A 115588-nucleotide genomic window follows, 5' to 3' on the forward strand; every position below is an offset into this window, starting at 1 on the left:
TTTGACCGTTAATACTCAGACAGGGATAGCTGTATATTTATATCAGTCACATGCCCATCATTTGATTTCACCTATTTAAGTGAGTAATGAATTCCACAACCAACAAACCACATAAACTTGACACAACCTCTGAAGCAGTACGAACATATTTCCTCTTTTATTTACATTCCTTTTCAAATGTTAACATTTTTCGCTATAACTTTTGATCAGGTTGGCATTTGTTCTCATTAAAATAAATTGGCACAAGTAAAACATATGTAGACAAAAGTTTATTTACACCATACAACATTTTGTTTTTAAATATTTTATACAGAGCTGCAGATGAGAGAGCTTGCTGGGATCCTTCAAGCAGATTCTGCAGTATTAAAGTTGTGAAATATATTATTTATATAAAAGTGAGTATTATCTTTATTGCATTTAAAGCAATGAAGAATGTAGCTTGACAAACATTCATTTTAATATGACAGAAAAAATCCTCTTTGCCTCCCATGTTTTATATTATAAAGTAAAAAGTGTAGTAATGGCCAAACAGACTGTTATAAACTTTTTAAAAACCTGCATAAATATATACATTGTGCTCCCGGGTCCAGTCTTATGAAATCAAAACTAGACCCAATGAAGCTGGGACGACATGGCATGTCATTTGCTTTGTGAGGTTTCATCTTGAGAGATTACCTTTTTTAGCCAATTCCTCAACAGATAATTTGAAACACATGATGGTAAATATTGTACACCAGGCTGCCCCACACTAAGTACACTAGTGAGAATACAAAAAGTAACACTGATGTTTTTTTCCTTATTTTCTTTTTTTCCCCTCTCCTCAGTCCTTATATTGTATTGGCACATATTGTCCCTGCCACACTCGTATTATCCAGATATGTATGCCAAGGCTGTTAGAAAAGTCTGTTGCTTTATTCAGTGCAAAATACATCTCTTTCTCCTCCTTTTCTAGCTTGCATTTCCTCCTTCAGACCTCTGTTTGGAAGTCTCCCTCCTGGACGTCTAAGGGTAAGTTGACACACTTTTCCCACTCTGCAGGCGTCATCTCCAGTGAGTCCTTGGTGTCAGATTCTAGTACATTCATAGTGGCGTAATTCTGGTACTCACAGGCTGGATTGTAGCTCTCCCATGGGTTCTTGTTTGGCATTGCCTTGTCCTGTGAACATGGCCAGTGGGGTGTGACATTAGTGGCATGACATCCTCTGCACTGTTATTTTTCCAACAAAAAAAAAAAAAGGACGTTTCCAGTCAAGTCAGTTCATTCAAAAGAACATTGTATGAATTCCTACCCATTGCTAATTGAAAGTAATGAATTAATGCCGTGGGAAGCATCAAATAACAAAGGATAATGGTGTTAAATGTGACCATGCTTATCGTGGAGTCATAGCAGAATTGTGTTTCCCCCAAGCTCAGAAACTGGTGCACTATATGGGCTTCATGTGTGAGCCATTCATCTGAATGTGCTCTCATTGACAGTCCCAAATATACTACTGCAACTAAGGGAGAGAAGCTGCTCCCAGTCTGGGAATATAAAATGGATACTAATGTCTGCAGCCAGCTCTGCAGCAGATTCATTTGGGGAAAAAGGGGAGAACGTACTGGAGTTATCGTGTTCTATACAAAAGAACTTGCACTGGTAACTAAGCAACGGGCTTCAAATTACATTGTGCTGTAGGAGTGATTGAAATGTGAGTGAAAAAAGGATTACATGCAGCCAAAAGGCTGCTGCGTGGCTGACATTCTACCCAGCCTAATTTCTATTTGTTGCATTCAATACAAGAAAACATCGGTGCTTGTCTGAGAGCGACGGAAAGGTTGACACCCCCTGTTGTCTACAGCTGCAGCCAGGTGTGGAGACAGACGGTGGGACTTTTGACTTATAGCAAGGTCGAGAAGAATTCTCATAATTCGCCAGACTTCTACATCCAAAAGTGACAAAGAAGGAAAGTTCCCCCCCCCACACAGTTGCAGTAAGAGAACAGCAAACTTAAGGTCATATTTGTATAGATGTTGATAGGTTAAATAATCTGCCATGCATTAATGGAAAAATGATGGGGTTGCTAAGTAGATAAATGTGCATGTAAATAAAAGTGCATTCATGGCCTTGCATTGGAATGGATGCACTCTATTGCAACAAGATTACCAAAGGTCTTTCTTCCCTGAGACTGGCCGTGTGGAGAAAATGCTTCAGTGCTGCCGGCAGGTCCACTACGCATAGGAAGTTTTTACTTCCACGTAAATACTTTGGCTAAATACTGTAACCGCTCATTTGCACAATCACACATTACAGTATGTGCCTTGCACCGGATAGCTAAGTAGGGTATTTTGATGCTGCTATCATTAATTGGCTAACCGCCACCCCTCCTGGTTTCCTGTTACTCACCATGGTGCCCATATTTGGTATGTCTCGAAATCGGTCCAGGGTTTGAAATTTCTGATTCAGTTCCTGGAACAGCTCCATGTGTCTTTTCCTGGTGTGCATGACTTTCTGCAATGGCAAGGGTTTTGTCTTTGGTATTGACAGCCAATAATGGAAATGCATCTTCCTTTTCACCCCCTCCAACTCTGATCAATTTGTTAGTGTCATGGTAGTTTACTTATAGGCCAGGTTTGAAGCAAATCTACCGGTCTCTGCATATATACAAGTGACTGCCAAAATGAAGGAAACACCAAGATAATTAAAGTAAGGGTGATAGGACACTGAAAGCTTGAACTTTTTTGATTTGCAACGTCTGGGGTATCTGAACTAAACATAATTCTTCTGTGACAAACTGACTAATTTACCGCTTTGTTTGCGTAAGGAAAATCCTTACAATCAAACCTTGGCACAAAACTTTCAATTTAAGGGTTGGTGTGCATCGAAGCTACAACGAAATGCACCCCCAGGCCAAAATCGCTGCCAGAAGCCTAATGTTTCCTTTACTTTGAAAGTTTGTACAATATATATATGCAGCAAAGCCTGATTTAATGATGCAAAGGAAAAGCTAAAACCTGCTAAACGGGGTTTAATATTGTTTTTGCAAGCCAATATAATCATTGTTGAAACCAGTGGTAAAATCTGATGTGAAATGTGCAAATGACTTTGAAAGCGTACATTTTAGAAAATCAACATATAGCTAATGGATGGAGGAGATGGAGGAGGACAAAATGTAGATGAGAACTGTTGCCCTGTTTGTCAGTTGACAGCCTTGCTTTTACCAGCATGTCAATAAATCTTGTTGAGTCAAGGCTGTGTACTGTGACTTCAATAAGCTTAAGAGGCTTAACAAGTACTAGTAAATCAAATGACAAACACAACTGCAAAAAAATGGCTTTTCTCTGCATTTAAGCTAGATGCATGTGCTAGATCGAAAGAAACGTGTTTTTACATACCTCAAAGTCCATGTCAGAATATCGCGACTTTCTTCTCTGTGAATATAGAACATGATATGAAGTTAATACGTCATCGGTTTAAGATATGTACATTAATACTAGATGCATGGTATATTTGAGGTGTTTGTTGCAGCTCTGTCTCCTCTGAGCGTCGTCCACATCAGCATATGTACCTCTAAGGAGCTCATAGATATTGTCGACCCTGTCTCACTCCTAGAAAGCCCCGCAGATTCCTCCATCTCAGCGAGGAAGTTCTTAACAGCCGTGCGAGGTTCAAAGGGCAGGTTTTGCATCTGCTCGGGAGCGCTGGGGTACTGCTGCTCCAGGTTCACATTCATGTGGTCCATGCCTGACGGGCTGATGTTGAAGTCGGGGCTCATCTTGTAATGCATCAGCCTCTCGTGTGGCAGCGTATCCATAGTGATGTTCATCTTGGTGTCCTCTTTCAGGAGGGTGGACATGTTGCCCGACCCGGACACCACTGCTGCAGAGGCCCGGGGCATGACTATGTAGTCCGTCTCCATCATCTGGCCCTGCAAGGAGTGGCCTTCCATGTCATGGCCAACCATGTCATGGTCGCTCTGGCGCATGGCGTCGTCGGTGCACAGGTAAACGGTGCGGCGCATGTCAGCGCTGCTGTCAGCCATGCACTGCTCTTTCAGATCCCCTACTCCCATCGGCATGTGCAGAGCTGAGGGCTGCTGGATAATCACTTTGGAGATGATGTTGCCAGGCAACGTGGAGTAGTTCAGGCCCTCAGGGATCTTCTCATCCTCCTCGTCGTTGAGGGAAATGCGGGAGAGGGTGCCTGTTATGGTGGCGGCGCGACAAGAGCCCATGTCTTTGTGGAGTGCTGCAGGACAGAGTGATTCAAGGATTAGTTGTAATGTGTCCGTAATGAAACTAGTGTCACAGTTTAATCTGCGATTATCCAACATACGACCAAAAGAACAGACAAATTCTTCTCAAAGGATTTGGTGCTGCAGAGGGACAACTGTAATGGGCACGACAAATAACTGTGAATATGCGTCGAGTGTGACATTACACCCAAATGCAAAGGGACACGTCAGCAGGTATCTCTGGAGGGTGTAACCGTAAATAAAGTAGAAAGGTTACATTCTGTCCCTGAAAGTCTCCCTGTTTAACAGCATGTGGCATCCTAATCCAAATTTAGTGATGGGTGACAACCTTGTGATGCACCAAATATTGTAGAATAAACAGCAGCTATCTATTCAGAAATACCTTCTTATAAGAACACCCTGTCGTCTCCGCTGAGCATTTTAATCTTCGCCTCATGAATCAGTAGAAATTAATTTGTCTGTTCACAAAAGGCCTGCATGGAGACAACATAAAAGATCTAACCCTTGCCTTTTTGTTTGAGTCTTATTAAATGCTTCAGTGTGAACATGGGGGGGGGGGGGGGGGGGGGACAGTCGGAGTCTGGTTTTCAGTTTACTTGTATATTCTTGAGGGTGACACTGCAGAATATTACTTCTGCTGCTGACAACAATCCCTGTTTGTAAACAACCAGTTTAAACTCCTGGAGCCCAGAGAGTAATCTGTAAAAAAGCGTCTCTCTCCGACCGCAGTGCTACTTTGGTCTGAATCTGGTCATGATTTATAAATGACACCTGTCTGCACTGCCTTTTTGTATCGGGTATGTCCACTTTAGCTTTAAAAGACTGTACAGCATGAAGTAATGTGGGTCAGAAGAGCCAGACAGCTCTTTTTGTCTCTTAACAAGCGGTACTTCTGAGAGCTCTTGGTTATTCCCTGCAGATCCATTTAAGACGTGTTCTTCATTGGTTTGGAAAGGATTGGAGAAAGATGAGGCTCCAGGCCCGTGTTAGTTGCCACCACTAGTTACATGCATTATCCTATTATTATCCTCCCACTAACCGGGGAAGAAAATCCTTGAAAAAATGAGACACATAGCACCTACGCACCTATTCTATGACAGTGTCTACATGTTAATGAAACACATTATTACGTAGTGCGGCTGCCTGAAGATGGGAAAAGCTGCTGTTATTCACATTTATTGCAGTAAAGACGAAAGTGAATATTCAACAGCTCTCTTAATACTGTTTTGTTCTCAGATTAAAGTCAGTGTTTTGGTAACTGTGACAAAAAAACTCCTGTGGGGATTGTTGGTTGTTATATAACCTCAGCTATTTATTACCATCTAACCTCTTTTGGGCCTTTGTTTTACATGCAAGTCAAGGAGAATCGTGTTAATAAGGGACCATCTGTTCGTTACCTGATCGGCAGGCGATGTCCACGTCTTTCTCGAAGTCCGTCTGGGGGCAGAGGACAGTCAGACGGTCAGTATGACTAAAAACAAAGCCTCTTATACTGTAAACTGTGCGTGTATACAAAGCAAGAGGCATCCTTGTGTAAAAGCCAGCTGCAAGATTGGGATCAATGATATATACGTATATACATATATATATATATATATTTTTTTTTCAAAATACAAAGCAGTCATTGTTTTTTCTGCACCATCCTTACAATATATCAATAATACATCTCTGGAAAAGCAGCTGGGAAGTATTATGTGCTCGCTGCTAATGACTGTATTGAACCAGTGGGTCCTTGACACCATTCTGCTATCATGAAAACGATTTCACTCCGAGTTGCATTGGAATACTAATAGCAGATCACTGCTATGATGTGCCAGTGGCGTCGTGGTGCTAGATGAGGAGGACTGGTGTCCCATTTAAAAGGTCAGGCGGGGAACAGTCCTCTATTACCCTGAGAGAGGAAATGAGAGGGATGCATGGCAAACATGGACAGTAAGTTCAATCAAATGGAAATGAAGAATCGGGCTTAGGGCCTTGAAGAAAACAAAGGCAAGTAATGCCATTTATCAGAGGGCCAAGTGTCTACCCTGCATGTAATTGCAGCTTTGCAAAAGCGTTATGTAGAACCTTATAAACCTATGGGAAACAATGCCTCGTGTTTGAGAGGCCATATTAAACTGAATAATAATTTGAAAAACAGCATTTAGAGCATGAGTTAAATTAAGGTCAATGGAGAACAAGGAGGTTTGTATGTGTATTATAAATAACCAGGGGACATTGGGTCTCCGTAAATTATACAGGATCTAATGGTTAGAGATAACTGTGGGTAACTGTGCCTACCATTATCTGAGCATGCCCATTAGGGAAGGTTCCTGTTGCGTCACCACTGATTGGGTCTTGGCAGTTTCTGAGCCGACATCTGAGAGCATCTTGGACCTAAAGACAGGGGTAATCAGGTATTCATCATGTCCAGACAACTGCACATTGCATGCGCTAAAAAAACAAGCCTTTGAAAGTTATTTAATGCTTTTGTGATTAGGTCTTATCCTCTGTCGAGTCTGCCTAAGATTCACTTTGTGAAAGTTTCTGTTTATGGTTGTGATAACTTTGATTCGTTAATGCGGTTAAGCTCTGGAGCAACTTAAATCATCTCTAGTAAACAAAGATCATTGGTGAGAGAAAAGATGACTTCAAATCAACCTTTACCTCTCTCCGTAGGACACAGTGGACCATCACAATGACGAAACCCTGCAGTGAGTCAAAGACGGCAAAGAGGATCTGAAAGAGGATGGAGCGCTTGTCTGTCATGGCGAGCACCGCAGACATCCAGGTCAAAGCCAGCAGAGGCAGGACGACACAGGAACTCCACAGGGACGCCCTGAGAGAAGGAAGGGAGGATTGTGTGGAGGAAATAAAAGCAAGACGATTGGTGTAGACAACACAATAGGGTCTGGAGTGAAAAGCGGGCTCCAGGGCTTTAACGTGCATGCTAGTAGTAAAGTCAGCGTACTGTAAAATAAGGTACATGTAACATCGCATGTTTGCAGTAAAAGACATTCCTATACCGTAGCTCTGATGTACTGTGGATGTAATTGAAACATCAGTTTACGCTGCAGTGGACTTCAAGGTCTAAATGGTAGAGGTGGACACGCTGTACATGCAGAGACTCCCTGTAGCATCGTCTTATTGATTCAGAGGCACTGACGGGCACTTACATTGCATTGCTAGCTGTAGTTGCTGATAAAGCAGTTGTTGATACAACACCACATTTGGCACACTTGAGAGTTAATCCTGTATGCGGCTCACTCATCTGTCTGTGGGACATAGAGACAACAGCATGACAAACAATGCTAACAGCCACTACCCCGACTTGAAATTCTCCCCACGCCATATTAGCAACAGCAGACGCAGCCAATGTGTGGGCGTTTTAATGATTTTCATCTTGGACTGATTCTGCCAAAGAAATAGGAAGCTGTGTCGCTCCCGAGAGAGATCTGACCCCTTTATGTTGGTGCCTTTTATGCAGCAAGAAAAAGGAGGTCTACATCTCCGTGTGTGTGTAAAATCAAATCTAAACATGTTTGTATTTTTGCAGGAAGTTAAGAAGAAAGAATGTTGAGAAGAAAATAGAGGTACTAACAAGGACGTGCTGTCATACCCTGCTCGATGCTTCAGCTTCTTGTCCAGTATGCCATCTCTGGACACTAGTTTATTAAACACCAAGATACCGATCACCATGTTGACCTGTCAATGAGAAGGGAACAGGCATATTAGCTTTTCCAAAAAAAATCAACTGCAAAAAGATGATTTCAAAACCAACGTTAAACACATTTCCCAGCTTGACATTCTACATAGCGATAATGTAATGTCATTATCTCCGCCTGCATGGAGCTTTGACCTCTCGCTTCTATTGTTTGCTCATCTCTGTGACATTTTCAGCCAATAGATGAGGCATGCCCCCGGATAGTCAGCCCACCACAACAGCCATAAGAAAAGATCTGCCCGACAAGAAATACATGTCTTCTCAAAGGCACCTTCTCCTATTATTAGCAGCAGCACCTAGGCAAACACAAAACTTCAGATTTATAGCAGCTGGGTAGACAATTCTTTTAAATATTCAGCGATTTCAGACCCCTCTCGCTGAGATAAAGAGCTCATTAAGTATTTATACAAATACATTTGGGGACGTTTTCATTCAACCATCTTTGTGTCTGTGAGACATCTCATTATGATGTTACAGTATCAATACAGTGGTAAAGTATGGTGATCATTCTCACTGCAGAGGGTAGTTCCTGCCATTTTTGCGTGTGTTCCTCTGAGGTTCATCCCAAACGGAAACAACAGCACGGCAAGACTTCCACGTCTCTGTGCATCTGAAGCTCAAACTAAGACATGTGGTCGCTTAAAAAAAGAAAATCTCAAATCACTTTATTTCTAATCCCACCGCAGAAGTTTGACAATGAAAAATGTGACTCAGTTCTCACTGTTCTCTGTGCCTTTGACACAGACTAAGGGATTTGCATAATCACATTCTTTGTGTAATTTTCTCTGTACAACAATGTAAATATGAGATGATTAAAATATCCTAGTATATTAGATGTTGAACAAATCTAATGCATAAATACTTTATAACCTCATAGCTACATGGAGCACCATTATGGTAAATGAAAGGGAATTGCTTGAGCACATCGCCTGATGGGACGCTCATTACTTTGATTTTGAAAGCAGAGTGTGTTCCTCCTGTTCGGCATTTTCATAGCAACGATTTGTCGAGTTTCAACAATTTGTACCACACTGATACTGTACCGTCACTGGGACTACATCGTGGGTGGTGTGTGGGTGTTATTATTGTATCTTATTATAGTGCGTGTGTCTTGATATTATTATTACAAACTGTACAGGTTTTTTAGGAGTAGTAGTTTTAGTTTATTATTTGTATTGTCTTTGTCGTAAAATCTACATGTCCCTTGTATTCCCAGCATATAAAAGTTCGGAGCGGAGTGGACATGTGATGCCTGGAACATACCAGAACAACAGCAGCTGCTGGTCCAACAAAGGCATACAGGAGCCCACCCTCCAAAGACAACCAGCAGCTGCAGGGAAAGCAGGAAAACACAGTTAAGTCCGACCAAGACATTAACATCCAAGTTAATGGCGCACACCAGCATACAATTGTATTCCCCTAAATTGCCAGGGGAGAAGTGCCATATGCTGTAACTCTACTTCCAAAGTTTCACAGGGTAATGTAATGCTAAAGAGATTGTAAGCAGTGTTTATGCGTTTGGTATCCAGCAGGGATACAACTCTTACAAAATTGGGGTCCTGCTGCGCTATTTTGAAATTTGATTAGTTTCAGGGGACTTTGTTTATGGCACTATTTAGGATAAGTAAGCCACAGCAGGAGCACTTCATCGTTAGTCTTAAGCGTTAACGTGAACCAACTGTGTGTGCACTGAATAATGAATATAGACAGAAAAAGAAAAAACTTACTATAAAGGTGTCCCATAGCCTTTAGTTTTGGTGAATCCCATTGAAACAGCAACCACTAAAGCTGGTAATCCTTAAAAACAGAAAACAGTCAGTAGTTATTCAAGAAGTCCTTGCACTTGTCAGAACTGAGAGCACAATTCCACTTCAATGCAGAAGAAGTCAGCCTCTCTGCCTTGCAGTCATTTAACAAAGTGCGGCTAGACTCACTCTACTAGAAGCTACGGTATGAGACTGTACAATCATCTGAGAGTATATGATCAATTATATGCATTTCAATATTTCAATCAACACGCTGCACTGAATGCCATCAAGCAGCAGAAGAGAACAGACTGTGCTGCGCTTTGTCAAAATGGCAGCACAGCATCGAGTCCAGAAAACCACCCAGTGAAATGTCATCACTCTACTGTAAGACATTTCACTGCCCTCCACACCATTTATATGACGTTTTTTTTTATTTTTTATTTGCTGTATGGCTCCTCATTATAGATTGGTGTAATGGATTCGGTCCTGACTACTGTGTGCTTAGAATATTAACGCTTTTTCCTCTCAGAGCAGCGCACGCAGGTGCTATTGATGTAATCAGTTTCCTGGAGGCGCGAGGCGAAGACCCTGTGGCCATGCAGTGCCTCTCTGCAGTGCTGAAGAGGTAAAGAGTGCCGAGTGTACACAAGCATGTCATGAATCACTGTGGAGGCAACAGCCTGGTGGAGACGCTGCGCTTCAAACAGGCTGCGTAGGGAGACAACAGGTACCGTGTGCTACGTGTCACTTTGGAAGTCTTCTGTTTGAGTGCACGTGGTAACCTATAGATGGAGGATTAGAGCAATTCTATTTCAAGTCGTGTATGTAGAAATAAATAGTCGGGCATATTATGTAATGCATTTTTATTGTCACACAACAAGACATAGATTGTGTTATTTCTCATCAAATTGTCTGTTATGGCGTTTTTGACAAATCCATGTGTTTGTAGAACAGCCTTTGTCCATATTTCCTTTTTTTTTTGCAGCAAACGGTGGCACTGCAATGACTAAGAGAGCCTTGTTTGTTGCTAGGTAACAGGAAGAATGAGTGTGGGCTCTTTCATAATCAAATAGATTTTTCTAAAGGAGAGATTTTCTAGCAGTCTGTAAGAAAGACGCCTTTGTACGAGGAATCAGCCTGACATTTATCAAATGAAGAAAAAATAGATTTTTACGATTTCGATCAAGATATTTTTTACTTCCTGTGTTCAATGACATATATGTACAAACATCATTTATAAAAAAAATTCTGATGAGATATTCAAGTGCAGGGAACACAGCGTGGGAGGCAGGATAAACTTAATTATCTGAAACCCGGACTGATTAAAATCTGTTGCATTATGGATAATAAATACGGTATGTTGGTCCCAACCTGCATTTCATTTGTGATACATATTATAATTACAAACGATTGAACATTACACTTTGGAAAGGATTTCAGGACAGGATTATATACATTCTCGACATTTTACATTTTACCTTTGCAACATTCTCCTGAACCCTGATTCTGAGGGTATGTACACTGCTGCAGTGTAAAGGCTCAGCTCACGCCCTCTTTATCAGACATAAGGTCATTGCAACCTGCTATGGGAAAGCCGCACCAGTCTGTCTCCCCCCACTGCTCAAGGCCGGTCCATTTCCCCCATCCCTCAGAGAGCTTGACTGGAGCACAAAAGCATCAGAACAACGAGCCTGATAGGATGAGGATTTGGCTGCCCCGCAGAGAGAATGGAAACAGTGGACGGAAAAAGACACACGGATACTTGGATAGACACCTTGGCCAGAGACCTTGGGAGAAAATGGCAGCTGCGAGGGATGATGGGAGATAATGAAGAAGTTTAGGGAAACATGCTGCTTGCTTACCCCAGCCCAGACACAGAAAGCGCTTGCGGATGAGCCTGGTCCGAACCTTTCCCGTCACTGCCATGTAGGACTGCCAGGCCTCTGTGAGAACCCAGCAGAAGGATGCCAGGAAGAAGAAGTGCAGAAAGGCTGTCGTCATGATGCAGACACCCTATTGATACAAGGGGGGGGGGGGGGGGGGAGGGAACTGTCAGAAAGAGATATATACAAGAACTGTGGGTTCGGGAATTGCTTCACATTTACAGACATGTTGCCTTAACGCGATGGCGCTGCACAACAAAAACAAAAGCAGACTCCATCAGAAGCACAGATTTCTGCAAATCGATTATATTGATATTTCTCTATGCATTTGCCTGTCTAGACCGTCCACTGAAGTACCATCCCGTGCAGTGAATGAAACAAAGAGTCAGTTTAAACTGTAGCAACAGAGGTGCCAATTGTAGTAAAGATCTGAGCCGGGCTAGCTGACACGTGGCTTCGCATTCCTCTGCACTGACCCTCATTAGTATGCTGGGGATCCCACCTGGAGGCATGTGAGACAAGGTCAACTGTTTTACACAGAGAGGAGGGGAAGAAAACACAACAATGACACAGAATGCACGCGTCAGAGGCGGCAGATTGCTTTCAGGATCGACGACGTAAAGCAGCACTTTTCAGCTTCATTAGCTCGTCCGTCTTTGTTTCCGCGGAGAGGCAGCTCAAAATGCGATTGTTTAGAAGAGGATTAGAAGTATCCTGGAGAATCTTGTCATTTCACGCTGACATTTGTGAGTGAGAAGAGATTAAGCTTCTTTTCTTTTTTTTTTTCTCCAGTTCAGATTGTTTGCAGTGTGAAGCGGTGATAATCTGAGCAACGCCGCACAAAGAGGGAAAGATTGAAGTGCATCGTATCGTCCCAGGGCGTCCACACCATACTGCGAGATCTGCCATACACTTTGCATCCCCACAGAGACAACCACACTAAATCCATCCATCCCCCGCAGTGTTCATGGGGTTCACACGAGACAGTAATCCTGCATTACCTCGTGTGTGTGAGAAGAGGGGAATTGTGTTTACCTACAGCTGCTAGGGATATCAATTAGCGAGACCTAAATATTTATCAAAGTTCATGTCATGTAATTCAAGTGCAGTCTGAACTGTACGTCATAATGCCATATTCCCATGTGTCTTTGATACTGAAATGTAATTTGCAGGTTTCTGTTTTTTAATGGTCAACTTCAAAGAACATCCATGTATAATGAGTAGCCTATAGAATAGATTGACCTTAATGCATTGATAGGATACCTTAAATATATACTTTAGACAATGATAAGACAAAACAGGAACAACAATGTCCCGCTAAACTTGCATTTAAACCCAAAAATCTCCACTTTCTGTGACGCATGACTATAACATATCGTGGCTTCAGCATGTTCAACATGAACTAATTTCACCACTGGCCAGACCTAGTTAATCTTATAATATGGGTCAGTTTGGGCAGAAATGTACATGTTTCATAAGAATAGTGTTCACGGTTTTCCCATAGGTAACAGAAACCAACTTCTTCAAGCAGCCCTTTAGAACTGCTAATGTTGCAGAGAGGAAAGTGTGAAAGCAACCCTTCAAAACAAAGCATATGACGCTGCCATGACTCATTGCCACCTGCCCGTGAGCTAATTCCAGGTGCGTACAGCTGCTTTTGTAGAAATCACACACACATTCTGTGCTATAAATCTTTTGTTGAATAAGCTTTGAAATAAGAAATATAGTTCACTGTGTAATTTCATCGCTATATTCTGCCTACTTTTGGGGTTTTTTTCTACCGTTCCATGTGGATTAATGAATTCACTGACCTGTATGTTCGTCTACTGCTGTGCTGTATGTGGTTATTACAGGATAAATAAGACAAATCAGTGTAAAGAAATGGTATATGGAAGTAAAAACACATGTTTAAATGAAGGGGAAAACGTGTGGGTCTGTCATACAGCAGCTACACTGCCTGTCGGTGCGAAGCTAATTCTAGTGTTGCTGTTGCTCGTGTGCTGTCCAAGGTGCTGAAAATAGAGCCTGCCTTGTTTCCTGGAAACAGGTCATATGCAGCCGTTATGTTTCACGGTTCACTCGGGTGGCTGTACCACCCAGCCTCGTTAGTCCTCAAATGTAAAAAAACTGTGCATTTGAAAAAGAGAGAAAGGTACATTATGAGGACATTACGATAGCACCGGATGGACATCGGTAGTCATAGAAAAACAAGGTTGAAACCTAGAGTTCACGCTGCCCTTTGGAAAGGCAAATGCCTGGAGATGTTCAGCACACTGAGTCAGTATCCATGGAAACAGAGGAACTGAGGAAGGGACCACATTAAAACATCGCAGAGCTGATAGACACGAAGGTAAGGCTGGGAGCTGACGAGTATTACTGCAAGCCAGTTAGATAATAGCAGTTTAAGGTCAGGGCAGGGAATGTGAAGCATTTCTCACCGTGGCCGGACTAAACTCGGAGTAAAAGCTCCGGGTCGAGCCTTGGCGCTCCATGTATTACAAACTGAAAGCCTTAATTGCCTCGAACTGTTGCACACTTTGCTTCATATTGCAATGACAAGCCATTGAAAAGGGGGAAAAAAAGGAACAGTGACATATTATTGAAGCGAAATATTAAAAGGGATTTCAGAAGACCCTCTTTCATAATTGGATTAAACTAATGTTGACATGGTGATTAAAATATTTTCCTCAGAGCTCCAGGCATTCGTATTTGCCAATCGCAATGTATTATTTAATAATTTACAGATTCATTAATTGGTTAATAAGAATGCAGTGAACTCTCAGTCCACTTGACTTTGAATACATATCACTATTACTGCGACACACCCTGAGAAGATATTTAGGAGTCAGCTCGCTGGGGAGAAGCACATTATTAATCGTATCTCAAGTCATTTAAGATCTACAACGTTATTCTAAATGTTGTTGAAGAATCTGAACCATACCTTACAGCAGTACCTTTATCTTCCCAACTGCTCCGGATCAGTGTGGGAGGAGGAGGAGGCCGTTTTTATTTTATTTTATTTTGATTGAAGCACCCTCCTTTTAAATCAAGCAAAAAGTGCCCCCGGTGCTTCATACAGTGGGTGCTTGGGTGGAGCACATTAAAAACTCCAAACAACTATAGCGGTGGTGGCAAAGTGTTGTTCAACCACAGAGAAACACTGAACAAAATGCATCGCCTTTGACACGAGTCACAAAATGTCTACTTCTGCCCACTTTATTTAAATGTGTAACACTCTTAAGGCTCAAAACAATGCATAGAATTGTTCTCCTGAACCTCACCAGAGGATTCCTGCTGTTATAAAGCGGCAGACAAATGTGTAGGAATGAGCTGTATGTTGATTGTGCCTGTTTTAATGCACCAAGCATGTAATTAAAAAGTTTAACCTTCGAATAGAAGCCAGGGAAAAAAATGAAATCCCTCTTTGCTGCACTTCACTATAAGGGAGGTCAAGCCTGGTGTACTAAGAATATACTATTGCTTAAATGTGCACACTGTTGTACACAGTACATATATGCCCTTGGGCATGTGTTCTATTTGACATCTTGTATGTTAGGGAATGATTATTTTTTTCTTTAAACCTCATTAAAATGGTCAGTATAATGTTGTAACTGAGAATATACAAAGGGGCTGAATTTGCTAATATCTTTGAAATGACAGAATATTCAAAATTAGAAGTTTCTATTTCTTGAATAGCAAGTATATAAGGAACATGTACAGACTGAGTGGACTCAGTGGAATCTCACTTCTACTGTACTTGGGGAATATACAAGGATGTACTAGAAGTTATCTTTGGAAAAATAAATGAGATATACCCTGAGTGTCTCCATCTACCCGATCCTCAGCAACTGCCATATTTATGTGATGAGAAAAATCAATGTGCAATGTTAGCTGCAAAATATGTTGACTGTTGCCATACACTAAGAGTTCCTACATGTGTTATCTCTATCTATTTTGTTGTCTTGTGTTAAATATAATTATTCAAGAAACATGTAATTTAGCTTTTGGCAATAACGTAACCTGAACATTCACGTCAATAAAGCTTATTTGAATTTGATATTCATTCTTGACTAGATGCCAGCTTTGATAAGTCATCTGTGACGGTACATGACTTGCAGCATTTAAACAAAAGGTGATCATTTTGTACACAATCTTGTGTCGTTGTCATAAATCAGATAATAGCAGATAAGTTGTACAAAGCTGTTTGTTTAAAGAACTGTGTTAGCTCACAATACTCCTGACCAGATGACTTTATGACTTTAAAATAAATCATTTTATAAAAGATAAAGATTTTCTGGTGATGTTGTGTTGACACTCAATAGACCCCGGATACCTTGACTTTCACCCACTTAATGTTCAGTATAATACATTCCTGCTCATTATCAGATGAATATTTTAAAGGAACTCTAACTCCAAGAAACCCTAATTCTACCTTCCCTTCCGTGCTTCGCTCTGTCTTCTTTCTATAATCCAAGACGAACAACAACAGAGGACAAAGGAAAAACACAGGCAAAGGTGACTCACTGACTTCCTGCTCCCAGAAGACACCTCCACACCAAAGAGATGATTTCTATTAGACGATGAGCAAGTCTGAATCCACAAACAGTGGAGCCAATTATATGCACTTCTTACAAGAGATGGAGGAAAAACAAGTGAGGCAGTGTCAGGCAGCATGGCAATTAAACCCACACAGGGGCTATGTTTTCTCCTCTCGCTGGCCTACTGCTGAAACATTGGGCTCTACAGTATGTCTGATCAAACACATATGAGATATTTCTCAAATATTATTACAACAGGAGCGACACATTCAAGACGGAACAAAAGGATAATAGTGATAGATTCATGGCCCTGGAAGTTTTATCCACAGCGTCGTGGATGTTAGAGAAGACAAACACAGCTTTCTTCACTTGACTGAACCAACAACGATGTACCTTAACAGTGTTGACGACGAGCCCCGAAAGAGCTCGTATGGTTTCGTAACATTTTGTTTTTGAGGCTGTGAGAAAAGAACAGGTAAAATGATGGTTTAGCTATTTTAGTACTTAGAATGTAAATGAAGTACATTTTTTATCCGAAATGTTTGAAATAATATGATCTTGTGATCTTTAAGCTTTTGCTGCATCCACATAATAAAATTTGACTTTTGATTGTCATAGTTTCTCCATATATCAAACATTATCGGTAATATGTACATATATGTCTGTATACATACAGAGGCAACCTTAGGTTTATAAAAACAAATGCAGAATCTAATAATAAAACCTGCATTCATCGATTTGTTTTGGCCCCTTGACTTTAAACAAGCTTTAACCACAATACTGACATTTTAAAAAGTTGATACGGCGAATGTGTTCGCCACACAGTTGCCAAATGACACATCCAAAAGACGTGGCCACCTGCTGAATATAAGTCCAATATTCACTCTCCTTTTAGCTTCCTGTTAATGGCCTCCAATGAAAATATCTGAAATATCTGGCTCTTTGGCTGCTAAATGCGCCACTATGTTCACCAGCTGGTCGCTAACTAGCAGCAGGCAGCAGTAAAGCTCTGCTATACCTGCTACCTGCTGCTGGAAACAAGGTTGATGAGAGCCATGAAAGTGAACCAAATCAGTAACGCTGCAGGCAGTAAAACCAAACAATGAGCAGAAAGATGCTAAAAATGCTCAATAGAGCTGAGGGGAACCGTCGAGTCTGGTGATAATTCTCTCTGGGTTCATCACTAAGAGCTACCCTTTCACATAACAGAATGATTTGATCCATGGTTAGAATACAAATGTAAATTTGTGCAGTTCTAATGTTCAGTATAAAAACCCCATATTGGCCAGTTACAAATAAATGAATCAGTTTGTTGAGTCACTCTGAAATGACATCTTCCGAATGTCAGTGGATTTTCTGAAAACCACCTAATCTCTCTGCAGATTTCAGAGACAGATATCCTATTAGCAGCATGCCAAGTGAGTAGTCCATGTTAAGTGGCGGTCCTCATAATCAAGACAGGAGACGACTAGAGCCCTGATTAAATCCGACAAGGCTTCAAATCAGCTCAGCTTTAGAAATGCCCTAAAGCTTTGTGCATTGTGTGGATATGTCAGGGCCAGCAAAGAAACAGATGAACGTCTCACATGCGGATGCTGTTTGTTTGTTTTTCTATGAGATTAAAATGGTCAGTTGATTTTGGACTGAATGGCTACAGGTAGTGCATTTTGTCCACATTTAATCCATAGTGTCACCAGTAACCAGACATTGTAGGTTTACCAAACACACTTCAGACACTTGTTTCTTTTAATTCATTATTCATTCATTATCCTATGTTCAATTTTCATTGAACATGGGGAAAATGAATAGGGGGAGGCATTTTTGATATTGGCATTTTGAGGGGACAAAAAAACAGTGTGTTCCTTCCAAAAGGTAAAGGTACACTGAGAATGTGGTTACACAATGTGATAATGTGTAATTGTGTAGCGCTGCCAAATGGCTGAGAAGGTCATCTGTGTGGGCAGCTTGTAAATTCCAACTACTGTTTGCCAAACAATCTTTTACATTAGCCACTTGTGTACTGGCCAGCTATGAAGACAGAGAGAGGAAGTGACACATACAGTATTTATTGGAAGACGTTAACGTGAGTCGTTGTCCTATTGAATCCTGCTGACTCGATCTGAAGTTCAGCTCTCATTGACATCTGACCAAAAACAGTTTTCTAACTTTTCTAAGTGCGAGCGCTGCTTTTATCCTCCAGCCCAACTTTAACGCTGCGCCTTAGCGTCACCGATATATGGGTGGCATCGCAATAATTCGTCAGCCTTTTGATTGACTGGTGCGCCATGTCTCCTGGTGTGCACCATGTCTGCCTTGCTGCTCCTACACTGTTGCATCTCTTTACCTGTCAGACGTGTAACTGATTGCAGTGCAGGTTTTGAACCACATTAAAACTGGCATTAGTGTTTCATCTCAAAGTGATCTGACTGTCCTCTGCAGTTTATTTTTTTTTTGTTTTCTTTATGACATCGCACCTTTCATTGCAATTCGAGACTTTCTCAACGCCAACAGATTGGGGAGTCTAAGATCTACCCGAGGACGATGTAACACCAGTTGTCCTTAGCCAACGCAAAGTGGATCGTCATCTTACAGAGGCATTAGGAACACTTAATATTCCATTTGTATGAAATATGAGAAGCTCGTCTGCCGAGACTCAAAAGAAGATGAGTCATTTGCATGAAAGAGGCTATAACGTATGTGTTATATTCTTGTTTTTGTACTCTCAATGACGAAGCCAACATCTGGCTATTATTTTGTAGATTAGACCAGTGAGACTTTTCAAAATAAAGATAATAAGGGTTGATTGAAATGTCTCAAATTAACTGGGAACAAGTGAAGATGATGGAGTTTCTATAGTTGTTTACCTTCCTCATGAACAGGACACTCATGATATTCTGTATTATGAACTGTATGACACAGCGTAAAGATCTCAACCAAATGCTCACCGTGGCCAATACAAAAACAAGGAGCTCTTTTCAACCTCGACATGGCCACAGTGAAGTGCCACGTGGATCTTTCCACTGCACCATTATCCGACTTCAATTCGTGGATACCACTGGACCTCCATGCTTTATAAACTGTGCTGAACAAATCCTGAAATGACACTTACCACATTGTGCGTCTGCGTTTGTCCAATAAGGATCAATATGTTGGAGCAGATTATAGATAAGCAGAAGTTGAGCAGGATGATGGATCGTTCAGAGCGAATATATCTGAAGAAAAACAAGAACGATACAAGCAGCCGTTGTTATCACATGATTTAGCAAATATGATGTTATACAAAAATGCACAAAGTGAAATTAAGTGTTGCGGTTACCTCCATAGCACACCATAGATCACAGACAATGTGATCAAGGAGAGGCAAGACAGACCACAGCCAACTATCAATGTCACAGATGGGACCCCTGAGTAACCCATGGTCTGTGGAGGAGACAGAGCAAGACGAAACCAGTCAGTGGGAGGTTGGATGTGTTTCATGCAGGACAGTAAATCTTTATTGTTGCCCAGAGAGGGAACCAATCAAAACAACCATACCACCGATCTGAATAACAGTCCACAGTGGGTTCCCTAATACACTCTGAGGTTTGAAGTGCATGCGTGGGCTTGAAGGCCGTTTACATGCGAGTCTTTCCATTTATCTGTGCTGGATTTTCTATTACAAAACAATGGAGGCTGAGGCAGAGAAACCTATAAAGGCTCAAGTGCATCGAAATGTTTTGTGTGATTTGTTTTTCCAGGCACATTTGACACCACGTGAGCCGGCCAATCACAGGCCTGCTATTTGGAGCTAGCTGTGGGCGCTCTATGTGGTTTGCCATTCTGCTTTTGAATACCTCAGGCCTGACAGAGAGGAAGGTAATAGGTTTCTTAGTGATATCTCAATTCCTCCTGTGTGCTAATGCAGAGGCCACGATGTAAATATGTGTTCCAACGTTTATAGTCTCATGTCAGCATATGAGCTCAACACATGGTTTCAAAGCCTCATCCACAGAATCTGACAGCAGAGACTAACAACAGAAAGAATGTCAAAGCTGACAACTGTTATCTTTCCCCTTGACAAAAATGTATATTTGACTGACACCCAGGCACCAGCATGCACACACCCTCCAGCGTGCACGCGCGCACGCTGAGTTACCCGAATGTATGTGCAAACTACAAATAACCGCCCACAATCTCCCTTTACCGCTGAATTACTATTTAATGGGATTAGCACACCAAAGATTCAATTTCCATTTGCACTAGCACACACACATACACACACACACACACTCACACACACACACAGGCAGTGTTTCTCCTTTACATTGGCCTATAAAACCCACACTGAATAACAAATCAATAGCCTACTTACTATTTCTCTTGGTTGCTGAGCCAAAATGGCGAAGGTAGATACACGATCACATAAGCATTTTGTATGAGATGCATCTGTTAGCACCGTTTTACATCCTTTGGCGGACCAGGCTCCCCAAGAATCGTTCCTGCAAGAAGAAGGCAGAGGCAATTAGAGGTTTTAAATCCAGCGGTGGCACGACTTCACAGGACTTATCGACATCGCTTCGGGTTTCGTATTTAATTATTTATTTGAATCGAGAGCTATAGAGCCGTATGGACCGCTACATGAACAAAAAAAAATAAAAAAAACCGCGAACAGACACATCGACACGGCTCTTGTGTGGCTACGAGCAGCATTTCAGCTGGAGCAGATAGAGAGGCAGAGACACGGAGGAGGGGGAGGACGCACGGAGCTGTCCAAGCAGACCGGTGCTGATTGATTCGCTATACGCAGATATAGATACCAAGAAGTGTTGTGAAAACATCGCTGTTCCCTCACAATGCTTAGAGATAAGAGCGTTCATATTTACCTGTGTGCCTGTCTGCGTGACTCTCTATTCCTCTAGATGTGTTCCAAAACGTATTCCTTCTTTCCCCTCTCAATGCCCCTGTTATCCTGTCTTTCTCCCTTTCGGTTGATTTTTTTTTTTCACCCCCCTCAGCTGTTTTAATTAGCAGCTTTTTGAATGCTTCCTTGGGGGGATTTTCACCCTGGAAACGGTGGACAGCATCAGATTGATACTCTGTTCCTCTCTGCTGGCGCGAGAGGGGGGAGGTTGATACAATGAAAAAAGAAACGCACGCTGTCGCAGGATCTGTTTATTCGGCTGCAGGTCTAATGGCATGACGGGCATAAATGATGGTTTTGGATTATTCCTGAAAATCATTTTCACACGAAAGTTGTCGCTCTTCGGTGAGAAGCGCTTTGCAAAAAAAAAAAAAAAACAACAACCCCCAAAACACTGCAGAACTAATACCACCCCGCGGAAGCAGCGCGAATGGTTGCAGCCAGTCTACACTTCACACCGCCAGTAGGTGAAATGAAAGGAGCGCTTCTCTTCCATTTGTCATTCGCCTCCACTCACTTTCCATATGCAGAAAAAAAGCCCCCACATTGATTAAATGTGAAAACTTCATTTACTCGAACACGAAGCCTGACTGTGCTCGGATCAGTTTTTTTGTTTTTTGTTTTGCCGCAGCACATAACCCGATATTGCGATTTGTATCACAAACAAGGAAACACCTGTTGTCCACCTTGCTGTCTTCTCACTCTACAGCATCGTGCTCACATCACGACACAGCTAGACGATTCCCCTGAGATATGAAGATGCATACCGCTGATTTAAAACAACGCAGCGCATACTAGCTGTTGGTTTGTGCACCAAGTGGCGTTCTGCTGCGTAAGGCTATCCTGCTTTGACATTTGATCAATATGGCTGCAATATTTATTATTCCTGGAAGGGACTGTGGAGCGCTTTGCACATTTCCAACCAGTATTCTGAGCAGTCTTTACACAGTAATGCAACAATAAAAAAAATAATTAAAACTCTTCGTTTCACATCCCTTCTTTTCTTAACTGGGTTGTGACTGATTAGTTGAACTGATGCATATTGACTGCACACAGAAAGCCAGTCAGCTTATATCCAGTAGTTCAGCACCCTCATGAAGCCATTTCAACAACATAAAAAACAACAACGTACATTTCTGATTCCATCACATGATTTGTCTAATCGCCTTGTGAAGTTGATGTATAAAGCTCATATTCTCTGCAGGCTGTGGAGGAGGTATCTCACTGCAGCTAGGGTACTGAGTCCCGCCTAATTAAAGGCCCATAGTGGACGCACCATATTGCTGATTTAAATGTTCAAGGATTTCTTTGAGGGCTTTCTAAAGGATTGTTCAAACACTTGCCGCTCATAATAACTACAAGACTGTGGTCAGACACTTGAACGAGTCCTTGTGAGTAACTCTACAGAGCTGCACCGTGTAATATCAATACAACCGTGAATCTAAACCTTTTCTAATGACTTGGATGGCACAGTAACTGAAGAATTCTTGATGCCAAATGTGTGCATGATGTATAGAGAGAAATCAAAAAAAGCCAGTGTGGCTTAAAAAGTGTAGGCACCTGTGGGTGCAATAAAGGCCCCAGTTTATTAGCATAGGAGCCATGCCTTGAGAACTGGTGAAAGACCGTTAACATAAAGCTCACCTCCAATCATTAACTAAACACATGTTGCTGACTTTAGCTGAAAGCCCTTTTAAGGCCTAGAGGAATTGTTGGAGCAAGCATTGCTGAGAAAGCATTGCTTGTTGCAGCTTTTCATCAGTAGAGGTGTCTGACTATCTGTGAGTGGAATGAGAAGTTCCAGTGCGCTAAGTTCTCCAAAACTGTCGTTATTGGGGAGGTTTCTCTGTGCATAGTCATACACAGTTAACATTTTCATACAGCTTGGGGCTTAAAAAAAAAAAAAAAAAAAACAGTAAACACGTTATTTAATAGCAGTGCAGGCTCGTCATTGTTTGAGGTAATTCCCGTAGGACAGAGAGAGAGACGAGCTTTGATGAAGTTGCTGGGTGACCAACAAGCATCGCGGCCTTCACATCACACAGCTGCCCACTCGAGATGGCCCTTTGGCTATGCTGCTGCTGCACTCTCGAAACACGACTGTCACATTCAGCAGCGAACCCACTCTCTCCGAGGCACCACGTTGTTGTGATTTGAGATTGACAGCGCGTGCCGATGCCTCGACTTCTCGATAACTTTGGGACGAATCAGCCGCTCCGCCCCGGTGATAACTCAATCCTCGACGTGATCTGTTCCTAACTTTTGACTTGCTAGATGTTTGCTTCTCTTCTGCGCTAATGTGAGAAGCTGCCAGGAGAACGTCCCTGACTGGGGATTTATGTGCGCCGCGTTTGATGTGTTGCCTGACCTTATCGGGGGCTTGGTGGCCTCAGAATATTAACTGTCCCCCTAGAGAAAGTGTCAGTGCTGATGTTAACCACAGTGAGACTCATGACATGACATTCATCACACACTCTTGGTTGACCACGTTCTGTCCATGCAGTGATGAATTGACAAGTTGGTATTACAACGTCCATGAGTGAAATATTGTGACAGATTTAAATCGTGCTGCAATTCTAAAAATATTGAAGTGTCAAGATGCAAGAAAAGTGACAATACAGTGACTTCGAGAGCCGACAAAGTTTTAGACACATTCATTATTTAAACCCTCATGTCTGACTGAGACAGAGAGATAGACGGCTGCTCGAAACTCCAATTAAGTTTGTCTTCCTTGCTGAACTTTGACAGATCCTGTTCCTCCAGCAATAGAGATCGTATTATCAAACCCATAACTTATCCACACTTCCAAGCAGTGCACTTAAGAGTCAAACAGTGAAGCTCTGTAACCTTGTGATTGTCCAGCAAAGCAAGCTGGAGCAGCCTTATACACCAAATGATCAGACTGCTGCAGTATTTTAGCCTGTGTTGTTTATATACATGTCATTCAGTTTTGAATATGACACCTCTTTGTTCACCATGTAGTATTTCTTCAGGAATGCATAACAACCTTCCAAAAAGCTCTTTAAATGAATCGCAGGCCCACATCAGCTTAGCCAGGCGCTTGGCTGAGGGCTTGAAGATTGCCTCAGGCAATTGCACTTCAGGCAATTCTTTTTAAAGTCTTGAAAGACTGACACACAATGACAGGCAGAAGAGAGTGGGGGCAACGCTGGGAAATTATTCCATCCATCTTGGATCTCTGGATGACACGGCAATTCATGTGAGCCTGTGCGCCCCGCTGAGGGTGTTAACTGAGTGAAGACAAAAGAAAAATGACTGTGTATTTATTTTTTTTATGTCACAGGAACAATCTGAAAATCTGAAAAGGAGGTAGACAAGCAAAAGAACCTGCAGTTTGGATTTGTTAACGAGCACATGAATGGCTCCGCAGGTGCACATTGAGTGAGGGAGTTTTGCACCAGTTAATAGGTCCGTTATGCCTATTATCACTCTTCAGTTCACCCACTTCCCACAAATCCGTTCCAACTTGCATTTGTGTCAGAATAATGCTAAAGTATTCAACCCATAATTATTAAACTGTATGTTTCCTCAATTAAAGCTAAAGGTGGCTAACATGACTTTTCCACAGAACCATCTAAGAAGTCGTTATTGGAAACTGTTTGGAAGAGGGCCGGCACTTTAAAAAAAAAACAACACAAGTGATTAGATGAACCATCTGTCAATCAAACTTTGGAAGTGAGTCCAAAGAAGAGTGAAAACTTCTTTTTCGCCGAGAAAAAAGCCTTCAGTGGAGCTGTTTGCTCTTCTGTCAATGCAGAAAAACTCACCAGTTATATTATATATATATATAACTGATGCTTTTTCAGCATCTGCTCTAACAGTCGCATCTCGATGTCATCAAGCGCACAACTAAGCCACACGTGTAGCTGCCATGTCACGGGCTGTGATTGGCCGCTGCTCTGGCTTACCAGACACGAAAGCAGTACTTGAAGCCTGACGACATGAATCTCCGTGTGATATGTGATCCTGCAATTGTCTCGTGATACAGCGACAATCTAGATGTCTTGTGTCAACTGACAACATGTGAATGCTGCTCTCTCATGTATGAAGCAACCCCACTAGGTTTCTAAGTAAGGCAACATACAAATACAATAATTAGGGCGAAAGAAGTCAGCCTGAACTGACACTGACACGTCTGCAATTGTGCTTGTCCTACCGCAGGGTGCACATGTGATTTACCCAACTCACATTCTGTGTTCTCACCCACACAAACACAGCAAGACCTCCTGCTGTCAACTAATGCATGGTCTGTGTCCTCATCAGTCCAATGAGTCCTTTTCGGATCGAAGCGTCAAATTACTGTAACCATCGCCCACGTTGTTACTGCTTCAGCCTCCCAATGTTCTTCAGCAGTCTACAGAGATCATTGCAAAGTGGACAACCAGATGTCCTGAGCAAAACCAGAGGTGGTTTAATTTAATTATAAACGAATCCGCCAGGAAACAAAGAATGCAAAGCTCTCACACTTATCGTCTCCCCATCTGCAGCGGCAACAGTTTCCTTTCAAAACCGACCTAAAAACAAGTCTTTCTAATCTGATCAAGTCTGAGTCTGTGGTGCAAATGTGTCTTTCTGAGAATTTATGATGTGAAAAACTTTGACAACTGCTGATCTCAGATAAGGAAATGCAAAAGAAGCTTGACGTCGACGAAAGACACCATTAGAGAGCGCTTTCAACAGAATTAGAAAGCTTGAATACAACTTTAAGATAAAGCCAGAGACGGGAATTTTGAGCTCTACATATACATCGCCAGCTGCAGTTATCTTTACTGTTTACACAACGTGTTGAATTTCTTAAAACTGAGGTAGAGCAACAGTCTGTGAGGAGAAGCTATAGAAGCCTGATTTTGTTTGTCTGTTACTAAGCAAAGCAAAGCTGGAAGATGTGTCACACTGGGCCAATGGCACTCATGTATCCTCTGGTATCTATATCACAATAATGTATAAGAACCCAGCTGATGGAGAACCAAGACTTACACTAAAGGTATCTCTTGGTTCTTAAAATTCCCCTCAGTTGGCGGTGTTTGGTGTGGCCTGTTTGGCTCAATTCCAGGGTATCCAGATGTTACTAGAACCTGAAGCTGCAACAGCTGCTATTCACACCCTAACACATAAATGATTAATAGGTTTTGGCTCCACAGGAAGCAGAGTTTTCTTGGTATATTCATGGTATGAACTGTATAAGTATAATTTGAGATATAAGTATTGAGGAAATTCATGAACAAAAGCTGAACAACAGCATTTTACCATTCATCAGTTTAGGTAACTATACTTTGCTGTCACAGGTTTGAAAGTGATCTTTAGTAGTTTAGTAGTACAATATTGCAATTAAGTCCACCAACAAACCGCTTGATGCAGCTTGGTCTCCTGTTATTACAAAGTGTCTACAGTGTTTTTTTTCATTTTATCCTTCAGGCTGCTATTATTTAGTATATGACCTTGTGTGTTCTGCAGACTACATCATCGAAATTGACTCGAGTAGACTTTAAAAAAAGAAAACACATTTTTCCCACTTTAGCTATATGTCAAATGTGCCATACATGCCTGTCCATAAAGACAATCTGTTTGGTTACACTGCACCGTATGAGGACGCAACATTAAATACTGACAATAGCATCATAAGAATATGATTTATCACACTCAGAGTGTTTTAGAATGGAAGCAATCAAGATAAAACAAGGAGAATTAAATCATAACAGGTTTGATAAATACGTCAGTTGATAAAAGAGGCTGTGTGTATTAAAGATGTTTTAAAGAGGGGTCATGGTGCTGTTAATTCTGATGTGGCAAGTTATTTCAGGATCTAAAAGCCTTGAATGATGAAGGTTGTCCGCTTCAGTTTAAGGTTTGGCTTGGATAAGACTTTGGTGGATAATCTGGGAGGAGGATGCAAAAACATCTGTGATTAAAAAGTCAGAAAGACACTCGTATTGCTGTCCATGCACTCCTCCCGCTTAACAAGGATTCAGAGTACTTTGAAAGCATCTAATTGCAGGGGAATGCCAAAAGGTTCGAACTAGCTTGTAGTGTCATTCTGTCATTTTCCTTTTGATGCAAATTTGGTGGCAGTTTGGAGCAACTAAGAAGCTAAAATGTATGCAAGCGATTACAATGCTCACAATGAGATTAATTCATCTTCTGAAACCATTTAAAGAAAGATGAGTTCTAAGCTTGGGCAGGCTGAAAAGTAATCTGATTTAAACTCATGCTGGAGTCACAATGATACTGCATCTCCGAGATAGTGCACATTAGTGTGAGATAATACATCCCTTCCCTAAAACACTATAGGGAAGTTGACTGATCTAAAACCACTGCGTTGCATGTCACATGTTTCCCTTGGCACAGTGGTGGGATATTGGCAATTGCAGGCTTGTTTGATAGCTAAAAATATTGACATTTCAAAGAGTAATAAAAGTATCTGCATCTGACCTGTTTACACTCAGTGCTGTGGAGCTGCAGAATTGAAGTATAAATAAAACAAACAAACCGATATTGGCTCTCTGGGTGACCTAATGTTTTACTTTTTTGCATGGAGAGCTGCATATTAGCATGCTTATTCATATATTTTCTTTATTCTGTACTGCATTTTGTTTGTATATACTTCTGGCTAATCACTGCCAGGTGCAGTAGATTATCCTCTAATTGTCTGGGTTACAAAACTAGTCAAAATATGACAATCTCAGGGAGCACATGTAATTAAATGTGTTCCAGACCTTTGCCACATGTGACAGGTGCAATTTAGCTTATTTTACATGCAAAGAAGTAAATCATGATTGCTTGGGAACTAATTATCTTGTCAACACGTATTTAAAATGATGCAGACAAATCTCTGCCTAATGATTTTATTCATAGTCGCATTCATTTTCATCCTCTTAATATTGCTAATTAGCAGTGACTTAAATGGGTCATTTACTTATGTAAAAGTAGTACCATAAAATACTCCATTACTAGTAAACGTCCCACTTTCAAATGACTGATGCAGAACGTACAAATAGCGTTTTAATTTTGGAGCTGGAATTAAATTTAGTACCTCAAAATTGCACTTAAGTACAGTACTTAGTAAATGTGTTGAGCCACTTTCCACCACTGGAAATGATCAATCCAAGTCAAAAGATACTTTATATAATTATGTAAATTGTGTTGTCTCAACTAGTGTTAAAGCACGTTTTTAATCATACAAGTTACTCAGTACTGGTGAGAAAGAATTGCACAATGTTATGCCCATTAATTGTTTTTCTGAATTGTTTAGCTGGCTTGCTTTCCCTGAAATGATTTTAATATATGAAATTATTCTCATTAAGCTAGTGCCTCAATTCAGTAGAAAATATCCAAAATAAAAAGTACAAAAACTCTCTCTTAGTGCTCCCTGTTACTAAAAAAAAAGAAAGACGCATTTATCTAGTTTTGCATGTTATTGAGATTTAAGAGTACTTTATTAAAAAGGCTCCCATTCGGTTCTCTCTGCAAGGCAAAGTATGGGCGAAGCACAGAGAACGAAGAATGTATGGATTATATCACAATATCAAGCTACAGCTTTGTGGCGCTGAACAGCATGTTCTCTTCTCAAAACGCTCCCCAGCTGCTTACATAAACAGACAAAATCACAAGAGTTTTTTCTTGTGTTGTCACACAGGAATACTGACGCCTCAGGCTTCCACCCCTGTGATGAAAGTGAAGCAGCAGAGACTCAGTTGTGGAAGCTTTTCTGTAGCTGTGTTCAGCAAAGTGTTCACATGTTGTGTCTCTGGACCTCAGCGAGTCACGAGGACACAGTTCTCCACTTGTGAACAACGTTTTGGTTTCTGCTCATGGTTACAGTGAGCACTCTCTTCTGGTTTCGACCAACATGGCTGACAGATGGTGTATTACCCCCTTCAATGAGTCCGGAGAGTGGCTGCTATTGTGTTATAGGACGAGCCAACTGTTTGAAATGAACATGATAATCATACCACGGAGTCATTCAGTGGTGCTCTGATTAAAATGACTTCAGGACAAAATGCTGGAATTAAAAACACTTGGTTTGTGAAAGTCAGAGAAAGTGAATAAAGCAGAGTTGTCCCAGTTGTATTTTTGCTATTCAAAAATAGACCAGTTGCCCTCAAATACCATGATAGTGGACGGACTGTGCACAGTGCACATGCTATTTCAGAGCAAAAATAACAACCTCATAGAAGCTGTTGCCTGAGCTGGTCCAACACATTTCAGTTACCCATGAGCTCTTCTAAATATCAGATTGGTCTTGAAATAATGACGGTCAAGATTTCATTCCTGGTTGATTAGGCAACACCTGCTGTTACTGGTGGCAGGTGCCTTTTAAAATAATAACAGCCCAATAACAGCCCAACAGCCAATTAAAACAGCCCCTGAGTTGCATTCAAAGACACATGTTAATAATTCAAAAGTTATTAGCTTCTGTTCCTTATTTTGTGTAATTAGTAAATAGTAGTCTCTCCGCTACAGCACGCCTCACTGCAAGGAACACAACAAGTTCACTTCCTGCAAGTGGAAATGCTCCAACAACTTTGGTTTTATCAAGTGACAGTGTGACAAGAACATTGCTGTCAAATGTTAACAGTGCAGGTACAAAAATCATTCCACGCCAAACAACGCAACATCCTCTGAAACAGCATCACAACACCAATCTCCAACAACTTGAACTCAAAGAGGCAAACCTCAAAACAGGTATATACAGTATACTGTAAGAGTCGGCAAAGGTTTCAGAAAATCATTAATAAGAAGTGTAAATGTATAGAGTGTTGACGGAATAATGTCAACACATATAAAATATACTGTAGTATAATACAACCCAAAACTAATAACATGAGTTGTGTTGCGATTGTGTCAGGTCTTCATTTGTCTCCATGATTATTCTTCTGGTTTTGGTTTGTGCTGTCGTCGCGTGTTTCTTTCTGCCAATGCAGATGTGTTTTGCATATGTCCTCATGTTTTCTGAGAGATTCCCCACTCGCTATGTTATATAATTCTGCAGTATTTGTGGCTGATGCTCCAGCTCTTCAGCCAGTGACTAGCTGGCCTGTTTGTATCTCTGTAAGTTGCCCATTAAAATTTATATTTTTCAGATGTCTGTTGAAGCCCACACATGCTGCTAATTGGCATAAATCTATAGGCTTAAATCAACATGTGTTAAGAGTCAAAACATCATAAAGTATACTTCACAACAGTTTCATTTATAGCTGGGATTTTGTAGATTTTGCTGTATTATCTCATACGATATTCCTATTATTTTGTCCAGCCCCTGATCGGGCTTTAATGTATAAATTTCCCCAGCTCCCTTTCTTGTCTGCTGTGCAATTGGCTCACCCAACTTCTCTGCAAAGAGAAATGTGTTCCTGACTTTTGAAGATGAAGGGAGGATGCACACTAACCCAACTCCAGAGGCATAGCAGTACAGCAATGCAACAACAACATACAAAAAAACATGGAACAAGTTAGAAAAGTGAAAGAGCATGCCCACTTACATTATGGTGCTGTCCCACAGTGCACAGTAAGGGTGCATTGTTCCCTGGAAGGCAAGAAAGGACAACATGTTTATCAGCTAAATTATGGTGGTAATTGATCGTCACTAACATCATCACCATCATCATCATCAGAAGCAGACTGCATATTCGTCCTTCAGCGTAGATATTTGTGTTCACATGAATTAGAGTGCAGAGTGCAACATCAGAGACACACACACTTGCTGACACGTTCAGACTTGCGTGCACTTTATCTCCGAGATGAATAAAAGGGCCCGGATCATAAAAGGGATTGTCCATGTAATTATCTGACTGCAGTGCGCTCTCATGACACCGGGCGCTTGCAAATTAATTATCAGGCCAATTAACCACCATTGTGTGTCGGCTGATGGGAGGTCATATGTGCTGTGGTCATTGTAGAACATTCAGTCAACGGACAAAAACTCTTTCTAGAGTGTTTAAAAAAAAAAGGAACCTTTGGTGTTTTATAGACAAATATCACAAAAAGCTATATTCATAGGCTCAAACATGAGTTGGTTGATCTGAAAATGACGGAATGACTGTGGAGCTTACATTTGCCAGGTGAGCCAGTTCAATCTCCAGGTGGGACTCGGTTGCCTTGGGCTCAGGTCTCACAGTCACAGCGATGACCTTGGAGTTCACAACTGTGTGGTTCCTAAATCAAACAAAGAAGCATGTAACTTCCTATTGTACACACGGTTTAATTGTCATTGAGGGTCAAATGCTGACCCTTATTTTTCTAACACAATATGGCAAAGTGCAGGCTTATCATGACTGACGTATAAGCTTAACTGTGATAGCATCCTTTAAATGTCTTATATAAAAGGTATAAAAGGATGAACAACATTGTAAATGTTCAAAGTCTTAACCCTGATTTTACTTCAAACACCTCAGGTCTATTTTTATGCTCTGTGAAGAAGCATTAACACTTACGGATTAGGTTCAAGTGCACAGTCAGTGAGATTAATGTGGGATCTATAGAAAACCACTTGTGCCAAACCTGATTTGGGGTCTCTGAGAGGATTTTGTGCACAGAGTTTGAATTTAAAGTTCCCCTCTAATCTAATCTAATAATCAAAAAATGTAGAGTGCTTTGAGTTAATGTTTAAACTACTTGAGTATTGGTGCAAGGTATTTTCTCTAACGCAGCTTCTATTGAATACTATCCCCAATATCAAGGTTGGGAGGATTTTAAAAAGCTGCCCATTAGACGTCAAAGCAGCTATACAGGATGTTCAAAACATCTAACAGAGAGCGCAAATCAAAGGCTCACCTCAGATGAACGGGATATTTCTTTGTAACCTACGCTTTTGGAAAAATCTGCCATTATAGTCCTGTTTCAAAAACCCTCTCCAGCCTTTGTACAGACGACAGAATATTCTTCATATTAGAAGCTGAAATCCATGAGTGCTTCCCACTAGGAGGAAAACTGTCAACTTCACAAAGGAAAGTAGAGGTGAGACTGCAGCAGCCTGCTGTCCTACCAGCACCACTTGAGCAGAGAATATCTTTATCCGACTTTGTCATACAATACAAGTCCATTTGTTGTCATGATGTAAATCAATGGCATAAATGGATAAGTGCTTCAGTTCTTGACTCAAAAGTGTACTTCTGATACTTGGTGGTGAAAAGGTTACTCTCATCTTTGAAACCTTACAAGCTTAACGTTTGGCAAACAGAAAATCCTTAAGTCTATCAGTTGCTACTTGATGTGCTTATCCTCCTGTTAGTCTGGAGAGGGCGAGCTTCAGAGTCCCATTATCAGCTCCTCTCCACATGTGCACATGGGGGCTGCTGCTCCACCTGTGACAGCTGGCCTGGTCGGCCCTGGAATGACCGTTCTGTCCTTGGGGCGTTTGGTGCCAGGGACTTGTTGATCGGGGTGTGACACCAGGTGTTTGTTCAGGACATCCTGCTGCTCTTCCCGCCAGTAATGTCATTCTTAATTAACTACATTTTCTATGCTGCAGTGAATTTGTTTCATTAGGAGTAAACACAAACACACAAATGTCTCTATGTTTTGTATATGCCACAACCTGATGTCCGTTAGCACCAAGGACTCATTTATAACAATTATAAGTGAGAAGTGTCCTTCAAGGTCATTAACTTTAACTCAAAGTAACATACACAACAAAAGCAGCAACGGAAAAGTATTTGGATATCTCGTTCTCCTGTTGAAACTTTCATGTCTTTGAAGTGGAACATTTCAGGCACAGTCTGTTTATAAGACTTGTTTTACTCTGAATAAAAATGGACACCTCTGAAGTATCCAAAGGATTAAATCTGTCTCACAATACAAACAAGGAGATATCCGGCCCTTACTTTGGTGACGGTAGCATGAGTCCGAGAGTCTTGTAGAGTACTGTTCCCAAAATGAAGACAGGGGATCCCTCCATTTCTAAAAGTGGAAATGAACAATGAATTAACATTATCGCCTATACTCCGGTAGGAGAAGTGCTAAAGTCTCCTATAGAATTAGCTTCTTACACTGTCCAAATGAGAGTGGCTGGGATTAGGCACGTGGCACGGATTCCTAATCAATCCCTTGTTTTGTTATCTTTGATATATTCCGGATAAGACTGATTACACCAATTAAACAAATTGTCAGGCTCTGGATTGCGATATACAGTGGCGCCTGGCAGTGTTTGAAAGGAAGATAAAAAACGCTGAGTCGATGGAAAACTCGGTGTTTAAACAAGCACAGGCAAGCAAAGTGGCTGTGTTCAAAGACTAGCATAATTATTTTGATTTCTTAAAACAAGGGGTGGTGTAGCATGACAAGAAAATACCTTCTGCACAAGACTGATGTGTCTGTGTGCAAGTCTTGTTGTAAGTTTACAGACAGAGCAATTAAACGAAAGTCATTCAGCTTTTGCTAACATGTCAAGATATTTATTTCACGCTCCTCAGCAGTGGCCACTGAATCCATCACTGTCTATTCCCTGTGCATTTATCCTACATGCATATTGCAGATTGTAGAAATGCTAGTGCAAGTTAAATATAGAAGTGAACTTTTCATATATATTCTAAGACAAAACACGTTTGTACAGTAGGTGAGGACTGTGCGAGTCCTAAAGAAAGATGTGTTGGACCAGAAGTACAATGGCTTTCTGATATATATATACAGTGGCATACCTGCTGACTGGGATACAAAGAGGCCCTTTGGGATCACCACTTTATCTTCAGAGTTCCTGGCCCAGTCAACCATGCCTTTACGACCCTTCATGGGGAAGTTGATGTCAGTCATCACAGACACTGCTGGGAGTCTCTGGATGCTGGCCACTGCAGGATTCAAACAAACAGACCAACGAAGAATTACTGAGGTTCAATATACTTTAGAATGTTATTGACTTTATAGGTTGTGTCTTGGAGAATCCTCCGAGTTCCTTTTACCAAAACAGCAGCCTGTAATGAAAATTCACATGTCTTGTAGACTCAGGTCACACATCAATAGATGCATGTTTATGCGAATATCTATGTTTGCTGCGTAAACACTGTGTAATGCCAGCATTACCTTTGGGAAATACGCTTATTCACTTTGCTGAGAATTACATGCAAAGATGGAGATCGCTGTCTTGTCAGTATGAAAGCTCAAGCCAGCCACCAGTTAGCTTAGCTTAGTTTAATGCAAAGTCTTGGCTGGCAGCCGTGACTTTCAACAGAATCAAGCCAGCTTTCCCCCCCTTTTTTCAAGTCTTTAAGCTAAGCTAAGCTAAGCTAAGCTAACCAGCTGCAGCTTCATATTTACCATGCCGATATGAGAGTGGAATCGTTGTCATCTCACTCTCAGCAAGAAAGCAACTGGAAATGTTTTCTATCTTTATCAATATAAATCAAACTCATTGTATGTGGTGAGGGTTGAAATTTTCGAAAGTTTCACTTAGTTGAATGTGCTGTTTACACCCTAAAAGTGAAAAATATTGCACTATTAGGCGTAAACATGTACACAACAGAGCGGAAACTTCCCTCAGAGGTTGTGCAACAACACCTCTGCTTTACTTTTTAAAGTGAAGACGCTATGTGTGTTAAACACACACACACACACACATTTACTCCGACAGGACCCAAAGTCAAAACACAGGATTGAAGTGTGTCGCACCTAAATTGAGAGGCAGATCTCTATACTCTGGTTTGCACCACTGAACACATCTAGCTACCAGTGTATAATTGTGCATGTGAATATTCAGGTCATTTGTAAGTCAAAGATACCCCCAACTGTGCTTTAATGCATTCATGTACACATTTAAAATAAAGTGCAAAATCAAAGCTTCACTTGGCACCTGGAAACTGGTAGACTGTTAATCCCCTTAATCACTCTTTCCTTTTCTCGCCTCCCTGCTGAGGCGCCATAAAAGGCCAGTCCATGTTCTAAGGCATTGACAAGGAAAATACCCAGGATCAACTGAAAGGGCCTCAGCATTACAAGGGGAGGATAAAGCTGCACTGTTCTCTACCTGGTATCACATCCAGTCCCAGTCAGGTGGTGCTTTAGTGAGGGGAATCTGAGGCTAATCCTGATGCAAAAGCTCTATTGTTCCTTGTGCTTTGCCAATAATACAATTTGAATCCTGGCAAGACTCCACGTTGGAGTGAAATCTGTGACAGAAGTTGTGTCTGTGTGATTCGGATGATCCAGCAGCGGGTATGAAATCACAGAGCACCACAAGACCCGCCATTTGCAAAGAGGCCTGTTCACAGCACCAGATGTTGGGAGCAGCAGCGGTAAGTGTGTGTGTGTGTGTGTTTGTAGTTTTAGTCACGGGGGCGCACTGTGAAACACAACAGGGTGCTGGTATGACTGTCTGTCAGAGTCCTGGATAATTCTGCAGGTAAATGGGGCCTTGATATTGCCTGATGGGGCCAGACAGCACAAATGAAGTGATCATTTAGGATTGTGAGGATTCTAAATATACCGATTCAGTGCACAGAGTATTCTGTGTGGCTCATGATCATGAGGGGGAATTATAGCATTGCTCATTGCGTCTGACTACGTTCATGAGAAGGTTAAGCGTTAAGAAGACTGTCAAAGTCAGACAACACAATCATTCTACACAGAAAACAAATGAATGAGCATTTGAAGCCGTCGCAATCACGATTATTCATGATCAATGTCAAAATATTTGCTCGACCATGAAGTGCAGCCTCACAATAGACAGACAGAAAAAAAAATCAAAAAGTGCATGATGCATTTCGCCTGCAAAGTGGTGTCTAATTTTCTAATATGTCCCGCGCTTCACCTTGTCCTCCAAGTGTTTGATTGTAAGGAGAGAGAATAAGTTGCTGGAGTGGAGAGACTTTCGCAATCAAGGTTATTTGACTAAAAGTAGGAGGACAGAGGACGACGCACCGGTGACTGCCAGTATTTATCTAGGTGTCAAGAGGCTGCCATAAATTAGTGACGAAATGATGCTGCAATATCTTACTCAGCCAGATGCTCTCCACTTGGCTTCCACCGATGGATCTGCAAAACTTTCCATTCTTTTAATCAAAAAGGCCACGTGGCCATCAAGGCACTGTGGTGTGAGCTGCCATTACTGTGTGGCTGGTCATAAAAATCATGATCCTGAAAACTCACTGTTCCACGCCTTGATTGTGTATGGAGTTTGGTTAATTCACTCATTTTCCAAATACACGGTGATATGACTGAATTGATGCACCTCTTATATAAGGGCCTTTTTTTTTTCATTAGGACCTTGATATTTTTCCACCAGCAGGGAGGCAATGCACTGGTTGAGTCTAGCCAGAGGCAGCTCATTACTGTTACATCTTCAAATAATTGCTCAAAAGCCAAATGGCCCTTCTGCCTCTATGCTCAGATTTTCCAAACGCTGCTTCAGAAATCGGGCTGCCTCACTCCTGCATCACCAAAAACGACAGTCATGCTGCACTTTAGCATTTTTCTACAGACATAAATATTGCGTTTTCTTAACAAGCCATCATTAAAGTCCCCCCCCCCCTCCAATTAGTTTATGAATGCAAACAATCAAAAATTGTACACAAGCATCAAACCTTTCATGGCCTAAAATTACGACATGTTGAAAATGTTCAGCCATCATATTTATCGGTCTTAAAAGAACAAAATCATGTTTCTTTCAGTAAACTTGAAGCATTTTAATGCCGGGAAAATGTACAGGAAGCAATGCATCATAAAGGATGGGAACTAAAACGACTTCAAACTTTTTAAAGTCCAAGGACTGACAACGTTGTTCATTTTGTGTATTTCAGCTAAATGAATGTCAAATAAAGGGGGGTGGGAGCTGTCTGTTTAGTTAGTAAAACTGAGGATCCAACACAGCTGCAACTCATTAAAAAGGTGCAGAAGGTAATCAGGAAGATTTGAGTCACACCTGGAGAACTGTACGATGCAACAAAAAAAGAAAACTGGAAGCTACTTTCTTTCAAAAGAGTTCTCAATACATTCAATGCACATTCTGTGTTAGCATACATGTTGCTACATGATAGTAAAAGTCAAATGACGTAGACAATATTGCAACGTTTTTCCCTTCTGCTTAGGAAGCAAATTGTATCAGTCGTGAGCTCAGTGTTGAGTTCCAGTCATCATTTTTCTATCAGGTTTCATCACACTCATTTATAGGCACCTACACCTAAGTCTGAAATGTTCAACTTCAATTATCCTATCAAAATGAGATATGTCAGTGTTTTTAATACGTTCCACTGCTGGCAGGTCTTATGTTTTAAAAATGCCCATTGATTTTAGAGAAGTTTCTTTCTTAAGGATGTCACAGTAATTTGTGGCAAGAACAAGGTTTGTGAAACTAATTCCGTGTCAATTAGACTTAGTGGTGGTTCTCTGTGTTAATGCCAAATATAATATTACATTCTTTTGTATGAGATTTTTAGCATCTTACAGGCAGCAAGTTTTCTATAATCAAATCAGTCAAGTACATTTTTAAACCACGCCCCTTTAAATGCAGTGGCGACCAACCATGTATCATGACTTTGATGACAGTAAGCCTAAAGACGTTATGATCACTGTAGTAGACTGATTGAGTCAAGTTTCTGTAAGTTAATTGGCATATTGTACGAACTTAATAGAAACTAATCGAACTAAAAACATTATGAAATGTAAAAAGTAATGGTATGCTTGGAAAGAGGTCAGCAGTAAAATATAAGTGGTTTGCACAAAATTACCAAAATAAATAAAATTAACTCCAGTATAGTCTTTCAAGAATGGGACCCGATTATGTCACTCAGTGCTTTCTTTAAATCTGAAACACAAAGCCGAGTTGCGTCATCGCTCCGCGGTTACCAAACTATTTTCTGTCGTATCATGTCTTACACGGTTTAATCCACGGTTCCACAGATTTGAGGGGAAGCTCGACAGTCATACGGCTGACTAATATAATAAGAGTTGAGTATTTTGTATTGAGGTTTAGCCATGCAATACACACTGCTGTTCAAGGAATTTGTATGAAGCTGGATAAAACACTTCCCAGAATGGATTGCATACTTTGTATAAAGCATGGGGTCAATGGTTAATGCTTTTTCAAGCAGAAAAAGCATTAACCATCAAGCCAAATTGGAAGGAGTATAAAGGGGAAGGGCACAGACATATTCTCATGTCTGTGAAAGACGTCATTAATGCTCGGCATTCTGAAATGCATTCGAGCCTTAGTTACTTAATTTGCGTCTCATGGTGCTTCATAATGGCATTTTGATGGGTGCATTCATTGTGCTATGTTTGTTATGCTATTCCTATTTGTCATTATGGAAATCATATACCATAAAGAGTGTGAGTGTTTGCTAGAAGTGGGTCAAATGTTGGCTATTGTAAAGAACACGAGGAATAAACCTCTCTCCCCCAGAGGAACTGCCTGCCAGCACAGCTGTACATGCTCACATTCACTTGCAGCATGAATAAATCAAGACTGCAGTTCTATTATTCCATTCCAGTAAGACACCATTTATGGCTGAGTACGAAACGAAATGCCACAGAGAGCTCAGATCATCCAGGAGGCAGAAGCAAAAAGAACCCACGAGAACATAAGGGAAGAGAAATACTGCTCAAAAGACAAATATCAAAAGAGGGGGACTTAATAATCCGAACCCCAATCAGTGGTGCAGAGTTTTTTATTTATTTATTACAGCTGCAAAGAATACGTTGTAATTTCACTTCCAATTTGATAGCCTTTCATCAGACACTCCCAACATGTTTATGCATGACTGCATATCTCGAAAGGAACTGACAAACAATCTTTTGTTATGCTGCTGCACTTCTGCACAACGTGCTTCAGGGTACGCTCTGCTAATCATGTATTTCTCAAAGGACCGCAGTACAGTGCAACATCACACAGAGTTACTACACCTTCAAATATGACACGTATTTCATTTGATCGTTAAAAAAAAAAGGAAGCCTCTGAATCTATGGATAGATATTACACGCCTATGTTAAATAAAAAGCATGTGGGTTTGAAATACAATGGAGTGAATGATAAAACATTGTAACAATAATCGTTACGCACTTGTTATTGCATTTCTATTCAAAACCCATTTGCTTTACACGATTAAAAATGACTTCACAACTGTATTTAGCTTATATAAAATAGTATAAAATATATCATATTTAATGAGCGCTATGTGTATTTTCTTTATCTTTACAGCTCTATTAAATCAGAGCTCTTGCACGCTCTTGATATTGGATCGAGTGTTAAGTGTTTTCATAGGAATTTAGCACATTAAGACCCCAAGCTCGGTTTTAATTAACATTATTGATTAGCAGTAATTTTACTCCCCCCACCCTTACCATGCACCATTTATCCTAAATTAATGATGGTGGGGAAATTGACACAAGGAGTCAGCAGAGCACGGAGATTCTGCGTCCATGTCAAGCAGAAATAAATGCTGAAACGAGCTCAGCAGCAGAGGGCAGGGAGGAAAAGTGGGCCGATTCTTACCCAAGTTGCCAGTCATCAAATAGGCATTGTGGAAATCCTTCATGCCCAGTCCAACGATGTGGATGAATTCCTCTATGACCTGCATGAGCTCCACCGCTCCGGGATAGATCTGGACAGGGTGAAAAGACAAGAGGACATTTTCAATTTCAAAATGGCCATTGACACCGAAAAGATGTGGAGAGTGTGGAGCGTAACATAAAAATAGTAAAAGACAGCATATTAGAGATAAGCTGCGGGTATATAGTTAAATGCAGAAGCTGAAAAGAACATAAAAAAACATTCACATTTTACAGCTTCTCAAATGTGAAGCTGTTCAATGTATCTGCTGCTTTATAGCTGAAATCATCAAGTGACGAATGGGCAGACAGTTGCAGTCCTAATTGAGCCATCCGTGTGAGACCAGCATCGGAGCCATAGCCACCGGGTTTGCACACACAGTTGCTGCTTGGCTCCTCTTCTGAAAGGCTCTGCCAAGTCAAGGGGTGATTGCCTGGGTTCATGTGACGCTTCACGGACAGCAGCGCCCAGTGAGGGAATGCAGAGGCAGGAATTCAGCGCCCTGGACAGATCCAGTAACACTGCTGGTCCCGGTAGCTCTTATCCTCCGAACCGATGGCTCAAAGGAACACTCATCCGGTAATTGACCTTCGGAAGTTTGGACCACTGTCATGGCTGCCACACATGACAGACATTTCTGCAACACAGTTTGCCACTTTCACGAAGTAGCAGCTACACGCAACAATGAGGTGACAACATTTCAAAAGCAATGTGTCATGTTGTACAAATATTATTGCAGGACTTTAACTACAGACTTGTGAGCACACAACGGTGATGTCAGGCAATTAAAGAGGCCTTTGAGTGGCATTTAGCAATTAACACCTCCCTCTTGGTTCTCAGCAAACACCTGAGGCAGGTATTTCCCTCCTCGGTAACACCTTGTGCACCTCCACATGTGATGCCGCTAAGCCAGGCAAGCGGATCAGTGATGCTGAAGTCGAGAGCCTCTGACACAGCAGAGTGAAAGCCGGAGTGGGGGAGAAAAGCACATCACGTCGCCCCTTCCGGCATGTCTGACGCACAGTGCAGTCATGCTCATTCTGCTGGTCTCCATGGCAACCGTGCGATGTGAAGGCAGCGCGGGGAGATGGCTGCAGTGGAGGTTTGTGTAGACAGAGCTCTTCCTTTCCTTGCCATGGTAACAGTGACAGGAGGTGAATATATAGTGATCTCTCCGCACAGAGCCAACTCTGCAGCCAGTAAAACCTCATAGTGAGGTGTTTCATGTGAATGTCCACGGCGCGCAGTGTGTGGGTGCTGTGGGAAACTCAGCTCAGAACACTCATCAATGCAAGAAAAGCCAGCGAGTGAGAAATATCGACAACTGTGAAGTCCGAGCGTCGTCTGTTGAAATCAGATGACGTCGCTTAGCCAATGCCGGAGTGGAGTGCCGAAACTGAAGCGGTGCTCCATGGACAGGCACATTAATAACTACAGAAATAATTAACACTTTTCTCTTCTGGGTGTTCGATCACATAGACATCTTTTCCTATTTTTCCTCTGATCTGTCTGTCTCTATCTCTGACGCATTCACACTGACAAAACTGCTCATTTGCCAGCTCTTCTCACCGACAACCCACCGTTTGGGGCCTGCCGAACTAAAGCTGCAGTGAGTAAACACCTAATTACTGCCTGTAGAGACATCAAGGACCGGCACTCCTGGCTGAGTTTGAACCGCCTGCATTCTCCTGCCATCTCAGCTGAAGTCAGGCATGGAGAAACACAGGCAAAAAAGAGATCTGACTGACTTTAAGACACCCCCTCAGTCATGTGTCAGTGCAGGTGATACCCAATTTATGTCAATTTAGCAGTGAAGGTGACAACAGAGCAGATGCCCTCTGCAGACTCGCCGTCATCGCAGATGGTATCTCTGTTAGAGTCTTGATGTGCGTGATTTCAGGAGTTCAGGTTGTCTCGGAGACCAGTGGCAGTTTTGAAAACGACAGTTGCCACCTCTCAAGCTGAGAGATGTGTCCGACAGAGGACGTAGCCAGACGCCAACCTCCACGGATAAACACAGTGTTTGGAAAGTGCACTGTTCTGTACTCAGATTTTGATCTACAGTACTGCTGTAGTGCTGCAGTCTGTGGCCCCTACATTTGTATCTGATATTGAGACTATGTTTTGTACTATACAGCTTCTCCATATGATGGAGCTCCCTTACAATGTCAGAGAAAGGCAGACAGGGAATTAGAGGCTTCCGTACAAACAATAAAACATCAACACTGTTTCATCTCAGGTCAAATTCAACTGAAGCAATGGTCCAATTACACTGGTCGCCGTGATGCTTATCAGCTGGGTAAAACAATGTGTGAAGTGAGTTCTGCAGTGCTAATGGTTGGACAGTCTCTGTGGCAGTGCTGCTGCCACCAAGTGGAGCTCTGAGGAACTAGCTTTTTCTAAATGAGGCCAGATGTCACACCAGCTAAATGACCTCTCACAGAGAGATAGATGTAAATGTAACATCCTCTCAACACTAACCTGACTTTTTTCTTGATCTCTGCTATTCAGAACGAGTGAAGCTTTGGGTTTTTTTTTTTTTTTTTTAGACACACAGCATTCACGCAGCAACCTGAATTATTTAAGTGTACAACGACGTGCTTACCTTTTGCGCGTCTTCCCATTTCTCCTTATTTTCCTCCTCCAAGAGGTTGCTGATGATTTGAAAGAAGTTCTGTGGAGATGATGAAAGGGAAAATATGTAACACACCCACGCAGAAGTATTACAAGCGCAGCAGCGAGATGCTTTTTAAAATCATGACACATGAACACTATGCACTCAAAGAGGACTGTTATGGATAATAAACTGACATTTCTCAAGGGATTTCTATAAGGGAATAATGACGGCCCCTGCGGGGCTCAATTGCACCAGGAAATGTGACACTGAAACCATGATGGTTTTACCAGAGAAAAGTTGGAATTTGTGCATTAGCTCTGGCAGAAATATACCTCGAACCCCCTGCAGCTTGCAGCAAACACTTAATGCTAAAGGGGAGAAGCACCAAGCTGCAATCAGGAAGGAAGATGAAAGGGAATGCTTGAGCAGCTGTGTGAATTGTCTTCTTCTGCAGCAGGGGCTGCTTGGGGTGCATGCCTGCAGTAGTAATGGGAACCCTGTCTGATCTTTAGCCTTGTTATTTCGTCTGGTCTACAATGTGCCTGAGGGAGTGGCTCTCTCTCTTGACACAGGCTATCTTGTTTTCTACTTGAATGCTTATGCTCCCTCTGGTGGTAATGTGCCCACTTTAACACTGCATTAGCTCAGAGACATGCGGAGAGGGTGGGCTGGCTGCCTGCTCTCCTGTCTGCCCACACACACTATAGAGCTCTCATAATAACATAAGACAGGATGCTTTCCTCATCTCATAGCTTTTCTATGGTGGGAAAATGGGTGAATGGGCCTTGTGTTTGCCCATCCATAACCAGAACATTTGGGTTTCATTCCTGCAGAATATGAGCATCGGACCGAACATCTCACATCCAGTGGAAGCTGTTGATAAATGTTCATTAAAAAGACATTATGTAGTCTAAATACCAGTGTGCTTTGGAACGTGGATAATTTAGTGAGTTCAACATTTTGGTGATCCAATTACCTGCATCCTAACCTGAAGTACAAGCTGTGTGCCAATTAAGTCCACATTCAGACAAACTCAAATGCATCTAGCATCACTGACACTGACATCACTAATGTTAGATATCTTGATCGTTTGTTTTTAGCAGTATAACACCCAACATTATGGGTATGCTGTGATATTCAAAATATCCAGTAAATATATTTTCCTCTTTAATATATTGAGATAAAACATACTCGTCCGTGGAAACAGTACTGTGTTATATTATGGAATGTAACCGAACTTTCACACTATTAAAAAATAAACTATTTCTACTCCTATTTTCCAGCACAATTACTTACATCTCTTTGCAGAAGAAGAAGAACCAAAAAGCGGAATGAAAACTATAATGGAGAATTAGGTTTATCATTAGCACACATACAATATTCAAAGCTCGCTTTGCCGTTATCGTCAAATAGAGAGCAACATGTATTCCCTTCCCGTTTAGCTTCCACAGCATGAGCCAAACGCATTGAAACAGGCACGCGGGACAGCACAAAGACCACAAAGAGGCCTGAGAAGGGTGTCTTTGAAAATGACACGGCTCTGAGGATATAAACTATGTTATTGGTGATGGAGGTGGAGCTTTAGCTATAATCTCCATCATCCTGACATAAGAAGGATCAAGACTGCAGTCAACCCCAACATGATGAGATGAAAGAGCTTAGGATGTGGAGGAGATCTCTTGATACAATGGAGCCGTGGGGTGCGTTTGTCAGATTTTATGCTATTTCAGACATGTTAAAAAAACGTTTTGGTTTTTTTCTCATATATTACGTGTTTGCAGCACCAAACATTGCCTGTATCCAGTTGATTATTTTTGTCACAAGAGACACATTTGTAAGCCACCTTGCTGTAGGATATGAATACATTTCAGTCAGATCCATGTCTATGTGTTCAAATAAACCCACTGTCCACTTACTTGCACATCATCTGAAGATGGCTCATAGCTGGCCCTCTTGAAGGTCTCTGTCACATTGCGAAGGATCTCCACCGAAGACAGCAGGTCACCAGCATAGAAGTTCCTCCTCTGGGTGAGGTCCAGCAGGTTTTTGGTGACCTGGGACATCCCATCCCCCGCCAGCATCCTCTGGCCCTTAGCAAGGTGCCCCTGAACCTCCAAAAACAGGAGAAGACAAGACTTGGGGCATCTGTTTCCTCTGCAGGGTTTCCAGAGATGCACACTAAACTACACATTTGGACTAAATGGAGTGCAACAAATCTGGAAGAAAGACTCCACTCTCTGAGGCCCTTAATGTGACACTTATATCTAAGCCAGGACGAAATGTATTCTGCCTCACGGATGTTTTGAAATGAGCCAATATGAATAAAAGAGTTAACTGGAGCAGAAGACACACATTTAGGCAGAAATTGCACAGTGAAATGACATTTCACATCATTGCACAGGGTTTATGTCCATAAATACAGGTTCCCATGTGCAGGGCGTTATGTGCCATCTCAGCTCTTCTGAATTATTTTATTTGTTGCAGTGATGGAGAGTTACCAAAATTACTTATTCTAGTGGAAATTCTATGGTGTTTCCAGACAAAAGGCAAACATACAAAAGCAAAAAAAAAAATGTTATTTAATAAAGCCCTCTGAAATAGACCCAGGCTTTAATAAAAAAAGATGATTGAGGTGTCTCATGAGATGAAAAAGGATGAAAGAAAGAGTTCACACCAGGATCTTTTGGTAAATAATCGATTCTATAGAAAAGAAGACCATTCACTCAGTTTCTACAACTTTGTTATTCAGTCAATTGATGGTCCAATACAAAAATGTATTGTAATTGATGTTAGTTAAAATGCCGTAAAGAGCAAGTGAGGAAAAACATAAATATGCAAAGGTACAACAAGCTGAAGCAACAAGACAAACATGGATGACAAAATGACAAAAACTCTAAATCAATTAGTATAAAAAGAACTTGACAGCGACCATTTATTACACAGACAATAATGGCAAAAATCATGTTTTAATTTCTCATCTTTTGAAAGTGGTTAATCTGTGGCCACAGTGTGATGGGAATGAGGGGGATGGGGAAAACACTGGGGAGGTAATTTATGATGCATTGGAAACAGAGGCAGTGAGAGGGAGCTGACTTTGCACCTACTGATTGCTGCAAGTATCTGAATTCATTTGTTATGCATCGAGCATAGCTGGGCTGCTCCCAGAAGGCCATACCGCGGTAATCCAAAGAGCAGCGTCGACTAGTGGTGCCTGTAGAGGGGAAGGAGACAGGGACAGATTTGGAGAGGAGACGGAGCGAGGGAGGGAGGGAGGGAGGGATGCGAGGGCAGATGAGGTTGCAGGCGTAGATAGTGGAGAGGGGGGGAGGGTTATGGGATTAAGACCAAAAGAAAGGCAGATAGAAGTGGTGGAGAGGAGGGTGTTGGATACAGGAAAAGGAAAAAAAGACAGAAAAGAGAGGAAGGTATTAATTATTTTCATAAGAGACTTATCTTCCTGCCTTTTGTCCACTTCTGTCGCCCACCATCAACATTTGATTTCGACCGTTACATTTTGCAGTGGAGTTATATTATTATAACATTATAGAGCGAGGGAGAGAGATGTTTCTGGAAGGAAAGTGCTGCAGTACTTGAACATATTTGGGTTTGAGTTATGAGCGGCAGACAGATCCCCATGGCTTTTAATAAATGCACTGTGTGCTGTGTTAATGCAACTTACAGTGGCTTAGTCAAGCACGCAGCAGCTCAACTGTGATAGCTGTCAGGCATTGAAACAGTGATTCCGAAATAGCAGAACCACCCAGTATCCACCCACATCGCCGTACACATCCTGCATAGGGGTCCAACATCACACCTTCCCTGCTGTCGACCCGGCGGAGTGCACTTCACACATCACCCCACCGCTCCAACACAGGTGCTTGACATCCTGAGGAAAACTCCCACAGTACAAAACATTTCCCCTGGCACCCGTGCTTCACAAAAAAATAAAACCTTCGCTATCTCTTGTTCTTTCTCTCTCTCTCTCTCTCTCTCTGTCTTGCACACACTAACACACACAGACAGAGAGAGATCAAACACCTCCTACGCCCACTCTTTCCACAGCTACAACCTGGTGATATGCACTGAAGCCATGAGTGCACGCCAAACATCGCTATATCCTGGGAGCGCCCATGCAGCGCTGTGAGACAGCCCAGAGGGCAGCAGCAGAGGCCTACAGCTTTACACCGCGCTGAGCATCCGTCTCCCTCCTAACTGGCTTCACCTGGGAGGTTATATTTACTTTTATAATCCAGACCCCTATTGGTAAGGACGCCAACACACAATAGAACATTTTCACATCGTTATGGAATCGTCTTTTAGGCCCTCACACTCGGAAAATGAGTGTATTTCATGAAGGCTGGCTACCTAGAAATTAGGATTTCCCGTTTTGGCTCTGACATTCCTAAAGGTCATTGTAAACTGAGAAAGACTGTGCCCTTCAAGTGGGATTTATTTTTAAAAACGCAAAGCAGTAAGAGGTCAGGTTTCTGAGATGAAAGATGAGAATCATGTTTGTGTATTGATTTCAAAGATGAGATGAAATTAAAAGCTACGGGAAGGCTTTTAAAAGATGCTTGGACACCCGTAGTGTGCTTTCATTTTACTAATATATGGTATTTTGTAATTTTCAAAAGTACTAGAGGACACAAATTGCCCAAGGCCAAAATCATTTCAAAGTGAAATGCTTGGAGCAGAGCTCATTTTAGTTTGTTGTCAAAAACAGTTTTGCAGAGAAAAATAATACATAATACAAATATAAGAGCTCACAGTTGTATATTAGCTTTACTTTTATATGTGCATTTGGTAAATACATATGCTTTTCACTTATTTACAACTGGATCTCTCCTTTGGATCAAACTGCCAGTGGAATCAAACAAGGTCAGAGAAGAGCAATTCAGCTTTCGCTGTTATTCAGAACCAATCTGTCATCTCTCCTTGGATCGTCAGTGATGTATGTAGAGTAAGTTGAGTATGAAATATCGGTCGGTAGAGATGTGCTTGATTAAAAAGCAAGGCTGCACTCCACTGAAGCAGTGACCTGTTGCTGTCCGAACAATCCTCCCTAAGACGGGAAGCTAAAACGGTGTTTACTGCCCGAGGAGTTACAGATAAGACGTGTCTAAAAACACTCTCTGAGAGCGATTTCTACAGACTTTTGTGTGTTGAATGTCATCCTGTGATAGATAAACAACCTTTATGTTCTTGAAAGAAACCTTGCATTCAAACATCACAAGTAAAAATTGCCTCATTCATTCTAAAAGGATGATGTCTTGTGTTTGAGCACATAATTATTTCTCTCCGCATTAACCTGTGGAGTGTTTGTTTAATAGCTTGTGGTTCAGTTGCTTTAATCGCTGTCTCTCAGTTGGCTGACTCAAACTTGAATTGATAATTGAGATTTAGGGCTCTCGTTAGACATCCACATAAATACGAGCACAACAAATGTTTGCATGCAAAATCTCTCCTGCAGGCTAACTTGTGACTGCAGGTGTCAGTCGGGAAAAGAATGCATGTAAAAGTATAACGCCTGAAAATAGTACATTTCACTACTGGTACTCAGCATATTTGATGTTTGGCAAATATCAAAATGTACTAGTTATTCACTTTAATTTTACAATGTACAGCACTGGGAGAAAAAAAAAAGAGTAAAGGGAAGATGAAGGACATCCTAAAAATTCTGTGCTGTACGAAACAAAGAAATTGCTTCAGCCTTGACAGAGGGCTGCTTTGGAGCTCCTCTGGAATGAGTGAGCCCAGTTTTAGGAACTCACGACATCGTATTGTAAGGATATACTTCAAATGTGATGATTATAACGACAAAGAACTTGAGTCCGACTCCAGATTGTATTGTCACAGCTAGGAAACAGTCTCTTCAGCTCTACTAAAGCACATAGCTCTCTTCTTGTAGTGTGGTTTGTGTGTTTACTAACGTATGAACCTTTGTTTCAGTGACACAACGGGAACAAATTAACCTGCTGTGTGTCTATGTGTGTATCGTCCCGACTTTTCCTCCCTTCTCTCCTCTGGTGGCAGTTGTCATCCATGATGACCCAGGCGGTGCTGATGCCTCTGCACCGGGTGCTGTTCCTATGGTGACCTTGATGACGACAGTGACTACGGCTGAGTAGACACGGATGCCCCCCCCCCAATGTACTTGGACCCTTCAACCAAGCTGTCTTACTGCATTCACGTTGCACATCTTGATCTGTTGCCTTTTCTGAACAATATTTCACCTTCGTTCACCTGCTCTCAGTAGCCGTCACACCGTCTCCTGGACGGAGGAGGTCTGTCTGTGAGGCTTTTTTGGTTCCTTCTCGCATTTTCCTCATTAAGAGTTGTGTGCGTCTGACCTTGATCTAATTACAGGTCAACGGATGGGAGGTGTTGTTTTCATTCATAGGTGCATAATGTGGGCTTTGTGAAACCCGCTGACACCGGAGCTGTGATTAATGGCTTTACAAATAAACTTGACCTGACCTGAACCGTTGTCCATTGTAGTCTCCCAGTGGTCAGTGCCGGTTTTGACAGGGGGGATGCACTGTGCTTAAACATGAAATATGTCCATTGTTTCACCCTTTTGTCATGAGACTGCTCTTCTTTTGGACATTCATTACTGGTCCTGGTTCTCTCATAAAGTGGTACGGCACCATGTGTGCTAATTGGTGTGAATATATATACATATATATATATATATATATATAAACACGTGTTGACCACCCAGACTGCAGTAATGGCATGTATCTCTGTATTACAGCAGTCCGTGCAACCCCTGTAACAGCGTCCAAATTCAGTAAAGAAATGTGAGATAAATGAGTCATTAATGTCAAGGGTTCACAACAATGTTTTTATAATTACTTTAATTCATTAATGTGATGCAGCTCAGTAAGAACACTAATGAGTTTGGCTGTATAAAGGCGCCAACTGTCTCACCCTGACTGACTGACCTGGATCTGGCACATACATTAAAGACACCTCTTGGTGTAAATGAAATTCTTAACCAGCAGAGGTGTTACATTTCTAACAACATCATACAGAGAGGAGAGAATAAAGAACAAAACAAAAGGCCCTCACTGCAAGCTGGAAATAGCTTCGTATGGTGCCAAACAGTTATTAGCCATAAAAACTAATGTCAAACCCGAAAGCTAATGTCATGCCAGTAAATCTTTCTCTGCGTTACTTTGCCTCAGGTGAGCCATCTGTGAATGACAGTGTGTTTGCTGCAACATCTCGTTTGCCAGTTAGCTATTTTATGGTGAAGAAATGTCGACTCACAACACCTTCGATTGTTTAAATCTTTTACAAGAGCTCAGCGTGTCAAATCAACTTGTAACTTTAGCACCCAGCAGCGCTTCGTTGTCCTGTCTGTTTGTTAGCAAACTGACCTTCAACGAGAACAGAAGCAAAAGAAAAGCAGCTTTAACAGAGGTGGCGTTCTTTTTCAACATCCCCCCCCCCTCTTTCTCCCTCCCCTCTCTCTTCTTTTCAAGAACTGAGTGTTAGTCTCAGTTGGAGAACTCCCATCCTCTGCTCTAATGCTCTTCCCTCCATGCTCATATTAAAGCTTCTGCTTAATGTCGGAAAACAGACCTCCGTGTGCTTTTCTTGTTTCTCTCTCAGAATCACAGTTACCGTTTTCTATTCCATCCACTGCACACGCTGTGTACTGACGGGTGTAGCCATGAGTTACATCACTGCGTGTGGAATTTGGATAAAGGGATATGCTCCTTCTCTGCATATTAACACCATTTTGCCACCAGATGAAGTTTATCTCATTATCGTGACGTTTTCGTGATTTGTTTCAGATTAGTCAGGCAGCTCTAAATAGTAAAAAGCTTGTTGATATAACCTCTATAAGAAAGGACAGCTTACTATGATGGCAGGAATCTAGCATCATTCCATCATGATGTAGCATAATTAGTAGCATTGTGATGTGCATTCAAACACTAATACTATACCATTAGTGTGAAATTGCAGGCTAATTTTTACCATTGTAGAGAGACAGTTGCATTTGTTAGAGTGAATCAAACAGCCATTATGCCAACATGAGTCAACTTTAGGTCAATCAATGTCACTCTTACAGTTAGGCAAAAGGCTGAATCCACAGCATACATATTAAAATGTATTCCCTCACTTTGTTGCCTTCAATGAGTGGACTATTCTTTTTCTTTTACTCCCACAGAATGGGTCACAAAGAGTTTTTGTTTTTCCTTAGGGGAAGAAAAAGGGGCAATAATAATATAAGACGAGTCTAAATCCATGTATGGGACTCTGCGTGCCCACTAAACCATTTAGAATTAAAGATATTGCTCATGTCCTTACCTGTGGCATTGGGTGGGCATCTGTTAAAGGCCAGTTCTCCTGAAGGCGTCCGTCTCCACACCATTGATACTGCATAGTCCTCCGGACAAATCTCATACGGCGCTTGAAAGCAAAGTGGTACAAGTGTAACTACATTGACGCAAAGAGCTTTTCAGGATTTCCAATATGATGCAACGATTTCTTCATATTACACACAAGCAGGTATGGAAATATAGGAGATCAAGGCTGTATCGTGTTGGTGAATATGAGCATGCTGTTTAGTATCGTGATGAAATGCACCCTCTCCTATAAACACAACTTATGTTTGTCGGCGCTACATAATAATGATAATAATACATTTTCTTCACAGAATGGAAGTATTAAAGGACTTCACTAAGTTAAGACTCCAATTCAAAAAAGATTATTTTGAAAATTGTTCAATAAGCTTTGCTGATACTTGCGTTACTCAGTAAGTCACTGAATGACTAACTGATTTCCATGACTTCATTTATATTCATACCCTTTCATCCCTCCTCTGCATCTGCATCTCCTCTTCAGGTCCCGTTACTGTTACGTAACATTTCATTCTCTCACCAGAGATACTAATCTCTTCACTTTCATTCAGATTTAAGTATCATTATCCTTTGGCTCACCTGGACAGCGCTGTTCACTGCACTTTCTGACCTCCTCTCCGTTGCCATCACACTGCTGCCCAGTCACCGCTGCCCCCTGACACACCCGCGCTCGCCTCTGCCATCCGCCGTCGCAGGACTTCGAGCAGCCGCTCCACGGACCCCAAGGATTCCACTGTCCGTTAGCTACAACAGAAACATCCTCAGTTACACACAGATACTCTCACAGGCATAAAAAAAACCCCCAACAGAAATACAACCAAAATGATACATCACGGTGTGCTAATTTTATCGTGTGCCATATAGGCTTTTATTTTTATTTTATTGATTTTTGATTGCGTTTATTTCTTTTGCTATCCGTGCGTTCAGTTTGCAGATGCAGTTTGTTGGTAATACTCCAAAAATGAACGGGATTACTTTGAATAATCGGGAGAATGTGGGTTTTATGACTAAATGAAGCTCTCTGAGTGGTGATCATTCGCCTCACTTTGCCAATATTAAACAACATTTATGCTGACGTTTCCAAAACCAGCAGCATGTTTTATGCCCTTGTAATGAACACTGTTAAATTGTGCATTAGACACAAAAACAGATGCTTCCCTTCAGCGGTGTAGTAAATCACATGCCCTTGTCTGAATGGAAAGGTACAAAGCCCTGTGAGCAGGAAACACACTCTCATTGTAACCTCCGCTTACCCCGCCCCTTCACACGTGCGGGGCTATTTCGTGTCCTACAACTAACCTCTGTCAGGATTGCTTCCGGAGGCGAAACAAAACAGAAACCATTGTGACCTGTTGGCAAAGACTATCCGCAAGACATTGATCAAATCCCAGCAGATGCTAAAGCCTCTGCTCCACATCAGAGCAGCTGATTTCTCAGACAGATGCATGCTCATGTGTTTCAAAGAGCTCATTGTTTCAGCAGTCCTGGAGAAATTCTTTCAATTTTGAAACACATAACACTGATTCAAATCCTGCACAGGCCTTCATTGTAGTCATTAGTTTTCTACTTTATTCAGTTTTGTTTAATTTTTTCAAAGGTTGCCTGTTGCCTTTCAGCACACTAAATTACTCAAATATATATTTAACTGTTTCTGAAAGACGCATTTCATTGGGTTTGCAATGAACTCTTTCTTTGGGTTCTACAAAGCAAGGCAACGCCACTAGCAGTCCTGAACACCGGGCAAATGAAGGCCTGGACTGTGCCGTCTCGGTAATGTTGGATCTTTCATCTCGGTAACAAAGAAAGAAGAAGTGCTAAATATGTAGGCCTCATTAAGTAAATAAATTGTATAATGCCTCCTCTCGCTGTGAGGCGAACAACAGCAGCGTCTGCTTCATTATCATGAGCACAAATTGGAAATACGCAGTCCCAAGCATGTGCTATTTTAGTGGTCCAAGAGGGCATAAGGTTGACTGGCAGCGGTTACACAACATTTCCACTGACTTTCAAAAATGTGTGAGGAATCTCTCCGCCACACACATACTACTGAACTGCAGAACAAAAAAAAAACTGTTTTAGCTGCTGCAGTGAAAATTGCATCAGGAGATTATGAGAGTGCTCAGGCCCTTCATATGATCAGACAATGCAAAGCCTGATGGAGACCACTAAGCTGACATCTTTCAGCCTCTAATACGTCTATGATGTTGACAGACAGCTTGGACAGCTAACCCTGAATTATGTGAAAGGCATACAGTATATCTAACTGGATTTTACAAATCCAATTGATAGAGCATGGTCTTAAACATCATTCTTGATTCTTACAACACAGCTCTGTTTCTTGCTGCAGAGGTTTGCAGTACGCCACAGAACGAGTTAAACCAGGCTGCATATTTTGTCTAAAGTTGATTGTAATTATTTTAGCACTCATGGTTGTAATGATGGCGGCAACAATGTGGGACGGGCTGTTTTTTTTTTGTCTCTCTTTTCCCCCCATTTCAAATCATGATTTCTGAATTGAGGCATCAAAGCGGATACAGAATTAAGAGGCTCAGGATTTTACCTGTGCAGTCAGGATTATGGCACTCTCTGCTTTCTGCCCAGTGACCGCGACACTCAGATCCCCCATGGGCGGCCGCTGAGCACTGCCTGGTCCTCTGCTGTGTGCCATTGGCACAGGTCACCGAGCAATCGCTCCAAGAGCTCCACTCCTGCCACTGTCCGTCCACTGAGGCACCAACCACAACCCAACAAGCATGTCCCATGTGAAGGGAAAAAAAGAGGGCAGACAGAAATGGGAGGAGATATTCAGATCACTATTCTCTCTCAGATTGAAAGCCAAAAAACAGACAAAAAAAAAAAATGACATGACTACTTGTAGATTTAGGAGAATTGTACTGCTGGTTTCCGAGTCTGGTTAGAATTTCAAAAACATAGCCAAGGGCAAAAAGTGTTTTTGTAGAATGCCCTCGTATAACGATTTAGATTATTAATGCCAAAGGCACAAACTGCAGAATCTATTTCTTAGCTGCCTTCCATTTTCCCTGTCTGGGCAGAGAGAAAGCATCTGGGATTGAGCGGTTTTCACTGAGTCTGCCACCAGAGCAAAGCTAACATTTACTGTGTGGAAAAACTCATCATCACTAATCTGCTTAACATTCACAAGCAATTGCGTGTAAGTGATTTTGACGTCAGTATTACAGTTTTGACTCTCAACTAAACCGCATTATTGTGTAAGCACTCTTACTTAAAATGCACCACAAATCGGGCTTCGTTTCAGCTTTGTACTCACCTTTGCAGTACTGTATGATTATGGGATACTAGATGTGTGTAGGTAAACTGTTACCATGATTAATAATTAATAAATTGAAATAGGTTTATGATGATTTACCTTTCATAGTCCTCTCATCCTCATGCCTTCAGGGATAATTATTACAATTGTTGTTTTGAATAGATTTAGAGAGCAGACAGATGATACCTGGGCATAGCGCTATGTTGCAAAGCTTAGTCTGGGTCTCGGGTCCGTCACAGGCCCTGCCTCCATGCTGGGGAGGGGCACACATCCTAGTCCTAGTGCGGTGACCTCGGCCACATGTGAATGAGCACAGGCTCCACGGTGACCACTCGTCCCATACACCGTGTACTGCGGGCACAGAAAAGGCATCAGGCCTAATCAATGTCTCTGTCTCTGCTGTAGCATAAACAAGCCCATAAAAAACTGCCATAAAAAAATAAATTAAAAAAAACTGATGTAGATGAAACACTGAGCACACAGACACTGTGGGGCTTCACAAAGCCTCAGCCACAAGATTCAATCACCTCTGTTCATTTATTACAATTATAATAAATGCTACCCGACTGACAATGCAGCAAAGGTATAGAATAGGATAAATATGTCAATCTTCCACGTGGCAGTTTTCAACAGACAACAGCAGCAATAGCATCCTGACTCTCAAGGTGTGGGTGAGGAGCAGCAGGCCTGCACAGTGTTACAGTTTGTTGAGTCTTCTTGGTTGACTGGGAATCTAATAGCTGTGGACCTTCAGGTTAATGTGGGTTCTGCAAGTCTGTCATTACACCAACATACCCATCATGGTAATGCAAAAAACAGACAGTCCGTAACCTGGTTCCAGACCTCCGAATAACTGCCCACATTTTACGATTGGTAAAATGCTATGTATAAATGTGTCTTTTTCCTCCTCTTAGCTGCTTATATAATATAATAATGCTCTACAAAAAGAGGTGTTCTTTATCAAAGTGCAACTTTTAAGCTATATATATATTAATTTAAGCTGGGAAAAGGCATCATTCCTCTTGCATCTTGGTTTGCATATAGGTTTGACTGGGTTCCAGTCGACAGATGGTGAGTCTTTATAGAACTGCAGAGGATATTTGCTATTGGCTTAAAGCTTTGCTTTCAAGGGGGGAATATGGGCGTCTGAGATTTAGACAGAATTAAGACACCTACTGTCTTGTCTTGGCAGTTGCAGTGTTCCCTAAATGTACACAGTTACATTTAAGTAAATGATGGACACACTCAACGTGTAAAAGTTTAACCTTATTAGTTTCTCAAGCAACTGCTGGTCTCTTGATCCAAGGGATAAAGTGCTTTTACTAAAGGAATTGAAGGCTCCAAACCAAATTCACAATGGAACTATTGTTTTGCGCCAGAAGTATGGGTATACTGAAGATACTATATGCACAACAAACATTGTATAGTATAGCGGCAACAACTTTGTATTCTAAACAGTACAGTGGCTTACAGGAAACTACAATAGGAATAACAGGCTGATGTGGGTGTGCATACCTTCACATTTTCAGTGAATAGATTTAGGCACAAAATAAATTAAATTATTTTTAATGAAAATTTTGATCAAATAACTAAATGGAGTGCACACAACATATCTGGTGGATTTTTTTTTAATCATCTGCTGGTGACGATTTAAGACCTTGTGAATGAGACTTCTTTTTCCACAGTGAATTGGTGGTTCCCCTTTAGAAGGGTCACTATCCGTAGCTTGGACAGAGGATTACAGTTCCTGCAGTCTAATAGTTGGATCTCAGGATCAGTTGTAGAGTCGTTAGATCTTGGGATCAAGCTGACGGTCCGCCATGAGGCGGAGCTACCGTCTGTCCCAGCTCCTACCTCTGGGCGCCGTTTTGATGCTCTTAGCTAAGTGTCCCATGGTGGCCGAAGAGTTTACTTTGAACATTTGAGTTCAAAGCAGGCAGTCACCAAAGCTACTGTATCAGTGATGCAATAGGATTTAGCTTCTTCAGTTTTTTTTTCTCTGAACTGCGTCCATTATTTACAGGGACATGCCATGAGCAATACTGTTCTGTGTTAGAGGGGAAACTCTTGGACCAGCACAAGATGATCTCTCATATCATTCCAGTGATGTTTTACCTTTTTAACTTGTTAGCCATCCTCTTGTACCTAACTGTGTCCACCATAATATATATATATATATATATATATATTGCAGCCTGTCATATTTTTTCTACAGAGTTGTTTGAGACAGTTTCCACAACAAAATACAATCCCATCCATGCTTATCCTAAAGCTGCAGTTTCAGCCTATTGCACATAATATTGCACGTACCATATACTTTTGAACAATGCAAAACGAGGATCAATGGCACTTGGAAGTGCTTTTTGCAATAGGTTTGCCTCACACAGTAACTTAACTGGTTTCTGGGTCCTTCGGTTCACAGAGTTTCTCCAGTAAAGAGACCTAATCACATTGACACAGTGAAATCATTATATATTTCAATATTTTCCTATATTTTTGACGTAAGTTAACAGGTGTTATTGTTTCACAATGTGTCAACAGAAGATGTCTCTTACTTTTTCGAGGATGTGTCTCATCATTGTTTTTCTTCATTGATCAATAATAGGAGATAGAACTTTATTTTGTATTTGTCTTTGGTTTGCACTGATTATTAATGGTATACTGGCATGGTTGTGAGTTTTGCATTACGGGCTCTGAAACAGTTTCCTTTCTTCTGTTATTTAACTAGGCATGGCCTTTATGATGAGGTTGGCAATAATGCAATATTTTGAGAACTAAAACTCTCTGTGCTTTATGCTGATAAATGTTTTTGTAGGCCTTTTGTTTTTAAGGAGGCTATTGCTGCTCATGCTAATTGCCCAATTTTCGTGTTTAATGTAAGTAAACACATGACATTCTGCATACCAACCAAGTTATCTTATTGGTAGCAGCGGGTGTTTAGTACAACTCAAATAGAAACGTTCATTAGTTTGAGGCAAAACAATATATCTACGGTAACAATGGTCAATGTTCTTTCCCAAATTAAAATTAAAAAGTGTTATTGCATGTTCAAGCTTTTTGACGCATTAAGGATAAGTCTGACATTATTTAATATTGCCTATTTATTACTGTCAAAACTGCAACTAACACGAATCCTTGACTGTTGACAGCCACAGCCTCAAATACTCGACTGTCGTCAAAAACCCTTTAAAAACATAACGAGATATACCTTTGCACTGACGTATGACATATTACATCACTGCCATGAGCATCACTGGCGTGGTTTAATTTGAAAGACATCTGCGGCTGCATGAGCACATCCTGTAGAGTAGGACGGTGTCTGACGGGCGTATCTGCGCATGCTCGATCAAGTGGCTAACTGTTTACATCGTTTAAAATAAACCATCTTAAGCACTGGGAGCAGTGGGCGGCTTTGAAACACCCGGGTAATTAGTATATATGTAAATACTGTATGGTTTTGTAGAAATGTCAAATATGACTCGGCTGCTTTCATTCTAAAGAGAAAATGCACCAGAATTCTAAAGGAAAAGAAAGGAGAAACTACAGGTTGCTGTTGGTTGGGTTGAAAAAGCGGATAACTAAGGTAAAAGTAATATTTGTTAAAGCAGAAATGTTATTGTATTTTGGCAGGTGCATTGTGTTGGATGAGCAGGATCAAAACTCGAAAGGAGGCCCAGCATTTCTAACTCCTTGCCTGCAGCGCCTGATCCATCGTTCATCGATGATGTTGTTTTCAGCGATGGTGACTAAGGTAAGCTACGGCTCCTTTTAGACTGGAAGTGACGTGTCTTTAATCTAAGCACTCTGTTTTGGAGGCATCCTTCCACCTTGGCACACTACTCGCAGTTTGAAGAGAGTGAATCGATTTGTCTGCCTTTCGGATATTAGATATAGACTCTGTTTATGTGGCACCACGCCAGGTGGGAATTTGTTTCATCCCAGTTTGCAAGCGTAACTAAGCAAAGGTAGATCAGCAGCATTTTTTAGCATGACTTGGAAAAACAAGTTCTGTGATCCCAGTGCACCGTTTTTGATATGAATAATTGAAGACAAAAAAAACATAATTCTTCTGATATTACAAGGAATGCAATTTAACAACAAAGCAGGACTACAGTACACTTGATATAGTCTACCTAAAAATCTATAAAGCAATACAATTATTAAATTGTAAACTAAGAAGATTCTCCCTCTTTTATTTTTCGCTAGAAATGAAAAGTTATATCGCAAACTTTCTCTTATGAGGAAAGTCAAAATTGCTTTAGAGCTGGCCCCGGAGTTTTATGGCCCAGTTATTTGCTGATAAGTGTTTCTGCATTATTATGTGAAAGAAAGTTCCAGATCCAGAATTAGCCGTGAGCAAACTAAATTCTGCAGGTCTTGAGATAAATCAAGGACAATAATGAATTCACATGGGCAGCTCTGTAAGTTCTGGCCCTAAATTAATAATTATTCTTCATCCAAATGAATTCATATACCTGCAATTGGGCTGTGTAGCTTTTGAGAAATAGGAGCTTTAATGCTGTCTGAGCTAAATATAAATGGCCATAGAGGAGTCACACCAAGACCGTATTTAGCCAACTGTTCCTTTGAAATGACTCATTCTCCTTCTAGCTCTTAATGTCCACGCACAGCAAGAGAGTGACCCTTTTTGAAAACTGCACACTTCCCACTTGCACATGCCACATCTAAAAATGAAGTACAGTACATCATAAATCAGTTTTCAGGCTGCAGCTTGCAGTATTTTTATCAGCCGTAATTACCTAAGAGTTTGTGATGCCGACTCAGAAGCACTACCCTTTCCTGCGCCATCAAATACTTGACTAAACAAGAGTTCAGAATCTCATTTCTAAATCAACACACTTGTCTGTTGTACACAATCCCAAAAATGGATAATGGTGACTTGTTCAGAACGACCCGCTGTCCTACCAGACGCAGACAGACAAAACGTTAGCGCGCCGCAATCACCAGTCGGGACAGCATCTGATGCTGATACCTGACCGCCAGTGACTCATCTCCCCTGCCATCATGGGTTGAGGAAGAAATGCCTTACAGGGTGTTTGAAGAAATGCTGCCAAGCTATTTTAAAAATGCAAGACTGACCTTCAAGGAAAGGAAGCTGACAACATATCAGTGTCTACTGCTCCCCAAGCTCCATGCAGAACCACATGTCTTTAAACCATTTCAATGTTGATGAATGGCCTTACAGTTATATGAAATGGGAAACACAAAAGTGATAATGAAAAAAAAAAAAAATGAAAAAAAAAAATCACAAAATAACAACAAAGAAAGAAAGCATTAGATTAACTGCAATAATAATACATTCCTAAAGAGACACATTGAAAAGTTTGTTAAAACACAGCAACACATTTCCTCCTTTCAACAACAAATGATCAAAACATTAATATTTAAGAATCTGCGGCTAACACTACCTGGACAAGGGGCAGTGTTATTGCAAACCCTTGATTCTCTTAAAGGGCCGCTGCAGTGTGTTCCGTATGGTGAGACACATGTTCTTGTTCGCACCTGCGACCCTTGACCGCATGTTACAGAGCATGAGCTCCACTGGGACCACTCCTCTGGACCTGATTCACCTGTGTGGGAGAAGGGTGACACTAGTTAAATGCAGCAATACGGTCCTTGGGCAGGGCTTACGGGGCGGGGTGGGGCAAGGTGGGCAGGGTTGAGTCAAATGGGGGAGGGGCCAACATGAGTCACGTTGGGGTGAAGTGGGGTCTTTAAGATTTATAAGAACACTATTGTACAGTCTATACTACCCTTTATGTGATCTTTGATAAATACTGAATCTGCAGCTAAATTCTTCTGACTAGTAATTTCATTTGTATGCATCACAATAAAGTGCTTTGCCATTTTAGACAGCAGGTGCATTAACAATAGTCATCATAGAGTAGGCGAGATGTGTCAGTGAATCAGCCTTTTTACAACAAATTTAAATGTGCATTTATGCAAAGATCACAGTGAAGGCACAGCTATGATTATATATATATATATATATATATATATATATATATATATATATATATATATATATATAAATGTAACAGTAGACATCAGGGTTACATCTAATTGTTTCATTTCATCCGTAAAAAAAAAGAATTCATGCATTTCAATGAAACCCAATTTGCTTAAACAAAGTCAGACCATAAAGAAAGGAAATGTCATAAGAACATGGTGACATGCAAGAAAGACAGCGTCTGAGAAAATAAAATGAAATTGAATGGGTGTTAGTTCAGAGAGAAGCCTGAGATATGGATTCCCTTGCACTGCAGCAAACTATCTAGTTTCCTTGACAACAGAACATATTAGGTGTTTTAGACGATGGTTTCAAATACTTTTCAAATCCATGTTAACCTCTTAACTCCCAGGGGCGGAGGAAAATGAGAAAGTTAGTGGATTTTATTCAGCGGATTGCAGCCATTTTCATGCGTGACTAAAAGCACACTCACTTGTGAGTGTGCTCGAGGTTCTATTTTAGCTGCAGAGTATCAATGGATTCTGTCTCTATTGTCCAGGCCTTTGTGCCAACATGGAGCTTTTGGCGAGCAGACTTTGAAGTAGTTCAACGCTGCACGCGGTCAAATAAGTCATTAAATAATCATACATAGCATTCGGTAGCAGATTAGTAAAGATAAGGATCATAGTTGTTACATGCTTCTAAAGATCTCTATTGAGTTTAATTAAAAAGAATAATCCAGAAGAAACAGCAATGAGCCTTTACATCTTCATTGTCCAAAAGGTCCAAATATCAGAAAGCCATGACATGCTAAATAAAGCTGTATATTTGGATGAGGCAGTGTGGTGATTTACAAAGCCGTGGTAGCCTGAATGGAAAAAGAATAAATTATTTGGTGACAAGTGAATGGACAATAAAATTCCTGCATTAGAGTAGTCACCAAATAATGTTTGATTGTGTTAAACCCTCAGGTGAAGTATTCATTTTCTTGGAGGCTTTGGGCATTAGAGAAATAATTTCATACAAAGAAGAATTCTTTCGATTGCAGCTCTGAATACATTTATGTCATTTGAAGTCATCAAATCGTCATATAATTTTCAACACAGCATGCTTTAGTGTCTTCGCATGCTGTATCAAGGACACATAGATCCAGCCAAATAGGGATCTAAACCCTGCCCTTAATTTCAGAACATAAAATAGACTGAAAGGTGGATCAATTTATTAAATGAGGCAGTACAGGGAGAGTAAATAGTGTGAGGATGAGAAACAGAAAAGCACAGCGATGCGAGTCGACAGGGAAACAACATACCTACGGCGTGTGTAAGATGGAGAGGTGTTAATGGGTAAACGTTAGTACTGGTATGTCCGTATGGTGTGTCGCAAATTAAGATGGTAATGAAAGGAGTTCATAAACAATGACGGCAATTTAAATGGAACACATGAAAAAATTAAAACATTTCCCAAAAGATAAAGAATAAAAAAAAAATCTCAGATATATATATATATATAAACCCACCCACTAGAAAAAAAGGGTTTGATAGATATAATAAAGCAACACATTTATTAAAAGTGCTGAGGCAGTAGATTGTAAAAGTCCTAATGAATTTAGATAATTTTTTGTTCTTTTATTGGATTCTACACTTGGTTAAGCAACAGTCTCATTTTATCTCTAAGGGCAGCATCTAGCAGTTCAACTTTTGCCAAGTATGTGTTTCATATTTGGCTGAAGGGTGGGTTTTTCATTGAGTGACATTTAATTTATCATGCCTTGGAGGAAATGATTAACTGCATTAGGGCCTTAGTTTTAAACTGCTGTTTAATGAATGTTCCATGAATATACTGTATGAGTAATCCACTTGCCAACTCACTGTGTGACAATAAAACAAACAGACCCACAAAACCCAATTAAGTTCTATATTCAAAGTAAATACTCAGAGAGAAATGGGAAATGTATATTCCTACTTCATATGTAGCAATAGAAAATGAATTGGAAAGAAATAATAATGCAAAACATTTCCACTTAAAAGGTGCAGTACAAGAGAGAGCATGCATGATGAAATTAAGTTTAGTTAACAAAATAAAGTAAAGAAACATAACTACGGTATTACCAGTTTGTGCCATAAATTTAGCAGATTCAGCTTGCTCCTGCAGGGCCTTTGTGTCATGAACTGATCTTGGCCGCTGACTTTTTACTGTATGCTCTCCGATCATTCCATATTCTATGGGACAAAATAGAGGTTCATATGAAAGCTAGGCTTAAACATGATTTTCTGAGAACAAAAGCTTATTACATACTGTTTTTCAGGATGTTCGAAGCAACTGCAGTACATGGCTAGAAACAAAGACCACACAAGTTTGTATTTAATTTGTCCTTTACTCTAGGGCATAGAACAATGCAACGAATTTATAAGGGTGAGTTGGGAGTATTAATTGAGCTTGAAAGCACAGCGTAGACACATAGCAAACATGCAAATAAACTCACATCGGTTTTTAAGACTCTAACACTTCATCAGACCAGCTCCCCCCCCCCCCCTCCCTCCCTCCCTCCCTCCCTCCTGCACACCCAGAAAACAAAACAAAACAAAATGAAAGTAAAAATGTGTAAGCCATCAGAAAGCCACAGAGGAGGGGGTCATGGACATAACATGCTATTGATCCACAGTTTCCTCAACAGTTTGTCATCTTTGTCAGGATTTCTTTTTGGTTTACCCAGTCTAAAATGTTGAGATCCTTTTGTTAAATTAGGCAAATGTATTCTGAGCTGTATTCATTACAATGCATGCCCTCTTTGTTTCCCGTAAAGGGACAATGAGCACAATGTTCTGACTCCACACTGAGAAAAGCGGTGCTTGCACTATTGCATTTTGTTGTTGAATTTGCATCAGCTGTTTTAAGTAAATCAGACACACTGTGAAACATTTATATGTTACTTACTTATTAACAAGCTGATGCAAATTGTCTTCAAACCCTCATCTTAATTGAAAACTGCCATTACTTCTAGCAGTGTGGTCCTAATGAGGTGATTATATCATTTGCAAATAGGCAATGCAGGTGAAAAACAACAAATTCACACATAGCTTATGTTAGTACATTAGACAATACAATGCATCAGCCATTGATAGGGAGGATGTTTAAATCTTTGCTTCTAATCTAGTTTGTAGCGTCAGTTTTCTGTGTTCCCCCTACAGCAAAGTGTACGCCTAGAAAGATTGACCTCCCTCACAGTGAGCCTTATCTGTCAACCTCGTCTGATCGTGTTCCACTGAAAGCTGAAATTTTAGGACTAATTATACGCTAAATCACTTGACTACAAGAGACGACAGTTGTCTGATCCACGCATCAGACTGTTGGCATTAACCAAATGATATCAACAAACATGTTCCATGATTGGATTAAGAAAAATACATAAATAAAAAAATGACTCTGGGTTTCTGGCGACATTCAAACAACATCCCTTCCCAGTATAGCATCAAGAAAACTGTGTTTGCATAAATAATTAGAAGAGAGGGTGTAATGAAAGGAGAGAAAGCCGCCAGGTAGAAACAAACATCGCAGCCTTTTGATGCTGACTGGGATCTTCGGAACCACGACTGCACAAAGTGAGGAGCTTCAGAAGCACGTTCAAAGGTCTTTCTCTCTGATTTGATCGTGTCCACATCTGTTTTGCTCAAATTGATCAGAAAGCACAGTGTGAACTCTCTCCCGGACGAAAAATGTGCAGGTACACTGATGGTTGGACAAACCGAGAGCAGTTGATCTAACGCTCAGTCATGCAAGGCTAACTACTGTAGATACTTTGACATGTTATCTCTTTACTGTGTTTTGGGCTCTACCCTGTGGTGCCTTGGATCAAGAACCAATCTCCTATTTAGCAGAATAATAAAAGGGCTGTCTGGTTTAGTCAGCCTGAATGTCTTCTACTTTGCAGGACATCGGACAAAAAGCGGGGCCCACTGCTTTTTTGATGAATTTATACAAGTGAAACTAAACACTAAAAGCTATGAGACAGCATACAATAGCACTTTCATTTCACTAAGCTCAGTAGGGCAGGATGGATGTAGACAATACATAAAAAATGACTTATTTTAATGGTTTTACTTTTCAGTAAAAGTCTGTTATAAGGAAAAAGAAATTGTTTACAAATCATTATAGACACCATACTGTTCTGTATTGCATAACGTAGCAACTATAGCAAGTACAAAAGGCAACAGAGCTTTTTATATGTGAATATCCCTAACTGTATACTAAAAGAAAATAATTCCTACCCAGCTCTCTATTGTGCATCCAGAAGCAACAGTTCCTGTATCAAGGAGGACATATACAGAACTGGACGCTGTTATATTTTGTATTATCCTTTTCAGATACTAATCATCATGCCTGGTTTCGCCTATAATTGGTCTTATCTCCATCGTACCTTTGGAAAAGATTTGCCTCCGCAAAACATTGATCAACTCTCCGCCTATTGAACAGTAGCCTGACAGTCAGTCACACCTAATCTAATCTAGCTCTCACCAGCTCATGATGAGCAAGACAACAATCCGTTGAGAAATGAAAGTGATTATAAAAAATGTCATTAAGTGTGATGTCAGTAAGATACTTACTGTGTACTCATTACAGAGCACCATGAATCAAACTTCACACATTTTTAAATAGAGGTTTGTCATCATGGATTCATTATTTCATCACTGAGGTTTGAGTAATTATATCTACATCAGTCTGGACAGGAAGCTATTACAAATAAAGCACAACCTGTTGGTACTCAAATGAGAGCTGGTTAGATTAGAGCAAAGGAAGTCTCGGTTTAAGTGTAAATGAGACTGAAGTCTCTGAATATGCCACAAAGATCTTATTCCTAACTTTGTTAGTAGAATTGGAAAAAAGCCGCATGTCGAAACATGAGACCAGAAAAGTCCTGAGAAATAAGCACAGCGGTTTAATTGAACTACGAGGATTGTATTCAAGCCCGTGGCGGTATAAGCGTTAACATCAGACACAGACCAGAGTTATAATAAATGGAGGGCCAGGCGGTTTGTCATTTGTCAATTGTCAAAGCGGCACAAAAAAAAACACGAAGTGTCTTCACTGCATTACAAGGCAGAAAGCACAGATGATGCATTTAGCGTGTCATTACTTTTCAAGCATTTCCTCTGTTTGTGACAGCATCATTTCATGTTTTGGCAAGTATTCAGAACTTTTTAACTGTGTGTTTTTAAGAAAATGAAGTTTAAGATTTATGAGGGGTCTGTCCTTCAGTCGGAACTAAAGAGAATACTTATTATTGATATCCATCAACCATCATGTTCCAACAGCAAAGGAGAGGCAATGCCATTCAGTGGAATCCATCACTGTTCGCTTTCTTTCCTTTTGTGTTAATTCACATAACCTTCATGGCATGCGTCACTGACAAAGCATGCGTTCTGCGCATGACCATTTAAAAAGACTTTCCTTTAGGTCTTATTGAATTGATGAAACTGAGAATAGCGGCATTGCTTTTCTGAAATACTTGACATATTTTTGGAGGATTAGACACACATCCTTAAAATAGCTGAATTACTTAGATGACCTTGGCAGACAGATCAGCAATAGACACCTTTCATTTCACGACAGGTAAAGCATTTTTAACACAAGGTGAAAGCCATGCTTGATCCAGCAAACATTTAAAAACAGAAATAATCTCCAACAATCTGGACCAAATGGACCAGACAGAGACGAAGGAGCTGCTTCTGGAGAATATTAGTTCTTACAAGTAGACCTAAATTGGTTTATATCCAGAATATTATGGACTATAGTAAATGCATGCAATTGGTAATAACTGGCAATGAAAATGTCCTGAGAGCAGTCATATAAGCGTATCTATGTCGCAGATACTGTAATGGAAAGTCAATGTCCAGTGTGCTGTATTTACTGAACAAAGTGAGGGTAAGGGGCCATTATTAACGTCATCATTGCTGTCATCGTACTGAAATAAAATTGTTCTTTTTATACAGATACGATGTACATGGAGAAGCGGGACTCCTGGTCACTTGTACTTGCTGGATATTTTCATAGCCTCCATTTTCCTACACTCATATCCAAACACTGTATTTTTGGAGAGCAACTATCTACATTATTTCCTCTGTGTATTTCCCTTTAATCCTGCCAACTCCATGAAACAAACCTATTTTCTCAGATGTTTAGTGTAATTGTCAGCAGATTCACTTATTCACTGATTTGTGTGACTCACTATAGATACACAGGAACCAAAATAACTCCTTGTCAGTCTCCGCTTCATGTCTCTCTAAGATTGTTAACATTGGCTTCTTTTGACAGCCTAGACTTCCAAGCAGGCTAAAGCTAATGTGGCCAACATCGTGTGAATGGCGTGAAATTTGATTTTGACTGTGTGTTTGACAATATTATTTATCTAATAAGTCTCTTGTATATGAGCTCGCTGTCACAGAAAACCAGTTACCTAATGCTCCACACACTCACCCACAAGCACAGACACAATAATGCATAAACCCTCTTCCTGTTTCTCGTGTGCTACATTTTCAAAAGCTCCTAATTCGCTAAAGGAAGAAGCTGAATTAGCACTGCGTTTAGCAACACTGTGCAGTATCAAACCTGCAATTACTCCCAGTAAGTGCAAAAATAGATCTTTCAAACGGTGCAAGCAACAACTGCATGCTGCTGCCACGATGTGCCATCAGTTTATAATGGCAGCCATTTTGCCTGCTTGTCAGGGATGATCAACAAATCAGGTGAGTAATAAAGAGGTGAGGGATGAGATTAGGCTATTTCGAGAAATAATGCCTTCCTCTCTACTTTGAGAAACTGAAGTGATTCAGTGGCTAGTCTCGGGAATCAGGCTGCTTTGCAAGTTGATCTTATCGTGAGCTATGTCTGGCCGCACTAAAAAGGAAAGGAGAATCACTCTTCTGTTTCAATCAGCTTTGGAAGCTGGATCTCCAGAGGTGCATATGTTAGCAGAGCCAGCGCCGCATGCAGAAACCGCCAAAACAATGAAAACCTCTGGTCCAAATGTAACAAAATGTCTGCTCAAATTACTGGCTTTACAGGCACTGGTCGCCACTGGGCTGTAACCTCAGCAGGTGACAATACATGAAGGTTATAACAGGGGGATACCAGGGCTCAGATTTTGAGGCAACAGTGTTACTGAATGTGCTGTGGCACACACACGGGCCTTCAGCACAGCGTCAAAGATGTGCAAACATGGATAGTGCTGGACAGTATTCTCCTGCCCAAGCCAAACTATTCATGTGAGCCTGATTATGTGGGTTCAAAGCTTTCCTTACCCATCACAGCTCATTGATGCTTTCAAGCTTAATTAGTGGCTATATTTATGCTTGATTTAATTAATGTCCCACTACTAAGTACATTCAGTACGTATAACAAACAAATAAGGACTCCGCACGCAATCAAAGACAAAGAAAGTTCCCTGTGTCCATGACCTTTGTCATCACTGAGGCTTTGATTCACTGCATGCCGGGAATTTGAAGCTGACACACCGACGGTAATCACGCCTGCCACAGAGAGCCTAATGGAAGACATTTGATTTCCAGGTTCATCTTCACTGTGTGGACACGTTCCATGTGTGATTTTATCGAAAGCCAGTAAAAGCCAGCCCCATGTCCAATGAGTGATGTGTCTAACCTTGCATGAAATGAGCCTTTACTCAAAGGCCCCTATGAGTAGCGTCTATCAGGGGCTCTCCGCTTCCTGCCGTCTATGCGTTCCTGCCTGACTGACTGTCTCAAATGTAGCTCTTAATGAGAGGCACTTCATTACCGCTACACGTTGAAGAGTGTAAGTTCCCAGAATACCAGTAAGAGGACTACCTCACGATCCCGTGACTGTCTTTGATCCGTTTCTCATCAGCTGAGCTGAGACTGGCAAATTTTGGTCAAATGTAGTGATAATCTGGATTGTAAAGTGCTTAAATTACATTTTAGATATAAGACCAGATAAGAGAAAGGTTAAAGTTGTTCTTAGCTTGTGATAAATAAGACATAACCAAAAACAATACCAAGGCACATTTTTGCTCAAAAATGGGCGTAGCGTGTAAATGTGTTTCAACTCACGTGTCGTCTTCTGGGCACACTTTTCATTTTTAGATATATTGGAGTTGTGTTTCAGTCATGTATTACAATGGGAATATGTTTAAACATAAAATGATGCAAAACTATAATTAAAGACATTATACCTTTACACATGCTAAAACAGTTGTGTAATAATTAAATTTTTAGAAAATGTTTGTTTGTAACAACAGCGTCTGTTCGTTGGCTTGTTTCCTGGAGGTAAATCAAACCTGAACATCAATGCAGAAAAATGATCAAACCCTGTTCTGGTTGATTATGTTCTACAACAAAACCCCCCAAAACCAGCAATTACAATTAACAACAAAGGAAAGAAAATTGATAACAACAAAACCAAAGGAAAGCAAAAAAGAAAATCATGTTTTTCTGTCATTATGTGTCATAATGTGTTACAGTGGAATACATAAAAACAACAATAAATAAAAAACATCCAAAACACTTTTATTCACCAGTAAAGACAGATTGTAGTATGTTTTACTTATTCCAACAGTTTAGAGAACATTTACTTAGTAAGTATCAGTGTTTTAGACAAAACTGTGAAGATTACTTTTTGATGTAACAAAATAATGAGAAATACGATGATGATGATTATGAAGTAAAGAACATGCATCATATTTTAGCTCATTAACACGCTTCCACATCCAAACCGGGACTGAAGTGTTTCTTAGACCTCAAAATTCGGACTACCATTCAGAAACGATCTTATAAGTCTCCTTAATTAAATGTCCTCAATGTATCTCCTTACACCCATTACACAAACCCTTCACCATTGATGGGACCATATGCTTGTGCCAATCTAAAAAACTCAATTAGTCCTTCATTAAGAAAATGAGGGGGTTGCACGGAATCAGATACAAATTACGAATTGTCCTCTGAGACGCACAATTATCCATCATATTCCTTCTGCCATCTGTTTGCTTCCTGTTGACTCTCCTAATGACTTAGATTGAAGCCAAATTAAAATTCAGTGCAACTGCTGCTGCACCTCATTGAAAAGTCATGTGAACTCACGTAAAAATGGAGTGAGTGTGGTGAGACAAGCGCTCAGAATACAGTCTGTTGTAAGTAGAGAGGACATATTTTGTATTACTGATGGGAAGGCAAATAAGTGGCTCGGAGATTGCATTGATAATTTACAGCACGATGCTAAATCACAAGGTTATTGAGCAGTACCTCACAAAGCAACCTAGATGGAGCTCTGACGTTATCAAAGCACTGCATCAAGAAGCCCTGTTGCTGGGTGCCGTGAGCAGATCATTCCCCCTCTTTTCTGTACACTTCAGGGAACAAGCCTCACCAGTCCGACTTCATATCATTTCAGCTCATCCAAACGTGTATAAGTTGAATCTCTACTCTATCAGCCGACGCACAATTTAGATGCATATTCCACAGCTAAACACTCTACTATAATAATCTGCCATCACAAGAATCATAAGCACCATCCGCATTACTGTGGCTGTAAACGAATGCTGGCTTATCAATGTCCGGAAAGTAGTCCTGATCTAAAAAAAGAGAGGGGAAAGATATTGAAAACAACAAGAAGAACAAATTAAGATAGACATTTCCTTTCCATCTATTCCGGGGTTTTGACAAAGATGTACCCTCTGCATCATAATGTGAGCAATGTGTCGTGCTTCCAGTTCAGCTGCATGATGCTATCAGAAAATGGATCCGCCTATGGAGCATTTTAAAGTGAAAGCAATGCCAAGATTGCAGCTTATAACTTGCAAAATCACCAGCCTTTTCAAAAAGCGACACTGCTGAACCACCCGTGACTAAAAGTGGGGCTGCTGCAGGGACACAACTGAAAGGACTACTGTGCACCGACAGAAACAAGGATGGAAGCGGATTACTAATGAAACCATTTCAGAGAGGGAAGTCACATTATATGAATAGTAAAGAAACTACACATTGTACACTATGTGAAATACTGGGGCTTTTCCAAATCTGGGACTTTAGGCAGTTGCTTAACTCTCATGAAATATTCTCTTGTAAGTGTTGGCCAATTGCTTCAAAAACAAGAGATATTTTTCTTCTTCTTTTTGACCAGCAGGGTATGATCTTAAAATGATGAACTTAAATTATGCACGATTGTCTTTGGGGGTATGCTTTGCTACAATGCTCTTGAGAAGGGACGTTGGGAAACAAAAATGGAAGGAGCTTTTGGCATCACTATAGAAACACACAACCCCAGTAGATAACCTGGCAGTCACACACACTGCCAAGCTCAATGCCGCCATGCCAAGCAATGCATCTGTCAAGTGAGAAACATGACACATTTTTTAGCACCTTTGCGACTGCAGCCAATTTTCAAAGAGCATACCTTGTCCTTTTCTGAGCTATTTTGCTTGGCATACCAAGTAGTGACCTCCATTAAATAGAGTCATGGTTTGTCGTCCATGGAAGCTCCTCACTAATAAACAGGAAATGATACAACTACGAAATTAAAAGAGCAAAACACAATATGGACACCGTAACCATGGATGCAAATGTGGTTGGATGGCCATATTTTGTAGCCAGATAAATCATTTCCAACAGCCCCTAATGAGACTTTCATAATTCATGCTGTCAGCCTTTCCACAGCACCAATCATGTCCGATCCTTTTGCAGGGGTAAAACCCACTGCTTCAGACTGCCACCCTGCATCTATCAGCACAGGGAACATTGTGTCATATGCAAGTTAGTCATGAGGAAGATGCCTGCAACATGCCCTGTCTTTGCTCATTGGCCGAGCTCATGTTAAAGCAAATACACTCTCCAAAATAATTACAAAGACACAGTGGTGATGCTGAAATGTCCTCAGACAAGAGCACGAGAGCAGCGAGATAGGATTTTAATTTAATGAATTCTGATGCCAAGTCTGGGAGCAGCAGAACCATCACAGTTCTTATCATTTTGAAAGCCACACTTGGATGCTCTGGAGTTTATTCACTGCCTGTGTTTTATAACTAAACACATCCAGTATATGGTCTACAATGACGTTAACTTGATTATTCCCATTTCAATAGAATTTGTCAAAATTATCATTTGTTCACGTGTTTAGTTTTCAAATGAAGCTCTCCAATCAAATTTAACCAGATGACCAACAGCTTTGGCTTCAAATGTAAACACAATATATATATTTTTTTCTTTTTGGTTTAACATAGCATGGCTAACACTATGTCATCATTTATATTACTAAACCTGGATTAATGTAATTAGAGTTGAATTCCCCAAACCTCAGGCTGTTTCTTAAAGTCAGGTTGGCCGTACTCTAACCTGTGGTGTTTTCTATTCTTTATTTAGACTGTAAAGGGTTGAGGTTGGAGAAAACACTATTGGGATTCAGTCCCAGGACAAAGGGGGCAATTGCTTTGAGAGTCAGGGGATTTAACCACCTGATCATCTCTGGAAACCCAGATTATTTATGAGATCACATCACACAATGTGACCATGTACAGGGTTCAAATTGACCTTCTGTAAAATGTCTTCCAGGCTTTTTCAAAGTGATTTTGTCAAATATGTTTTGAATAAGAGGCAATGTTAAATGAATAGTGCCTTTTTATCATGAAAAACACCCACAATGGTACGGCTCAACAATGAAATAGCATCTAAACTGCTGTACTCAAAGTCTTATTTTTAAAAATTTGTCATCCCTTTATCAAAGAGATGCTAAGTACTGTTAAATTAATAGAGCAAAAAATAAGCATTATCTTAATTTTAAATTATGTTGAATAGCGCTGTTGAAATTATCTTGTCTTTGTGGAGGCTAATTGTAATTTCAGTAGGGCAAAGTAATTGTGTGAAATAAGAGGGAAGAGCACATTAAAAATAGGAATAATCAGTTCATGTTGTTTTTATTTTTATACCCTTAAAGAGGTCTTGGGTTATTATCCACTCAAAGCTTTTGGAATCATAAGAACTGATGAAAGATCGAAAAGTAAACAAATAGGAAAACATTCACATTCATTCGCACATTTGTCCTTTTTTGTGTCTTTCTCCTCGACTATGCAGTATGAAGGACATGTTGTCGAGCACATGCAACTTGATTTGTCTATGTACAAAGAGCTGTATTGCCAATGGTGGTGGGAGAAACAAAAACATCACTGTTCTGGGTGAAAACAGCATTCCTTCATCAATAGAAAAAAAGAATAAACACCAATGAAGTTGCTCTGTTTTCCTTGTTTGACAATGTGACATTCACAAAGATGTTTTCTGCAGTCTGCCTCATCTTTCTGGACATTAACTGGATCATGAAGTGGATCTTTTACACACAAATTGTAAGGGGTAATTAGGTTACTGTGATTCGATAATCAAACTATTGCTTCACTGGGGTTTCTTTACTTTGAAATGGTTGCAGTGCACTGTAACCATTTCAAAGTAAATATCTATGTGCATGTAAATAACCAAATGAGCACGCACTAGAAGTAGTAAATCGAAATTGCCAGCAAACACTCAAAAAAGCAGTAATAATCAATGGTGGCTGAACCTGCTGGTTCTTTTTTTTTATAATTTCCCCATCCACCATCATTGCCCATCCACAGTAGAATTAAAGCTTGGCGATTGCAGTTTATTGAGCCAAATTTGGATTTCTGCATCGTGAAGTTATTCCAAGTTTCAAAATTATGTCTTGTCGCCATGTGGAGCTGCCAAAGAGCAAAGTTGGCTGCAGCAGCTTGAAATATACTGTAAACACGAGTAAAATAAATCTGACTCATTGGCTAGAGGCAGAAACTGCAATCAGTCCTTGACCAGACCATGACCTTGTATCTTTGCAAAAAAGGAGAGAAAGATTTGAAATATACTCATCAACAAAAACGTAAGCCTAATTCTCATCAGGTGGCTTTTAAAAAGGAAAAGTATCTCAATCAAACAAAAAGGCCTTCTAACTTTGCATAGCCTGGATCAAATCCTAGATGGAGTATGAAATTACTAATCAGTGACAGCTCCTTGTTATATGCAGCAGCAGAGGCAGCCAAGAGTGACATTAGTATTGGAAATTAATTGTTTTTTAATGTGCATGTCTCCATCGTCCACCACCACATAGCCATGCACCATTACTGCGGTCAATTAGCCATTCAACATCTTACCGTTGGCCGATGTATGGAATTGATTACCACACCACAAGCTTTCCCTGCAGCCTACCACGTCCAGAATATTAAGTGTTGTGTAAAAAAAAAAAAAAAAAAAAAAGTAAAACTCAACAAACTAAATTAAATCAGCTTTAACCTAAACATGACTGCTAAATCGTTTTCCCACCCAGAGGCCACTACTAAATCTGCATCAAAAACAGCTACGGCAGTGATTCACATTTCCATCCCTAGACACACAACACAGGTCTTATTAGAGACTTAGACCTCTGATTCTACTGACTTAGTAGTCAGTAGAATTAGTGTGCCAAACAAGTGCAGCGCTAAATCTTATTAAAAAAACTTCCATTTTTGTTCTCGGATATGGGAGGAAATAAAGCCCCTTCAACTCAGCCTCTGAGCTTTTTTGGCTGTGATGACATTAAGGATGATTGAAGTGCATTATCTGGGCACACAATGGCTGCTGTCCATTCAGCTGTACTCTACAGACCACTGAAATAGGGAGCTGGAAAGACACTTACTGCAGAGGAATGTAGAGTGTATAGGCCCATGACACCCATGCCCCCCAATAGCTTTGGCTGAATAGCCTGTCTGACCCATTGTCAGCCAGTTCACGCTATTGTCGATCTACCTGTCTGATATGCAGTCAAATCTGTCACATCTTCCACCTCTCAGCAAAGGTGCTGTAAGGCTTAAAAGGGTGATTTTAAACATATTCCTTTCTTCAATTGAGTGATGGTACCAGGTGAAGTGGTTCATTTGCAGAATAATATGTCTCTGGCTATGGCAAGAATTCTACATAAAATCTCCCAGTTTATTGGGATCTTGCGTTGATGCTTCTCACAGTGTTTAAATAAATCAAATTATTTGGAATAACTCCTAATTTGGTGAGATACTTATGATGAATTAATGTTGCTGTGTACATAATCGATACATACACCGCTGTCAGACTGGAGCATCCAACAGTTCCTTGTGAAGGCAGCTACTTGTTCATTCTGTGTTTCTCACACAACCAACAGCGTGCGATCTGTTTGTGAGGCCAAATGACAAAACCATTTCCTTTCCACTTCCCTTGCACTTTTGTGAAAGCAGCCTTAATGAGCTTTTCAATGCAAAAAAAATGGAATGGAGCCCCATATTTTTCCCGCTCTAATCAGCAAAGGAAAAAATGTCTTTTCATGCACTCTCTTGCTCTAATCTACTTAGAATGTATTAAACTAGGCAAAAGTTCAAGGACATCAATAGCTACATTCCCCCCCCCTCCACGCACAGTTAGCTGCTTAGACAGTAAAAAAAGGGATTGAACACCAAATATGCGAAGAAAGAATTTGAGTCCTGCCTATCTTCTCACCTCATTATGGCATTTAGAGGCACTGATGAATGCATATTTTCTATATTTCCTCCTGATTGTAACACAGGCGGCACTGAATGGTCACATAAATCAACTCTATTCAGCTAGTAATTGAATCTCCATGGACATAAGATGATGTAAAAATAGAGGGTAATCAGAGGGCAAAATGTACTATTCCTGTATTTAAGGAATATTATGCAGACAAGAAATGGAACTGCAGAATAATGACCGGATGGTTTTCCTCATTAGACACAGCCTACAAATCAAAAGCTGTAAATGAAAAATAAAACCTTTGTATTCGAACATGAAAAGGCTATCTGTAAAATTACATGCTTAATATATATGGAGAAAACCTAGTGAATGGATGGCTGCATGTGGTGATGAATATCATGTCATAGATCTAATTCTCAGCTAGTCTTTCATCATTATGGCATGTAAACCCAACACAACATTGTGTTAAAACAGCGATTTGTCATGTAAGTTCTACAACTGGAAGTGATGTTGTACTGTATGTATAACCCAGTTTATATAAAAATGTCAAAAAGCAAAAATAGATTGTGTTTTGTAGCTGCAGAAACACATAATTAATACATAAAATTTCCAGTGGGACAAGCAGAAGTTCAGCATTACCCTCGTAGATACAATGACAACTTTTGTGAATTGCCTCACAACTAGCTGCATTAATAGGAACAGTACATTATAAATGAATAGCAACTGAAATCTATAAAATCCAAAATTACATTTTTATTTAGCACTACTACTGTCCTCTACTTGGTGCTATCCAACTTGGTTTGTTGTTAAAGCTAATAAGCTTATTATATGACTAAACCACCAACAGTTTTGAGTGTGAATCCAGTTTGTATTGGGGAACTTTAAGGTTGTTTGAATCATTGATAATCTCAAATATGCCATAATTTGAGGAAGATTAAAGCACTCTACCAGTACATAAGGGCAAGTCTTAGTATTAAAACCACTGTTTATTTTGTCTAGTCCTCTGCTTCTGAATACTTATTCAATCAAACATGCTTGGAGAAATGATGACCGTCTCTTTTCCTGTTCTTTGCCCTAAAGAACCAGTTTCTGACTGTTTTGCAGAATATGTAATTCACATGTGTGCAAATAATGACAATATAACATTGTTTTTCTATTCTTTTTTTCAATCTATAGATTGTTTGTTTCATTAAATATTATATTTAGCCTTAACAACATCAACCACTGCTGGAGTTGAAGTAACTGCCATCCTGAACTAATTAGAATAATCACATAAGTCTCCCATTGTCACGAAGAATAGGTCAACCTTTATCCTCCTATGTCGCCGTGCTTCTGTACAGAACTGAAATAATTGGTCCATTATCCAGACTGATTATTTGATTGACAGAGTAGTAATTTGGCCCCTATTTCATTTTTCGATTCATCGTATCAGTCATTTATCAAGCAAAATTGATTGTTGATTGTTGGTACTCGCTTTGCAAATGTCGAGACTTTGCCTTCTCTTGCATTCTAGTAAACTGAACTCAAATTATTTGATATTTGAAATAATTATTGTTGTTAATGTCAATGTCCTAAGACATTGTTTTGTGCCTATGTATTCTACTCTTGCTTTGTCAGTTCAGTTGAGTTCTATATAGCCTTGCTCAGGACATTCAGCCCCAAAAGGTCCCATAGAAAAGCTCTGCTGTGCGCTTCACTTAAACAGATGTGGGACAGTTAACAAGACCTACATCTGCATACCAAATATTGTTCTCACCCACCGTACCAGTGAGCCTCCAGCCTCAGGGGGCAGTTGTGAGCCCATTATGCCTTAGCGCTCCACAATGAGGGGAATAAGACACCACACACCACAACACGTATTTGGACAAGTCACACAAAGGGTAGATTAATGCTTTATCTGAACTGGTTAGTTTTGTAAATGTAGTGTCTGGTTAGCAACCCCACCTCTGCACAGCTGCTTCCAGAGACTTTGCTAAAGGACCTTGTTGGACTGTCTCATCCAGAAGTTAAATATTTGTTGTATACATTATTGTTGGCACTGCAGCAAAACATCAATCTCCCACACATTAGCAAGACTGCAATATGGGGCAAGCAAGCATCACTCAATACAATACGAGCGAGTGCCATTTGAGGTTATGGGTAAAGTGTCAGATTACAGACCGACATGAATGACTGATTGATTTACTGACTGTCCAACTGATCAATGTGTTCATACCTCACATTTGTTGGTTGCTGGCAGCACACAACATTTACCTGTGCTTAGAACAGTAGCAGTCAAGTTGCTGCACTGATGGTCTTGAAATCAAAGAGCCAGATTGACAGAAGTCTGATCCAAATAAAATGGTGCATCAAGAGCAGGCAATCACCTTTCAAAGGGGAAAGGTTGTTCACCGGCCCCGCCTTTAGCTCAGTAATAGACAGCTTGAGTCCTGCCTCCTTTTTAAAGTAGCCTCTGTTACAACTCAGCCAGGCAATGTACTGAAATGTGATTAGTATTTCTATCCCTATTCTAAAATAGATTAGTATCTACTATTGATAGTGGAGAGTGTAAACAAAGCACCATGCCAAGACTCATGAGAGCTGTAGTTGTTTAATGCTGACAACATTGTAACGTGGATATAAACATGTACAAAACATACAAAGCCTCCTGAGGGTTGTAGTCTATACTCCGAAATAGAGAAATGCAATGCTTGCCCATCACATGGCTTTTTTTTTATCTGATGCTCAGAAGAACGAGTCCAACATCTCCCACACAGCCAAGCTGCTGATTTCCAAACAGTCCCACCTTCCTAACCAGCCAGCCACCCACCACAAGGCTCAATCATACAAGATGTTCCCTTGTTTGGGATTTGGTACAACTGACAGATGTATCTCCTCTCAACTATTTGCCTGGCTAACCTTCCCAGATAAACAGTTTCACTATAACTCAATGTCTGGTAATAGGTATTTCTGAACCCAACAATACTGTACATTGAAGATGTATGTACTATAAAGCATACCCTAACTTGTGTACCCAGGATGCAACAATAGAAAACAGATTTGTGTTTCCCCTTTTTAAGTGTCTGCACCGTAGATTAAACATAACGGAGCAATTCCAATTCATATGGGACTGTTTACATAACGTTATTGATTTGTCTAGTCCCTCAAGGCACAATTTTACTGCTGGTTGTGGTTTTGCACATTAAAAAGCAACATATTTTTACTTAGTGTCTACAAAGCCATTTTTCATGGAAACAATTAGCATTCCCTGCTGTTAATTTCCAGTGGTATTCCTGAGGGAGACAGCAGTGACATTAGACACATAGATCTTTTTGCTGATAAGCTTTTGTACCATTTGTAGTCGCGGTCATACTGTTGTCTATTTTTAGACAATCCAAATTAAATAATCAGTCCATTTTAAGACAGCTACTTTTTATCATCACAAGCTAGGCATGCAATAAACATTGCTATAACTGGCAGGATACCCAGGAGGAGGAATACTAAGTGAAGGTTAGTCTCCCATAATACATAACTGTCACAAAAACTAAAGGACAAAAAATTGACATCCAGTAAAAATCTTTTTTTTCTTAACCCTGACTGACAACAAACAATGAATGTCGTGATTACAGATCTATTGCTATGTATTTCGGCAATGAAAATTCAAATAATCAAAGCAATTAATGGCTTTTCATTCAGTGAGGATAATCATTCTTAAATAAACAGTATATACGTAGCTTTTTATCTAATACCCACTGACATGTACATAGCTAAAACTAATGACAAGAGACACTTTCTCCATGATTATATTTATAAGTTAATGCAAAATGCAATACATTTCATTTGAAGTTAGAGCAATCAGCAATTCCAGTGTCTCTAGGCACCCTGCAGAGACAGGAGACTGGATTCTTGATATGACATTCTCAATAATGCATTAGGCATGAGCCCTTCTTGGTTCTCCTTGTTTTAATGTCTCTGTCAACAGTGGCTTGTCTGCTTGCATCGAGTGACCTCCTCCATGATCAACTTATGATTAACTGAGACCCCTCGCTTGGTGAAAGCCACATTCTTACCACACAGCGGAGACACATACGTTCTGTCACATCTTAAGCATTTTCACACATCCAGGGAATCTCACAAGTGCACCAATCAGTCGGAGATTTTTCCTCATTATATTTGATAGCAGGCTGCGCAGTTATTTAAGGCTGCAGCTTCATCCCTTACTTTTTTTCTTTTCACTCATTCTGTTACTGTTCTTTCTTCAACTTTGGAGAACTGGACAATTAATTACATTTCCAACTCCGTCTTTAAAAATTACAGTGAACATTTAATTGCAAAGCACTGTGCATAACAGAAGACCTCCATAAACCTCATATGGAATCTCTGAAGCTCAGTCAACACGGTGCTCATTTAAAAAAAACACTATACCTCATAACATCTATAAAGTGCTAGATGCTATATCGTCCTCTTTGAGGGTCAGCCTGCACTTACATCTAATTATACTGATATAAGCGAGAGAGCTTTATGTGCAGTTTAATGTTCACAGGGTTCACTTCCTTGAAACATTAACACACCATTCATTTGCAGTTAAATACAAATTTGAGAAACATCACCCTCACTGTCATTTCAGTACAACTAAAATATGTTCAGTTATTCTCATTAGCATGTGCAATACGATGACCAACCATCATAATAGTTTGTAGACATTGCAGGTTGCATTTACTGCTTCACTCATGAATGCCATTGCTGTGTTATATATGCAGGTATTTGGATCATTTAGAGATATAGCAGAATAGAAGAAAAATAATGAATTTGGAATGATGGTGCCATTGAATCTGATAAAGATATTCATGGTCCTCCTCAGCACTAATTATAATAACTTTGTATTTGATGTTATCTGATGACTTTTTAATCTAGTGCCATGATCAAAAATCCCTGCACTGCATAAACCTGCTGAACATCATTGTGTTCACATTATCATTGTGAGCCGACATTAGCATGTAGCTCCAAGCACAGCTGTGCCAAAGTACAGTCTCACAAAGCCCCTTGCATGGCAGTGTTGATTTTGATAAATGCCTGTGATTGCTTTCGTTAGATTTAGCTGATAAAGAGGTACAGCAACAACAATTGTTTACCAAAATTCTGAGAACGTTCTACATTTACTTGATACCTTTTTTTATCCACCACCTCCTTCCTCTAAGCCCACTAGAGTCACGCCTTCTCTCTATTCAGCAGCATCTCTGAGCGAGAAAGGGGAGGGCATAGGAGACCGCGATGCCACAAGCAGCACAAAGTGCGGCTTCTAGAGTTAGAACAAGAAGACTTTTGTTGGCTAACTCAGTGGGTTCATTGCTCTGATGTCTGCTAGATTTGGCTTCTGTGGTGTAAAATGACTATGTTCATTAATGTGAGTTACCGTAGGAGCAATGCTGTTTCCTCTTTCCCTTCCACTCAAAATCTAAGTAAATCCCATCAAGGGTTAAAACACTGCCAAGTTTATTTTAGTCTTCCTGCACTTCCACACTGCATCCCTTCCAATCCTCTGGGTCAGGGATGAGGCACATGTCTGGTTTGTTTGTGTGATATTGAGCTGGGTCAGTTCAGATGGGTATGCACCAGATGGGTACAGGTCCAAAATGAGCTAACCCGCATATCACTTATAAAACAGCTGCTTAATTAAATCTAAAAAAAGCAGAAAAGTGAATTGCATGAATAGCTTCCGGTTACCTAGCAACTAAGTCAACCAATGTGCATACCACTCCATCTGTGTTATAGGCATGGTGAGGGGAATTGGGCACATACCATGGTAAAGGACAAAGCAGTAGGAATGTGGACAGCAAATCAAGTCTAAATGGGGTGTTTGAAATTCCTTTAATGAGAACTTAGCTCATTTAGAGGCATTATTATTGAGACTCCCTAGTTGGTGTGACTTTAATCTAAAGCAGCTGGTCAGTGGTAATGGTTAGGGCAGTAAATTCCCTGTAGGGTTTTTAAACAAGTGAAAAGAGTGGGTGAGTGAGAGGAAAAATGGGGAAGATATTTCGGCTATTTTAGGTATTCCTTTGCCGGTAGTAATGATAAAGCCACAATCGGAGCACAGACGTTTTATCTTTTTTTTATGAAATCTCAGATATGAATCAAGGAATCACTGAGACCTGAAACCAGCCAGACATTTATCAACGTGTGCATATAGAAGACGAGATGAGATACCCTGTTGAAAAATATTGGCCTCATGAAAGAGCTTTTTAACAGGCACTAACTCAGGTAATTTGAAAACAAGAAACTATCTTAAGTTTTTGGAATCAAGCAAACAATAGCTGCACAAAGCATCTATATTGTCCTCATCTATAACTTTTAAATGTCTACAACCATTAATTAAAATTAATTTTGCATGACACAGTATAGCTTATCACCACTGGAACACGGATCCCAAAGCCCTTACTCGTGCAGTATTATAAGCGCAGTGTTTTTTAAGTGCAGCTGTCCCATTATGCATAGGAAAGTGGGCAGAATGCCCCTACCAAGCCGTCCACACTCACAACAGATATCCATCCTATAATGTTTCTGTGGTGCTTCTGCTTATGTGTCAAGTTCATTTCAGTTCAGCAGAGGGCGGGATGCGCACAACAGTACCACCCACCTTTTTATGGCACTTGACAGCCCTCTGCATGACAGATAACTGAGACACAAAATGCATTTGAATAATGCAGGCGTTCTCGGCGTACTGCGGTGCTGAAGCTGAGGTGATGGTCAAAAGGCACGTAGATAGAGTCCAGCTAGGGCTCGAACACCTGCCTGACTACCCCTCAATAATATAGGCTTTTAATGGAAGCAACGTTATCACATCTATGCTCTTTTACTTACAATGGAGCAAAGGGAAAGTGCTGATTTTAAACATACGATTATTCAAAATTAGGAGGAACACAGAGGTCACTGAAGCTGTCCGAGGTGACTGTTCCCTTGTTAACTAACCTATTTTTTCTTTTCTCTTTATCTATTCTCATCTAAAGAACAGTTGTACCCTCACTGTTTCATTTATTTATTTTTGGACTGAGCACCTGCCTCCTCTTAATTCTGCACACATACCTAGGTGGGTGGGTGGATGGAGGTTGGGACAATCACTGCATACTGAATATTGTCACGGTCCTTTAAACAGACTATAGATTCGTAGCACCTAAAATACATTTTAGTAGCTTTATTATACATTTACCTACTGTATAGACCACATTCATTAAAACCATCTGACTCTAAAAGGATGAGCTGTCAAAGGCTTTGCAGATCACCCAAAACCCTCCTCATGCCATTAATCTAAATTAATGCTCTGACAAATATGTCATAATATTGGGTGTGAAATATGATAAATGCTCGCTTCAGCCCATCCATAATTGAGTCTCTTTAACACAATGGCAAAATTTAACCTCTTGGACCCGAGCGAGCCCCATTTGGGGTTTACGCGATTTTTAATCGAAGAGAGCGTCGTAGAAATTAAAGTTCTTAAAGACATTAAAAAAAGACATTACATTTTTTTTTTTTTTTTTTTATCGAAAAAAGTCTCCTTAATGTAATCACGTTAACCATTTTACACACTACAAACACCATTATAAACTATTCTACTAACTAACTAAGAAGATTCGCCACAATATCGCCACAGCCGGCAAGACAACAACTCAGAGAATGCTTCGTGAATCTCGGGCATAGCATCTTACCCGGCAAATCACACCGCTAACAACATTAGCATTCCACACAGAGTTCAACGGTAGCTTCCAAATTACTCTCCGTCAAAGCGTTCAGGAGTTACAGCCAACAAGCCACAGAAAGCACAACTCCCACACTGCGAAAATATTATAACTGTATCATACCTTGAGACGGTTTTGAGGGCCAAAACGGTGAAATCCGCAATTATTCCTTATTAGTAATGTGTTCGTCTGCTCAGTAGGTACGTCTGGAACTTAAAATGGAGTTTCTCCATTCATCTGAGCCAAAATGGTGGTCAGAATGCCGGCGGCGAATCATACAGGGGCTTGGGGCTTGGGGGCTGACCGCTGCACGGTTTTGGAGTTTTATTGGCTCAAACTTCTGTCAATCACTTCATGAAACACACGAGTGTGTTCGTTTTGAGCACCTGGATCTAATGAGATGTCACATGACAAGATCCACCAACCACAGGCTGAGCAAGGGCTCCAGACAAACAGACAGAGACATCCAGGAGAGATATGACACGTCAAAATGGGTCAAAATGGGTCAAAATGGGTCAGAATGGGTCAGAATTATGCCAAAATGATGCCAAACAGCTCTGTTAGGATAGATTGTACAATATGAGTGACAAATAAAGTGAAATATATAATTATAAAGTATATAAAATGAGAATTTCGCATGTTTTTTTTAAGATAAACACCTATAATTGGGGTTTGCTTCACTTTATTTACACCAAATCTTTTTGTGAGGTTCCTGCACCCTTTGTGCTATGAATTGGGAATGTTTTTAGGCTAGCCAGGGCCTTATTTAATAAATTACAGTGCTTTTTCTTCAGACGAACTTGGGAATTTTCCCTGTTTGCTGTGTTCAGTCTTCAGCTACTATTAACCAGTAACATATACACAATATTTACTCATCTCATCAAATCTCACAATCCCTAGTGTTATTCAAGCATCAACATTTTTAAAATAGACCTTGTAGTTACAGAATTGTAGTCTCTTTTGTATGGGTTACAATTTTCGAGAAAAGGCCTAAAAAAAGGCTTAGGGTCCAAAAGGTTAAAATTGCAGAGCTAGTGTGCCCCCTGAAAGCAACAAAGGTGACCTTATGCTTTTGCTCTAAACAATCTACTAATAATGGTGAGTGCAGCAGGCGACTATACAGAAAACATGATGTATTGAGCCTTGTTTTCTATTAAGTATTAAATGAGCTATGAACTACACTTACTGTACACAGAAGTAAGAATGCAATATCATGCCCCAAATCATTTTCTTAACAAATTACTGGCTTAATGTTGGAAGAATATTTTGAGAGAGATGCATGAATATTTTGAGACAATCATAGCGGCTTGGAATACATTTTAAATTAGTTTTTTTGAGCAAAATGCTGAGTGGAAAAATCTGTATATGTTGTTGTTCAGAGGGGACATTAAAGATATGAGAATATGAATTGGGTCTGACGCCTTTCGGTGAGAGAAGAATTCTTCCAGCGTCGTGCGGATAAATATTCCTGCTCTCGCCAGCATCTGACAACATCACTGTTCTGCAAGAGGAATATTGAAACATTTTAATACATGCAGTCTGTATTTTCATCTTGTGCAAGCAACTATGAAATTTCAAAAGAGATCTCACAGCTGCACGATTCTTGCCTAACTGGTTCATTATATCTGTTCTCTCAGTTGCCTTCCAAGGTAAATGGCATAAGGTATAGTACAGCCCCAGGTGCCAACCTCTAACTAGACTAGGAGGCACATTCACTTCATTCACTGGCCTTCCTGGTAATGAGGTGGAAGAGAGTGTCAGCCTATGGCCAGCTGGGAGGCACAGTCCACTGTTGAGTCAGACGAAGTGTAATAGGCAAAGCCAAGACATGAAGGGAGACTGCTGCAGTCAGACTGATGTCACAAGAGCTGGAGGACAAGCTATTAATAGGACATGTTTATGAAAATATCAAAATATAACATGCCATGGGGTGTTCTGGTTGCTCAGTAAGCGGGGGGACATGCAGTGTACTGTGATTTTCAATCTGACTCACAACCTATTTTTTGTGTCCTCAAACATCTCCTTGCCTCTTTCCTGTCTTCTATGAATCAATAAATGTACAAAACTGACATATCGGATAATATTCCTAAAATAACATTATGCTTGCAAGTTATTGGATGTTTGTAGTTTTTATCGAGTATGACGTCCCAAGTGTCATTATAGTGTAATATGCCAAAAATGAAGCCAAAAATTAACGCTACATAACTGAGACGTTTTGTCCTAAGCTTATGTTACGTACTTATTTTAAACCAAACCACGATGTTTTTCTAACCCTAACTAAGTTTGTTTTGTTGTCTAAACCTAACCGCCATGCACAAACCTTCAGTTAGATACCGTACTACTCCAAAGGCGTAGTGACATCCCGGGTGTCATTATAGTGACACTGATGGCTTCTGCCCGAGCAGCATAATATGAGGAGCAGGGATGTGACACATGATCGCAGCCTTTCCAATCAAGAAATTCATACAGATGAAGATGTGAAATCAACAGCAGCAGAAAGACCTTAAATGCAGTATGTTGCCTTGTACTGATAAAGCTCGTCTACAGCATACAATGCAGTACGGCATTCAGGCTTCACACACGTTTGTTTCCGTTATAGGCCAATTAATTAAACAACTCAGACAAGATCTATGCCACCATGAGCCGGCAAACTGTAATCCAATAAATAGCATCAGGAATGGATGGAAAAATAAATTGTGTCTAATATTGCTTCAGCTGCACTTCTCTGAATGGTTGTATTGTGGAAACAGAATAGAGCTTGAAATAAGAGAAATGTAACACTTCTTGAGGTACATTTTTAACAAGAGCATTGGTGCTTGTTATTTTTCATCCTTAATCTGCTTTTGGGAAGTAGTGTTAAAATATGTGGCTTTATAATTGAGATCTATGATCTGGTTTTCTCTCCCACTCTAACAGTGTTGCGGTGTAGACTTTAAAGGGCAAACTTTTCTCCGCTCTCGTCTATGAGCTGATTTTAGCAGTTTCTAACAGCGTGAGCCTTGGGATGATCAGAACTAGTACATGCAGACGCTGAAATGCAGCTCCGATGGGGCTACGTTAAACTCAAATGGGGACACAATGTAATGTGCCAGTGCCCACCAGGTCCCAGTGCGAACAGACATGCTTGTGATTTTGGCCAGAAATCAAGAAAACAGGTTGTTTTACATTCTCTACTGTGCTTGATGAAAACTGTTTCTACAACGCACCAGATTTTCACAGCTTTAAAATTAAATATGTTGTACCTCTCCATAGACATTCAATTGACATTTTTTAAATCTCATGAGGAAATGGGTTCCTAACAAACCAAGGTAGCGACAGAGTGTCGGGTGTGTGTGGGTGTTTACTCTGTCGAAGCCAACACGTTTTTTTTCTTATTTTTTGCCACTCCAAGGTCTTGAATAATTAAATGGGATCAGCATGCTCCTCTTTTTGTTAAAGAGAGGAGCTATTCTGACATTCCTGTTTGACAGGCTTTGCCCTACTCCCGGACGTGAGGGGCGTCCTAAACAAAGCCTCGGCTTCGGCTTTGAAAGCAGGGAGACGCGGTCTAGACCAAATACCTCTTTCACACTAAGTTCAGCCATGCTGTTCTGTCCTGAAAGGCAGACTTCCTCAGAAATCTCATTGCTTGCTTTAGATTCATCTGTCTGGCCGGCATTGATGGCTTCAGTCCATCTGGGAATTCAGTCAGGCTTGGAGTTACACACCTGACATGCTGCAAGAATGGACACAAACCAACACTCCCTCTAAGATCAAATTTGTTTTTACCGTTAATGTCCAGAAATGCTGCAAGGCCAATAAATCAATACTTTTTCAGACAAATGCAAGAAGAAATTGATGGAGGGCATTTGTAGGACAGGCACAAATAAAGTACTGGCCAAACATCCAAATATGCTCTCCCATCAAGGACACAACAAATATAGTGTGCCATGATTTTCTATGTGAACAAGTGTGTCTACGTAGACATTTGTTCAGTGTGGTTTACGCCTGTATAAAGTAAACCGCATGAAAGCCCTCTAAGCAGTTCCATGACATGGTTAGGAAATAGGAAATTTACCAAAAATGGACAAAGAGAAAAACACATTCCAATCATGGTTGTGAGACAGGAACACACAATTAGTTACACAGTCAATTATAGCAGCAGAGAAAGATTTCTGAAGCCATTTTGGAAAATCAGAGTGAGTTACTAATTGCAAAACAAATCTGTGATTATGCATATTCTTGTTTGATTGTAGACTTTTACCTTTGGCTGTCCCACTAATTCGAATCAAGAAACGAATCACCGATATTGTAATCAACCAGTGAGCTAACTAACTTAAATCAGCTGCTTCTTTTAACAAGTTTCTGATATGCTTTCCCTGCCGGTGAGGTTGTTGTATGAATACTGTGTTGCAGTACGTTTCAAACCACTACTTGCAACAGCTGACTGCAATGTCGGGCACCTCTCTTGATGTGATGTTCTTGTGTTTTGTGTGCTCGAATGTATCACCGCTTTGATAATGATCCACCCAGTAGCATGCATCAACAGTTCTACTTGTTCCGTTTGTCAAAATAACTTCTGGCTCAATATCTGAATCGGCAAATACATTTGCAAGTGGTTCGCTGAGCTCAGCGAGAGCCTGAGGAAGATTTCTGATATAATTTAATCACAGTATTACTTCAGCAAGTGCAAGCGATAGAGAGGCGAGTGTGGGCAAAATCCAACACGCAGAGACTATAGTGGCCTATATCCAAGTTTTCTCATTGAATTTGTTTAAATGCAATATTAAAATATTTTATTTGAAATACATGAACTGATTTTTAAGTATCTTACTGAATGGTCTGATCATTATCTGATCATCATCTGTTGCAGCGTTGGGCCGGGCCAACACATCATTTTACCGAAATGAAAGACTTCATACTTGGCACCTACTGCATGTGACATGTTACTAAGCCCTTTGTCTTCATTATAGTTCTACATAAGTCCAAAGCATATCATCTTGTTCCTGTCTAATCTACACAATATTGAGTCTTTTACTATTTTGGACTCTGTGTGTGGACATGTATGCATGCCTGTGTGTATGTGCAATGAATGATATACTGCACTGAGACCATCTTCTTCATCTAAGATACACAGGGCTTTAAGAACGACTTTTATCTTGAGTCTTTAGTCTCTTTAGTCTATAAAATACAAGAATATAGTCAAACGTGACAAATTCATATTTTAAAGAGCACAAGGTGAACAATCCATGATCCAAAGATATGCAATATCCAATGGTATAAGACCGTAAATGCTCAAATTTGAGAATCTGAAATATGCAGATCTTTGGAATTTTTACTTGTCAAATGACTACAATGATTAATCAACCATCAACATTGTCAATTGATTTTCTGTTGTTTAAATGATCAATTAAATCTATGTTGTTAAACAATTCCTCAGACAAAATAGTACAGACATAAGACTTTCATGCAAAATAACCAAAAATCTCATGGGTATGTTGGACCACCTCTTTTAGTAAGAAGCTGGTTGACCATTTAAATATACTATTGATTCAACTCCTTTGACCAGCAGTGGTCCACTTATTAATATCACTTGTCCACTCTTTACTGCTGTGCCAACAACGTATGTCACAGCTAATATAGCTCGAAGAAAGACACTTACAATCAGCAATCTGTAAGATGTGCAAATTATAAAATTGCAGTGCAGACAGGAGGGTAGAGACTGTAATGACAAATGGAGGGTGAAATTCACTTTATGGACCAAACAGTAAGGCCACGTGGATGGAGACTTACCATAATAGGGTCACACGGACGTGGATACTTCGGAACGTGCTACTGAGATAAGCGCTGACATTAAGATGAGCATTGTCTGCATCCGCCCACTGACCCTGACCTCGGAAGCTTATTGTAATGCCACATTCTGCACAGGACACGGATAACGAAAGTCAGCGTCTTCACCCACTATTTTTCATTTGTCTCTTGGGTCAAAGATATCAGGCAGCACTGACATTAAAAGATGTTGATTACACTTTACAGACACAAAGCTACGGTGAAGTCTGTCATTTCCAAAGTGAGAGTGGAAGACAAAAGGCAACACAATAAGCCTCGATGTTAGTATGGAAATATATTCAGGCCTTATCGCTTATCTGGAGCCACTAGGAAAAAAATGTCAACGCTGCATCGCTTGACACCCACAAAGAACAATGTTTACAAAATCCTTTGATTTTTTTTCCCCCTGCGATTCAGTATGTGTGTGTTCACTCTGCCATATGGCAAAGTATTTATTCTTTCACTCTCACTGCTAATTCTCTTCTTTCACCCCCCCCCCCCCGTCCTCTAATTGTCACCTCACATCAGACAAGAAAGCTGCAATTATTGCACTTCACTAACTGTTGAGACAACATCACAACAGTCGGGCTTTGGACACCGCTGAGCTGACGGTTCGGCAAGCTGGTCTGAGGAGCAGAGCTCTGTAACTGGAGGATCTCAAAGCACCAGAGCACCTGCCAAATGATAGCTTTAGACCGCTGCTGCGTGAGAGCACTGGGGGGCATAGACATTTTCATATAAATGTGCACATAGAACGGTAATCCCACACAGCAGTTCCAGGTGTTGGTGCCTAAAGTAACCTGAAATGCCTCAATCACTGCTTAGTAGCCCTGCAGCAGCAGTAACTGTTATGTCACTTTTTGGGGGGCTTACGGTTGTACACAATTTAAAAGTGAAAAGGCACTCTGTTGTAAAAATAGGCCTTTTGTTTTTTTATGCAATTTTCCAACGGTAAAATTACGCTTATGTACAATAGTATTAGTTTTAGTTTAAAAAAAGGAAGAAACAAGTTGTAAATAAAATGTTAATTATCTTTTCCAAGCAATTAGTCATAATTCATGCTGAGAGTGTTTTATAATGATTTATTTTACATTTTCACGAGTAGAGAATTGTATCCTTAGGTTGTGTTTAACAGCACACTTGAATCAGCTTTGGTGAATAAGTTGCTAATCATTCCTCAATTAAGCTGCATCAAATAAATTATGGAACTAATCCGTTTGGTTGCTCATGCAAATAAAGACTTTGGCTACTATTGGGAGTTTTGCTGCATATCTTAATCAGGTTGAAGGAGAAAGTTCCAACCTCTGCTCGTCATTATTAACGCTACCGCTAATGTACATGTGCTACTGACAAGTACAAACAACTCCTCAATCTTTGCCTCGATCACATTTGTCGTCGTGACAGGTAGAAGTTTCTCAGAAAACAAAAAGAGAGAATTAGTGTGACCCAAATTATATAAAATAAAGTTTATTTTTGCTTTTTGAATTGAAGCGTTTGAGTTTTGTCTTGAAGAAAATTGAATTTGTATCGTGTGCTCAACTCGGTTTTTCATGTACCGAGGAAAAACTACAGACTTCAGTAGAGTAATATTTGTTCGGGTCTGACGTGGGCAAAAAGAGGATTTATATTTTCATACATCTAGGCAGCTACTCTTCCCTTTGTAGAGAGCCTGTTCTCATAAAAAGCCCTCTGCAAAGTCAATTTACATTTCATTCCAACAGGTTTTGACATAACTGCAGGGTCACCTTTACTATTCATTATAGAGCGAGCATTTTCTTTATTAAGAGAGTGCTGGTATGTGTATAGTAACTGTGGCTCCTTCAGTTTGAATGATGATTAAAGAGACTGTGTTATGGCACCGCTGTCTCTATTTGCAGCAATGGTTTCCATGGATACCGGCATTCTTAAAGACATTTGCACACAAAAAATGAGGATTTGCTCAATATTGTGATTTCAAATGCATTTGCAGAATTGAAATTTATCCCTTAAATGTGCCGTACCAAAGAAATTTGCATAGAATAAATCTTCGACTTTCTGTCACGACGAGGCTTTTTTCCTCACTAGTTCAGTTCTGTAAAGTTCAGTAATTTAACATTTTTAGATAAAATGTTTGATTTGCAGTAAAATTACTCCGAATCAACCTCAATTCACTGAATAACTTTCCATCGTTGCTGCGGCAAAAACAATCCGCTATCAATGCAAAAACAAGACATTAATAAACCAGTGTGAATTCACTTTCTTTTATTACTCTTTGGCTTGATATTCGTTGTGTTCCAGCATTTCAAACAGGACAGCATCAAATATAGATGCTTTAATTATTAATACATTCATAAATGTTATTTTTGTAGCTCATAAACCAAAACTGTGAAACGTTAATTTATTTATTTTATCAACTGCATCAAGGATTTTCTTTGTTGCTTTAATTGAAAAGATCCTTAAACTATTTGGGCAGATTTTTAATACTTGGCAGAGTACAAAAAGGGTTTTTGTTTGTGAGTTAGTGACCGCGCCAACTGAGGCTCGAGGATGACCAATGACCTCCGTCCATCATCCCGGCATTGATATGTTTTAGAGAAAGCAGGGCAGCCTTTGAACAAGGAATACTGATGTTGTAAAATAAGCTTGATGAAGATTAGAAAACAGAAGATTATACAACAGATACAATTAGATAAAGGATTTGAGAGCAACTGTTAAATTCTAAATTTAAAACAACTGAAGCAATGAATAAAAGCAAGAATAGAGAGAACACATTACGTGAGTGCTTTTCTTATAACTGTGTAGACATTTAACATGAAATTATAGTTGTATAATATATATATATATATATATATATATATGTATATATATTTATTTATTTTTACAATTCATGTTAAATGTCTAACTGTTAAACAATGATTCCAGACATGCTGGCATCTAATCAATACCACATATACCAGGGGTGTCAAACATACGGCCCGCGGGCCGGATCCGGCCCTCCACGTCATTTTATGTGGCCCGCGAATCCGCCAGCAAAAAAAAAAAATGTAAAAGTCGGACAATTTACAAATATCCGTTGTATCGCGCAAGGCGGAGCTCCTCCCCGATCCGCACGCGCCGCGCACACCTCCACCAGCGTATGTGGCAGCAGCAGCAGCAGCCACCCTCCCCGCCGACGAAGAAGGAGCAGCAGCACCCCCGCCCCCCCCGCCGACAACCGGCCCTTTGGGGGCAACCATGATGCTGATGTGGCCCCAGAGCGACAATGAGTTTGACACCCCTGACATATACTGTATAGTTTGACTGCATTTGGATTTACATTTAAAGGATGATATATACATTTTCAGGTTCAAACTTGTACGTTGGGTTTCTACTAGAACATGTTTACATGCTTTAATGGTTAAAATAAACTTCTAAAATAAACTTTATTTTTCTCATACTGTTTGTCTAGAGAAGCCCAGTCTGCTCTGTTTGGCTTGTAAGAAAGTTATGGTATTTCTCAAGCCGTGGGTTAAGATACTTATACGGGGGGTCGGTATATTCTAATGCAGTGTTCCTCAACCTGGGGGTCCCGACCTCAGTGGGAGTCGCAAGATGGTTGTGAGAAAAAAAGTTGAATTAAATACAAAATATAAAATAACGTATTTTAGACTGGGGAACACCAACCTGATTTTTCTGGGGGGTTGCGACTTAAAAGGGTTTGGAACCACTGAGCCTGCATGTGGGGCAAATCGGAATGGCTTGTTGACAGTTTTGTAATGCACAGAGTGATGAAATAAAAGTGCAAGAAATGTTCATTAATAGTGACAGAAAACAAATGAGGCTCAGAAGCTGGGTAAGAATCACAGGGCGATTATTTTCTACATCATCACTTCAGTACCATTTGCTCTATATTCATTAGCTTTATTTAATATACACACACACACACACAAAGCAGCTGGGTACATGACCTCTTTTGAAAGATGTACCTTTCAAAGAGACACAATCAAAGGGTTGTAAAACTGCTTCAGTCTTAGAAATGGTGTATTAATGTTTCCTTGGGAAACAAAGGTGTCTTTGAATGCACCAAATCAAAGACCAAACAGATAACAGAAGTGAACACGTCATTTAAAGGGCGGCCATATTTGATTTACATCATACTGAGAGTGGCAGAAACCACCCAGAAGGACAAAAAAAAATAGAAGATAATCCAAGCTAGTCTGTGTAAAATGTAAACGAAAATGATGCTTTGATATGTTCAAGACTTAATCAAATGGAGGCCAGATTAACCATTAACAAATTAAAGATCACAAAAAGAGTTATGAAATCCATATAATGAGCACTTTGCAGTCCCTTACTTTTTTAAAATTGTACTAACTACAGCAGCAAACTAGTTCTGACTACTTGTAGCTAACAGTTAATGCCACATAATGATAATGTATGTAGCTGCTGAGATACAATGCAATGATGAGTATGAAGTATATCATGCAGTAGAATGTTTCTAATATTAAAGAGTAATGCTAGTTAATGTACCATTAATTCTTTATCCCTTCAAATGCCTTATTTGCATTTGTTCATGTTCAATTAACATGGATTAGAATTTTGAATTGTACTGCGATTTGACTAAAGCCAACCTTGTCTAACACCGTACGTTTTCTTGTAGTTTACATAAAATGAAAGGCATTTGCAGAACATTTGCTATTTCTGCTGCTCCTTACATGTCAGCTTTGCGAGATGTCATACTTGAAATTCAAATAACCAGAAAGTGCAAAGATTACATGGAGCTTGGTTACTAAGGCCACAGCAGGGCCACAGTTACCAGTAATGAACACTTTGCCTCGCGCCGAGAGAGGGAAGAAGGAGTAAACGCCGATACCGGCTCACTATATGCTTGGTTGACCTCTTGCATAATCCAATCATAGGTTGATATACTGTATATAAGACTATAATAACAGATGAACTCAGCCATGGGAGCTTCAATCCAGAGTGTTAAAGGGCAAGATTATACTAGACTCAGGTTTACCAGGTGATTTATTCATTTACGTTTCTATTTGCATCTTTTAGACTCGAAAACAACACAGTTACGACAGAGCTCTTCCACATTTTTACGAGGCATAACTTTACACAAAGTGGAAAATCACTGTTTCATCAGGTGTTTTTCAGAGGAATGCTCTGTTGCAGCCATAACCGCCCCTCACAGTGATGCCGCAATGTACTGAACGCACCCCGAGGACACTTTTACATCATTGCAGCAAAGTATGTTCTCACTTTATTTTTCAAATACACTGTTTTGTGTGCAAAAACTAGAATTACAAACCGCAATGTCAGAGGATAAACACATTCCAATTGCTTTCACTGGAGGCTCTACTAAAAGAGAGCAGGCCTAGGAAGTTTAGACTAGCTCTGGTGATACAGTATTGATTTAGTAATCCAAAGCCATCTCCCAAGTGCTTCTGATTTATCTGTCACATTTCATTATGGCTCTTGTACTCTGAAGCTCTTTCTCTTTTATACAATACTGCAGAGAGCATCTAACCATCTATGCCTTCTGTCTTGGCTGTATGGATAAGACTCCCGCAGCAGACTTTCACTAATTTGGTGGAGTGTGATTTGCTCATCTTACTGTGTTTAGAGATCTCACACTGATGCTGCAATTTAGAATTCCAGGAGATCCAGAGTAAATGAACCATTAAGGATTATTTAAGGGAACAGCAGCTTTATAGCCATAGAGAGCAATTCAATTCTCTACAATATATGACAGAAATAGTGGTTCTTCATTTGAGTGAGGACTTTGTAGGTTGCTGCTAAATTAATGCTGGAGACTGTCTCTGGGAAAATGACAGCATGGGTCGTTTGTTCTGGCAGTGAAAAGAATCAATGTTTAATGAGACTTTCTTATAACAGAGCAAAGCACGACATTTCCCCTTAATGCCAGTCTTTTCTTTCAAAACTTTGACCACAACTTTTTTAGTTGGTCCACCGCTTTTGTCCTGGATGAAATATTATAAATATATGACTAGTGGATGGATTGCCATGGAAGTTCGTATGGACATTTACGGTCCCCAGAGGATGAATCCTACCAACTATGGGGAAGTCAACATTTTTGGTTTGAGTGATATATCTGATAGATTGCTGTTACATTTGCTACAGATATGCATGGCCCCTAGAGGATATATTTCTAATAGATTTTGGGATTTCCCTGACTTTTCATTAACACCAGGTTAAAATAGTAATATGCCATATACTTTTGATGATACTGCAATGGTATTTCAACCAGCCTCAGCTGTGCTTTTTAACTGATTATTGGCAAATGTTAGCATGCTCCGCTAAGATGGTGGCCTCGTTAATATTACCTGCTAAACATCAGTATGTTACAATTGCCCATGTTAGCGAGCCGACGTTAACACTGCTAGCAAAGATGTGGACTCCCATGAGCGCAATCTTCCCTTAATCAAGGACTTTTAGTTGCCAAAACATAACCAAACCTTAACAAATGGGATTATGATATTGGTTGGCCTTAACAACAGTCTCCATAGATGGTTTTGCAATTACAGCAATAGCAAAGACAGTGGATGCAAGCTATTCGACAGACAATATCCAGACAGCTAGAAAATCACATTTGTGTCTTAAATCCAATTTCAGAACTAGCTGTCCACACTGCTATTTGTAAGTGATTGATTAGGAATTGTATGTTCAGGCATCGTTAACCCATCTGCGCTGGTTGCTATATTAAGGGCTTAGAAGATGTGTTGGTGGCAGACCAGAGTCAGACCAGCATGCAGCAAGCCAGATGAGGGATCGAGATAGACCGTCTCTCTTTATGCCATAGCAACATCTAGTTGAAGTGCAAAATCCTGCCACCACACCAGACAACAGTGACAGATGAGTTTAAGATGTGCAGCAGCGTTGGCAGGCTAACCATGCTCTGAATGTGACATCAGTGTTGGGTGCTGGTTGTCAGTGGTCTAAAGGACAGTTTGAAATCTGACTCAAACAGGCAGACTGACACACACCATGTAGAGAAATTCTTCTCAAACTGGTCAACGTGGTTGAAATCTGATTTGTAAATTAGGGTCCCATGTGGCCAGACTTGATGAAATAGTCTGACACCAATCTGGATTTGCCAGATTATCATTGAGAAGAGAGAACAACATCCATCCTCAAATGTTCATGGAGTTACATGGATTTAGAAATGTGAGTGCCGTATAATTATGATTCCACTGTTTTACAAATTATTAAAATAACACCTGTCATCAGTATTGCATGTCACACTTTATCATTTCCGTCTGTGAAGTGGACAGAGAGCTGTAGACAAGCTGACAAGCTGGCGCAAGAGTGTAGCAGAGTGATAATTTCTGAATCTCATTCTGTTACATAACACTGAATACCCACAACGCTCCATGGAAAGGTTTACAAAATGTCAGCTGTTAGATAGTGATTGCCATTGCTGAAATATCCCACCATGCATCTGTAAAGCATTAGTTCTGCCATTTGAAAGACCCTTCCTTCAAAATTCTGCATTGGTAATTTTGACAAAATGTTGACTAATATGTACAAGTTTGACTAAGTTGTTTGTCCCTTAGTACATTATGTTATTATTATTATTGCTTTATTTACTATTTCACATCTAAAGAACTTCTCCAATGGTTATCTCCGCCAAGGGATTATGTATGACTTTATGCTAAAGGACAAAATGACAAACTGAACCGAGCGCTGACTACAACGGAGGGCAAGAGAGCATCCGTTATGTGAGACGTGCCTGAAAACTTGTCTGATATGCTTGCGGTCTAGACGGATTGCAATTGTGTATATAATTCATTCAATCAAACATTAAAGCAGCGTTTATTGCAGACACATTTGGAGGAGTTCGGCACTCTACTGACTGCACTTTTCTAGTTTTCAGTAATACTGTTTTCGCATCAATGTGAAGGCTTGGTTTTAAAGGAAGTTCATGATTTTTCTCTTTATCCTCATTACTTTAAATGTAATCTTTCTACTCCGTTCTGTTTCGAGTTTTAAGCAAATACAAGAAGAAACCGTGCCAACGATTTTGATGGACAAATCATTCTGGACTCCTTTTATTTCTAGCGTTAGGAGAAGGTCTATTGGACTATCTGGGATTCAAGGAAAATCATGTGAATGAGTGGTATTCACCTTTATCTCATGCCCTTGATAATAAAACTGCACTCCACAGTAAATACTTCAAAAAGCAGTTGTCAGCACTTAAAGTTTAATAGATGTTATATTTATAAATCTACTACTTCAGTGTATGTAGCTTCTATGGTATGAATGAATAATTATGTCTTCTTAAGTCCCTGGGGAATGTGTACATATTACATGGTGCTGTAATGTGACGATGATTATGTAATTGTGTATGCTGCCCTAGATCATAGTTTACCATGTAAGTTTAAAGGCAGCATCCATTACAGCTACACGAAGACACTTGCCATACTCGGCACAGGGACAGCTACACTAGCCCCTTGAGAAAAAAAAAATGGATTTTGCCTCCACTTTACCACATAGACAGTATCTTTGAGTGACAGACTCATTTGCCAGGTTTTGTGGGTGGATGTTTATGCAAATGCCTCTCCTCTGTGGGCTGAAATAGCCATCTAGTGACAGGCCAAAACTAACTGGGTTGAAATACAGGAACATGCTACTGAGAGGCTGAAGGCAGTGCATCATTTACATTAGCACACCAAGGGCTTTATAAAATGTACCACATTAAGCCGGCCCACGCAAAAGTTAAAATATGATTTTCTTAACCTATTTTAAAAATAAATGATAAGAAATGTTCATGACATCTGACGGTGTTTATCCACCCTACGAGCTTCAAAAACTCTCCTTTACAAGTGTAAAGCAGAGCTGTATCAGACTCGTGAATGTTTTCTTAGAAAGATGAATAGAATGGTTGCTGAGGCCCACTCTGAATGAGTTTGCTTTGTAAATGGATTTGTCACATGAGAATCACTATTGTAATTGTTCAATGTTGTTCTTTACAATGAACTGAACTGTTCCTTTCTGCTGTGAAGCAAAGATACCAAACCTTCATTTCACACTCAGCTCTAGTTGGAAACAAGTTCATGGTGTTCCCTCTTTTCCCCTGAATGAGACTGCAGAAATAATTCCCTTTTTTTTATGGCAGGAAATCAGAAATGACGGTTACTACTGAATTATGCATATAATGGCAGTGAACAAATCTAATTTGTATAATAAGAACATGAGACGCTACTCTTCATCTACAGAGACTCATTACTTGTTGTTTGCATTCATATAGAAACCTTTTTGAAGTCAAAGGAAACAAGAGCACAACAGTGGCTGTTCCTTTGATTTATAAGGTCCACTTATCTTTAACTCATAAATTTCAAAATAGAGACTGGATGCTTAGATGTCAAAGCCAGACATGCGATTACAAATGGAAATGTTTGATGATAAGTATGCATTGCTGTTGTGGTGATGAAACAGCACCGCAGCATACTGTATGGAGCCGTTGACAAAGAACAGCGTCAGCTTCAGCCATGCACACACTACGGGAAAATAGATGCAGCACCACTGCGCTACATGAAGAGACGAAGAGATAAGTTCTCTGCAGTAGAAAAACAAGATGGTCTTTCAGATAAAGTGCTTTATCAAAGACTTATTCATTGAAAATAATTTATTACACAAAACAGTCATGTGCATTGCCATAATCTCACAAGACAACATGCCATGTGTAAATATCAGATTTCTAAAAAGGGGACGATATTTATGTTAACCTATAGATGCATAAGCACGACACATTACTTAAATGTTTCTTTATTTGTAATGTCAAACATTTTAAACAGTGTAAACAAACCAGCCTCGGTTCAACACTTTCCCTGTCAATGCAGTAGTGGTTTAGATTTGTTGGGTTATGTTCGTTGTATTTAATGGAAAAAGCTGAAGGAGTTGAATAAGAGCTTGAGTGGTAAGCAGTCATTTCAACAAGAATTTATGAGTAGCTGTGGGAGCTGGTGCATAGCGTGGATATACAGGCACACAAATCTACCACTGTTTAGAATTCTTAACAACATAAATGCATTCAGGTGGAACACGCACGCTATTAAATCAGATATGCACGTTTCCTCATTGCTTGCAGGACTATAGCGGTGATGCGCTACAGTTTTGAGGACAAGAGGTGTGGCTGCCTCACATCAGAGAATTAGACACTTCATTATGTACCCCGTTACTCTGATTGCGATTCCTGATGTAATATGACATTATTATGGGAGAAAACTGCTGCTCACACATTTTATTACAATTGCAGCCTATTCATTGTCGGCTGTAAAGTTAAAAAAGTCCGACTTGTCCTCCATGACACTACACAAGTGATGGAGATGGGCTCTGGGTTGAGGCACTAAATCAAGAAATGTAGGTTTGAGCCTTTCTGGGCAATTTACAGGTATTTTGCTCTGATATGTAATTATCAGTGTCAGATTGTACTTAATCAAGTTCTGTGCTTAAAGGTGCAGTTTACGGTATCGGGAGTATTAATATAGCAGCATACAGTTATCATTCTATTTTACAACAAAAGAAATGCAAGCTCACAGAAAAGGTGAGCATATGCATGCCATCCATAAGATGACTAAAATGTCCACAGTTGAAATGATGATTGGAAATAGAGTCCATGGAACCAAGCCCAAGTCAGGTCGCAGAACGCCCAAGACGAAGGCTAGAAAACTGGAATCCTTGCAGATCAAAGGACCATGTACAATGCAGATCAAAGGACCATGTATAATAAGGTTCAAAAGACTTGGTTCCTAGGTTGACACTCCTCCCTCCTTATATGTTAAATACAGTATCTCCAGATCTTAAGAAACGTTGGGCTTTGGACATTACAAATTACAAGAAACCATGACATTTTGTAATTTTTTTAAGGCAAGGAACGGAAACTGATTTCCACTCTCACATGATTACCCTTTTTGCTATGACCATACCAAACATGATGGCTTGTTGTAATGCTGTAAGAAGAATCCAAGAGTAGTTGGAGCAACGCGAAATCACAGAGAGACTGTCAGGGATTACTCTAACGCACCGGATGTAAACTGAGGGTATAAGCCTGCCATTGGCCGCGCATTTCACGAGGCATTCCGCCCAGATAGCGGAAAGGGAGATATCTATTTTGAAAGGTCGCTGTCGCTGCATCCTGTGCTTACCGCAGCGATTGGGATTGGTTTAAAGAAATACAAACAAGCCAGAGCATCTTTTCCCCCCAACCAGAATGATGATGTGTGGAGCCATACCTTTCTCTAGCGCTAGCACACTGCCGTGGAGATAGGACTGTCTATGGGAGACTAGTCAGGGATGAGCTGTCTGCTGTGTATGTCGCTGTACAAATGAAAAATGTCATCCAAAAAAACTCTTGAGCTTGGGGCAGTGACAGAAAAGATGACCCATAGTTCCGTCATTTGAGTGACATTTTAACTTAAAATGTATTAATGAAGTCATTTTCTGTATGTAGCCACCAATAATCTTGCAGTGTAATGCTTTCTAGATGTCTGAAATCCATAAATCATCTCCACACTTTTTTAAATTGTCTTTCAAGTTTTTTTCCAGGCATCCTTTGAGCAGTTCAGCTGTGGCCACACATGACTTTAATTTACTCTGAGGCAGGTTGCATTACACAGTCTGAATATAGTGGAGAGTTATCACTCTGACTTCCAATTGCCGTGCTGCTGAAACAGGGCCTCCAGACAAATCCATGTCAAATGAACCACAGTGTTCACAGCTGATCTGCATCCACCCCACAGCCAGGTTATCATTGGTAGCATCAACGCTGGTCTTACAATGAGCATCAGATGTACAGTAGCTCTAGTTAGAAATAAGGAACATATCAAAATAGTCAGGATTGATGATTATCAATATTAACCAGAATTGGACAAAATACCACTATTTTATTTTCAGCTTTAGGACAGGCAGCAACCTCCGGTTCTGAAGAGTGAAGCCTATGGTAAGTTCCTTAAACTTGCATTCTTTCTAATAGCCATCAGGGGGCGACTCCTCCGGTTGCAAAAAGGAATCTGATTGTAAAGAAATCTATGAGAAAGGGACCCTTCTTCTCAATAGATTTCAGTAAACATTGTAAACATGAATTCATGGTCTCGGTCACTGGTTTCAAGTCTTCATTAATGCAGCATGATAGAAACGGCATACAGCGTTCGGCTGCGGCTCAGCTCCACCCTCTTCTGTCACTTCTGGTTGCAAAAAAACAAGATGGTGACAGCCAAAATACCAAACTTGAGGCTTCAAAAAGGCAGTCCACAAACCAATGGGTGGCATCACGGTGACTACGTCCACTTCTTATATATGTTAGTCATCTGTCCATTGCTAAACTGTACATTATATTATTTGCTATTTAAAGCCTGCTGTGGATTGACAACATCCATAAAGGACCTCCCAATAATCCGATTTTTATTTAAATGTTGCTCAACTATGATTGGTATACAGAAATACATAACACCACCCTTTGTTCTGACTGAGCCCAAAACTAATTGAAATTTGGCAGATAATTTTATTGTTCATGTTGGACCCCATCTCTTGTTGTAATAGGCAATTTGGGAAAAGAGGTTTTCAGGGCCCTTTAATAAAGCAATTATCAGAAAGTGCTTCTTGCTATTATACATAACTGTACAACTACTCGTATTTATCTTTTTAATCCTTTAACTTGCGTGGCAAAATAAAAACCATGCCAAGCCACATGTGGTGAACCCTATAGTTTATTGTATCATCAATTTGTAATGGTTAAGAAAACGTAGACTTTTGTGGTTCCAAAGAGACCATTTGCATCCATCTGTGGGATTGTGAGTGATTTGAGCAGAACTTTAAACATGGCAACAGTTTTTGTGGTTTTATATTGCTGTGTAAAATGACTTAGGAGTCACCTCAGAGCCTCATGAATTTTTATACCCAGAAACAGAGACTTGGGCCAAGAATATACCATTTATACATGTATGTGTTTGAGCCATGCAGAGAAAAAAACTGCTAACTCACATCTAGACTCCATTATCTGTTCCAAAGAATCACAGTCCTCCAGATCGTGGTCTAATGTTTGACCTAATTTAATCAGTTTTGTGTACGTTTGACAAAACTGACTGGAATCGACCCAAAGCTGTGTAATTGATTACGCCATAAAACGTAATCATTCCACACTCTGCACTGTCCTCTTTTTTGACAATGGCTGGCCCTCGTGCTAATTCTCAGGTTCCTGCGGTCTATCATGCTTTTTGCTTTGACCTTTCATTCCTTAACAACTTTCTTCAGCATTTCCATCTCAACGCAGCTGCCTCGGGAGGTTGAATACAGAAGATGTAGCTATAAAACCAGGCAGAACATTCTTTATCTTAAAATCCAAGAACAATATTAACAATAGGCCAATAGGTGGAATCATCTAGCCCAGGGGGAGTCGGGACATGGGATATTCAAGATATTTACTATAGCTAAAGACAATTATTGCATGTCTAAGATTAAACAGATTCTGTGCTGTTGAGCTGAGCCTTCTCCTTCACTGAATTGGAACTAAAATGGCCTCCAAGTGTACTGAACAATGGGGGTGAGCATAATGCAGTGTGACTACTGAGTGACTTGACTGAGATCCAAAGTGAATAAAAGGCCTCACTATGTGAGGCAGCTAGGCTGAGCTGCTGCAGTGCTCAGGACTTTGGCGGGTGACAGTGCATTAGAACGCTTCACACACATTTCATTTGCCAATAAAATCCTATTGCCATTTTCCACATGGCACATGCTCTGTGTCGTCTGTAACGGCAATGATCAAATAAGCATCTGCACAAATATGCATCCGCATTTAGTCTTGCAGTGGATATGTTATATAATATGAAAACCTTTGGTATTTGCCGTAATGACATGTTAAATTACTTTCCCTCTTGTCAGTTAAGTGGTGGTTGACTTAAATGATCCTTGTCAAATAAAAACATGTTGCATGTAACAGTCAAATCAGTTTTCTAGAGTGAACAATTTTCAAACCAAACAGAGCATCGGATGATGTCATAGTCATTGCTAACCCACTTCTTGTGATAACAATGAGTTTAGAGGCCCACTTTGCAGACTCATAAAATATTTATTTGAATATTTTACACACATATCAGATTCAGTTCTTTGCAGCGTAATCGGGTTTGAAGCGAATTATGAACCCTTATCTCCAGAACTGTCAACTGTCCCATTTATCATCTTTTCCCACTATAAGTCAATGACAACACGGAAATGGGAAGTGGGGGCAGAGATGGGCGCAGTTACATGAACTGAAATATCTGACAGAATCAAAATAATGTTTGATGATAAAAGATCACCCTTTCCATATTAAAAGAATATTTGAAATACGCTTTTCAGTGGCAATATTTTAGGGAACAGAAAGGTGTACTGGAAAGATGTCATATAATAGTGAGGAATCTGGACATGAACGTCGCTGTTAAAGGCTTGATTACCAGTGAACATCTCAGAGGATAAGCAACAAAGCACATTTCTCTCAAACAATGAGACTCCTTGACCCTGATCCTTAAAAACTGGCAAGTTCCAACCAAACCAAACAAAGACTGAGACAAAGACTTAGCCAAGGGCAGAAGAGCATGCTGAGCCACAAAACAAGACAATGCCTCATGATGTTGTTTATTTCCTGGAGCCAAGTGCAATTTGTGGATGATTTGAACGGTGCATTGTGAATTGAGGATTTGAAGCTCCCATACATGTAAACAGCAGCATCTGCACAGGATTGGACAGGGAAGGGTAGATATCTGTGTGAGAACTCTCAAATGTCTGGTGGTAGTTTCTATCTGACAACTGAGTGCCTCTTGATTCATCTTTTCAACATACATGCACCAAGGACGTTTAAATAGAAAGGAAAATGAAATAAGATCAGATGCACATCACCAGGGCATCAACGAGCTTATTAAGGGTGGGGAAAAATAGATTCATGTACAAATTTAGATTCTTATCTTCTATGAATCTAAATCAAGTCACAACTTCCAAAGATCCATTATTTAAAATGTTGTTCTGTACATACTTGAACATCTATGAACGTCTATCTTGCGGCCAGCCAAAATGAACCTTTTTCTTTTGTTTGAGCTCCTCTCACATAATATTTAGTAACATTCCTCAGAAATAATTATTATAATCTGAAGATTGATAAAAAACCTCCATCTCCTGACATTTTGGCATTTGGGAACAAATCGGAGACTGTATCTTTAAATGCTAAAACTCATCGAGAATTGATTTTGAATAAGAAACCGGGACTCCAAGAATCGAAATTGTGAGAAACCGAATGATTCACCCCCTTAGAGCTAACACAGACAGTCACTCATTCACCTTTGGTCAGCTCAGAGTCATCAGCCCACTTGACTTACATGTGTGGGATGTTGCGAGGAGAAAACCCACACAAATACAGAACACAAAGGGAAAAAAAAAATAACAAAGAATGAAATCTGTCTTGCTGTGAGTGCCACTGCGCCACTGTGCCGCCTCCTTTTACAACTTTTATTCATGAAATGGAAGAATGTGATAAAAATATAACTGCATAAATGAGTCACCCGAGTAGTACATCTTTTTAGGATTTCATTTTGTCACTGTGGTTTTCAAAATGTCACAATATCAAGGAATGAGGTCTGTCCTTTTGTCTGCATAATCACCTTAAATAGTTAGAGCTTTAACCTTTAAAATGTTGCTATCCTCAGTGTGTGAAACACTGGAGGGGCATTTCAATGGCACGGCTGGAGTATACAACCTCCAGTCCTGCTTTTCTTTGATGTGCTCTGAAGCCGTCCTCTACCAGGAACTGAGAAGATCAAAGACAGGCGATTTTATCAAATGGAGCCCTTGTCGACTGTTTGTAATGCTTTATTCTTCATCAGGAACACCCACTCTGTCACCGTGATGCCACAGGAGACACAGTGCTCTTTTAAACCCAGTGGTGATCTCCCACGTTATCCAGATGAAAACGGATTTATTCAAACCTCCCATCAACCGACCCTATAAATAGAAGCTTGTGGAAAATCTTCTGAGAGGAAAAAAAATAAAAAATAAGCTGTGCTCTTAAGCTGTTATTAACATGCTGATAGAAACATGTCAAATGTTATTTTGCAGCAGACAATTTTCTGTGGAAATAAGCATAATACTTCCTAATAAATTGTAATGTGAATACGAGATTCTCTAGATGATGAAACTATCCAACAGAAACACACAGCTGAGTCATACTTTGTGATGTTACTTGACTGCAGGGTGAGTTGTAATGGTAGATTGAATCAGAAACTGTATGCATTATTGCTTAAGGGCTCTAGTGAAAAGGGTGGATGAACGATACTCCAAATGAGTTCATCATCCGACTTGATGGAGGCTAGCCACTTAATAAATCATGTGCAAATTTGCAAGAGTAACTCTTATAAAAGCATTAAAAACACCTTAGGTGTAGTGGCATCGAGGTATAATATTTCTAGAAAAAAAGATCTTGTATGAGTATGTCTCTAAAACATGCTTTAAAAATGTGATGTAGCAGTCTGCAGGAGTCAATCAAACAGCTGAACTACTGCAAATCCAATGCTCACCTGCTCTTGATTTAAAATAACTGCCACCTGTTCTCCAGGGTGCTGTTGTAGCAACTGTTATTTTGATAAGTGCCACAAGGGAGATAGCTCCATAACATTCCTGCTATCATTACCCCCCCCCCCAGAAAAAATAAATCTAAAGGTTGCCTCATTATTTTTGGCTCAGTGTGCTGTGATGAATGCCCCTCCTTTATGTCTCACGGTAAACGCACCTCACCTCTGAAGTATGCAGCATATTCCTCTGGGGTTTTTCTCTGCTATCTGTTAAAATGCAAGCAGCTATGTGTCAGGAAGGGCTCCCTTTGTAATTTAGAAGGCTACACAATTGCATTAACTACAAAAACTCCCCCTTGCTACCCCGTGTCACTAATGAACAGAATCATTATGACCTTATCATTACCATTTACGATTGACTGTTCATTGAGCTGTCTACTTGTGAATGTGTATGCATGTATAGGAGTGTAATGAATGCACGTTGTGCGACATTCAGGGAAAACATGGTGCATTGCTCTATGGCAACACAGGACAAGTAGCATCCCCATGAAAATACTAAAACCCTTTTATTCAATAAATCATTTTGAATTATTAAAATGTATTATTAAATGATTATTAAATATAAATATTAGTTTCATTTTAAGTTGCTACAGATTTTGACTGAGCACTAAGCTCTTTAAACGTATCCCTGACTTTTAAATATTGCATCGCATGAGCAATTTGTTTCAAACTGACGCTGCTGCATCCGTCGGTCGTGCCATGTGACGTAAATGCCATCAGAAACCGTAGGATGCGTTCATTGCCCACTGTTGGTCTTTGTTAGGATGACAACTGACATGAATGTATACCACAAAAAAATATATATCTTTGGATTTGCAGCCATTTTAACTCTGTGCTGATGTGTAGAGAAAAAAAAAATAGCCATTTTAAATTCACAGCAATGAAGCATTTTGAATTTAGTCCAACCAAAATAAAGAACCCCTGTAGATGGTTTGGTTTGTGCTGCTGTGGTCATTACTACACCCAACTCCTCTGGCAGCTTTGTTCTTGAAGTTGACGTATTTCTGAGCCAACTGCAGTCTATATATCTATGTGTGCTCTTTGTTTCATGGGCCATCACACTTCAAACATGCAATAAGGGCAGAGAAGGGAGTGATTGACGTGCACGTTTGACATGATTACTATCGTATCTATGCATATAGTCCATTAACTCTACATCTATTTCAGCATAAAGGAGAAAGATGTCTCGATACTCACCTTCTTTAGGAGGCCGTTTCACTTCTGCACTCAGATTGCAGATCTGCCCGGCTTGTAGTTGGGGTGACAAGCAACCCTCTGTTTGTGGATTTAAAGGTAAAACCACGTTGTTGAGCATGAGCACGCTCTCTGATTCTCCATCGCCTAAATGCTGAGGACATGTGCATTTCGTGTACACGATCCCACATGTCTCCACTGTCCCTTTCTCTAACTTCAGGCAGTTTTCCAGCCACGTACAAAGCACTTGACACCCAAACTGGCTGGGGCTCGCCTTATTCAACACCAAAAACTCCACATTAGACTTCTCCTCCTCATCCAGCTTCTGTGGCGTCAATCCGTTGTAATCGTAAGGGAAAACTCTCCGTAGTTGAACGAAATTCTTGTCATACAGCAAAAACACATAGATATTCTTCGAATCGCACAGGTACACTATAGACTCGTTGACTTTAAGCAACTCGTTGATCTTTTCGTGTGAGTAATGGTCAAACTGATAAGCAAGCAAAGAATATTCAGAGCAGCTCAAGTCTCGCTTGTATAGCTTCAGGTAGATGCTGTATTTGGTAGGGTCTGGATTCTCCAGCGTCCATGTACAGTTTGTATAGTTCTTAGGAAACATTTCAGTCACCGAATATGATCCATAAATGACCCCCTTGACCAGAGTGGAACACCAATAATCTTGGGCACCAGTTAATCCAAACATAACCAGAAGATAGGTGGAAAATATATAAATCAACAGGTTTCGAACAGCCTTCATCCTATGTCATTTGGCCTGCAAGGAGAGATGGAGAGAGTCACACAAAGGATTTTTTTAAAGCAGAGGACAAGCACATCAATCATACCTGATAGAGAGCATCCATCAAGGCCGATTGATGTGCTTCACACATTTCTTATCACAGCCTACCATAGAGATGGAGGGGGGGGGGGGGGGGGGGGGGGGGGGACACACACACACACGTTAACCTCAGCAACATGTCTTTTGCATCTCCATCCTGCCTCACTCATTACTATACTTTGTGCGAACATTGCCACCTTGTGGCTGCTTCGGTCGTTATTTATTTATTTATTATGGGGGGGGGGTGCAATAATGTGAGTCATTTAGATATTATTAATTGGGTCGTATTTGGTATGGCACAATCCCTGGAGATAAGCAAATATAGCTGTTTAGAATATCTGACATCTGCAGACGAACAGTGAGAGGGGTCTTCAAAGTCAGTGCAGTCCTCACGAGCTGTGAGATGCAACTGCTCATTTTACGCAGTAACCAGGATCTGTTTTCAAATCAAGCTGTGTTCTTCGTGATTTAGCCTGTTTCCTCACACGACGCTTAGATAATGAGGGGAAGACAAATTCACAGACTGAAGATGTCTTTCATGCGTCCGCCTGGTCACCGTGGCTTCTCTCCTTCTGCGCGCTTTCGGTCCACTATACGCGACCTGCATGTCTCCGAAAATCAGGGCTTGACATATTTGACAATGCAATTTGATAAAGAGCCAATGTGTGTGCGAGTGTGCGGTGTGCGGTGTGTGGGTCTCTCTCTCTCTCTCTTTCTCTCTGTGTGTCGCGCGCCTAAGTGTGTTTGCGTGCGTGCGTGCGAGAGGGAGGGAGGGAGAGAGAATGCAATGCGATGTCCTGATTGCTTTAATCCTACAGGCAATGCAGCTGTGAGCAGTGTCACAGCAGAGTGTGCGAGTGTATGTGTGTGTGTCTCAAACTGTATGCATGTGTGGGCGTCGAAAGCCAAAGTAGGCTATAGATACCGGAGAATAGATACATTTGCACTCATGTCTCTAACTTCTTTTTTTTTTCTTTCTTTTTTTGGAATGATAAAACCTGCCCGTCACACCACATTAGGATAACATATGAGTTACATAATGACTTGTAGCAGTAGTGTTTAGCGAAATAAGCTTTTAGTCGCGATTAATCCATATGATTCCGCAAGATTCATGGCCAACACGAGAATCAGTATTCTGGAGACCAGAAATCTGTCGTCAAGAGACGCAGATTTTATTGCCCGAGCTTCCAAGAGCTATTTCGTCTCGGGAGGACATGTGAATATAGAGACACGGGCGACATCTCACGCAGTGTCAGTTCGACGCTCGGCGCTTTAAAGTGATTTTCGCCTCTTTAGAGTGAGATCGGCTCTTAAAAAAAAAATCTGCTGTTAAGCACCCTGGACTAATGTGAGCGGATGAAAGCTCTGAAGCCATCACGTTGAATAGACAGGGCAAATATTAAACAGGGGGAGGCTAAACTTTAACTGAGGGATGACACATGAAAAAGAGCTTCAGTAGCCCCATGCAATAATAATATGATTAATAGAAATAATGATGACGATGATAATAATAATAACAATAATCTTACCTTACACTGCGGAAGCTATGGCTATTTTTCCAACATACTTGACCACATCCTTTATAAATTATTTCTGCAGCCTTCCAGTGAATCAATACTCCCCATTCCCGACAGTAGAAGTCCGGCGCAACAAGATGGTTCAATGGATCAAAAATAAAATGCGTTACACTCCGGTCTGGCCGCTCATATCCCCCCCGTCTTCTTCTTCTTCTGGGTTTTTCCCATCAAAATGAAGCGCAACAACACACGACAGCCACCGAGACAGACAGACAGAGAGAGAGAGAGACGGGGAGAAAGAAATTCTTGGAGTGATGAAAAGAAGAGAGGCAATTCTTACAGTTTTTACCATGCATTAATTCGGTGGACTCCACGTCTCTATTCCCACCGATGTGTTTTTTCTCCAGCAAGTCGCGCAAAAACCCCTCCTCTGGAAAAAACAAAAGGGGGAGAAAAAAAAAAGATCCGTAGTGGGTGGATGTGAGATGTTGGGGGGCTAGTGAGTTACAACAGAGAGAGAAATAGACGCGCTTTGCTCGGTGCTCGCAGAGCTCCAGGAGCAGGCTGCAATATCACGTCACACACTCAGCCGCTAAGATAAAGCACGTACGTACGCTTCTTTTCTGCCGCTGCGTCTGGCACCACCAACACTTTCTTCCCTGCCCTCCTCCTTCCTTTTTTCTTTTTTTTTCCCTCCCTCCTCTCTTGTATGCCTCCCCTTGATTCGAGTCAAAAGGGTTTCCCCCCTGAACTGGACTCTCTCAGTTGTGCTCAGACTACGCAGCGCTTTGCTGCTGCTGCGTTCTCCAAAAAGGGAATATTTCATGGACTTTATTTTCAATTTTTTTTAGGGGGAAAGGGAAGTGCATGATCATAATAAATGCAACCCGCGCGCTCTATCAGTGGGACCTGAAAGCTCGCTGGTGTGTTTGTTCATTTGTTCCCCCTTCTCTCCTGATGGGTCACAGCCGCTGTTGTTTTGATTTCTTCACTCCTTGGTGGTGTAGAAGCTCGCTGCACGTCCTCCTGGTGAACGCCTTCACGCTGCTGGACGAACTAACGCGTATGGGGCAACTTGTCCTCTCTTTGGAAAGTTAATCCAGGTAGTTCTGACATAGGTGCAGCTCAAACCTGCCATTTTCCTCCGTGTGCTCTCAGGGGAATGCTTACATGTGTAGCCGAATCAAGGTAAGAATACAATGTACTTGTAACCTTTTATCAATAAAGTACTCTCAAATGCAGCTTCAGCTTGAATGTTTTTTTTCTCTCCTTCTTTCAAATGCTCCCGGCCTTCTGAGAGACATTCTGGGATTCAACAATCAACAGTCAATGAAATCCAATACAAAGTCCAGCCTGCAGCAGTTGGTCACTGACAATGCGGCATCAATGGCTCTGCAACACTCTCAATTGGGAGGGAATATGAATGGGCCTCTAATGGACATGGGGAGGGGGAGTTCCACATTCATCTGAGTCGCCTGCTCATCACATCGCCCTCTCATTCAAGATGGAGTGAGGGTTTTGTTGGGTCTTTTTTACCAGGTGCAAATAAAGCATCAGATTCAAAATGATAGGCCTACAATCTTCAACTGCATTTGAAAAAAAGAATGTGCAGTTTATCTGCATATTTACACTTATACAAATATTCAAAAGTTCAAAACGCAATTCTTTATTCCACTTTCCTTTTCTTTCTTTTTTTGGAGGGTTGGGTCAGCTGCTCTAATCATTTTTGCTGTGCACAGTTTACTCTCATTAGCCTGGCCATCTCTTTCAGGCCTTGACTGAATGTGTTCCATCTGAGCAGATGCTCCATGAAGAGCCTATTTGTTTATTTATTTCCAGGAAGTTTCAGTGTGAAGTGTTTGTAAGCCAGCCTCTCCAAAGAATGCTCTAGAACTGCACAGAGAGAATCAGCCAGAGCAGTGTGAGAATCTGAAAGAACTTGTTTATATCCCCAACATCCTGGCCCAAGCAGCGTTTACAACGTTGTTAATCTGTTGCCAAACTTACAACGGAGATTGGAGTCATTCAGCACAGTTGGTCGCCGTGGCCTGTGACTGCTGTAGCTTTGTAATTCCAGGCTTCCCCAGGCAGTCAGTGGAACATCAGGGGTGACCTCGAGCCAGCCACTCATTCCACGGCCATAATGAAGACTTTGGCGTTAAGGGAGCGTTTGCCTCAGTAAGCTAAGAGGTGGAAGAAATTCATGCAAAGCCTTATTGAACAACGAAAACACAATAAGTATCCCTCCACTGACTCATCGGGAGGCCAATTGCCAAGCTGCAGGAATGCTGCCATCACTCTCCCCTGCAAGGACGTTTCTAGCGTCCACGTGTCACCCTGCAAGTTTGGTTATTTTGCACGAGAAAAGACGACATTTAGGAGTTAAGTGGTTCCATGTAGTTAGACTTGAATAAGAAATAATGACGGGACTAGGAGGTCAGATCTACAGTGGAATGGTATGTATCATTGTGCAAATATAATGGATTTGATGAAAATGATTTATTCCTCACTAAGGTTAAAAAATAAATAAATATACAACATGAATGACATCATGTGGTCTGTGTAAAAGAGAGCGATTTGCCTTGTGTTCAAGCCCAAGGACTATCAAATAGCTATGTGTACAACCGATTGAATAGGGAAATATTCATGAACATATATACATTCATAAAGCCTTTTGGATTTTCTGAAATATCTTGATATTGCCTTCGTTTACAGCTTACTATAGCTCACAACAGATCAGTCATCCCCTGCTAGAATCCCTAAAACATTTGTGATATTTCCCATCCAATAGCTGTTGCAGAATCTGCCACATTATTTTGTCAGCTCAAGAATCTGTTTGAGCACATGGATTTTGAATTATTCATGACCTCGCATAAAGAATAGCCCTATTATCACCTGCTCCTGTTTGTGTGACTGAGCCTGCGTTCACGCGTGTGTGTGAGGGAGAGAGAGCGAGAGAGCGAGAGAGAGAGTACTGAATAGTACGTCTTTTTGATATAATGGCTGTTTTACAGCATTTATGTCCATTACAAAATCTCATGCAATAAACATCAGTCAATTGATCATGTAATAAACATCAGCGTATTGATGTTAGCCAACCATTATGAATCATTATTGCATGACTGCTTTAAGATCATATGAACTATCACTCTCATAGAAAAATTATAGGTTTTCTTTGTACCTACCAGGGCATGCAGGCACACACACAACACACACACAATCACACACACACACACACACACACACGGTAAATTCTCTAGACACCGGTGAAATGTATTCAGACTTTCAGCTCAACTCAGTCACCACCAGGTAGTCCATATGTTCCATTTGTCTGAGCACAGAGATAATGGGCTTCTCTCCCCGTAGGAATCTCAGCTGGATGACTTATTGGTAAACCCCAAATGAGCACGTCTGAAAGACGTTTTTCTTGAAGTGCTGAATTCTGTTGTGTGTCCTCCTGTGCTGCTGTGGAATAAGTTATTACACCATTTGTCATTATAGGAGTTATATATTTCTTTAATGGTCAGATGGTCAATCGTCTCTTTACAACTGCACTGCCACTTTTACTCCAGCAAATTGCCATGCAGAAGCGGTGCATCTGCCCTTCCCTAATATAGTACGCAGTATCATTCACGTCGATGGTTCGGATTATTGATTAGTGTGAGCTAAAAGGTGTCACCCGCCTGTTTTTTTTTCCCCACGTAAGTGGCGTGACTGAAGGGATGGTGATGTTGATTGGTTCTCTGTAACTGAGTCCACTAGCCTCCGCGGCTATTGGATGGATTGCCATGAAATGTTGGGCAGACATTGACGGTCCTTAGAGGATGAAATCGACTACGGGACACATCTATCAGTATCTGCTGTCCTTTGTGTTTATGTGTAGCAAATGTTAGCATGCTAACAGGCTAAACTAAGATAGTGAACATGGTAAACATCGTAGCTGCTAACCATCGACATGTGAGCCTCATCAGTGTCAGCATGTTAGCATGCTTATTTTAGCATTTAGCTGAAGGCTCTGCTCTGTCTTCTTACAGCCTCACAGAGCAGCTGGCATGGCAGACTCTTATTCTTGTTAAATATTTCCTGTGTACCTGTAAAGTGTCTCTTACTGAAACCTACAGTTTCAACAATAATCTCCCAGGAGGAGCTCTCCGATCTCATACTCTTTGGAGCAACACGATTACATGACGGGAAGTGCATAATCATTTTCACAGACATGGCAATGCCAAAGAAACTTGTGAAACTGTCTAGGCATACTCTGAGAGTGGGAATGTCCACAAACAGTTTGAGTCTGACTCCTTTCACACACTCACTAACTATTTTCATTGTGGCTTCACGCTCACAGTAATGTTCTTCCCGTGTCACGTCAACTGGATGTCACTTTCGGTGTATACAGGCTCGTGTCTCGTGGTTCGATGCAATCATTACACTAATGATGTACAGCTCTATTAACAAATTAAAGTGAGGGCACTTTCCTTGCATCCCTTCAAGGGCTGTTTTCCCATTTTTCTTCATATTTAATTAAAAACTGTTGCAGAAATTGCAAAGTGCTGCAGTCAAGATGAGGTTAAGTGCTCGGGGCAGTTCTTGCACTTCTTCTTGTATGGCAATCATAAACACTTCAAGTGAGTGCAAAGGGAAATGTGTGTTAACTGTATGAGATAATCAATGTCTGTCAGAAAGATGCATAATTGAGGCTCTTTGAAGATATATTGCACATGCAATCAATGTATCAAAATTACTTCTCATGTGTAAGGATATGAGCTTTTGGGCTCCTGACACACATGATCCGTGCCAGTCAACTCCAATGCATTATTAACCACATTTATTTTTGCTAGCACCCTGATTTGAATTCTAATAAAATGACAGAAACTAGTGTTTTCTCAAATACAATGCTGAGGAACGACTATAATGCCGTTATTCTTTTCATTTTTCTTACCAACATCAGCGACACTGTAAATAACACTTCACATATTTGCATTTATTGTCCTATTAAGTGAGACATTGTCTCTCTGAGCCCCTCGAGAAAACCAATTGCCATATAAAGAGTCCATTATTATATGAAATTCTTCATTGTGATATTTCAAATGTGCACATCTGCATAGCTTTTTCACTTCTCACTTATCAATAAATCAAGGTTTCAGAGGTCCACTTTTATTCAAATGTGTATGAAACATTTAACTGCCTTGAAACATTAAACTTTAAAAATACTTTATTATTTTATAAGTAAAAATGTATGTCAAATGTTTTCACAGACTCTGTGGACTGCTCATTTGCTGAGCCATACTCTTTCAACTTAAACCCCACTTTTACAAATGTACGCTTAGAATAACCTTGCTTGATTAATGAGGTGAAATGTATGGTGTACTGACATATTGCACTTTGCAGTAGGAGCAGAGTCTTTAACATCTCTTCTCAGAGACATTAGGCCAAGGTCTGTCTCATATGGTGTTCCCAGTCTAAAAGTAACTGTTCCTCTGACCCTGCCGTGTCTTCACAGTGATCAGGGAAATCTAAAAGTCAGTTGGTCAACAGTGTAAATTAGCTTTATAGGGGCAATATGATGTCATCTTTTACCGGCAGTGACTGTGCTGCTTTTAACCCTTGCTGCTACATGTTGTCAGGCAGAAGAGCTAAAAGCACCGATGAACCTTAAACTTGACTGAAATAGTTTACTTGGTGACGGATGAATCTGCTTTGCAGGGGTAAAATAAACAAACGTTGCTTGTCTGAATAAAGCTTTATTTGAAGGCGGCTGTTTGTGTGGAAGGCTGGGGACACGCTTTAGAACACGCTTTAACTGTGTGATTGATAGTTGATCGTCACAAACGTGTTTATCGATAACAGTCTTCCAACAACATGTAGAGTAAAGATGAGGAGGCTAAAAATGTGCCTGTGTGCTGCAGCAGTGTGGGTGCTGTCTTTAATTAATCATTGTAGAATAACTTTAAGTACACAGTTGAGCAAGCAGTCACCCACACACAGTGTTCAGTATTTGAATAAGCAAAGCCTTTATAGCTTGCATGTAGGGCTCACAATTACAGGGAATACTGATCTTGTCTTGCTTCAGCGGTTTGACATATTTCTGGAAGGAGCAGGCTGCAAATAATCACAAATCCCGGTTCTTCTAGAATAAATACACTCTAGCCACCAGGACACAATCATGGAAACTGGGTTTGCAGGTGCAAACCAATCCCTGCACCAACATAATACATTGCCACATAATACAGTTTGTAACTGTCATTGGCTGTAATTTTTATTTACATACCGTAATCAGTACTCACACAGGGAGAAATGGGATCTGGCCCGTTTGATCCTGTTTTTGTAATTTATTGTTAAAACATGGACATCATAATCTGGATAATTGGGAACAAAGAAAAAAAGCTTTTTGTCTCATTTAGCACTGTATTGATATTTTAAAGAGCAGTCGTTTGTATCATCAGCGGCCGCTATCTCGAACAGTCACAGAAAAAGGCAATCAGACATCAATAGAATTGTATAATCCCCATGATGACAAGTGTGCTTTCGATCAGCATCTTTCATTGCTTCCCCTCCGAGGTCTTTTTGATGTTAAATATACCAGTCTGCTGTCTACTCAAAGGAATTTGCTTTTTAGACGTCTCCTTTAAGAGAAATGATGCTGACATCCACCAAACCAGACCAAATCTCCCAGCCACAGAGTTACTTGTTTACCATATGGCTCTGTATGAATATGAATATGTTCACTTTCATTTTGAATGCATGCAAAAGAAACCGGGCATGATTCAGATTATTCCTGGGAAAATTAATATACGAGTATAAACTGAATGTGAGGAAACCTGTTAGTGAGCTTTACAGATGCTTGCTGGGCAGCTTTACTGGGGCAAGATACCACTGAGCTTCAGCAGTCGCAATTTCTTTAACTGGAATTTATCATTCACGGGAAAAAAAACATGTGGGGCCTGTCATGCATGTGTGACCAAAACTATGCCAGACTGGCGCATACAGCTCTGCTTTACATTCCACTCGCACTCCTATTTGCCTTTTCCTTGCCTGGGTTTAGAACTGAATTTTAAATCAAGGTATTTTTCCCAAGCATTGTTCCAGTATTTTTTTTATTTTTTTTGTCAGAGACAATGCTGCACTGCATGAATCCTCGGGGCCTTTATCCGTTTCCTTTGAAAGTGGTTCCAACCACCAGGCCTTAGACTCCCACAATCCCCCCCTCTCTGGCTGAGTAAATATTCCATGAGTTGTTTCACCCACACTGTGGATTAACAAGCATTCCTGACTTGAAAATTTCATCTTTAACAGCGGGTTGGATGACTGACTTAAACCTGCACTATCCATGCTGTATTTTTCAAATTGGCACTTTTCTTCTTCTCTTTGTGGGGTCTTTGTAGACATGTCAAATAATGTTATTTTCCCTTCTTATAGGTGTTGAAGTAAATTAAGAAAACATCATTATGATTTTACGTTTTTTTTTCATATACAGGATAAGGTAGAAAATATGAATGGCTGATAGTGTATCGTGTGATTCGTTCAGTACAAAAGGGCAGAGAAATCATGCTGACAAAGGGCTGTGGAAATAGCCCCGCAGGAGTCGCGATAGAGAGCTGTGTCCTTGTTAATCAAGGGGATCATAGGTCACCTTGGCAATTATCAATTCTGAATGCACACAGCAACAAACTGTCTTTCGGACAAATCACCTGCCACATT

At 40.5% G+C, this 115588-nt stretch overlaps 1 protein-coding gene across 2 annotated transcripts; it reads right to left on the reverse strand.

Annotated features, from left to right (window-relative positions):
* Positions 1-967: 967 nt before the first annotated feature.
* adgrb3 (adhesion G protein-coupled receptor B3) lies at positions 968-106295 on the reverse strand (the record flags this gene model as incomplete). 2 transcript variants are annotated; one of them, XM_079169416.1, is made up of 30 exons in its annotated part: positions 968-1156; positions 2384-2488; positions 3373-3408; positions 3546-4225; positions 5630-5669; positions 6513-6608; positions 6879-7050; positions 7388-7486; positions 7831-7916; positions 9199-9265; positions 9663-9732; positions 11546-11696; positions 19214-19316; positions 19421-19524; positions 20456-20582; positions 30505-30548; positions 31075-31177; positions 32845-32920; positions 33658-33804; positions 39438-39546; positions 42100-42168; positions 44028-44222; positions 45216-45322; positions 50431-50532; positions 51063-51227; positions 53044-53208; positions 53959-54123; positions 59202-59363; positions 61852-61962; positions 105542-106295. In XM_079169416.1, the coding sequence occupies 30 exons, from the start codon at positions 106293-106295 to the stop codon at positions 968-970; spliced, it is 4599 nt and encodes a 1532-aa protein (XP_079025542.1). The 2 variants fall into 2 exon arrangements, with proteins under 2 accessions (XP_079025542.1, XP_079025541.1); XM_079169415.1 differs by having other exon boundaries at positions 31063-31177.
* Positions 106296-115588: the final 9293 nt, after the last annotated feature.

This window comes from Pholis gunnellus (assembly GCF_910591455.1).
Source record: "Pholis gunnellus genome assembly, chromosome: 11".
NCBI lineage: Eukaryota > Metazoa > Chordata > Actinopteri > Perciformes > Pholidae > Pholis > Pholis gunnellus.